Below are 117,041 nucleotides of genomic sequence, written 5' to 3'. Positions count from 1 at the left end.
AACCTCCAATAATTGTTGTGAGGGAAGAAGCATGACATCATGAAATGTGTATCTGTATATATACTACATATGTGGACACATTACACACGTGATTTTTGAACACATCATTCTTAAACTGTGAAGAATAATCTGCTACTACAACCTTCCCAGTTCTAAGAAGGTTTTCCACACGATGTTGGAACCTGGCTGCAGAGATTTAGCCACAAGACAAGAGCAATCGTGAGGTCAGACACTGATGTTGGGCAATCAGTCAAAGTCCGGTCAAGTTCTTCCACACCAAACTATGGAAACTATTTCTTTATCGACCTGGCTTTGTGCAACAGGAAAGAACCTTTCTCCACACCGTTGCCACAAAGTTGGAAGCACACTGTTGTCTAAAATACGTGCAGCATCATTGTGTGCTGTATCATTAGGATTGACCTTAATTGGAACTAAGGGGTCCAAACTAAACCATGAAAAATAACCCCACAAAGGTACACAAAATCGTGTGGACTGGGGCTAGTGTACATTGTTGGAATAAATCTATATTACAGCATCATTAAATGATCTACACCTGAGAAGATGTGTCAATTTTATGTGTAAGCGCTGGTTGTAACTGTTTCCTCTTAAATCTAGGTTAATGGAGGAAAATAATGACTGCTGCATCAACACTCAATCAATCTATGGAGAGCATTTCAGGACAAGCATTTAGGAAGGTGGCCCTTTATGTAAAATATTAGCTAACATGCTAAACTAAGATAGTGAACACGTAAACATTACACCTGCAAAACATCAGCATGATAGTATTATCATTGTGAGCATGTTAGCATGCTGACTTTAGCATTTAGCTCAAAGCAGCACTATACCTTCAGCCTCACAGAGCTGCTAGCATGACTGTAGACTAGTCTCGTTTCAACCATAAAGTGACCTTTTTTTGAGACAAAGGGGGAGAGGAGCACATAAAAAAACAGATGCATGCAGTGGCTTCTGTTTCACTTATTTACATGCATGGCTGCAGCTAACATAGTCTTGCCACATGTCTGCTGGGGCCAGATGAAGTCCTTGCAAATGTAAATTGACAATCCATTCAGCATAATCAAATGGAAATTAAAGTACAAATGCACCGATTTATAATCTATGCAGGAAGGGTCATTTTAATTAAGCAGACAAAGACTGATTTAGCAGGCGAAATGTAACATTGTTGGATTCAGGACATCAAACACATACATCCACCAAATGAGGTGTAGTATCAGAGTTCTCCCAAATAATCTGTGTTATATAATAAAAAGGTTTTCTTTGTGGTAGACCCATTGACTCTTCTCAATGCTGAGAAAAGGTGCAATATAGAAGTAATTGTTGACATACTGAGATATATAGATTATTATATAGCCTTATAGCCTTATATAGCCATTATTCTTCCACGCCACATGGATGTAGAATTCTGTCTTCTGACTGCTGGATATCCTCGGCCTTGTCTCGCGTACGCTCTTCAGCAAATCCTCAACACTTGTGAAATGTGTACATTTTACTTTTTCACATATATTTCTATTTTTTATCCTTTATATTCCTTTTTTTCTAATCCTTAAAGTCCTTTAGCACCACCTTAGGAGCATGTCACAGTGCATGCCACGAGGAAGTAAAGCCAATCTTAACAAAAAAACAAGAATTAAAGAGATTTATTGTCAACCAGAATTACATACCTGACAGATTAGAAAAAAACATTTAGACCGTAGGGAGAGAACATTTACAGCAGATATAATTGAAACATTTAAGTGAATAAATGAAATGTGAAATTCTTATATTTTCCAGAGATTGTTTGTTGCTATAGCCAATAGCATGTTTTTAGAAACCCTGGCCACATTCCTGCTTTCAAATTCATAATAATAATAACATTTACAAATACTTTCCTATCATAGGGACTCTGATATCCATGTGGAGTTTTATTGAGCTGAAAGATGTCTGCATTTTGGAGTCACAACAGCAGCAGGAGATTCAAAGAGATGAACGGTGCAAGGAGGAGGAGGAAGCCTGGAGTGATGGGCTGGGCAGCTCCATGCAGCTTTGCTAAACAGAGGGTCTGCTCAAATGTTTGGTGAGTCTCAGCACTAATGCCTGGAAAACATAAGTCTGTTGTTGTGACAAAGACATATAAACAGGATTTGTTTCATAATGTCAAACTTCACCTTACCGTGCTGGGACCATTCCTTCCAGACGTGCAGAAATTCAGTGTCATTTCCCCCTCGAGAAACTGTGTTAATTGTGAAACAAATGGCTATTCAGAACTTCCATTCTAAAAATGTACTACATCCAACAAAGAGATGACTCTCTGCTCTTACCTTTGGAATGTTCTGTCAGCAGATGTCTTAAATCTCTGAGAGCCTGGGTGAGGTTCTCCAGTCGATGCTGCAGGTGGACGTTTTCTTCTTTCAGTATGTGGATGGTATCCTGGAGCTCATAGGCTGAGCTGCAGCCTGAAAGCTGAGAAATCAACCACAAAACTGTGGTGACTTGCAAGATGGAGAGCATTGTAGTAGTAATTGGATGTCAATCACTCAGCTAGTTAAAGCTGCTAATGTTCACAGTCCTGTTAAATCCGCCTGCAGCTCCAGAATGTTTCAAAATCAGGTGGAAGTGGCAACGTTATTCAAAAGCTGGCCTATTTCTGTGTCCGAATTGATTCAATGATGTGTAGCTAAATGCTCTTGCCTAAGGACCACTCTAACGGATCAATTGTTCTGTTTGGGATCCCAGAGCCCAAATTAGAGAGACTCAGATAGAGTTGTTTACGGGTTAATACATCTTCATTTTTGCAACTTTCAGTGAGCACACTATTTCAGGCACATGAGCCAATCACAAATGACACAAAGGGGATGAAAAGCACAAAGGTTCCTTTTGATAAATAATATATTTTCCTATGTACATTGGACTGAATATGCAGATCTATTTATAATTATAAACCATGTTTATTTTGATATGCTTGTGTTATTTACTTTGACAATTATTATTATTATTATTATTATTATAATTATTATTATTATTATTATTTCAATTTGTTTTTAATACATTTTTCTACACATTTTCATGTTAAATTCCTCTGAGAAATAAGACTTTTTTACTATTATTGTTATAATAATAATAATAAGAACGGTTACAAGCGTTAAAACATTTACAAATGACAGAGGAGTTATTTATGTGCCATACAAGGAAACCTGACACTATATAGTGTCAGGTTTCCTTGTATGGCACCATTGCAAAACGAAGGTTAGTCCAAATAAAGAAAGCAGTTATTTCTTTGTTTGTTTGCTTGTTGGGTGTGTCTGCGGCGGAAGTGCTTCTGAAAACTTTCATCATCATCCGGGTTACTTCTGGTCACAGAGAGGATCCAAGATGGCGACTCACATGTCGAGGTATAGAAGCTGGAGTCGTGTTCAAAGGTAATGCACGTTTAAAATAAATGCTCTTCAATGGTCGCCAGACTCGAGTTAAATACATGGAAATAATATTGTGCAGCGTCATAACTTTTCTACGTCCTCATGGCCCAAAATAGGCTTACACGGTTAGCACGATGCTAACTGTTAGCTGTCAAACTGTCAGGCTGTAACGTTAGTCTTTGTATGTCACTGTCAGGATGGCTAATGTGTTACCCATTACTGGGGAAGATTTGTTTCAAATATCTGGTGGAAAAAAGTTTGGACCTTACCTTCAAGATATTTAGTCACAGACAAACCTCGAGATGTCTGTTTTAAACTTCTTCATCGGTGCTATCCAGCAAAACATTACTTGCAAAGACTAAAAAATGGCATTGACATTGACTGCTCTTTCTGTGGAGTTGATCGTGAAACAACCATACACTTATTTTGGAGCTGTCCTTTATACTGTCACTTTTTGGAAAGACTTAGCCCAATATATCTGCTGTAACATTTTCTGTCAACTTTTCTCTGCTGTACAAAGACGTGCTGTTTGGTTTTCATGATGTCTGCATTCTAGAACAAAAACAGTATTAAATCATCAATCTTTTTGTTATCTTGGCAACATTTCACATTTACAAAAGTAAATTCTCTAACAGAAAACCTCTATTTAAAATCTTTATGAATGAATTGCTACAATACGTACAAAATATTCAGCACTCTACAAACCCTGAAGCCTTAAAGACTCTTGATATTTGTAAATGTCTTAATTGCATGAACTGCTAAATTATTTATTGTATTTCTCGTTATATTTTTTGTTTTCTTACTCTTTCATATTTTATATACCTCCTAACCCCTGGTATATATGAATTTTGGAATTTGACATTGTACTTAAATTGCAATAAAGATAAAAAATAAAATAAAATAAATTAACTACCAATATTTTAGAGGTTGGCAGATAAGTAAGTTATATTTTTGGTGATTTTCTTGGTCTTTTCATTTTGTTAGACTTTGATTAACACGCTGAGCTGAATGTTTGTTTATAGTTTCAATACTAGGTTACTTATTTGGATCAAAGTTTGAGAAGTGCCAATTCAGCTTTAATTACTTGTTAAATTCAGATTAAGTGGCTTTAGTGTTAGCCGGAGTATTTGGAGTCTGATTCTATTCTATTGCTATGTTATGTATTATGTTATACTATGTTACTTACTACCTTTCACTTGCCACGTAAACTTTATCTCATATCCCATACTTTATGATAATTGGATCATTTAATGCTATATTATGTGTTACACTGATTTTGCAATATTAATTAAACTACTGTGTGTAACTGCTGCACTGTTTATTCCTTTGACACCAACATTTTTTGCGCCACTTAACAATGCATAACAATGTAGAAAGTAGAGATGGGCAACACGTTTAAGGAAAAAAATAATCAAATGAGTGGAGGAACATAATGTTGCTGAGAATAGGTTAAAGAAACCTTGTTGTTGCCTTGTTGTTCTCAAAGGTTTGGGATCGCAGCTTACAGAAAGTACAGCAATGGCGGCCGATACCCAAATATCTCCCTCTCTGCACCGCTGCCTGGGATCCCCAAGCCAGTGTTTGCATCTGTACATGGTCAGGAAAAATATGAGACCAAGATCACTATTCTAGAAAATGGCCTCAAAGTCGCCTCCCAAAACAAGTTTGGTCAATTCTGCACAGTTGGAAGTAAGTTGCAGCAGTGATATGCAAATCATAATATCCACTTGTCTTCAGGATCTGGCTGAAGTGGATAAAATGTGTTTGTTTTCTTTCTTATTTTTAGTTTTAGTAAATTCTGGATCCAGACATGAAGCAAAGTATCCGAGTGGAATAGCTCACTTCATAGAGAAACTCGCCTTTTCTGTAAGTAAAACAAAGTTAAAGACCACAAAATTAAAGGTCAAGGAAGTTGAGGTGTGTAAAGTAATGTCATTTTTTTTAATCTTTAGTCCACAGCTCAGTACGGGAGTAAAGATGAAATTCTCCTCACGTTGGAAAAACACGGAGGGATATGTGACTGCCAAACATCAAGGTATGTAGGCTCTTAGCACAATGCCTGTCTCAATGTTACACAATGTAATGTTTGTGTATTACTACCTTCCATGTGTGAACTAGGCCTTTCTTCTGTTGGAGAGTATGTGTAAAAAGCTGTTGTTTGTGTGATATATTGTTCATTTTGCTGCGCAGGGATACCACCATGTATGCAGTGTCTGCTGAAGTTAAGGGTCTGGACACAGTGGTCAGTCTTCTCTCTGATGCTGTTCTACAGCCTCGCCTGCTGGGTAAGGCCATTCTTATTTGAAATGACAAATCCATGGGCACTTTGCCAAATGTCTGTCTGTCTGAGATGATATGTTTGTTTACATGCAGATGATGAAATTGAGATGACCAGAATGGCGGTACGCTTTGAGTTAGAAGATCTAAACATGAGGCCAGACCCTGAACCTTTACTCACTGAGATGATCCATGCTGTGAGTCACATCATTTGTTTAGATCCTCCAACCCCAGCTCTCTGTGAAAGTAAACAAATTGATCCATGACCTTTTTAAAGGAACACGCCAACTTATTGGGACTTTAGCTTGTTCACCGTATCCCCCAGAGTTAGATAAGTCCATACATACCCTTCTCATCTCCGTGCGTGTCGTAACTTTGTCTGACGTACCCACCGCTAGCCTAGCTTAGCACAGATCCTGGAGGTAAACCGCTCCATCTAGCCTACTGCTCCCAATAAGTGACAAAATAATGCCAACATTTTCCTATTTACATGTTGTGATTTGTATAGTCACAGTGTGTACAAATAACAAGGTCACATGAGACACCGCCATATTCTAACCGTATACAAACTGGGAACTATATTCTCAGAAGGCGAAGCACTGCTACTTGGGCGGGGTGAAATCTCTGCTCCTCACCACAGGGCTTCTCGTGTGCTGCGAGCAAATCACTCCGCCCAAGTAGCAGAAGTAGCAGTGCTTCACCTTCTGAGAATATAGTTCCCAGTTTGTATACGGTTAGAATATGGCGGTGTCTCATGTGACCTTGTTATTTGTACACCCTATGACTATACAAATCACAACATGTAAATAAGAAAATGTTGGCGTTATTTTGTCACTTATTGGGAGCAGTAGGCTAGATGGAGCCGGTTACCTCCAGGATCTGTGCGAAGTGAGGCTAGCGGTGGGGGCGTCAGACAGAGTTACGACACGCACAGAGATGAGAAGGGTATGTATGAACTTATCTAACTCTGGGGGATACGGTGAATAAGCTAAAGTTCCAATAAGTCGGCGTGTTCCTTTTAAGCATCAGGGCTGTTATTATGTAGCGCCGCTGTAACTGATCAGTTAATTGATAAGTATGCTGTTTATTAGTTGCTTAATAGTTTAGTATGTGTAATGTCAAAAATAATAAAAAATATACCAGGCTTTATATCAACTGCTGTACATTTTCTGTCTGAAACTGAATTTATAATAATATGAAACAAAGAAATGCAACCTAATTTAGCTTTCACTGGAAAAAGCTTTGTATTTAGTAAAATTATTAATTAATGAATTACCAAAACTATAACCATCATTATAACTTATATATAATATATAATTTCAGACCTATTTTAAATATCGAATCACCAAAGATGCATCATAGTCATTTGTGCTTTCTGATAGGATAACAGATCAAACCTTGCCCCTGAAAGACAAGAAAAAATAAAACCCTGATTAAATATTTGAAGAGCTTGAATGTTCATTCTTGACCAGCCTGTCAAAGATACTGTAGTTGTAAAAAACAAATATAATTGTAAGTGTTGCACCAGATTACTGTAGCTTTATTTTTCCTTTAAAGTGTTCATATTATGCTTTTTGGCTTTTTTTTATATATATCTTTTTTGTGCACATTATAGGTTTATAAAGTGAAAAAGCCCAAAGTCCACCCCAAAAGGACTTACCATCTTCCAGAGAAAACACTGTTCACAAACTGCTCCAAACAGCTCTATTGTAGTCCAGCCTTTACTTGTGTGACGAACGTGCGTCACTTTGTAACACACGTTATAATGCTCGCCTAGCTGCTAGCATGGCACGCCCTCATACTCTGAAGTGAGATGCCTGTAGCTAAAACAGAGAGCTCAACACACAGTGTGAAAAGAGGAGCTGCAGCAATGTGCAGTACAACAAAAAGATGGTGTTTTTTGAAAATGAAACCATGTAAACCTATTCTGGTACAACCTCTAAATACAATTATGAACCTGAAAATGAGCATAATATGAGCACTTTAACAATATTGTAACGTATGGTAATTGTTTGCTTCCAGGCCGCATATCGAGGAAACACGGTTGGACTGCCTCGCTTTTGTCCTGTAGACAACGTGGACAAGATTGACAAGAAAGTGCTTCACAGCTACCTGCGTAACTACTACTGTCCCAAACGGATGGTGCTGGCTGGAGTGGGCATCGAGCACGAGCAGCTGGTTGAATGTGCCAGGAAATACCTGCTGGATGCGAAGCCGGTGTGGGGAACAAGTGCAGTGGCCAACGTGGACCTCTCTGTAGCACAGTACACTGGTGGCATCGTCAAGGTGATTTCTCTGTCGTTTTGTTTTATTTCCAGTTGTAAAATGGCGAAAAAGAATAGTAACATCTTCTTCTTTTCATCTGTTAGATGGAGAAGGATATGTCAGACGTGAGCCTTGGCCCCACCCCGATCCCAGAGCTCACCCACATTATGATCGGCCTGGAGAGCTGCTCCTTCCTGGTGGGTGTTTGCAGTGCCTGGCTATCCTGAAGAGTCTCCAGTCAGGTGTCTGATACATGTTAGCTTCAAGCTTCCAAATAATAATAAAAAAAAAGCTTTTCTCTTCACAGGAGGAAGACTTCATCCCATTCGCGGTGCTCAACATGATGATGGGTGGAGGAGGCTCCTTTTCTGCAGGAGGACCCGGAAAAGGCATGTTCACCCGCCTATATCTGAACGTGCTCAACAGGTAAGCGTCTCACAAACCTCAATTCAGCATCATCAGATAATCACAAGTCACTAAAAATAACACCAGTCAGTTTCACTAATTGTCTTATGGTTTTCCTTGTATTGTAGGCATCATTGGATGTACAATGCCACCTCCTACCATCATAGCTATGAGGACAGCGGTCTGCTGTGTATCCATGCCAGTGCAGACCCCAGACAGGTTGGTACAGGTTCAGGACTGCACGGTTCAAATGTCTCATTGTACCTTTGCATCCAAATAGCTTTTTTTTTTTTTTATTTATTTATTTATTTTTTAACCAATCACTGCTTTGCAAAGGGAAGTTTAAATTGTGTCAGATATCCCTCTAAAACTTTGTTACAAAGTTATGTTTTCAAATTTGCATATGGCTTTCATGTGTAAATGGCTCTTTTTGTTTCTTTGTTGATGTTTGTGTAGAGTTCTTATCATTACATACGTTCATCTCCAGGTGCGAGAAATGGTGGAGATAATAACAAGAGAGTTCATTCAGATGGCTAGCAACGCAGGAGAGGTAATAGCTGTGGCAACTTTAGCAATATTGATTATAGCTAAAGAAACAAAGGTCGTGTACAATTCTTGGAACTTTTTTCTCATCCCTGTATATTTAGATGGAGCTGGAGAGGGCCAAGACTCAGCTCAAGTCAATGTTGATGATGAACCTCGAGTCGCGGCCGGTTATTTTTGAAGATGTTGGTCGCCAGGTTCTCTCCACAGGAAAGAGAAAGCTGCCACATGAACTGTGTGATCTAATAAGTGAGTACTAAAGATAATATAGCAGCCATAAAATACCTGTGTAAGAGGAAAAATTACATCATAAATTAAGAATTAGGCAAAGGCTTATTTCGCCCTAGTTGTTTATTCAGATTTTGACCTTTCAACTAATAATTTCCAGGCAACGTGACAGCCAGTGATATTAAGAGAGTAACCACTAAGATGCTGCGCAGTAAGCCCGCAGTAGCAGCTCTGGGAGACCTGACGGAGCTGCCCTCATACGAACACATCCAGGCCGCTCTGTCCAGCAAAGACGGACGTCTGCCCCGCATGTATCGCCTCTTCCGATAGAACCCCGTGGCCATCGAGCCGGGTCGTCGCTGGCAAACATCGCTGTAAATAAACTGGACTGGATTACACTAGTGTTCCCTCCCACCACAGAACTCAACACAGCTCACTGTGGGAGGGGACTAATACCCGGGCTCTTGACTGAACCTCTGAGAGTGGGGATTTTAAAGAAAAGTTGCATTTTACTCTACAGTAACCGTAGTCTACATACAGTTGGAGCATCTGTGTTTGTTGTTTGTGGGCAGGAAAGCCATATTTCATTATGTACCAGGGTGGTTTGCAGGAGTTTGGTTTTAAAAGGACAATTCACCCCAAAGCCAAAATTAGAGTGTTAGTTTCTAATTTGAAAACCTAAATACCAACCTGTTACGTTTAAGTCTATGAATGAATGATATTACACTGTGAAAGTAAAGCAGCATAGAGGCAAGAGAAGGGGCGGCTAATGTCCCCAGCAGTGTCTAAACTATTATTTTTATTGAGCTATTATTTTTCTCTGCTTGCAAACCCTCAGCTCTCTAAAATTTACAGAGCTCCACATCGATCCTTCTCTTTTCATAGAGTGGATGGATCAGAAAACAGTTTCAAATCTTACAATTTATACAACACAGCACTTCATAGTCTCGCTACACATGCACAGAAGACTCTACACAACCCGAGGGGTTAACAGATTAATAAAGGCATCCTTGGAAGTTTTTGGATAAATGTGACAAACCTTACAACTGTAGCAAATTTGTCCTCAAGAAGATTGAAATCATGGTTTCTGGCATCACTATGTCAGATGTACTGTAAAGACATATGTTATTCTTTTTGTATTTTTGTGAGTGTTGATGCCCTTGAAAATGAAAAAAATATATGATTATATTAACAGGATAAATTAAAGGAATAGTTTGATTTTAGAAAATATACTTATTTGCTTTCTGGCAGAGTTAGATGAGAATATCATCTAACTCTAAAATATGAAGCTACAGCCAGTCGCCAGTTAGTTTAGCATAAAGAGTGGAAACGGCTCGCCTGGCACTGTAACAAAACCCGCCCAGGAGCATCTCCAATGCTCACCTCTGCCATTTCTTATTTGTTTGATCTGTACAAAAACTGAAGCTCCAAAGCAAAATTCAGCCAACAAAGTTTTTTTAAACATTTATTACGAGATGTTACATCATAGGTGACATAAAAATATGCAGATAAAGTTAAGAGGTCTTGAGGAAATCAAAACAAGACCCACAGGCACTTTTCTTTTGTAGTGTACTGCTCTTCATGCTGGGAATGCAAGTTCATTAATGTTGAATACAGTTTATAGTATATATGAGGTTACACAGCAGTGAGATGAGAGGTAAGGCATTGAGTTACAGTCTGTTATAGTATTACTTGGCCTAATAAGAGAAAAAGTAGTGACAGGTGTTAACAGTGTAAATAATCTATTTTATAGGAAGTGAAAAAAGTTAAATAAGCTGTCAAATATATTTGATCTCCCTGAAATTTAACAGTAGCATGTAACAAGTAGTAACAACCTCCTGACTGTAGCGTTCATCAATGTCTAAAATTATAAATTCGACCTCCCTTCCTCAGTCATATCGTATCTCTCCTACAATACATTAAACTTAGAACACAAGTCAAGTTAAAATGGACCGCAGATGCCTAAATTACATTAAAAAGTGCACCTCAATGTGCCACCAAAATTGTTTGTTAAAGTGCTCATATTATGCTCATTTTATTATATCATTATTATATCAGAATAGGTTTTCATGGTTTAATTTTCAAAAAACATCTTTTTGTTGTACTGCACACTGCTGCAGCTCCTCTTTTCACCCTGTGTGTTGAGCTCTCTGTTTTAGCTACAGAGTGAGACATCTCACTTCTGTTCCATCTTTGTTGGGAGTCGCACATACACACCTATAATGTGCACAAAAAAGATATACAACATAATAAAGGAAAGGGAAAACACCAAAAAGCATAATATGAGCACTTTAAGCTATTTGATGACAAATGTACAAGGCATTAAAAAACACTGATTTAGCATTCAGAAAAAAAATAACATTGCGGTTCATGATGCATTTAAAACACCTACAACATTTTTAAAAATGAATGTAGTTACACAGAGCCTTTAAGGTTAGTCAGTTCACACAGGAGCATGTGACTGAAGAGTAAACCATGATGGCAGCCCCCCTTTCCACTTCATGTTGAATAAATGGAGGGGGCTGAATAAATAAAGGCCAGACTGCTGCTGTGTCTGCAAACCTCTCTCTGTGTGTCTGACCTCAAGGTCCCTGCCCTCAAGTCCTGCCAGCTGCTTAGCCCACACAGACAGTTCCCAACAATGACCGACAGAGGGCGCACTCTGCTCAGTTACCGACCAGCACTGGGCTCTGTGTAATTAAGACAACTCTGGTTTCCTTTTTGTCCTTTTCTGGTTTTACATTCCACTTTCTGGCACAGTTCAGTCCAGTCGAGTCTGGTCTGGAGAGTTTGTTTTAAGGGTTTAGGCGATGGTGCAGATGGCGCTGCTACTATGGTTCTTCATGGCCTCCCTCCTCTTCAGCTCTCTGGTGATCCTCCTCCTAATTCCCTCCAAGTACAAGCTTCTGTCAAACTGTCCAGCACCGAGGGGAATACTAAACAACACAATCAAACACATTTAGTATGAGACTAGTAGTATGACGTATGAGGTCAAAATAAAGAAAAGACAAATTCAGTATTTAAATATGTAGACATATAAGAATCTAGAAAGATTAGAAGATGAAGATTCTTACTGCCCAGCATTAGAAAATGACCACAACGTATTTGCAAGAAGTTTGACTCTTCTAAACTAAAACAGTACTTTGCCAGCTGCTGAGATCATTCACTTTCTAACTGTATTGGAACCAAAATTCAATTCTCACTGTGATGAGTAGAAACTCCCTATTTTACCCAAACCAATTTAGTTTTCAACTGTGGACAATGCTACAAGAAAGCATTGAAACATAAACGTAAACGTAAAGGCAGCTTCATAAAGGAAAGTTATATTGTGCATTGTTATATATTATACTGAACTCATAAATTAAGCTGGTTTACAACAGTTGCGAAAATGCAACCAACTTTTAAATATAAACTAATCTTTTTACAAAAACAAACAAATGTCAATATACTGAATGCATCCTTAACGTGATGACAAAGTATTTAAAATGGCAATGGGACTCACTTGTCTCTGCCTGGCCTGAGTTTGACCTGGAAGATGCTGATGACGGGCCGATGGTCTGAGCTCTTGATGCAGGAGCAGCTGGTGTACTTGACCACTTTTATGTCCTCAGCCTGCCTGCTTCTGAACAAGATCCTGTCCTGTGAACACACACAGAGAGGTTTCACCCTGCTGAGAGTCACAATAAGATGACTTAACCTGCCCTGGCCAGTTTAGACTTTAATTAGAGCAGCTGAAAAGTGTATAATAGTGCCTTCCACCAAATGTCTGGCTTTTTGTGGCTTGATTTTCTTTTTCTTCTTACTGTGTATGAAGGCGTTCTCTGTTTAGAAGTAGTGTCGTAGATATCACAGCCAATGTCAAACTTGTATGTGGGGAGGAAGTGTATTGGTGCCTCTTGGAAGCCTTTAAAGATTGAACCTGGAGGGGAAAAAACACAAACACAACAACATACTTTCCAAAAACCTTCCAAAATGTTTAAGGTTTTTAAAGAGATTTAGCCACTAACATGCAAGCATACCATCTTTCATTTCCTTAGAGAGCTGGTCGTGCTCCAAGAGAGGGCCCATATCGCCACCTACTGTGCGGTTTATGATGGTCTCCACGTCCACCCGGTCTTTACTCAGCCGAAAGTTAAAATCTCCAAACCAGAAGACCTGATCGAATCTTGTTGTGACGTCGGCTACAATTACAAATGACATCCTGTGATTATCAACGATATAACTAGCCATTATTCCTACCAATTTCAAAGCTTTAATCCAAAATAAGTAGATGAATAACAATACATTCTATTCAGCACTCAATAGCAAGACCAAAGCTGGGACAAAACAGATGGTCATGGACACAGAAACATTTTTAAATTCTAATAACTAACAGCTAAAAACCTTTCTGAGAAAAAGAGGGAGCAATTTGTTCAAAGATGCCTGACTGTAACCTAACAGTTACAATCAATCCTAGTTTTATTAAAAGAAAATGTGTGAATAAGGTAAGGCTATAACATACATTGTGAATTTCCAAGAATCCAGTGAAGGAAATTTGTCTTTTCGTAATTACTTCACTGCGTAAAATATTATTTATCCCATTGCTAGAATATAACATGTTTCAGAAACACCACCATCATAATTGTTTTGATTTTTCACATCTTTAAGACAAGGAAACTTACATGGTGTGGAGCGGTAGGGGTTGGTGTCTGGAAGGCCTTTGGGAAGAGCTAGAGCCTCGACGATTTTGTTGTAATCTAGTACTCTCTCGTAAACTTTGGCATCTCCAGCTGGAATAACAGACACAGAAATTATAAACACGTAAAACTGCCTAGCCATCAACGCTGCAGTTTAAATGCAAATATGTAATACCAAGAGCAGACATAAAAGCAGTTATGGTGAGTGTAATAACTAAAACATGCCTCTCATAGAATGTGTAGACAATGTTTAATATTCAATGGACATGCCAGTATGCTGAAGAAGTGAAAATGGTAACATTACTGTTTCTTCTCTAGGCGAGGAAAAGACAAATTTTCCTTCTATGTTGCCACATCCCTCCTAAACTTTACTACAAATCTCCAACCAGTCCTATCTACAACCATCCTGACAATAGCCTCTTGCTATAATAAATCACTCCTTCCGTCTGCAGCCTCCCTAACTTTGCAGAAACCTGTTACTCACAGGTAAAATGGGATGTGATGAAGAGGAAGGAAGTGCCAAAAAAGGTAAAGGCGATTCCCACAGCCCCTTTGGTCTTGATCTGAGAGATGATCCTGGTTGTGACTGTGGCATGCTCCACCTCTGTGTGTCAACAGGACAAAATGTTGTGGTCAGTGTCAAGAGGCTTAACAGTGTAATCAGTTAAATTCAAACACAAAACCATGTGCATCTACAGTGTACATCAAAGAAATATGTCACCACATCAAAATCCTTTTATCTGCAGACTCTTTTGGCCAATATAATGAACTAGCATCTAATGCTAACATGCTTATTCAAGGGAATATGCCATCACATAACTGGCGGCTAGATGTGTAACCATGAAACAGATATAAACATCTTTCAACCACTTGCACTACGCACACGTTCAAGGAGTTTATTACCTGAGCAGAACCAGATGAGGTCTCTTCTGACAAATACAGTGAGATACAAAACGCCATGTGATGCTGCGTACAGCATGACGTAATAAGGTCCCAGAGTCTCCTGAAGACGGGTCTCCCACTCCCTCCTGCACACACATGTACACGCAGAGTCACATACACAGAAGTATAACTGACTTTACAGCACTGATAGTCATAATAACTCCCTTTTTCTTCCAGTAATGATGTAAACAAAACACAACATACCTGTCAGGACAGCCCTCCTGGACCCCAATAATATAAAAGTCTTGTGCAAATGCGGAGTCTGTTGGAAGGAGGAGATCATCTAAGTTGGCTGGAAGACCCTGAAAATGATAGAAACTTGGTAACAACTCAGTTGGTAGTGGGTAGTAATACGACTTTAAAAATGGTTCTTGGTCTGTGAGACGCTGCAGAGTCATGATTTACTTACTTACCTTCTCTCCCTGCATGTTCCAAGTGGCTATGTAGATGCCCACTCTTCTGTCAGGGAAGTGGCGGTCCAGCTCCTCAGCCCCAAGCAGGGCACCGCTTCCCAGCACGCTGCCCTCCAGAAAGCTCCTGGAAAATACACATTGGAAGGAAAATTAGCGCTTCTAAGGGTAGCCAACTCGCCATGTAGGATGCAGTGTAGGAAAAAGCAAGGCTGTTGTCTCAGATGTTACGTCAATAACTTAAAAGTAAAAACACTATTCCCTTCTGGGCACTGACTGTGTATTGAGACTATAGACTAGACTCATGTTTTGCTGGTCCTGCTGTCAAAAACTGTACTGAACAAGCAGCTCCTCTGATCTTGTGTTAATCCTCTTCCACTCTGCCACCTTCCCTTTTTCTCTTAAGAATATGAGCACTGCACACACAATGTAAAAATGTCTGGAGCTTTGGTTTCAGGACAAATGAACAGTCTCTCGCTGATGCTTTAACACATACTCCTGACAGTGAACCAAGCTCCAGATGCGCTATGCTAATCACCTTCAATCAGAGTGCACAATCAATACTAAAAGGCTTGTAGTGGCTATAAGATACTGTATCTAATTATTGTGCAGTGCCTGAGCATAGTACTTTCTTTTGAGCAATTTTCTTTTGTTATAAGGATAAGGTAGTTAAAGCCTGGCCAGACTGAAAAAGTAAACCATATGTGCTATTGCAGCACTGCATTATTGTTGCAATTGATTGAAAGTGATGCACATGAAGTTTTGAATTTGCCTCGTTTTATGTTGTCTCTGTCCTATATGTAAATAAGGGCCTAAGGTACCCTTGAAACAAACCGGCTTCTAATAGCCTTCTCTATTTCCTGCCGGTAAGAGTAAGCCTTACAAAAGAGCCTTCACATCCAGCCTGAGGATAACTCCAGGTACTTCATCTACATGGTCATCATATGCCTACTGTACCTGTTCCTCACATCCTGGGGCCTGATGGGGCTAAGCACACTGTAGGTGGATCTCATGGAGTTGACAGAGGCACTATCCGACCCCATGTTCTCCAGAAGCCGGCTGTCGCTCAGGTTCCTGTGGAGTCTCTCCCCGAGTTTCTCTCTGGCCATCATGGCATAATCCAAACAATCCCCGTCAATCCTATTAGCTGCCCTTAAAGTGGCTGATGCAAAGCTCTTCCCCAGAGCAGGCAGTGTCCCCGTGGGTTGCACTGGAGACAGACGCACCTTGCTGGACCTCGCCCGGTGGTCTGTGGGGTCGCTCTGCTGGCTGGTGGGCCTCCTTTCATACTCGGAGAGACTTCTCCCTCTGTCCCGGAAGACTGGGGATCCCCTTGTAACAGCGGAGAGCTGTCTCACATTGGAGTCCTGGTCATTCCTAATGGTGGCAGCACCGCTGAGAACAAACCCACCTGAAGCTGGGGCTGTTTGGTCCTCTTTAAGAGAGTCTGTGGAGGAGCCAGTCCCAACTTGGTCACTTAGACTCTCCTGGCTGTTTCTTAGCCTCCTGGTTCTCACGGCCTCCTCCACTGAGACACTTTTTCTGGACTTTGACAGTCTGGGCAGTGCGGGTGGCCGAGGCTGGTATAGACTGATCTCTCCCTCTGCATTTCTATCAGTGAGTTTAAGGGCATCATTGTGTTCCTTGCAGGATTTGGCATCCACTAAAGAGGTATTGAGTGCCCTGCTGTCACTGACAAGTGAATCTCCTTTAGCAGGAGCCTCACAGGACTGATGGAGGAGGCTGTCCTCTCCATTCTCAGTCATCCTCTCGTCATGCCTGAGACCAGTTGTGGTCAGGGGAATGGAGCTTTCTCATTGCTAACTAACATACACCTTAACATACAGGGCAGAAAATGATTCAGTCAAATGTTGACCATAAAATGACTTAGTTCAGCCATGCTAACCATACAAGATACGTTTGTTGTAGAATCTGTTTAGTTCCTGCTTATTAGCAATAAATACACTAATGGCAATCGTTACACGTGCAACATTAGTTGGACAATAAACATATAGCTAGCTAACGTTAGTTAGTTCAAGAAATACTAGCACCGTGAGTTAATTATGCTAATGTTAGCCTTAGCGGTCTAAGCTAGCTAGCTAGAATCCAAGGCTGAAATCCATCGCTTAACTGAAGCTCTGTAATTTCTGCTAACTAACGTTATCATCCAGCCAACAAGTCACGTTTGAATATAACCAACACTGCTAACTTTAGCTAACGTTAACCATCTAGCTAGCATAGTAGTTACAAGCTAGCTATAACATAGCTGTCATAGCATAACAGTAGCGATATCCAGGCTAGCTCAGCTAACGTTACAAGCAAGCGTTTATAAGATCGTATAAATAATAAGGTAATGTTGGTAGTTTCCGTCTTATGGAGCTGGTTATTTCACTGTTATCATGTTGAAGTAAAGTTACCTGTGGTTTACTGATGTTTTGAGTGGCTAATTAAAGAGTAGCTTAATCACTTCCTTAGCAACGCTTGACAACAGAATTTGTTACTAAGACAAGAGAGTCAGGACAGAGAGCAGAGCAGCATAGAGCAAGGGTCTCAGCGCCCCCTCTGTGCTAAGTAGTGAAAGTACATGCAACTCAAATTATTGTAATCTACCTGCATGTTGTGCTGTCATCATCTCATAATAGTACATATATGTATCCTAAAAATACATGGATTACCTATTGAGACTGTGTTGGTTCTTTACCTCGCTGATTAAAATACAGTATGATGTCATACATTGGTTTTTTTTGCATTAAAATCATGCAGTGCCATGCCAGAGCATAAATGTGATACAGAAATGCATTTACCAGCATGACATCATTTTAGATTTTTGATTATCTAAAAAAAACACTAAACATCATCCTCACACTTAAATCATTATATGAATTAATATATTTCATAATTCATACATTTTAGTCTTGCAAAATGCATATTGGGAAAGTAACATAAAGTGACAAAAGCCTTTTTAGCTCAAATTTAAGAATAGTCTTTTCTGAGTAATTTTAAGGGATGCAAGCAAGCATATAGACGTCTTTTATCTTTTCAAGGAAACCTTTTTTATCATTTTATTTCCATTTTCCTTTTATTTAAACTAATGTTTTCATTTAGGCTATTTAATTGTCACCTCATTATTGACCTCTGTTTTATTTACCCACACATCACTGGTTGTAATACATGAATCAACCTCTTAGTCACTTACACAACTTTTTTTGTGTGCACTAAAAAACTAATGTTTTCACTGTGTCACTGTTTGTTACATAATACTTTTTTTGCCATGATTAACTTTGAGAAAATAATTATTACTATGCTTTTACATGTATGTCTATCACCGGGTGTTATCATGAAACTTACAAAAGTAAACATACAAAAACATGCACTAAAATTAAATAAATGTGAAATGTCAAAAAAAAACAACAGAAAAATGCTGTTGCTGTGAAAACAGCGTATGTCACAATGAATAAACAACATCAAGGTGTGACCTCTGATTGTTAATCCTAAATTGTTCACCCTTTCTGTGCCCCCCGTACTGTACGAGAAACAGCCACTGAAAGGATTTCTGAGCCCGCTGGTCCATGGATATGTGGACAATCCCTCCATATACTGTGCATTTCTATTGCACTGTTGCTGGCTCAGGGGGTTTAGACAAAAGGACCAGTCTGTGGGTCAGGTATAAAAGCAAAGGGTTAAACCAGGTAGGGTACAGTTCAGTGCAAGAGCAGCAGCAGTACCAGCAGCAGCAGCCCACTGACCAGCAAAATGACTTCCACTGGAATGAACATGATGAGCAAGGTAAGCTCTCTGATAGTTTTCATTTTCATAATATCACTAAAACTAAATGGTATCACCTGCATATTGTCCATTGTGGCTTAAACACATTGAGATGTGTGCTGTTTTTGCCAGAGATACTTTAAAGCTCATATAATCAATGTGTTTTAATAATAATGAATAAAATGACTGTATGTGTAATGTGGTAAAAAAAACAACAAAAAAAAAACACGGAGAATTATCACCAAACTCTGCAGTTCCCCTCAGCTAGAAGAACATTCTTTGAGCTCATTGTTTTTGTTTTCGGGCCTGCAGATTTACTGTTTTGGTTCACTCTCACACCTCTTATGGTGTTATTTTTGGCCACAGCAGGCAGCTACTCTCGAGCTCGAACAACCCTACCCATGCAGCACTAAAAGATGATTTAGCAGGTTAAGAGCCAAATATTTCCCTCACAAGTTGGTGAAGACCTTAAACAGAGCTACAATTATAGTTAATATTGGACATCGTGTGGACAGAAACACAGCTCCAAATAAATGCTAATGTATATCTTCTGCATGTGTAAATAGGCATCTGTGTTGTGCTTGTTTCTGCTACCCCCAAATGGCAATAAAATCAGTTATTGTCGGCTTAAAGCTGCAGTTTGAAGTAAACTTAGTAGTAAAATCCAAGCTTTATCCTTAACAGCACTACATCCAAAGAAAGCTGGATTCACATTGAAAGTTTTACCCGTTTTTCTAAAACATAAACATGTGCAGCTTTAAACTTGATGGCACTTGTGCCTCTAATGTGCCTCACATGTGCTCAACAAAGCCTTTCCTTCTCTCTCTCTCTCAGATCATCTTCTACGAGGAGAGGAACTTCCAGGGTCGTTCCTATGAGTGCATGAGCGATTGCCCCGACATGTCCTCCTACATGAGCAGGTGCCACTCCTGCAGGGTGGAGAGAGGCTGCTTCATGGTGTACGACCGCCCCAACTACATGGGAAACCAGTACTTCATGAGGAGGGGCGAGTACAGCGACTACATGAGCATGCTGGGCATGAGCGACACCATCAGGTCTTGCCGCATGATCCCCATGGTAAGCTCTTACACCTGGCTAGATTTACTGTAGATGACATCTCTAGAAAATAAAATGTTCTGTGTTAAACCCACTTATCTTCTGCACCACAGCACAGGGGATCCTACAGGATGAGGATCTACGAGAGGGAGAACTTCGGCGGTCAGATGTATGAGCTGATGGATGACTGTGATAACATCATGGATCGTTACCGCATGTCCAACTGCATGTCCTGCAACGTGATGGATGGCCACTGGCTGATGTACGAGCAGCCCCAGTATAGAGGCAGGATGATGTACGTGAGGCCCGGCGAGTACAGGAACTTCATGCACATGGGCAGTAGCAGCATGAGGTTCATGAGCATGAGGCGCATCACCGACTCCTGCTATTAGACACTCTTAGCACTGAATAAAACTGTCATAACCTAAACTGCTGGTGTGTTAAGTCTTTTTTTATTCTGAGTATGCATACTTCAGACAGTGTACACCAATCAGAGCTGCCAGACCTCTATTGCTGCCAGTAATGCACAGGGAATCCCCAAAGAGAATGGTTGTTGACAAAGATGAGAAGGTTTCTCATTTTCATTAAATTATTCTCTTATTATTCTCATTTCCTACTCACATTCATAATCGACAACTTCCCAATCTCAAGTCTCCAATCTCTTGGCAGATACAAGTGCTGGATTGTGGAAAGCAATCTAATACATTACATTGCACCATTTTAGATTGAAGTTTGTAATTAGATTTTTTTTGTTGAAATGTATGTTACCTACACACATCATACCGTATATAACTATTTCTGTTCGTTATATAGCCTACCTTTTTTATTTTGCAATGCAAAAGTCCGGCACCTAACCCCTGGTAAAACGGCGAATTTTCATTTTTACACTTTTGTATGGATATAACATGCTAATTAGTGAGCGCTGAGTGCTTCTAGGTGAATTTTGTTACCTTTGGAGAAAGACAGGCTAGATGTTTCCCCGTTTCTATTCTTTGTCCTAAGCTAAGCTAACCGGCTTGTGACAGTGCCTCCCAGTGCAATACAGAATCAACTTAAAAATGATTTTTATAGTCTTTAAAACACTTAATGGTTTGACAGCCTTGTATATTACTGACTTAAGTTCAGTCAGAGTTGTAAGGTCATCAGATGTTGTCATGGTGAGGATGTTCTAGTTGGTTTGTTGTTTTGCCTGGCCTGGCTCTCTTTCCCTGTCCTCAGCTCCTCGCTCACTTCCCCCAGGCCATGTACTCTACTCTCACTCCCCAGACCTGCTGTCCTCGGACCATCCACTAGATGCCCTCACCCTGACATCCCCCACTGGTCCTTTTCCACACAATCCTAAATTGCTATGTTGCAAAGTTGCCATATGCTTATATGTTCTTCAATAAGTGCCCCAGTCACTTTACCTGCCTGACAGTTCTATCTGCCTATATGTCTGTTTGCCTTCCTTCATTTTGACAATATATCACTGAACTGTCCCTGTCCACCTCAACTGTTTGCGTTTGGGTCTATCCCGCCTTGCACTCACAAGCTGTGGCAGGTGGTGGTGTTCTGTACATAGAATAAGATCCATATCTTCTTCTTCTTTTTAGGTCAGATGTAGTAGAAAGAATGACTGTGAAGGTAGATTTCCATGTGTTCTGTGCAATGAGGCTGTTCACCATCTGTGAAGCCTTTTGATTTGCAGATGAGAAGTAGTGTTGCATACTGCTGCCTCCTGGTTATAAAATAAGGCTTGTGTCAGCTGAAATCGTTGCACTGAGCTGGGGGAAGTTTAGTCTAATTCTGAGTGGAATTCAAACCGTTGTGTCTAGAGTTTAAATAGCAAACTTGGACATTGTCACATAAACACTAGAATAGCTGCGTTTTCTCTGATTATATTAACACAACTCCAATTTGACTTCAGGCTTGTTTAGAGTTTTTATGAGATGTAAGTATTGTCTTTGGAGCGTCTGGGTTTGTTTCTGCTCGACTGCATGTTTCCTTCAGTCCTAATAGGAAGACAGTAAAAGAGCAGTCACACAGAAACCTACCGACTTTGGTATTCTCCTAACTTTTCCTCTAGCACCACCATGTTGACCTTTATGATTTTAATTAACATGTCTCAACAACTATATGACAGATTGCTATTGCATTTGGTACAGACATTCATGTTTCCTGCAGAAAGAATTGAAATAACTTTGATCCTCTGAATTTTCACGTTCCTTAATCAGTGAAATATCTCTGCCTTTACCGGATGGCTTGCTTGGCACAAAACTTTGTGAAATATCTCAACAACTATTAGATGGATTATCTATAAATGTGGTACACATATTCATGTTCCCCTCAGAATAAATTGTAATAAATGTGGTGATCTTGTGACTTTCCACCTGGCACTATTATCAGGTCAAAATTTTAATTTGTCCAATACTTTGGATTATGACACAATACCTGCAAAGCTATGACATTCCCATCAGCCCCAGCTATTTTTTGTGATTTCAACATCAAGATACACCTTAATTAAACTTTAATTAAAAATATATCTACAGATGAAATATATATGTATGAATTACTGCCTATCTCCTACAAGATAGGTACGTACATATAGCTTTTTGTCACATGCCTCAAAGGAGGATTATAGAAGCATGTCTCTCTGTCTCTTTTCTTTTCTTTCTGGCTCTTCCTTTCTTTCTCTTTCCTCTCTCTTCTTCCTCCAGAGAACAGCCAATCCAGGGAGTGAGTAGGGAATCGATGCCCTGATACGAGATTCAGCCTAATGAGGATCAGAAACATCTTAATAAAGACGCATAATCCACCACTTAATCCCTCATTACAGAATCATCTGCATTCACTGGTCCTGCTCCATACCGCCGCAGTGACGGCACATTAAGGTCCATTGTTCTTCCTCGCCTCATCTTTCACCCAGGGCTACGTCTCCTTTTGTCTCCCCTCGGTGTCAGTTATATTTGATCCGCTCTCATTAGACTTTCAGACGAGATGAGCAGAAGGGCCTGAAAATAGTGCTTTTGTATGCACTTCTATGTTATCTCCTGTCTGAAATGGAAAATGAGACATATGCTTAATGAGTAGGAGATGGACTGGGACCTGCCGTCCGACAGAGAGAGATAGGAGCGTATTGTGTGGAGAAAGTGCTGTGACCGATACTGTCAGAGGGCACACTTTCCAGGCAATGTCTGTGTCAGTGATTATAGACTTCAGAGAGAGTGAAAATTACTAAAAAATAAAGTGGGACAGACGGATTAAAGTGTAATGCTGACCCTGGAAACATTTAAGTGCTGCATTTACACAAAAGTTGTGGAAGTTTTACTAAAGTTTAAAAACAAAGTATATTCAAGTTAATATAACCATACATTCTGACAGTATTCTTAGAACACACGGTACATCCATCATAGTTGAGGGATTAATCTAGTCATGAACCCATTTCTCTGGTCTTTGCAAAATGAAGAGATTACGTATAATCTCTTCATTTCTTGAGCATCTACCTTTTAGTAAAGCAACATGCTAGTTCGGTCCTGTGGATGGATATAGTTAGGATCAAAATTCCAAGTGAAGTTAGCCCCATCCAGACACACTCCAATTTAGACTAACGAAGGAGGGTAATATAGAATTATGTGTCGAGCTAGGAGGAGAAATCTCTTTGCCTTTAGCTGTGAGATGATCCTTGTGAGGGTTGGATAATTAGCCCCATGAAGGTGTGAAGAAGGCTGATTCTTTAACCCACACTACCCCTCCCTCTGCTGTGTACTGAGGTGAGTAGGAGGTGGAGGTGGACAAAGCAAAACAAATAAAACTCATTAAAGGTACCCGCATGGCTACAAATCCCCCTCTGCATTATTCTAACGCACCGCAGACATCATTAGCTCTGGTCAAAGGAGCCATCATTATGAACGCAGATCAAAGCCCACAATAGTTCATTGTCTTTTAACCAGAGGCAGGATTCTCAAAATCAGAGCTCTCTTTTTGGCAGATTTCCATTTTTTCCTCCCTGATCTCGGCCAGTGGAGACCCAGAAAATCACTCTACATAGCAAGTGTAAATCTTGAGATAAAAAAGCCTAAATGATTTTTCCGAAGATGCTCCCGTGGCATTCTCTTGTTGTGAGCAATGGAGTTAATATTTGATGCTGGAAAATAGATGAGGGGTTCTTTTGAAGTTCTATGAAAAAAGTTTGGTAAATACTAAATGAAAGATGTTTTCATGTTTAATGACAACTTAAAGCATCAAGAGGCCTGATTTTTTCCCCTCATTTTTTAGCCAAACTAGTTGTGGCTATGTGTGGCCAGTTGACCACTTTGGTCGACATGGTTAACCAGCATGTTAGTATGCAGACGTTTGCATTTTGATCATAGCACTGTTGTGATTTTTCCATGTCTTGTCGATTTTGTATCGTAACTTGACACTGTGTATGTGTTGCTGCGTCCTTTATCGTTTTTGTACCACAAACGACGACCATAATTCAACTAAATCAAAATGTAAATATGAAACTTTAATCTTCAGCTTCGTTTTTGCATAATTGTTTTGAGAATATCTTGTTTATGAGAATGATGCCAGCTGCCAAACATCACTGAAATATTGTGAAAATGAATTGCTTCTGTTATCACAAACCTATCCATGATATCAAATGCTCAACTACTGTGGATCTCATTCTCATTTAAATGGCTGGACTGGACAAACATGTACCAACAGTTTATCCGTTTGAGATTGAAACATTACAGAGGCTGAATCCTCCCCAGAGGTGATGTTTTGCACCAACATGCTGGGTGTAATCCACACCAATCTCCTGCCTCATTTCACACACATTTGCATCAGTTATCCTCTGGGTCCCATCCCATCCCCTCGACCCTACTGAGCTTGCATGTCTAAAGGCCGTGTCATTTTTCTCCTCAGGTATGATGGCCTCAACGCGCCCTGACAACTTGATCTCATCTGTGCAAATTACTCCATTTACATCTCATGTTTCCCTCCTGCTTACACACAGAGGCTGACTTTAAAAAAAACCTGTTTACATTAGGCAGAAACAGAGGCAGGTGCAGGGGTTTTCTCCTCGGGGCAGCTTACAGCTGTGACGAGTGTAACTGCTATCAGACAGAGAGAGAGAGCATGTGCCAACAAATAATGTACTAATCACACATGATAGCATCTGCAGCCAACAGACAGCAAGCACACGTTACAGGCCTTAGGCTCTCGAGCAGCGGGCTGAATGAATGACTGTAGCCAGCCGTGACCACAGCAGGCACATAAAAATACACAGATCAGTACAACAGTGATCGTAAACAAAAATGGGAATAAACATGCAGTCATACCACATACCCCTGTCCACTGCTTAGATTAAGGTGGCTTTGTTTCTTATGAAGAAGAGATTACAGCTCATGCCTGCATTTACTGACTATACAATGTGTTCTGCCTTAAGTACACAAACAGATGAGAGTTTGGCAACAGTGGAAAAAGTACTGAGATTATTTAAGTGAGTACAATGGTGGAGAAAAGGTTGTGTGGCTCGGGTCTTATCTTTTTGGCAGCACCTGGAAGTTGTTTGATGTCCTCCTACATCCATATTCTTAATATATGTTTACAATCTATCCAGATTTTACATATTGTAATTTTTCTATTTTGGTCTATTCTGTACACACAACATCTGGAGGAGCGATCTCTCCTCAGTTGCTCCTCCTGAGGTTTTTTTCAATTTGTTTCCTGTTTAAGGGTTTTTTGGGGAGTTTTTCCTTATCTGACTCAAACGTCAAAGGACAGAGGGTGTCAAATGCTGTACCGATGTTAAAGCCCCTTAAGGCAAATTTGTGATTTGTTATAGCCTATTGGGTTATATAGCCTACATAAAAATATAATTGGATTGACTTGACTTGAAGGCATTGGTGGAAGTAACAAATTACATTTACTCATACTAATAGTAATACATACTAAATCTAGTAATACATACTAAATGTCATTCCAGAAACAAAAGTCGATTTTTGTGTTTTTAAGTATTTTCAAAAATCGTTAATAGACTATCTCCGCCTGTTACTAGCCATCACTGATAATAACTCAGCTCTGTAGGAAGAATGTGGGCTTTGGCACTGCATGTTTTTTCCCTCTGTGTGTTTGTCCTCGGCTGCTTCTTCCCTTTGTTTATTGCAGTTGGAAGACTTGTGAAAAAGAAAACAAACACTGGAATTCAGGCAGCTCGTAACACCAGATACCCAGGAAGTTGTGGATGGAGAGTGGATGTGGCACACACACGCACATCCATGCATCCTAGCGTTAGTGGGGTCAGACATTGGCCTCTGGCCTCTGGCCTTGTGATGGAGTGGCAGGTCGAGTGTGGTCATCAGCACTAACATGGATAACACTCCTGGCTATGACAACGTATGAGAAATGTTTCTAAAGACAGTCAAGCTGCAAATGATGATTACAGTTTTTTTGAAAGGTGGATTTCTCATGGATGAAATTAGTTATTTGCTTAGATATTTTTGGTCCAGACTGAAATATCTCAGCAACCAGCCACTATTGTGGTTTTTTTTGTAGGCTAATATGCACTTTTCCTACCCTATGTAGGTTACTTTCCATGCACCTTGTATTGGTATTTATTTGTCCTCATGCTGTCACGGTTGTGTTCCAGTTGGACTGTGTGTAGAACTTGTATGTATTTATGTGTGTTGTATGTGAACCAAAGCAGAAAGGTTGTGGATGCTAAAATGTGTCATAGAGCTGAGTGAAACTGCGGGTCATGATGCTCCCTCTCACATTAATGTAGTACTTTCATCCATTGCTAATGTAAAACTACTGATTATAGCAGCTTCAAGTCTTTATTCGCTGCCCTAGCTGAGTAGCACAACATTTGAAAAGGTGAGTAAATACTTTGCATGACACTCATGATGGACTATTTTCTGATGCTCACTTTTGCAAGATTTATTGTTCTGTCTATTATCTTTCTATTACCGAACTTTATCAAGTGAGGAACTGAAGTAATTGAGGGAACTCTTTACGACCTGTGAGTCCGCTTTCCTTAACCTCTGGCCATTGTCACATTACCCACTCAGCAAGTTGAGAAGGTAAACACGTAGAACACCAGTAGCTAAGTTCACTTGCTGATAAAGTGTCTCTGCTTTAAAGATGTTTATCCATGGAACCAGATATTTCCCATTAATACTGCATCTTTTTCACAATAGAGAGGCCAAATTAAGAGTGAAGTGTGTTTTAGTATCTTAATAGAATATCAATAATCACTGAAGTTGCACTTTAGTAACACATTTAAATATAAAAGGCCTTAGACTGTGGTCAGGCTTTTAATTTATATGCTAAAAGATCAGCCTTAACCAATAAATCTACAGCCGAGCTCTATGTCAGAGGCGGCTGACTGGACCTCAGGCAGTTGTGGTGTGAAGGCAATGATGAGGCTCTGATGACCGGCAGTGACCTCTGACCCCTGTCCTTAGCCCAGGCCTTTTAATATAACCCCAGCAGATCAGCTCCATATGGTGGGTCAGAGAGGAGAGCCTGGATGAAGCAACTTTAGAGTAATTTAATTATAAGTGACCCTACGTCTGAATCAGTAGAACATCAACAGCCAACAACTTTATTAAGATGAGGATGATCAAAGGAGTTATTAGCAATAGCTTGTACTGTAAATTATACAGTTCATAATAAAGCAATACAGTATTTTCTTTCTTTGAAGCTTGGCTCAGGTTTCAGAGTCCCTTTCTTAGTGTTTAAGCACAGTAATCATGTGGGAAGGAAGGTTTAAATTGTGGCTTTTTTTTGCCTTTAAAAACATATCTACTTTATCTGTGCCCTCAGTGATACACTGACAGATTATCAGTATCTGCGGAGGCTGTGGCGTGGGCCATGTTGTTGACACAGCTGCATTCTGGGTGCAAACGAACATGTCCAGGATGCACCTCTCTGCTGCTTGCCAGCCCAGCAGCTTCACGAAAACACAAAGACTGGAAAGATTTTCTCCCACCCCAATGTGTGAAACCTGGGAAATGTTATTTGACCTGAAAAGGAAAATGACTTTATGATGAGTAACAATTATATTTTGTTGGACCTGGAATAGTGTTGATAGGATTTAAAAAACATCTTTTACAATGTTGATTAATCAAAATCATCATATGTTCTCATACTTTCTATGTAGCACAAGACTATTTCCACTGTTTTTAATGTAGATATATACAATTATTATCATCAATAGTTTTCAACGGCACAGTAAGTGCTGCACTTAAGTACAAGATTATTGTACTTTACTTGATGATTTTGCTTTTATGCTACTTCATACTTCTGCTCCACTACATTTCAGAGTGGAAAATTGAACTTTTTTACACCATTATATTTATCTGACAACTTTATTTACACACTAGAAATCCCTCGTCAGAGTTAAACCAAATGTTTTTTGTTATTGTATTATTGTATTGTGTTATTTGTAAACTTACATGTCACTATTTGTTACTTATTGTTTTATTTAAATAATAAGTATATCCTTTGCAGTTACATTTTTGACAGTTTTAAGGTAAATCTTTAGTTTGTTGTGTCTAACACTGGGACAAAATAACCACATTTTAGTTTGGGTAATTAACTCAACGTTAATATGAAGAAAAAAAAACACTAACTCTAACACTGGGGCGCATTGTAGTGGGTAAAGTTAACTCAGTATTGTGTCAGTGCTATATTAACCCAAACTAGGTTAACCCAGTGATTTTTATTTTTATGATTAAAATTTAGCATAAAAAAAAAAAATCGTATAAACGTATTGCTAAAGATTAATCCCATAGCTACCCACCTTTTTGGCTCAAGAGCTCTTACCAGAAAACAAGTATTTGGTTATGTTTCAGACGTCTATGAGTGTTAGCAGATCCATCGAAGAGACCTTTTTCCATATACATACATATATACGGTAGACCTTAACCTTTTATTTTGATACTTTTAAGACCATTTAAGAACACACTTGCTGATAATATCTCTGTGTTTTAACTAAACTAGGATTTGGAATGTATGACTTTTACTTACATTGGAGTGTTTTTAGTATTGTAGTATTGGTACTAAGGTAAAGCATCTGCGTACACTATCCACTACTACAACAGCTGATGCAACTATACAACAATTCAAGACAGAAAGAAGCACGTTTGTCCCTGGTCAATTCAATACCTGCCATTGCCAGAAGGGGGCAGTGTTGCTGTTACTCAAAGTTGATCTAGAATGGGATTTTCTAATTCTACAGAGCACATCTCTTTCCCAAAGCAAAACATCTGAAACAAAACCTGACAAAGAAGACCAAACTCTGACCCTTTGTTGACGACAGATCTGAGATGCCGGTGGGATCTTTCTTTCTGCTTTGGTATCATAGTTTCAGTGACTGGGAAGCCCTGCCCTATAGGCAGAAAGGTAGAGTGGAAGGCACTGTGGTGCAGATACTACCCTTTACCATCTACCCCCCTTACTCTGTTCTCAAAGATTCAGCTTTGTGTGATTGTGGGTGTTAATGTACACAGGGACAATGGTATCAGATGGGCAATCCACAGGGACAAGTGTTCTGAGATCTATATTTAACACTGTATCCCTGTTTTGTTTTTTTCAGAAGAGTATAGGTTTTCTGTATTGTTGTGTGTAGGTCAGGGGCTGGTGGGTGAGAGGACATCCTCTTCTGTAAAGTGCAGGGACAGGTGCTGCAGGGACAGGGCATCCCCAAGGACCAATAGGGAAGAGCTCTCTCTTAAACACAGTTTACATGTCTGTAAATAGAATATCTGAGAGAGGATGCTTCATGACAATACAGTGTGTGCAGTAAGGTGGTGCAGCAGCAAAAAATAGGTTATTGTCTCCAAACGGCTCCCTGATGTGTTGTGAATAGATGCGCAGTAGGTAGGCCTATAATGAATTGTCAACATTTTTCCTAATTTAAAGGTCCCATGGCATGAAAATGTCACTTTATGAGTTTAGTTTTTTTTAACATTAATATGAGTTCCCCTAGCCTGCCTATGGTCCCCCAGTGGCTAGAAATGGCGATAGGTGTAAATCGAGCCCTGGGTATCCTGCTCTGCCTTTGAGAAAATGAAAGCTCAGATGGGCTGATCTGGAATCTTCCCCTTATGAGGTCATAAGGAGCAAGGTTACCTCCCCTTTCTCTGCTTTGCCCACCCAGAGAATTTGGCCCACCCATGAGAAAGAGAGACATCATGGCTTTCAAACAAGCAAAGTGGCTGTTGGTCAAGGCCACACCCCCACCCTCCACCTTGCCCCCCCCTCTCTCCTCCTCAATACCTACAGACACAGAAATGGCACATACTAAGGAAAGCTCATTGTGGGACTGGCTCTAGTGGCTGTAATTCTGCACCAAGGCTGAATTTCGGGAAAGAGACTTCAGATACAGTATTAGGGGACCACTAAGGCCTATATAAAAGCATCCAAAGAGCACCATGTCACGGGACCTTTAAAAATGTATCAAGCATTGAAATCCATTTATATGTTTCTAAGTCTGGTTGCCAGGAAAACTAACAGCCAAGAATTTGAGATTAAAGAACAGTGTTAAACATATTCTTATGTATTCCATTGTTAGCTTGGAATAAAGAAAAATACACCCATATCCTAGAAGGAGGATGTCTCTCAGGACCCGAAAGTATCCGTTTTACAGTAACTCCTTTGGCATTTTTCACAGAGGATCTGAGGTCACTTCCTGTTTGTTATTCCCGATTGCTATCATCATGAATGGCCCAGCTGTTTTCCAACAATCCAGGAAGTCCTTTCTTAATTTGTTATGCCTCCATCACCTCCTCTCCTTTTTTCTAATTCCCAAAGAAAACCCGGCACAAAGTAACAGACTTTAAACATGTTTATTTACAGATCATCAGGGAGCTTGGGGAAGAGGCCTCAAAGAAAGCTGCCTGCTGGTCTTCAAACCCAGAGATTTGGTCCCTCGGTGCGGCGTCAGGGGCCGTGCTCCTGTTGCCATGTTTGATGGCATCGACAGGGCTCGCTGGGCTTCAAAGAGTAATGTGGCGGCTGCAGATGTGTGACTGCTCACAGGGTCCTAATCTGTTCAGAGGAGGGGGGATCCAATCCGGATCTTTTTCATCCAGCCGCACAGAGACAGGGCTTTTTCCAAGAGGCCTGCTGTAATACAGTGCATTAGTAAGATAAAGGCCTCTCCTCACAGCTGTCTCATGCTGACAGACTCTTGGAAAAACTAGCTCGGGGTGGATCTGGGAGGATCCTTTCCTTCTCTACTGCTGTATCTCTTCAACAGGTTTCTTTCCTTTCAAACCCTTGAGCTGGGCCTTTTTACCCATAAATCTCTCTTATCATTGTTATGATAAGGTCTCCTCATGGTGCTGGTTCATAACACTGTGCACTTAAGTGCAAAGCCTCAGTCATTTTTTCCAATTTTTCTCAGGCACATAAATGACCAAACACTATAAATCCTCACTCTCTTAAAACATACAAAACACCTTAAGATAAATTATAGGGTTTGGTATATGGCAACCAAAAAAAAAGTACAATTTATATGATGCCAATATTAGGCTTCAGCAATCTGAGATAGTGGATATCTTTCAAAGTTACGGTAATTTTAGCACAAAATTTCCTCTTTACATTATTTACTTTTCTCTTTAGAATGGTTACAACCAGAAAATCCTGTTTCAATGTTCATATATGTTTTAAGACATAATTAAACATTTTAACCTATTAAGCTATAATTTGAAATCCCAGAAATATCAATTTAAGATGCCTTTTGGGGATACAACATCTCAAAAACTAAACCCCTTAAAAAATTTGTTTTAAATGCTTTAATTAACACATTACGTAGATTTTAAGAGGTTCGCGACGCCCCCTTCATTTACAGATTTATTTGACATATTGGCCTTATGACAAATCCCTTATTTATTAAATAAAGGTGTTATTAAAGGGTTATATGTAGACAATTCCGGTGCAAAACAAACCTAGGGGTTATTAACAGATGTGTACCCACATTCTCTGGGACATGTTTTCATGCTAATCGAATGAGTTCTCAAAGTTCAAAGTTCTCAATGCTTCGGTTAACATTTAGGGACCCTCATTATGCTACCGTTGAAGTTTGGTGATATTTTGAGCCTTTTTAGTGGTATAAATAGCGATTTGTTTTTACGTTCCCTGTGCCACAAATACTAGCGTTGTAAGCTAATCAGTGGTCCGCGCTAGCGTCTGTCAAGCTCCAAACTCATTCGATTAGCATGAAAACATGTCCCAGAGAGCGACAGAGTGGGTACACATCTGTTAATAACCCCTAGGTTCGTTTTGCACCGGAATTGTCCTTTAAGGTACAGTATAGGTTCTCAAAAGGCCAAAGCCATTAAAAGCACCTTGATTTTAAAAGCCCTTAATTAACAAATTAGATTAGTGAAATAGAAAAATGAATACAACTGTTGATGCAGGATCAATTCCTCAGAGACGAGGAGACAACATCTCTTCTAATTGGTCGTGAGGGTAGTAGTTGCTCCTGTCCAATGAGAATCAGTGTTGAGTCTGTTGTGTTTGTATTTATAGAGTAAGGAAGGCAGTGATGGATTGAAGTCAGTAGACAGGCAGCAGACGAGCCAGGACAGGGAGAGGAGGACACCAGACCAGGGAGGAAGGGAAGTAGTAGAGATGATGGGAGGGAGGGAGGCCGAGCCCCAGACGTCACATCTGCCACTACAACTCCCAAGGGGCCTCCAGGGCATGGGAACTTCTCTGGTCTCCACCCAACCCTCGCCCCCCCTCTCTATGCTCCGACCAGTCCCTCCACCGGCCTGGGACCTGCTCTGCCTGGCTGGGACTTAGTTCTCCCACTCATTTCCCTGTATCTGTCACACTACTGTTGTTGCTTTTATATATTATTTGTATCTTAATCTTTGATTTTTCCTTCCTTTCTTTCTCTCGTTTTCTATATTTCTTTGTCTATGACTACTTTTACAAGCCCTACCAACCACACACACTGATAATGATGATTCCCACTTACTTGTGGGGGCAGATGTCTGTTTCTAAGATGTGTTTTTATGTACACCTTCATATGTTACATTTATGCATTTCCTACACATCTTTGCATCAGTTTGACTCTGTACTGGATTTGAAATAAATCTAGACAGTTTTGGTAAACTGCTATCATGGAGATCAAAAGATTTTTGCTGGAGTTAGAAGAGAGAGACTTGTATGTGATCTTTATTGTAATTTACAGTATATTCTCTGGTGTACATACCAAGTAAAACACATGACTCTGAAAAGACAAAAGTCTGACACCATCCCACATCTAAAGGCAATCTGTCATAATGTCACTGAGTTTTTAGTCACAGACTATAAGATTTTACTACCGAGACTTAAAACTTAGATAGTATGAAACACGTTTGATTTTGTCGGACGAAAACAAGACTTAAGACAGCTCGGACTGAGTTTTATGACCACCTTACACCAAACGACTGAGACGACGGGAGCACATGCCAACTCCAGCAAGAAATTTGTCAACAACAGTGGAATTGCTTGAAAAGTCATTTTGTGTAAGGTCAGCATTAGACACATAAGAATATGTTTATCAAGATTGTTTTCTGTATTACTGTCATACTACAAACAAACCGGAAAGTACTTGTTTCGAAACTCACATTTTCATGTCTTGGTGCCGCCAAAGTTCAAATGGCTTCTGTCAAAATGAACCAACAAAATGAATAAATGCTCTCAACCTTTTCACACTGCTATGAATGTGCTCCAGCACTGATACACAGTTACAGTTACACAGGGATTACACTGTTACACAAGATTTATATATATATGCATATCAGCTGCGAACAAAGTGGCTATTTGTGTCACATTGTTGCGTTTACATCCAAGTTTTGACAGTCAAGGCTACCATGCCACATTATCTCCTCTGCCTTTGCGTGTCTGGGGTAATACAGCAGTTAAACCCCTGCCAGCTGTTAACAATGGCATGCTGTGTGTGTGAAAGACCTCTGTGAAGGCTGTGTGTGAGTGTGTGCGCACATGCATGTGCAGCAGCTGTCGGCAGCATGTACGTCTTGCAGCCAGTGGCCAAAACACAGCGGCCGGCTGCTCCCAAAGCTCATAGCAGCACGGCCGCCTTCATGCGTTCACAGATAACTGCTGCCATTCTTGTAGACTGTGTCAATATTAGTATAACAATACACGTTCCAGACTTTACGCTTTGGCCAAAAATATCTCTGAATACAATGCGGGCTGGATTTATTGAACGTTCTCTTTGACACATGCAACATTCTTAACCAGTCTTTTATTTTTCAGAGTGGGTTCAATGGAGGAAAAGAAAAGGAGGAGGGCATATTAAAGTTATGAGGAGGAATAAGTAGACACAATCAGCTTTCTGTACAGTGTTTGAATCTATTAATCAAAATACAATACAAGCAGTCCTGTGAGGAAATCAATGGAAACAAGACTAAGAGCCTACAGCCATGCTAGCAACTTTATGAGGCTTTAAGCTGAATGCTAATCACGATGACACTGCTAACAGGCTTGTATTTAGCTTAGTTTAGCATGTTAGCATGCTAACATTTGCTTATTAGCACTTTACACACAAATTACAGGAGAGTATGATGGGAATATCATTAGATTTGCAGGAAATTTTAAGTGCTCATATTATGCTCATTTTCAGGTTCATAATTGTATTTAGAGGTTGTACCAGAATAGGTTTATGTGGTTTAATTTTCAAAAAACACCATATTTTTGTTGTACTGCACACTGCTGCAGCTCCTCTTTTCACCCTGTGTGTTGAGCTCCCTGTTTGAGCTACAGAGTGAGGCATGTCACTTCTGTTCCATCTTTGTTGGGAGTTTCACATGTGCAGTACCTAGGTAAGGACTACGAGCTAGTCAGTTGCAGAGTATGCTAGGCAAGCATTATAACGTGTGTTACAAAGTGACACCAGTTCGTCACCAGTGTTGGGGAAGTTACTTTTAAAAAGTAGTGTTTACTTGTTACTCGTTACTTCTTAAAAAAGTAATCCGTTACTTTACTTAGTTACCCCCTATGGAAAGTAACTTTTTACTTTACTCGTTACTTTTACATTACTTTTAAAAGCAGGGGTTTCTGGCTGAAACTGAAGTTAATTATACAAAAACTATCTTTGACCATACAGCCAATCTATGGTTTATCAGTGAAGTGTCTGAACTCCACTGCAGGCTGGATTCTCTACTCACAGAGTGACGGCTGATTCATTATGAACGAGTCCAGCGCGGGTTGAATGCACATCAGCAGGTCATCGGCGGCGTTACACGGTGTTAGTGTATACTATAAATGTCTATATTGACTTGTACCGGTCGCGCAGCCACAATGGTCCGTGCATTGTCGTAGACACATGCAGCCTATGTAACTCGTGTATGTATGAGGCCATCTCCACCGCATCCATCTGTGAGGTTGTCAGCTTTGTGTCTGCCTGGCTCAGAGCGCCGTCCAGCAAAAAGCCACAAAGCTTAACACGCTCTCAAAAGTTAGCTTTGACTGCTTCTCGCTTGCCATGATTGCTCTGCTACCAGCCTCTGTCACGTCCCATGTGGAGCTTGTCAGCGCGCAGCTGAGAAGGCAGTGTCACTGTCAAATCTGTCCCTGGGAAAAGTAACGTTGCGCCGAATTGAAAAAGGAACTACGTTTCGTTACCAAATTTTCAGTAGTAGCGCGTTACACTACTTTTTACCCGAAAAAGTAGTTACTTTACTGTAACGCGTTACACCCAACACTGTTCGTCACGGAAGTAAAGGCTGGATTACAATAGAGCTGTTTGAAGCAGTTTGTCAAATAGTGTTTTCTCTGGAAGACAGTAAGTCCCTTTGGGGTGGACTTTGGGCTTTTTCACTTTGTAAACCTATAACATGCACAAAATTATATATAACACAATAAAGGAAAGGGAAAAACTGAAAAAGCATAATGTGAGCACTTTAATTCTGGTTTGGACAGATAGAAACTCCGACCTGTCGGTGGTGATAGATGAAAAGTCATTAGGATTCATCCTCGGAGAACCATTAATATCTGCACAAACTTTCATATCAATCTATCCAACAGTTAAAGGAACACGCCGACTTATTGGGACTTTAGCTTATTCACCGTAACCCCCAGAGTTAGATAAGTCGATACATACCCTTCTCATCTCCGTGCGTGGTGTAACGCTGTCTGACAGCTCCACCGGTAGCTTAGCCTAGCACAGATCATGCAGGTGAATGGTTCCAGTAACCCTATTGCTCCGAATTGTGACAAAAGTGACAAAATAACGCCACCATGTTCCTATTTACATGTTGTGATTTGTAGAGTCACAGTGTGTACAAAAAACAACGTAACATGAGACATAGCCATCTTCTAACCGTAAACAAACCGGGAACTATATTCTCAGACAGGCTTGCTGCAAAGCAAATCATTTCGCCCAAGTACTATATTCTTCCGCCTGAGAATATAGTACCCAGTTTGTTTACGGTTTGAAGATGGCTGTGTCTCATGTTACGTTGTTTTTTGTACATGCTGTGACTCTACAAATCACAACATGTAAATAGGAACATGTTGCCGTTATTTTGTCACTTATTCGGAGCAGTAAGATTACTGGAACCATTCACCTGCATGTTATGTGCTGGCCTGATGCCGCTGGAACCGTCAGACAGCCTTACAGCACGCATGGAGATGAGAAGGGAATGTATCGACTTGTCTAACTCTGGGGGTTACGGTGAATAAGCTAAATTCCCAATAAGTCGGCGTGTTCCTTTAAGATATTTCAGTCGGGGCCAATGTGGTGGACTGACCAACTTAGAAGAAATAGAAGAAATTTTATGAAATAAATAAAAAACTCACTGGAGTTGTCACTTGCCTTTTTTTCTTGAGGGTCGTGTGAACCAGTTAAGGGAGACATGTCTGAGGTGTCAGACCCCCTCCTCCTCTGCACAGCTTACTTGGCAACAACAGCTGATGTTTCATAAAAGTATAATGTTACTTCTTGGACCACAACAAATTAACATCAAACAGATGGCACATACTTGTCTCTGCTTAGGTTTCACAAAGCCGTCCTGTGTCGTAGTCAAGACGATAAACAAGCAGTGCCCCACATGCCAAAGCGTTTGTCACAGTCAGTCAACACATGTCTGAGTGTGGGACAGTTTCCTGTGACTTTTTGTCAAACTTAAATCAGTTGCAAATACATTTTAGTGTTTTGTTTTGACATGTATGTCATCTCAGATTCCTGGAGTTTAGCCTACAGCATCACAACAATTCATGGACGTGATCACAGCACAAGTGGGCTAAACTGATAAACGGACAAATAGTTTTCTGTTTTGAAAATATGGGCTCATGTCAACTTGCCTGAAATACATAAGGTGTCACATTTAAACTTTGATGTATAGCGCAACCAAACCAAAGAACAGGGGATCAGTGTCAGTCTGTCTGTGGATTGACATGTGGTCTCTGGTCCCTTTTTTGTCAGTCATGGCAGCCATTCATGGCATCCAGTCTGAGACAGACAGATGATGTGTTGAGAGGAATATTAAGCTGAGTCTTAGCGCTCATGATACATCTGACCTGACATCAGTTATTAAGGGTTGGTGTTTGATGAACCATAGTACCATAGTACATATTGTAGATCAAGGGCTGTAGTTACCATTGAATACACTAAGTTGAATTTGGAATTTTAGAAATCTCCAAAGTTTACATACAGTACAGTTCAGATTTACATTTTTTTGGGGCACCTCATTTACAATATCTTAAGAAAAGATAAATAAGGGTTGACTTTTGATTTTTCAATAGCTGCCCTGTGCTGAGTATGTGTGTGTGTGTGTGTGTGTGTGTGTGTGTGTGTGTGTGTGTGTAAATATAGCATGAATATTTCTTCGTCAGACTTTTAGTCCTAGCAGTGTGAAGGTTTTTAAAACACTATTCAGACATTCACCTTAGAAAATAAAACAGTTACACTTAATGTATAACAAAATAATCTAAACACAAGTTACACTAACTACCTTTTTGCAGTTAAACTGCATCTCAAGGTCTATTTTGTCTTTCATCAGCATCTCACACTTTGATAATTATGGGCTAAATTCTTTGAGTTTTGTTGTGTATTGTTCACAGTTCATCTGCAGCGCCCTCGCTACCACCTGGCCCAAAGCTCTCAGTCGCAGGGGTAAGAATTCACTCTGTCCAGCTTATCACCCAGTGTCCACGTCTTTTTCTCCCAGTCGGCCATCAAGACTGCTGCGGCTCGCTACTGCTTTTTAAAAGGGAGAGCATGATTAGACAACTCGCTACAGCTGTGACAATCAGTCCCTCCCTGCCTGCTCACCTGAGCCACCACCTCCTCCCCACACTCTCTCTCCCCACACCTCCACAAGTAGCATTTGATGATTTAAAGCACCCATATTATGCTCATTTTCAGGTTCATAATTGTATTTTAAGGTTGTACCAGAAGAGGTTTACATGGTTTAATTTTCAAAAAACACCATATTTTTGTTGTACTGCAGTGCTCTCTCTCACTGCTGCAGATCCTCTTTTCAGCTGGTCTCTGTTTTAGCTACAGAGTGAGACCTCTTTTCTTCTTCTTCTTCTGTACTATCTTTGATTGCATACTGCATATGCGCAGTAGCTCAGCTGTAGATCATGTCAGCTAGCTAGCTCCATAGACAGTAAAAGAAAGGCTGTTTCTACAACTTCGGTCAGTTACAAGGCAGGATTAGCTGGGAGACTTCTAAATGAGGGTGCACATGTAAGTAGTTCTTTTGTAGATTGTGGTGAACTTGTGTGTGTTGTAGCAGTGCTTTGCTATTGAGAACGAGGTAGCATGCTAGCGTTAGCATGCTAACGCTACGAGCTAATGGTTGCGGTTAGCCTGCTCGTTTCGGCTTGTGACGTCACAAGCCGTGCCGATTTTGAACAGCTCACCCAGAGACTGAAGGCAGGACACATTCAGAAACCGTATCTCACTCTAAACAGCATGGATGGATTTTTATCAAAGTTTGTATGAAGCACCAGAGACACAAAAGAACACCCCAATTCCCAGAAAAAGTGTTTTTTTCATAATATGGGCACTTTAAATATTCTTGAAAGAACTGCTCCATTTAAATACAACTGCAAAATGCAACTGTAAATCTGAATAGTTAAAACATTATAGAAATTGTCTTTAGGGGGTTAGGGGGATTTCGACCTTAGTATTTAAAAAAAAAAAAACATAAACAAAACCTGGGTTTGCCTCTGTGTAAATGTTTAAATATTATGTATTTATCTCATTCTCATACTTCTCCAGTAAATCACAAAGAAACTGGTCACTCCCCATCACTCTGTATACCTTCACATCAAAGCAACCTCATGCAGACAATTTTAACCGTAGCTGTTTGTCCTCAGTGTTATTTCTTTGTCGACCCCCGTTTTGCAGTGAAATCAACTTTGGCTTCCTCCTGACAGGCGGGAACTGAATGGAGGGAACAAACTATACACTTCCCGGAGATTCTTACTCTCATACACAATTGAGCCTGAATTACACCTTATCAACCACAGGAACAATGTCCTCATTCAGGTCCCCGACATGCAAGGAACTGGTCCAGAAACAACAAGCAGACACACACACACACACACACACACACGCACACGCACACGCACACGCACACACACACACACACACACACACACTTCTAATATAGGCCAATTTGTGAGAATATTGCATTGACTTATGAATTTCTTGGAGGCTTACTGTAATTTGACCTTAACCATCACTGCTACATGCGGTACTCTAACACCTGCCATGGCCTTAACCACACCACCTTGTGGGGACCTTACTTTTGGTTACCATTAGGTCCCCACATGTAAAACTGTCAACAATTTGAATAAAGTAAACATTTGTAGAGAAGAAAAGTAACATACTACAGGGAAAACAAATGAAATACGTTAACATTATGCAGATGTTCTTTATCAACATTTTGCAACGTGGTAGAAACATTCATTAAAAACATTTCTTCATTATGTAATATCTTTAAAAAACAAACATAATTTGTATGAATAAAAGTACAGTACAGTGTGGTTTACATTTGATTTTTATGTATTTGAGTAAGATAATGTAACTAGTCTAACAAAGAAACCATGAAATAAAATTGAAATAAGGAGTTACAAGTAACGTACATTTCACATTTAAGTCAATTTGTGGTCGGTCTCCTCCAGCATGTCTACAAACAAGCCATTTCTGTATGAAGTTCAATAATAAAAACAATACAAAAAAGTAATAGGAACATATTTTGCCTACATGAAAGAGTTAGATTGAGCAGATTGACCAGGATTCTTTAGCAAAACTGACATCATTCAGTGCAGAAAGGTGAATCTATTCATCCATTAGCTGTACTTTGAGGGTCGCTGATAATGGCCCGGGCTGTTCTGACTATAGAGGAAAGTCTCAAAACCTCCTTAAAAAACCTCCTGAACCACTGATTTTTCCTATCTGCCTGTCCTCTGGGAATCTGTGGCTTTTATTAACTCACAACATAAATGCTAATAAACCTTTCATTTGTCAGGAAATGTATCCTACACCTTGGGTAAAGTCTGGTGCTTCCCAGGAGCTTTCAGCTGAACGACATCTCCCATGCTGACCTATCAAACTGGGATTCAATAACAACCAATGGGAGATGAAAATTGAGTGAATGCTTCTTTAACAACTGGGCTGTCTGGGTAATTGGCATGATGCCGCAGATGGGCCTCGTGTTGATATCAGTAATGACTGTTACAGGAGATGGTGTTTATCTCAGTCACGTGCACCCTCCTGCTCTTTGCCCTCACACAGAAGGAAGGGTGATGCTAATTGATAAAATGGATAAAAACACAACAGGGGGCATTGAAGGCTGTAAGATCAAGAGAGACTATGAAAAAAGAGACAATTTAAGAAATAATCACAGAATGAGAGATTGTGAGGAAAAATTGAAACCAATAACAAAAAACAACAAGAATGAGAAGTAGATAGGAATGAAAAGGAAAGGCTGGTGAAGAGAGTGAACCACAGTAATGCATATTGTGCCTCGTCAGTAAGCCCTGTGTCTAGCAGAGGCAGCTGGGAGTTTGGCAGCTGTTCAATCCCTAATGAGCGACCATCTCCCTGACCCTGCCTCTTCCCTCTCTTCCTCCCTCCATCCCTCAGTTTAATAAACCCCTTCAGTCCGAACCTCCAGCCTCTCCTCTCCTTACTCAAGCCAGCGCTCTGCAATTAGGAGAAGGACCAAACATAATTGCGATGAAAGGACGAGAGCCTGTGTGGCCGGCGTCGCTGTCGGCTTGACTGTGTCAGAGCCAGACGCCTTGTTGTGCTCAACATTATCTGTCCGCGCACAGTAAAAGCCTTTGTTCCTACAGGAGACCAGATAGAGAGAGGCAATGACCAGTGCACCCAGAACAAGAGGAGGCCTGCCCTGCAGAAGTCTGCAGTTATTTAGGGTCTGTACTTGGGGTCATCAAGCAGTGTGTCTGACAGAGTTTCACCATACAATGATTCATTGGTCTAACATACGCTCTAAGATGACAATTGTTCACAAACTACAAAAACAAGAACATTTTAATGCAAATACATGTTCAAAAGTGATTATGAAAAACACAAGTTTATAATATGACCTGCCAAGTAGTTAATACTAAATTCAACATGGCATATCAACATTAACTGATACAGCTGCAAACAGGTTTTAAAAGAAAATAGGGTTAGGGTTAGGGTTAATCTAGGAAAGTATGACACCTGAGACTTAAAAGCTTGTTGAACAGAAGCCTTAAAAATACAACAAACTACCAAAAACAACCTGTTCTTTTCATTGTTCGCTTCGCAGAGTTGGGTCTCCAACAAGTATCAACTGCATTATCACTTGGCAATAGCATACCATTGATACCTTATTTTAAGCCATTTTTAAGTCTCTGGCTATTTATTATGTCATGCACTGCAATCAAAGACTGTGTGGAAGGTCAGCAATGTATCCAAACTCTTAGGCTGCATTTAGACCGACTCAACTTTTTCATCATTTACAATAACTTTACAATGTTTTGACCATCGCAGCCCTTTGAATGGTTTTAACACAGGGCTATTTTTGGTTTGAACGCCCGTCAGCACTAATGTAATTTGCAATTGCAATTTGGTCAACATCACCAGTAATATTGAGACCGTGCAAAACCCTCTTTGTGGACTTTCCACAACATTTACGAGTTGACAAAATCAGCTTTCTCCTGGATAGTATAGTTATCTATCTGGGTAAAGTGAGATTAGTGATTAAACACATTATACATTATACAAAATACTTATTGAAATCATTTTGTTAAAAGACTGTAAACTGTGTTTTACTGAATTGTGGAGTTGGACTGTTAAACTGTTGAGGAATGCATAAATTGTTTTCCATTTATTTCTATACAGTAGCTCGTGGAAATAATTTGGTAGAGTTATGAGAGTTATGAAATCAATAAATATCAGCCTTCAACAACCCATAGCGCCTGATTGGATGATGTTGGCGCTGTTGGACATTCCAGCTCCACCTCAGTGATTCTGAATGGACAGACAGAGGCCACAGAGAGGCTGCAGGGACAATCAGCAGTGGGCTCATTACAAGTAAAAATAGCCCGCTTTGTTTATACATGTGTTTGCCTGCAGTTCCAGAGATGACTTATTCTAAATCTGATGAGTAAACATATGAGTTTGTGGGACTGTATTTCTTTTTTGTTGCTACACACCCAACAACAGCTGATTTTTTTTAAATAAAAATCTGTTATGCAAAGTCTCAATGATCATTCTGTCAGCAGTTTAAAGAATAAACATGTTCATGCAAAATGATACCAGCTGCTTGATGAGATCGTTAGCTGTCAAAGTTTATTAATGCATGCAAATGTATTTCTGGAGGGGAACCGTTTGTCCCAAAACACAGTCTAATCTCAACCTGTATAAGGTAGCAGCGCAGCCACTGTGTGAATGTAAACATCAATATTAGTTCCTCATCAAAACTTTTTCCCAGGCTCCAAAGGATTTTGTTCCTGCTTAAAAAAAGGAAAAAAAGATACAGAGTTGGCTGGTAAACAATAGCCCATAACCCTCAGGCTTTTTCCTTTGTGCTACAGGAACGGAGAGGGGAAATAAAGGGTTAACTGAGATACAAGAGGACGACAGGAGTCAGATGAACGAAACAGGAGTCTGATGGTCTCAGAGATATGCGATAGTAGCAGGCTACCTGGGCCGAGAGAAAGTAAGGAGAGAAAAAACGCCATCACACAGCGTCAGCATTTAGGCCCACAAAACAATCAAATACAGAGGGAACGTCATGTGTATGTGGGACACAGTGTGGGAAACTGATGAAAACTTTGATAAGAGTTTGTGAAGCTGCTGTAGGTGTGAATCTCACAATTGCTTTTTTCCTGGACCTGGAAGTCATTGCCTTGGTTCATGGCAATAATAAACTGTGCATTAGGTACATTGTTTATTCACTGTAATAAACGAATGGCAAACAAACAACTTAAAATATTGTAAAACATGTGAAAAAAACCCCACCCCTCTTAGGAATAAAACTTTCAGCAGACTGAAAGAGACACAAAGAGACTACAAACGATAAACAAAATTTGTAGTCGTTTTTTGTCTATTTGTAGTCATTTTGTGTCTCTTTTTGGTTGTTTTACTTGACTTTGCATCATTTTGTGGTTGTTTTGTGTCTCCTTGTAGTCATTTTGCATCACTTTGTGGTCTTTTTTTTTATGTCATTTTGCATCTTTTGTGGTCGTTTGATTGACTTTCCAACAAGCCACTTCATACAGAGGTTCTGATACTAACAGGCAAATTACATATCACCTTCTTACTGAGATTGGGGGACATCAGGGGTGTCAATTATGTTCCCCTGGCCTCGCCTCTGCTTTTCACCTTATCAGCTGCCTACATCAGCTGAACTCTCTCTACACCGCTGTATTGTGCTGTACTGATCGCAGCTCATTGCTGGAAATAACAGGCCATTTCCTGTCGTGTAGCCCACTCAAGACATCTGATTTCCACCTCCAGCCTTCTGCAGATGTTGGACAGCGATGTGAACTGAATCAACCAGGGACTTGAAGCGAGATGTGTTGTTGCATACCATAAAGCCATTTAATTTAATGAAGACTAGGGATAAATTGTACTGGTGGGAGATTATCCTCACCAGAAAAAAAGTATCACTGGTGGTTTGTTTGTTTGATTGATTGATTGATTGATTGATTGATTGATTGATTGATTGATTGATTGATTGATTGATGACGGATTAACAATTATTTCAGTCACTGTTAATCTTGTATTTTCTATTTTGTCCCATCAGAATATTGTAAAGATCACAGTGGAAGCTATGAATTTGAGTATTTTAATGAATATGTCTTCCTTTGTTGATAGTAGGATAATTAAATTATGCATTCATGCACTTATGGTTCCATTGGGTGCTCTAATTTCAAATCTTGAGTCATTAAAAAAACTAATTTGGCCCCTTATTTAACCAGTAAATATTCTTGAGTCCTGGTAAAAAACAACAACATTGCAGCACAATGATGTTAAGTTGAGTAATGCAGGTATTCTGCGTCCATTCAAAGAATAAGTCTTTGTAACTGAAATGTGATGCCAGGTGGTTAGTTAATATGTTCTTAAACAATATATTGACACCAGAAAGCCTCATCACATGTTTATACAATCACTGAGTCATATTTTCCCAAAAAGCCTGCCATAACATTTTGTGTTATGGCATTAAACATTTTATATATTGCATCTGTGTGTACTCTCTGCCCTTTTTGAGGTCTGAACGCCTTCATCACAGTCTCTCACACACATTTCAAGGAATGATGACTGAATGATGAACCGTTCAAGCTGTACACCTGTCAGTCAACAAGAGTGCATTTGCCTTGATGTTGGGAAAATACTTATTCCTTTTCAATGAAGCATTGTTTAGTTTTTCAGCAGTCCTTGTTTGGCTGAAAGTGATTCACACCTATTAGTAGTCAAAAGGTGTAATAAACCTTTTATTTCTCCAGAACTTTCTCACAGCTGCTGTTTATGGATGAATGCCACTCAATTATGTAGTCCAGCTGCATTATAAATTCCCACAGTTGTAAGATTGTCTTGTCATGAGAGCCAGCCGGGGACATACAGGTCTATATATGCAGACTACTGTATTTGTCTCTGTTTGGACAGAAAGGATATTCAAGTACCCTGTGAACTGCATGGGAGCCGGAGCCTCAAATAGCTGTTTTCTTTAAAGAGCAGGATTAAGTACATAAACAAATAGTTACCAGGTCTATAATTTATCAGAATATTTGGAGTGAAAGGGGAATTATGAACACAACTCAGGGATATATTTTATCCCACAGACCTACAGTAGACTATAGGTGAGTCCTGAAAAAAAAAAAAAAAAAAGCTAAGGAGCTTAATTGCAGAAAACAAAACATTTACTTCCTCTGAACTGTGTACGTGCTGCTGGGGAAAGTAGGTGATTTTGTCGGCCGGGTACTGCTAAGAAGGAAGTAGCCACTCCGGTCCATTTTGTCACAAGAGCCATGTTGTGATTTGTATCATGCTACTTCCTCTAAAGATGCAACCTGGAACTTTTTTGGGCAAATTATTATTAGTAACACCTGTGCTTTTCCTACTATGTAAAGTCAAAATGTGTGCTGTGAAAAGGGCCCATTAAACTTCATTGACCCGCAGGTGGGTCAGTCAAACCCACACAACTTTTATTTTACAAATTTTATAGTGGAGATATAAAAGTTTCCAATAATAAGACATATCCCTGAATTATAAGGATTCTTAGGATTGAATTTTATAAACATCATAGCTTAAATGAGTGTGTATATTCGATATTGTCAGACAATGTGAAGCAAGATGATTTTCAACCTTAAAGCTACTTAAAGGGGGAATAATGGATGTAATGGGGTCCGCTGCCAGACTAAGACAATGCATGCACTGAGACAAAAATGCATTTGCCGACGATCTAGGGGAGACGGTGAATAATCCTATTTCAACAAACGGTGGCGTATTCCTTTAAGATCTGGTAATAAAGACAGAGCCAGCTCAAGGCCCTAATCATGTCAGATTCCCAAACAAAAGAAGAATCATGAAAATGTGAACTGTCAGTTTTGGGCAACAATGAACCATTTTTCTCATCAAAAAGAAGAAAAAAAACCTTCCTGTATCCCATGAGTAACTTACCTGCTATATGGTGAAAAATGTATGTTGAGTCACTTTTGAATGAATGAGACATGATAAACAGAAATGTAGTAATATAAGGGATAAGTCGCAGTGTTTACAGTAAACTGCTAAAACTTCACATGCAGTCAAATTAAATGAGATCAAATCTAATCATACTTCAGAACACTGCAATGTGCTTTACAAAAAAACACCAACAAAGGCCCCCCACTCAGCTAAAAAGTGATCTCTTATAATAAAACACCCAGAGGTGTGTGAATTTTTTCTATCCGTCACATCCTCGAGCTAAACCCCCTCAGGTGCTTCATTGTCCCACAGAACTCCTGGTTTCCTCGCTCTTTGTGTGGCACCGTGTCACGAGCTCCCACACACATTACACAGCAACACACAGAGGAACACTAATCCTCCTTCCTTCCCTCGCCCAAACTACAATTATGAGATTACTCTCACAAACAAGGAGCACACACACACACACACACACACATACAAAGTATTGGGGCTTGCACTTATATTGTCCAAACTTTAAGGACTTGAGGAGACATCAACGCTTAGAATAATAAACCGGAAAGCATCAAAGGCTCGGGTAAACAGTTATTTTCCAGCAAATATTTTTCATATAAAGATATACAGTGAAGTGGGAAAATGAGTGAAGCAAAGACAGTGAGAGTGTTTGTGTGTATTTTACAGACAGAAAAATAAAAACAGGAGATAAAGTCCCTTTTGAGAGAAAGACAGAAAGTCCCCCTCGGTCCGAGCGGTGACCTTGCACCAGTTAAGTCCATATCAGTAACCCCAGCTCACAGACTTGACATGGAGCTATTTCATTCCCATGACTGGGCTGCAGATATTTACCCATAATCCCACAGGGTCATGGAGCCAGTCTGTCCCAGCTGCGCAGCGATACTTTGGCCTTTCACATCATGTCTCCCTGTTCACTGGTACATCAGAAGAGAGAGAAAAAGAAAATGTAAAAAGAAAAGAGTATATTAAAGTAATTTGCGTAATATGTAAGGATATGCAACTATCGGGAACATTTTTTCATCTTTCAAATGAGGATGAAACAGCGCTGCCACGAGACACGCTGTCAGCTACAACGCTTCTCTACTGACTGTAAAACGTCACAGCCCTATAAATAATATGTAAGTTGTTAAAAGCACTGGGTCTTTTTCTTGCCAGCAAGTTCACATAGCATCTGGTTATGTAACATTAGCAATTTACGAAACGTGTCCATTTACAAAATTCAACATTTGGGAGGAAAATGGAAGCTAGTTCTTTATTTATTAATTTATTTTACTTATTTATGTACTTAACTTCGTATAACTACGTATTTAGCTCTGCCTGATTTAGCTCTGCCTGATGTCTATAAATGCTAGTGTGGTTTTATTTGTCTTGTTAATAAAGTTCCTAAAAAAAGTCCCAAAGCTTATGGACATTAGCACTAATTATAGACCTGACTTTTTGTACCCTGTCTCTGACAAAATATTAATAAATATCAAACATAATTGCTACCTGGTTTATATTCCATGGCAACGTTTTTTCAAGTACTGTGTTTTTTACTGCACGAAATTGGGGAGTCGTCAAGTCCCTGTTGACTTTTACAGTAATTTAGTCAAGATCACCATCATTCCCCAACCCAACAAAGTAATGATAATAATAAAAATGTCACGTGCCGTTATGCCGTAACGTTGAGAACAGATTTGTCCTGTTACAGTAATGAACCACACCCAGACAGGTTTCAATAGCAGCTCATTTTTTACTCATACCTCTCTTTGCTCAATTTCCTGTCTCTCTCCACAATGTCTCAGAAAACGTGTGCAAAGGATTGGTTGGGCTCTGTAACTACATAAAAAGAAAAGTAGGAATTGCAACATTGGAGCAAAATGGGCTGTGACTTGGAAAAGGTGACATATCTGACATATATATGGTAGCCCTTATTCAGCAGGAAGTGATTCAATGTTGGAGAATTTGGTGCTTTTCTGTGACATCATCGTGCAAAATTTGGCAAAGCTGAATGAGTTTTTGTGTGGCAGATGTAGCTGACATCTAGGCATTTCATTTGGCAAATGAACAAAACTACAACAACATTAATCAACATTAGACTTGTGCTTGAGTTAGTCTATATTTGAAAGCACATCAGGGTCTTGAGTGGGAACACAACAGTCCTTTCAAAGCATGTGAATTAAGTCTATTTTTATATTTCACTGGAAGTTTCTTGTTTCAATTTAAAACTATGGAGAAAAAAAGTGGATTAGAGTTGCTAAAATCGCCCCTGGGATTTATACAAGCCTGGACCTCTGACACATGGCACGGACACTGAGTGTGTGGGAGTGAAATACTGACTGGCAGCTGAAATATTAAAGAGAAAACAGTGAATGTAAGACGGAAAGAGAGGAGAGGTATACAGCATGGGAGAGTGAATGACATCAAGATGGTGGGCAGAAACAAAGGTAAAAGAGGTTGTAAGTGAGAAGAAGAAACTCAGAATGAAAGATGGATGAAGGAGAAGTAGAGCTACAGAGTCCCATGGGAAATCCTAATAAGGGAAAGGCCACATAGTTCCCAAACACAGCCTTTTTTCCTGGCTACACCTCAGGCAAGTAGCCTCAGTGTGATGTTGGGAAGCTAACATTCATCACATAATCCCCTTGAGATGCAATTGACCTGCTCACAACACAGCCTCTGATATAACTTTTCCCAATAAACTACATGTTCTTACAAATATAGCTTTTTTGCATAAAGGCTGAGACTTCATATGATGCAAGGAGTGGAATATTATTCATTGTAGACGTAGGACAAAGGGTGCTATGCAGAGGGAGTCTGCAGTAATTATCAAATGTTTTAAGGAACAAAGGAATGGTGTTCTCTGCCTGGGAACAGTGGCTTGGAGGTGTGTCACACACACTACGCCTTAAGCCACAACAAGCTAGATGCATTCCTTTGAAAAAGAAATGTGTGCTACTCACATGTTTCTGGAGTGAGCTAGCCATCATTTATCATATACAAAATAACAACTGTGCGATGAATGCAAACTTTATTGCACCAGTAAAAGCAGCTTGTCAGATTTTTTTTAACTGTTGTCTCCACTTAAAGTCTCTCAGTCACACCATCCTCTGTTTATAGATCAAGATAAATGATCACCTAATTTTACACTACTCGTGCAACATTGCAAAAAGTAACTGACTAAATTGAACTATCACCCCAAATATGTTGACCTTCAAGACGAGCGCCAAATGGCATTCCAGCATCAACAGGAAGCCAAAGTTTTGGCACTGATTTTACTGTAGAAGAAGAAGGAAAGGTAAATTGATTGTGTATCTCTGAATATAATAACAAAATAACAAAAATATATTGTATGACATTATAGCCTTCCAAAACAGCCCTATAAACATTTTTCTAATCCAAAGACCCTATTGTCAGAACAAAACAACACACACAACTGTAAACTAAAAAGCCCATTTGTCATTTTAAATGAGGTTTTGGAACGAGATGATTGGAGAAACACCATGAAAGAAGATTCACTGATACAAAGAAAGCAGATTTAGAAAGTGAGTAAACTTGCAGGGGCGAAATGGTTGGTACAACTTTGTCTTTGGGATTTTTATTCAAACCCCTGTAAACAAAAGGAGGAAGTGTCCCTGTGTGACTGGCTTGCAGGGACTTCCTGTTTGTGATTATATGTCCAAAAACAGAACCACGGTCTCTGGACCTCCCATGACTCTGTTACACTCAGGGCTGGAGAACCACTGACCCGCTGCGTCTGGCTGTCCACACATTGTGCTTACGCAGCCAGGGCGCCACAATACTGGGAAGCAGCTGTGGTGGACATTAAAGTGACAAATGTATGTTGTTAACGGCATGCAACACACCAGCTATCATTAGTGTAATTAGCTTAATGGGTAGTAGCACAGGAAACAGTCCTAATGGTATCTTAACTTGTTGGGCCAGTAGTTTTGACAGCTTGACCGTATTCCCATGGTGGAAAGACTTGAGTGTATTTATGAATGTAGGAAGAAGCATTCAGATTCCTTAAGTAAAAGAATGAGGCTAATGCCTCATTCACGTATGACGGATGGTAGAGATGGGAAAGATTAAATGTCTGAGGGAAAACGCTAACCTATTCTAGTGATGGGCTGACACCGTAAACGAATGGGAAAGCCGTACTCTAACTGTGATGCATTTATTTCAATTTTATTTATTTATTTATTTCTAAAATAAATGGATGCAGCAGAGTTATCATTGTGCGGCTTTCCCATTCTTTTTTTTAGAGATGGGAAATATGGCCATCACGATGACTAGTAAGCATTCCCATAACTGGTCCACTCAAGACGAGTAGAGTTTTTTTGTGTGCATTGACAATATAACAGTATATTTGATGCAGCAAATTTGGGTTTAATTACACCCACAAGTCCACAACTATGGACTTTGGCTGATGTGAGGCGTTGTGTTTGCTCTGTGTTGATGCACTTTCTAAACTGTATACGACATTATTGACAGGAATGTAATTTACAAATCAGAAACGTGTATAGGTATAGAGCTAACCATCTACATCCACTGATGAAAACTGTGAGATGTAATTAAACCATCTGGAAAAAACTAGAAAGTGAACATGGTTCAGATTTTTTGATATACAAGAATTAACTTAAAATAGCCTTCTGACTTTGATCTACTAAAAGTAACCACTAAAACTTTTCCAAAAATTAAGACTGAACTTCAGAGCAGAGTTTTCCAAACTATCCCAACATTACATTTGTTGCTACTCTCAGCAGCCACCTCCTTCCCTTAACCCTGCTACTGCAGGAAAGCAGGAGCCAACAACCCTCGCCTGCATTTCCTCACATTGGACAACATGATCTACAATTTAACAATAAAGTCAGTAAACCCTCCTCCCTGATAAGAACAATACAGCAACACCAGGATACATTAATCCGTGTTTGAAACACTAAGGAAACAATACCACTGCAATACAATGGCCTATTTTCCTTCCCTTAGGTATGCTTTGTATTGTCGTGGACACCACACTTGTAGGAATTGTCTAAGCGGTGGGTATGATGTAGATTTTCACATTATATCAAATGCCTGGTGGTAAAGGTCTGGCCCCGAACAAACCAGTCACTGGGAAAAGGAAATACAGACAAAAGAGCTGATAAAGATTTGTTTATGATTCTTCTGCAAAAATGTGATTGCTTTATTGGAAATAAGAATAAATAATGTTATACTTGCACATACAGGTATAGAAATGTATGTATGTATATGTGTGTATATGTATGCTTACATGTATATATGTATATATATACTGTATATATGGTGCTTTATGACACCTCTGTTTTTTGTATTTTACTTCATTGTTGTTGGCTGTGTTGTTCTTGGTTTTATTTGCTGTTTTTCTGGAAAACACGTTGGTGCCTTGTTAAGAAAAGTGCTATAGAAATAGTTTATTATTATTATTATTATTATTATTATTATTATTATAAATGTCTCTATTTTTGCATGTTCAGCTGACCTGCCGTGCAATGACTAAAACACTCTCTACAAGCAATTATGTGGAATTGCTTAATTGGAAAGGTACCAATCAAGATATGTCCCTCTTTTCCCTATACTTGATTCCAAATTGCATTGATCTTTCCAGAAAGCATCTAGGAATTTATATTTTTAAGAAATGATGGACCCAATAAAGCATTACTGTACCTTGGTTGGTGGCACAGTTAAAACTTTATAGTAACAACACACAATAAAAAACGTAGATATGTGCAGGGAAGGAAAGAAAATAAGACTCACTAAAGTTTCTTGCCAAAACAAATTATAAATGTAGCAAAAACACAAAAAGGAAGCACACAATCAACAAAACTAAATATATAAATAAAGGACATTATCATTTTGAGTACATACTCAAGACCACACTGTTCGTTGTCTTTTAAAGACCTTTAGCTGAACTTGGCCCAAGCAATCTTGTCCAACAAATGAGAGTCCCTCAGGGGGACGTGAGGGTACGACATGGGTCAATTCTTTCCCCATTCATGAAGCTTGTTACGGGCCTGTGAATTTGTAAGTAGTAAACAAATTAGAAATGGTTTGGTTGTAGTAATTATCTGAAAAGAAACAAGACCACAGGGCTCTGAAGATATTGCTTGGATCCTACGGGGCCCTTCAAGATGCTCAGTGAACATCTGTGGGAAAGTTTGAGTTTCAGACATTTGGAGATGTCGATGCAACAGTTGTGGTGAAGGAATCAGCACTCGGGGCCAAGAAGTGGAAGTTGGTCTGTTGATGGGTCGGGGGATTAGAGCAGCTCAGATTTCAGGGGTCATTTACTGTTAAGTGTCAGTGGGAAAATTGTCAAGTCCTTTCCAGATGAAGTATAATAAACACATCTTGAGGTGTGTGACACTTGTTAACACTTCTGCTAATGGGTATATGATCTGCTTGAGTCACTAATTGCAAGCTTATCTGATAATCCTTAGCAGAGTACTTGACACTTCTAGAGGCTGATTTTATTCATCTTGGCGAAAAAATAGAAAAGTTTAAAGTCTAAGACACTTTTTAGAAAAGCATATACACTGTAGAGATTCCTCACATTTCCGTTTGTATTTTAGGTGTTTTGTGGACACCCACCTAATGTCAAAATGTTTTCAGTGATCAAAAATAAAATAATAATTTTCAGTTATCCACGCATGTCAAAGTAGGTCAAAGGGTTTTATTTTCTATAGATTTTTAATTTGAACGATTTTTAGAGGCCAGAAGAGGGAAAGGTACCAAATATGTGACAAGGGGGAAAAAACGTTTCAATTTGTCTTTCTTATTCCCTTTTTCATCTTCTGACCCCTCAGATTAATCTCGGGACCCCTTGGGATGGTCCTGACCTCTAGGTTGGGAACAACTAACTACAAAGATTAGGCTGATGAGATTTTATACTTTACTTGAAAAGATCAGAACCAAAAACAATTGATGCTACAAGTCTAATATGTTTTGTTTGTGTAGCCAAAGCCTGATATAATAAATCCCTCCATGCCATAGAGCTCCATTGTTGTCAAAAAACGGTTAAAGACACATCAGTGAGTCTCATTATTGCTGAGTCAGTCCCACATTAGTTTCACATTGCCAGACCTTCCTCTACAGCGCTGCGGAGGAGGGTCTGGCGAGTCCACACAGCATTACGGGATGGGAGAAAAACGTGCTCTGGTTCATTGGCATTTCATTAAACCAATCACAATCGTTTTGGGCAGCACTAAGTGCCGTACGGAGCAACGGTGCTGTTGCAACATAGCCTCGGGAAGGAACTTCTATTGGTGGAACGTGTACGTTAAAAAGTTGTTTTAGTCGTGCGAGAGAAAACTCAGATTGGACAGATAGTCTAGCTAGGTGTCTCGTTTTACCCTGAGATCTAAGAAAAGGTTATCCATAGTCCTCATAAATCCACCGGGGTTTAAAATGTCAACACAAAGAAAGCCCAAGGTAACGGATATCCGGCCTAAATGAGTGAAATCCGACAGAATTTCCATCAGCAACTGAGCAATCCCGGAAGTGGAACGTCGTGGATATAGACTAGTCCCACATACACTGTCCTCTTGCCGTCGATGCTCATAGCACACCAAATGTGTATTAATCCACAGTTTAAAATAGTCCCCAATAAATTCATTATTTACTACTGTTTAAGTAATGCTTTATCTGTAGTGACCAGCTGTTTTACGAAATTACAATGCCTTTAAAAAATTTAAATAAAAATATAAAAAAAATATTTATTTGTGACCTGTTTTTAAAGATTTGCAGCCATTAGAAATTTAGGTTTTTTAGAGAGAAGTGTGCTGTTTTTTTGTTCTTCCTCTGGCAATGTAAAACCACTGGATGTGTCAAGTTCATGTCCGGTCTGGAAAATGTCGAAAATCACATGAAAGTTGACAGAAAGGGAATATACAAAGAGTAACCACCCTAATTTGGAATAATTAATTAAACCTCACAAGCTCAAATACCAGCAAAGCACTTTGCGTGACAGTGCCTTACATAAACATGTCCTGACTTGTCTCTTACACACCACATCTGCCTGCAGGCTGCTTGGTGCCCACCCACACTCTTTCTCAAAGGCGCAAACAGAAGATCTTTTATGCAAAGTGATATTAACATTGTATATTCTTGGCAGAAAGCTCATCCATGCAATACAGTGAGTGCAGCAGTTGAACAAGTTTATATTACGTCACCATCATAACAAGCAGCCAAAAGTTACACAGTCATGATAATGGATACATGCATGATTATATATTCCGGTGATCATTTAATTTATGATAAGATAGCAAAGTGCCTGGATAATATGGGAAAATATTATCTGTGTCAAAGTAAAGCATGTCTAAAAACACAAAAATGTACAGAATAGATACCAGTGAAACACAGTTTTGTGATATTTTATCTTCATTATGAGCATTGTCCTTGACAAATAAACTACAACTAAAGTAAACTAAAACCAAAGTAAACTAAGTTAGTTGACAAACAGCACTAAAATTGCATATTGGACAGCTTCAATGCATGTTTCATTGCACCAAAAATGCATTTCTGAAGGCACTTAAGCACCACATAGTCAACTAGTAAGTATACATGTACCATGGCATGTACAGTTCTTTAGCACTTTAGTGTGTTATTTAAGGCTGTGCATACAACATACAATACTTGTTATGAAGACAGATTCATTGTTGATTTGGTCTCTTTAAGGGACTTGTCGATAAAATAAAAAATAAAAAGAGAAAAGTGAAATGTTTTAAGACAAAAAAAAAATACTTGGCTTTGAGTGATAATTTCTCTAATATGGTTTTTCCTATAAAGAACTTCTGCACTGGAAGTTTGTTTCACATTTCCAAAGCACACCTATGAAATGTGTATATTAGAAATTGATTGGCTTACAAACTACAAACTAGTTGTAATATCACAAAATCATGCTTGTACGTTCATTTCTCAGATTTAAAATGAGCACAGAGAAACTTTCCTCTTTCGGCAGATGAATGTGAAAAAACCCTCCTGGTGTCAAACTCTGCACATTTATCATTCTGCACAGTGAAGGTCAAACATCTGTGTGAAATAACATATTTTTGTGTGGAGGTGGACTTTAAAGTTGCTGCCATGAGAATAAAGTGCAGGGTGTGTCTGTTGACTGATCACATGAGGACAATAAGGCGGTAACAAGTGCAGATTTGTTCGAGCAAGAATGGGTCTTAATCATCATGCAGCTTACTGTTGGTTTCCTGTCATACATACCAGATAACAACATTCACTTTGCATACTGTAATCACTCATTAGATGGCTAGAATGACAAAAATCAGTGCTTCAACAGATTGTACTGTACTTTTCTGATTTGATCCAACCCTGAGCAGCTGTCTGTGTTTTTCAAGGCTGATGAAGTAGAACAGGTCTCTCCATCTGTGCTGCACCAGTCGATGGGACAAACCCCAACCCCCAGGTCAACACAATGAGAAGGAAATCAACACAAATCCTGTTTACCCCCCCCCCCCCCCCCACAATGTGATACAATAAATACATCCACACAATGAACAACAGTACAATAGGGAGTTAAATGAAAGACAGCTTTGGTAGGCAGAAGGCATAAGTTTTTTGTTTTTGTTTGGTTTGTTGGTCATGGTTAGCACCTAGGTCCACTCACCTGGGAGATGATCAGCAGTGTGAAATAGTCAGTAAGTGTAAATTGATACCAGGGAATGACCAGATAAAGACCATGGTTGAGGCTGAGGTCAAACTCTGACAGTCTGCGTCAAAGTCCAGTGTTTAACATGTCAAGTGGGGCCACATGCCATCTGTTCGAATAAAAAGTTGTTGTTTACAGGCGAAGAACGATATAAGCATTTAACAAAATGTCAAATGAACCCAAAGGTCAAATGTTGGAAACATCCTCTCATAATCAGCCAGTTTATTAACACAAAAATGCAAAATGTAATCCTGTTGGCTTTTTTCTGCTTTAACAAGCAAATCCTTCCCCAGATAAATCTCTTATTATATTAATATAATAATACATGATACAAATTAGTGGTATATAAATGTAATTTCTAAGAGACATGGTTGGATGTGATCCTGCTTCGCTCTTATCAGCCCTGCTACACTCCACTGTCAATAAACAAAGCAACACATTCCCTGTAAAATAATCTGAAAATGAATGTGTAAACATATTTGTTTTCTTTTTTATGCTCTGGTAGAAATGACAGTTAAGGAAGTGCATGTATTCCTGAGTTCGAGGCTTAGTATGAAATTCCTCCACATTTTTGGTTATATGGTTTATTGTAAATTACCAGATTGTTGTGTGACACTGTAAAATGATCTTCTTGTAGCAATGGTTGACCTTCTGACGCCTAGATACCAGGGATGCATGGTGATGCTGTGAGTTAGGGGACCTTCTTATTATAATCAGAGCTTAAGATTTTTTAAAACATTTTCCCTATGTGTATGCCTCGATCATCACCAGGGATGTTATTCTTTAGCTTGAACCTGCATATAAAAAAGCATTTTATTGTGATGATTATGGTTTGTATGACCACCATAACCCAAAGAATGTAAATAAGAGAAAATATAGTAATAGTTCCCAGTGTTGGGAAGCAGTGAACTACATGTACTTAAACTAGTTTAAAGGGATGGTTCACCCCAAAATACATATTACATTAAATGCATATTTCCCCTCTTACCTGTGGTGCTAATTATCAATCTAGATCATTTTGGGGTTAGTTGCCTAGTGCTATCAGCCGTAGAAATGGATTCACTCAAACAGCAATTATTTTCTCCAGAAATCACGACCCGGTTACTCAAGATAATCCACAGAAGTGGTTGTAAGCAGTTTCATGTGGGAACTATTTCTTTCCGCAGAACCTCACCCGCCAACCGTATCACCACGCATAAGGAAGCGTACTCATGGTGCTGTCATGTAAAGCGTGTTGAGAGGTAATGGTCATTTCCAAATTTTTGTGAGATCGTGTTGAGTTTTCTCTGTTGTCATTAAAACTGCAAACAAATTAGGATTAAAAATGAATTCTTGACTTGATTTGGCAGCAGAGATGTCTAAACAATCTCACCTCAAAGTTTATTTAGCTGTTCAGAGGCTTTTTGATGTTTAATTTAAAGTTTGACTGAATCTAATTTTCCATACCAGACGCCATAAATTCTGTTTACATTTGCATAAATTCACAACACCAAATGAAATCAGGCTATCCTCCTAAGGTGCTTAAATTAATTGACTGATTGAGCTGAAATCTAGGTGGGTTAGTAGCCAAACAGCCAAAGCTGATTATGAGATACCAAGACTAATACATTTACATCACAATACCCATATAGTATTGCCTTAATCTATTATCATGTTATTAGTGTGCATGTGAACCGACTGATTTAAATGTAGGTTACACATATATTTTCACTGTGTCCTCCACCTCCTTAACATTTCTCTCTATCGTTGTCTCTTCCAGCACTCCTACGCTCTGTCTGCCCTGCTCTGTCAGGCTTTAAAAGTCTGCTTGATGTTTTTTATTCTTTGCTCTCTGTCAGCTGTTTTACCTGTAATGTGACGAAGTATCAATGTGTCACTCTGGTTTATAAAAAAAAAAAGAAAAGATGGCCTGAAAGTGTTGGAAGAGACAGTTACCTATGTACAGGTAACAATCCTGATTGACTGCATCAAAAGAGTTTCATTTTGATTGTCAGATATCCTACAGTTGATGTGGAGCTGCAGTGGTCTGACACCTCTTCACTATCTACTGTACTCCTATTAAAAGTATTCACCTTTGGAAGTGTTCATGTTTATTGTTTTACAACATTGAATCAAAGTAGATTTAATGTAAACATCAGAAAAACAACTTTAAATGTGAAGATCTTGTCAGTGATTTAAATTGATTACCATTATAAATACATGGTTGCATAAGTATTCACCACATTTAATAGGATGCACCTAAATCATAATTAGTTCAATTGAGATCATACACCTGTGCTGTGTCAAGAAGGTCTAACTTTTAGTCAGCAAAACCTACACCATGAAGACAAAGGAGCATGCCCCTAAAATGGATCAGACTCCTCATCTACTGACCCCAGTTAGAAACTGTTGTAAACTACATAAACAAGCGTGTTATCAGTCTGTCTGTTTACCTGTGCATGACAGCAGTTACCTGTGTGAAGCTGCTCAGACTCCGTTCACAAACCACCTGATAGAAATCTTCTGTTTCTGCTGACTCTGTTGAGTGGCTGAGTGAAAACTTACGTTAGTCGCTGTCAGCGTTTATCAGTGTACTAGATCTGTAACTCTGGTTCCCAGGCTGTGACAGGTTGTGATGCCCTGATGCAGGAGAGCAGGATGGAGTTTGACTGATGTGGGCTTTTAAAGACCAAAAGACAACTCTTACAGTATGGCACTAGGCTGGTTGCCAAAGTAAATGTTTTAAGTTTTTATTTTGAAGAGGTTGTCACACCTAGACTTCTTATTTATGGAGTATTACATGTATGTAATAACCCTGAGTAAAAATGCAATTATGTAAGTTATTATATGATGAAATTGGGTCTATTTTAGGAATAATGTTCCAGTTTAGCATGGAGGGGGGGAGGGGGTGTATATATGGTGTTCATGTAGCCTACCTTCTTTTTGGGTTACAAATGTTTATTTGTTGGTTTAAAAATGTAGAATGGCCCACTTCAAAATCATATTATATTATATTACAGGATTATAATTAGTGATGCATTAATGTTTAAATCACGCAGCTGGTTTTACTTTATATAGGCCTACTGCTTGGTAGCTTAACCTGGAAAAATAGGCCTACATCAGATTTTGTAGTAACTAAAGCTATATCAAATACATGTATTGGTGTAAACAGCTATGTGTAAAACATGCAATATTTGCCTCCAGAAGTGGAGTTTATGTTTATAAAGTATAGTAATTGGCTACTCGAGTAAAGTACAAGTAGGCCTACCTCAAAATTGTAGGCATACTTGAGTAAATGTAGCCTAGCTACTTAGTAAATTTCCACAAACCCTTAAAGCTAACTTGAACTGTAACTGTTTGTTTTAATAATTGCTTTAAATTTTAAAGTCTTAAATGTTCATAGCACATTTCAAAAGTTAGCATTAAGCCATATTTAGCATAATCAGATTAGCATAAATTTAGCAAACTTATGCTACTTATTTAGCCTACTGTGTAAACTACATAGCCTAATAACTTAACTAATAACTGAAAAGTATTTTTTACAATGGACAATTGTGCGACGAAAACCGCTGGCACAGACTAATTGCTGGACTAGGACTAATGATTCAAACTTGTTAATTAACTAATCACTAAAGTGGAAAAACTACCGGGAAACCCCACTCCCCTCCAAAAAAAAAAACTCTCCATCAAGTTGTACAGCTTGTGTCTGTCTGGGGACCAACTGTGTGTGTGTGTGTGTGTGTGTGTGTGTGTGTGTGTGTGTGTGTGTGTGTGTGTGTGTGTGTGTGTGTGTGTGTGTGTGAGGAAGAATACGCCCCTCGATGCAACGGATGGAGAAGTGCGTCCCCTCAAGTCATTTCCAACCTGGGATCTGAAGTGACGACATCTCATGCTCGGAATTCTCCCAGACGCCGCTTTACTTTCTCTGTGGATCTACTCAAGGATGAACTGAAAGTGATATTTTTTATCTAACGGAGAGGAAGACACACTATTGGATCTATGAAAAAACCCACGTGGATTTGTATAACCATTTTAAACCAGAAGGAATGCATATTTTCTTTGTGAAACTAACTTTGTTGTTGTCGCTGATAGCACTAACACGAGGTGAGTGGCGCGGAGTGATTCTTATTTCTGAGAAGTTTTCTTCGTTAGTAAGATAAGAAAATGTTATTTGATAAGGATGTACTCTTTACAGTTTAGAGTAGAGTTTGTTTTTAACTGGTTGCATTCACTGCTTTGTCAACTGATGGACTGAAACTAAAGTAACGTTATCGCAACTTTTTTGGACTCATCCTGCAGGTTTCCGAAGTTAACTAACAGTTAACTGCAGGATGAGTAGCCTATTATCTATATGATTTCATTCACCTGTTGGCATGATCCTAAACACATCTTTTCTGCTGTCTTGCAAATTGGATCAATTCATGCTTTTTACTTTAACCAAGGCAGCTGTTGAGCACTTGTCCAGCCAACACTTAACTTTTTCCACACTGGTATGTAAACGCATGCCTTTGCAGTTTGGATTCAGAGCAGTGTGTGTTTGTTTTTTATATTATTGCAAAGCTGTGTTACTCCCCAAATGGCACATTCTTTTTGGGACAGTTGCAGACAGGAGCATGCAATTGCCAAACCGGTGTCAAGTCCCCTTTTCACCACAAACACTGCTCTTTGAGGTGGCAAGAGTCACACCTAGACTTCACATTTATGGAGTATTACATGTGTGTAATAACCCTGAGGAAAACAAATATTTGCTGCATCACATAGACAGAAATAACTCCTGGTTCCTGGACTTGTTTAAAAGTTTCAGCAGGTGTGTTAAAACTTTCTATTTGCAGGTCTAAGATGCTCCATGCCCACGGAGTCGTGTTTGAACCAGGGGAGGTGTGTAGCAACTCCAGATGGCAATGGAGAGTGCAAGTAAGTTATAACATTTCTTATTCTCTTTAAGCGATAAATGGCGAGGAATACCTGCTGAGAAATGTGTCATTGTGGAATTTGGCATGACTCCGATTTTTGGTTGACATGTGAGGGCTGTAAAGGGGGCAAGTGCAAGACCAGCGTTGCTATTTCTGGGAGGCAAATGGTCAGAGAGCTGAGACAGAAATGAGTGGACATTGATGAGGACAGGGGTCACTGTGAGAGAGAGAGTGTGTGTTACTGCCACCACACTCTCCCCTCTGCAGCCAAACCCTCGCAGCCCTAAATCTTGCTTTTCTTTTCTTTCACGGATCGACAGCTGGGGTTGCCAGAAGCTCGGCGACCATTGTTCCTCTGCTGCGATTAATTCTGTGTGACTAATCTGGGTGAGGCTTCCCAGAGAGACCCTCAGACTCTGTCCTCCTACCCGCCCCCCCCCCTTCCACAACCCCTCCTCTCTCCTGGGATTGGGTCCCCTCCTAAATGGCCCTCAGTGCTCTCTCTCCCTCTCCCTCTCTCATTCCCCTGGACAGATGGCATTGGGTAGATGCTTTTTAACCTGCTAAGAAATGAAAAACAAGTTCTACATTTAGTCTTTTTTGTATTTGGAGATGTTTTCATTCCACATGTAAACCAATACACATGTAAACCAATAAGCACCAGCTTTGCCCAGAACTCTTTTACAACAAAAGCCTATTTTGCACTTGGCTCTATTTCCATCCTGGCATGAGCAGCACCAGCCGGTGTCACCTCGCTGTGGCAGAGCTCGGTGACCGGGCGAATGATTGGGCCGGCTGGGTCACGGCTCCGAGACTAAAAGACCAAGGCAGCCATCTTGGCCCCCCGCCACATCTTAATTTGGTTGTTTTATTCACCCCTCAATCACACACTCACCCCCCTCCTCCCCACCTCCCCCAGCTCCTCATTGGGCCACAAAGCCATCATTGTGCCCCTGCACTGTTCTCCTCCTCAGACTTCTCCAATTAAACATGGAGATGGACATCCTCGCAGTTTTGAAAAGATTTGAGCGGGCACACAGGGCTTTGTGTGTGTGTGTGTGTGTGTGTGTGTGTGTGTGTGTGTGTGTGTGTGTGTGTGTGTGTGTGTGAAATATTGCTGTGTTAGTCATCACTGTGCCACCAGAGGGCTGGGAAAAAAATTAGGTTCATCAAGTTCGGGCTGCAGAATATTCATATCAGAAACTTAGAGCTAAAATGCTATTTTGGCTATTTTTTCCAATATTTTTAGACCTTTATAGATAATGATTTGTGCACAAGCCCAAAACTGACACCCCAAATAAAACAGTTACTGTTCTTGATCCCCTTTGATTACAGTCATGAACCTGGTCTCTTCTAAAAGGTAACAAAAAGTCAGAATTAGTCAAAATAATGCTGAACCAAATTTACAGAGAATGAGGTTTTTGATGTATAGTTTGTCAGTGAGCATTCAACCAGCTGCTGCTTGAGTCGGTATGTGTGGAAGTGATTTTTGCATGCATGGGGAGTCTTACTTTATCAGAGGAAGCTACGTGCTTAACTGTTACATAACTAAAGGGGAAATCCAGCTGTTGAGTATTGCACCTCCACAAATTAAATGCAGACAGAGCTTGTGGTATTCAGAAGTGCTATTAGTCAAGCTAAAAATCCTGCTAGGATCCAGCCTAATACAAACAATAGCATCTTTATTTAGACCCTTCCTGGTAAAGAACCAAGTCTTTCAAGCTCCATGCCCTCAGTTTATCTTAAGTTTGCCATCTCAAGCCAAGATAACCCTGATGACATCCCCGGGAGTATTTTGTCAGAACCAAAGAAGACATTATACAATGGGGAGCAGGGTTGCAAAAGCAAACTTACACACATTTAGACTTATCAGAGACTGCTTCCCATTTCATGCTCTAAATACCTTCATGCACGCTATGATCTTTTCACATCTAAGTTATTGTGTAACCTCTTGGTCACAAGCAGCACCTACAATAACAAAGCCTCTTATGATGATATACAATCGAGCAATTGAAATTTTGGACAGGAAGCCGATAAGAGCTCCTCATTGCCATGTTCTCAAGAAATTAAATGTTAAATTTTGACAATTTTTTTTGTAAATCTTAAACTTGTATAAGTACCTACATAGCCAGGCTCCCTCGGTGCTCAGTGAAATAGTGGTTCCTCTTAGAGCTTTGGGTTCTGTATCTCGTGGTGCATCCAATGGGAACTGTAAGATGCCCTTAATCTTCATTAGGTCAAACAGCCTTCTCTGTTTGGGGGATCAATATGTGGAATGGGTTACCTAACCTGACTGGGATCAGTTTAAACTTCTTCTGAAACTGTTTTTGAAGAGGGAGCAGTCATGTAGTCATGAATAATCTGGTGCTTCTCTTGTATGGTCATTTATTATATTAGCCTGTGTTGTGTAGTGTTTTGTCTGTATTTCCTTGTGAGTTTTTGCATTTTAAGTTATGTATCTATTGTTGAGTTTGTGTTCTTTACTGTCTTTTATGCAAGTGTTGAGTTATTTTATTTAAAAAAGGGTCCATCTAGGGACTTGCATTGCAAATTAGCTTAGGCTATAAACGCTGTGCTGTGTGGCATTGGTCTATGCTACATACTTGTCCCAATACAAATAAACATACACAAAACTGTTTTCATAGGCTGAATACTTTACTAGGTAATTTTACTAGGGCTCTACCAGTAACCCAGGTTTACTAACGTCACTCCACCAGGGTTAATTGGGTTAAAGGTTAAGTGTTAATTGGTATATTTCTTTTTATCAGTTTAGTGTTTGTAATATCATGCTTGGCCTGGTGAAGGATAAAGCCTGACAATTTTTGTCTAATGAAAGCATGCAGAGAGGTTTTGTTTTTCTTCCCGAGCCTCGCTTCATTCTTGACAGAATTTCGATTGAGTTTCTCCTCAATCAAGAAGCTGTCGCTCTTGAACTCGAGTGTTATGTCGAGGTCAAGCAAGTGGGATTGGATGCTTCAGTTTTATATAGTCTGACAGAGATGCCTACTTGACATGCCATACCATAAATACCATCTCTTCATATCTGGCCTGCCTGGCCTTGTGAGATTCTGACTGAAGTTTATCTCCAAAGAGCTTTGAGGAGGCCTCTCATTTACGGCAGAGGCTTGGCAGCAGGAGAGAGCAGTGACAGAGCCGAGTCAATCCAGACCAGGAAAAATAACTACCAAATTCCAGTGGCACAATGGCCAGAATCAAAGCAGCAGAGCTTCTCTCTGCCTGGGGAGATGAGAGATGTCGAGCGAAGAAGGACGCTGCTGAGAGATCACAAACCTTCATCATCAGTTAGTCAGCGTGATGAAAAAATACAACTGATTTCTGACAGCCTGTTGATTGCAGGGAGTCACATGATTTAGGATTTAGGTTCTCGTAGTAGATGAAGAATGTGTTAGGATTAGGCCAGGCTGGAAAACAATTGGCCAAATGTTTGGTTCTTGTCTCAAAGGGAAACATATTGTCACTTGTACTCATGTTGCATTGTTGTTACGGCTGGGTAGTATTTGATTTTTTTTTTTTATATTAGTGCCAGTAGGACCCCTGAGCTCTATTACAGTTTTACAGTTCCTACATAAGTAAAATACACTTTTAAAAGTAGCAACGTTTACTGATGTTTCTTCTTTGGATCTGGGAATTCCCAATCAATAGATAAGTAAACAAGACTGTGCATCAGCCACGAATGCTTGACACCGCTTCCGATGCTTTATGCTAGAAATACATATTGGCCGATTATTAAAAAATGTATTGAGGTTTGATACTCATCGCTACAGTCATTATTGTTCTGACAAACATGGCTAAAATAACATGTGCTTACCAACTTTCCATCACCTCTGAGTTAGTTTTGTGTAGATTGTAAGTGACAGTCATTGTCATTGACATATGTTTCTTTTTTTGTTGAAATGAGTACAGCATATTGATGTGATGGATGTGTTGAAATGTAAAATTTGGGGGGGATTGCAGTGTGGATGGCAAACCTTTAAGATCTAAAAATGTGAGAAGTTTAATCCTGTAATCATGATTTTCAGATTTTTCTCTGTTTGCGTTAGATAACAGAGTATTTAATTCCCTGCTGGAATGTGCAGCAACTACTACAGTATACACCCACTTCAATGAAAGTAAGCCCTTGTCTCTCCGGTTCTGGGGATTCCTTAATGGCACCTCTGTTCACTCCGGTCAGATGAGTCTATCTCAGCACTCCCCCCTCCCCCCCCCCCATCCATTCAGAGTCAGGAAACAGCCTCGGAGTGGCCCGAGGGAAGAAAAGGTGCCGTATCTGATCTTATCATCACACAACGAGAAACACACAGCGCGATGCTTTAATATGGCTGCTGGTGTCGGGTTCCCTTTGGCAGGAGTTTGGCTGGTGAAAGGGCTGGTCGTCAGAGTGTTCTGGCCGAATGAAGTGACTTGGTGGTGGGGAACCTCAGTGCAGAGGATTAGTGATATTTGAGCCTCCATGGTTGGCATATGCCAAGACAAATCATATAAACTTTGATCGCAGGCTGGGAGGACTGACAGCATGTTTGTGTGTGAGACAAAGACACTGGGCATACTCCTAACCACACTTCCTCATTTCTTTTTTTGCCAGACCACCTGTCTGGGTTATAGTATAACAACTAGGAGGGACGTGCACTCACCCACACTGCAGCATGCTTCATAATACCCATGATTACTTGTGGTTTTGCCCATTGAGCTCCACACGGGGACAGATCGACTTTGTCTGCCAGGTGCGCTTTTAGCTTTCAGTCACTTCTGATACTCACTCACTTACTCACTCACTCACTCAAAGAATATTTAGGAGAATGGAGTGTAATGCCTTTGTGGTGAAACCTAACACAAAGACATGATATTTTTAGATTAGTGACTTACACTTCCCAAGGATCATTATCTCTGAAGTCCATGGCGAACAAACATCCTTAATTATGCTTAGACATAATAAAAAAAGACACGCTTTACAACTCCAGAACTTGCTTGAGAATCATCATGTTGATCTGCTACAGTATCTAGCCACAATGTGCACAGGCAGCTAACACTAGATGGCTTATTATGTAAAAGACTTTCCAATTCTTTTGGTGATTTTGAGCAGCTAAAACACACAATCCTACTAACTTTTTAGGTATTAAAATGATACAAATTGGCATTTCGCCGACTTCTAAAAACATCTTTGGCCGAGTGAACAGACACTGGCTTGCGAGGCAAGTTAACCAGTTATCGACAAACAGTTGATTTTGTAGTTTGGCTAACTCAAAAAATAAATGTACTGTATATATAGCTTCTAAAATCTAAATCTAAAAATATAAAGCCTGCTAACACCCTAGCCTATATTTGATTGATGTAGGACAATGCAGGATGCAGTGATGGGATATTTTGGCATGCTCTGGCTCAGACCTTGAAGTCGGCGTGTACAGTAACAACCTGAGTGTCCGGTTTCACTGTCAGCTACACCTTCAGACATCTTTAAAGCCTTTAAGTGGTTCCCAGCCTCGTAAAGTAAGCAGTGGCAGAAGTCATTAGAGCTGCTATGATTCTCAAGACATTCATACACAGACACACAGACACAGACACACACACACACACACACACACACACACACACACACACACACACACACAGTAAGTGGTTGGTCCCTTGAGGGGCGGGCTCTTTCCCATGGGCTGCGTCCATAACGCTCCCAAATAAACAGGGTCTCTAATGAAGGCTGCCAGATGTTGGCTGGCCAGGTCAGCTCTCCTGTACGATTAGAGAGGAAGGAAAAGAAGGATGGATATAAGGAGAGGGAAAGAGGGGCAGCGTTTCCCCTGTAATTTCTGTAGCCAGTGGGGATTTGGTGGTAACTTTGGTTTCAGTTCCACAACAAACAACCTTGTTTTTTGTGCCAGCTTTGGTTTTAGTGGAAGAGCTATTTTTATTTCGCTAGACTCAATTTCTGCAATTTAAGATGAATTTAAGTGTGCATTTCAGTGTTGATTTCTTTTCAACCAGTAGTGGCAGAGTTGTCACAGTGGTTAGCCACTATATGTTGCTGGGAAAACACAAGAGAGGGCAGAAAAAAGAGGGAAGTGTTGGTGGAAAGGAGAGTAAGAGAGAGGCCCCCCTTGGGTAATGCTTTTAAAACAGATCAGACAAGACTAAAGGGGACTTAGAACCAGGCACACAACCAAACAGCCAGGAAATGAGAATAGGTGTTGGGGAGGCGGGAGGGATGAGGGGAGGGGGGCCAACGGTACAAACATGCTCCACTAACACAGTTTGACTCCAGACTGGGAGCTCTGTGTCCCTGAACGAGACACCTGAGAGAAAGAGCTCAACTCTGGTTTACATGTATTACAACTTGTCTTTCAATATATACAGTACATCGTTTTGGCCATCCTCTATACAGTGAACAAAGTCTGAGAAGAGAAAGCAAAAGCAAAAAAAAGTATTACCAAAACCCACTATACTTTACTGACTGACTCCATTAATCGATTATTGGTTAGTCTATTATATATTATATTATATAATAGTGAAAAATTTCCGCCACAGTTTCCTAAAGATTAAGATGATGTCTTCAGATACTTTTTTTTTTTTTTTATCAGACCAACTAAAAACATTTAAAGATATTCAATTCACAGTGATATTAACACAACAAATCAACATATCCTCACACAGATAGCAGAGAAGGAAACTGGAACCAGTGACTGTTTGGCAATTTGTAACCTAACCTCAGACCTTAGCAGTTACTTTGGCGAGTACAGTGTTATCAGAAACAATATAAATGATTTCTAAAACCATGAAATGATATGATCCAAGTTGTAATAAACCAGGTTTAGTTATCTTCTGTTATCTTTTGCTGAAATATATAAGGATAATATGAATACACAAAGAATACTCTTATTTATGTCATTTACAGAAATGGAACCAGACACTGATTGTGTCTCCCACAGAGCTTTACATGGCACAATAATTGAATAAATGCACAACCTAATTCACTAAGCTTCTTAAAATGGATACAGATTGGGGTCCGTACAGCTGCCAAAATCTGTGTACTCAATCTAGGTTTTTATTTGTATACAGTGCACATCTGTAGCCTACATATTATGTTCAAAGCATCCGTGTGTGACCTCAGAAAGATGGCAGATGGCAGATTGGCCCGATACTGAGGAAAGCCCCTCCAGAGTGACGCCTGGCCAAGGGTCAGATGTCACCACAACATCTGCTGTAGGCTCGAGCCGCCGCCCGGCCCTGTTATGCATCCCATCAGTGTCGCGGACCTGTTGCCAAGGGCTACTGCGGCAGCAATAGAAGAAGAGACGGCCCAGAAGTCAGCGCAGAGGAGAACAATGAGGGCTACTGGGCAGGGATGACAGAAAAGATAATAACACTATCAGCCTTACCGCAGAGATAATTCCACTGCTGTCCTGCAGTTATACGATACCCCCCAAACACCTGATATTTGCTCAGCTTCTGATTTGTGCCCCCTTTTCATGTCTTCTTTATTTACTTTGCCAGCAGCCCAGTTTACCTGCTGCTGTTGAGATTATCCCGCCCGCCAGGCCAGCAGATTTCTCTTGTTGAAGCAGCTGCTTTTCTCTGTTTGTTTTGATTACAGCCAAGACTCCATAAAAGAGTCGTTAATATCTTTTGTCCCCCCCCCCTCCCTTTTTTTTTATAAGTTTGTGCTCTCATTGAGGCAGTTAAGCTTGCTGCCTGTAAAAGCTGTTTTGTGCTGAGCGCGTATTTGACGGGCTCTCGCCAAGTTAAAGAGCAAACTGTTAGCATTCTTTGCCTAGCGTGTGCTACAGTTGACTTACTGCTTGCACCTCAGCCAGAGTGTGTTTGCATAGTGCGTCCACGTGCACCGAGGTAAGGGTGCCGAGGCTCTATCTGTTTGTCTTTTTGGCCTTGGTGTGAGACGCTGGGCTGTTTTGCGAGGGCAGATGCCAGGTTTCAAAGCTGGTGCGAGTTTTTTCAAGGAACCATAAAGGCTGCCAGCGATCCTCGGGTTAAGAATCAGGACAGGAGACTCTTTAGAGTAAACACCAGCATTCCTTCTGAACTGGCAACACCTCTGTCTTTCTCCCCTTAAAAACCCAACCAAACCCGTTCCAGTTTCCTTTCTTTCAGACTCCATTGTTTGTCCCACTGCTTGTGTGTGTTCTGGATTTTAAGCTTTTCTTTTGCCTTACGCTTGGCCTTCAACATCGCAGATCACTAAACCGTTGCAGAGCAGCTTGGAGTAACTTGGATGAAAGTTTTAGGGGGAGTGAGCAGTAGTCAGTTGAGACTTGTAAATCCTAATGTGGTGTCTTACAAATGAAAAGGAATGAGTGGGGGGGGCAGTGAAGGAGAAGAGCGGGGTGAGGGGGTTTGGAGGGAAAGAAGCTGCACAGAGGGGAGCGAGCGGATGCCAGCGACCATACGACTTTGAACAGAGGGAGTGATACCGATAATGTGAAAAAAAGGGGGAAATTCAGGGATAAGCCATATATAATGAAAGACGATTAAGAGAAAGATTTTTTGGGAGACAGAGAGGAGGGAAGGAGAGGAAAGAGTGTAACAGCTGAATACGCCCGGCCTGTGGTCAACTCTGAATGAGGAGGAAAAACAATGGGCCCACTCATCCCCCACTCTCTCTCTCCCTCTCTCTTCTCTTCTTCACTCGCTCTTCACTTCTCTGCTAAGTAGTGAAGGGATGTGTGTGTGTGTGTGTGTGTGTGTGTGTGTGTGTGTGTGTGTGTCATCCATTTGGATGTTGTTTTTTTTTTACCATAACTGTAAAAAAAACAACGTCCAAATGGATGTCACATTCTTGCTGCAAAACAAATCTACCTACGGGTACAAATAAAGTAACCTGGATCTGAACTGAACATGTTTTTAACACCAGTCAGATTGATTCTTGAAATGTATTCACTTATAAACATTTTTATTTGTTTCTAAATTGATTTTGTATATTTATTAAATATCCTTCTTTCTGCCCTGTTTACTTTTCTCCACCACAGATTAATTCAATAGTATTTAAAATAAAACAACCCTCAAAATGACTTATTCAGACTAATTCATAAGTTAATAAGCTTATTTTTTTTTTGCAGTGCATGGCCCTTGTCTCCGTCTAGGCTTGAGGACAGTAGTAGGATGGGGTGCCATGCAGAGGAAGGAGGCAGAGTGCTAGGATATGGGAGGTGTGGGAGGAGGAGGAGGAGGGGGTGACTGGCCGTGGCAGCAGCTGCCGTCTCCTCATTAACATGCGCACCTGCTCCCTGCGGCCTTTTTCCAGTGAGCTCGTGTGGCGCCTCACGACCTCCGCACCCGCCACTGCTGGGACTTAACTGGACTGGCCTTCTAGCAGCCAGATCTGCTGCATGCAGAAAGTGGGACTGCAACAGGTTATCTAGAGTAACAGTATCCCTAGTTTCTGGAAGTTAAAGTCTGAATTTGGAAAAACAGCAGCCTGCAAAGTTGCCAAAAGTACAGCTTCATTATCATATCAACGACAATAATAAGACAAAAAGTACTGGATTACAAAGTAGAAAGGCATCTCATTAAATCAGGATGCTATGCAAAGGCAAAATGTCTGGTATGTCTGGTGGGTTGTTTTAAATTGCCTTTCAGCTCAATAATCATAATGTTGTTAGATTAGATTGAACTTTATTGTCATTAGATTATTGACAATACAAGGACTGAGACAATGAAATACAGTTAGCATCAAATCATAAGTGCAAAAAGCAGTAAAGTGTTGTAGTTTTTGGTCTGACTTTCTCCTTGTCTGAATTAAGGGTCTAATGATAGAGGGTGTTATATGTTTCAGATTGTAAAGACCTTTGAGGCAAATGAATGTAATTTGAGAATTCACTTGACTGTGTGATTTTGTAAGAAAACACATCTGGGATTTTTTATTTGTAAAAAATGTGACTTTCAACTTCTGGCATAACTGCTGGTTTGACCTTAATGCTAGAATGATCCCAGGCTAAATGACTCTCAGCTAAGGTACCACTCTCCGCTCTGTACCTAGTGACATGCCACCACTCACTACTACTGTTTGTGCAGCGGGCAGCCTAGCATGTGATGTTTTCTTTTCCTTACTATGGTCCTAAGGCTGCCTAATCCCCTGAGAGGGAGACCCTGTCTAAACACACGCCTGTCCCTACAACCCTGTCCCTAAACCCACGGCTCGGCCTCACACACACACACACACACACACACACACACACTCTGGACCCCCTGGGAATGTTTGGGGACGTGGTCCTGCCAGCCCCTGCGGGCTAATAGACTTGCTGTCTCTGGTCAGGTATTTGTGGGTGACGGCGGGTTTTAATGTTGTGGGAAGGCCGCTTTGATGTCTGCAGGATGTTTTATGCACAATATTGTTTCTGCGTGAGAGTAAAACACAACAGTATTCAAAGAGTACTGTTGATTTCTAGACATTCTAGACCAAGGCCGCCCAATTTGGGGCCCGCGGGCCAAGTTCGGCCCGTGCTCTCTTTGTTTTGGCCCGCCATGGATTTGACATACTCATGCTTATTCTCCTCTTATTTTAAAAGTAATGACTACGAAATGTACATTTTGTGCAGTTAAAAAGTACGTAATCTGAGTTTAACGGCAATGTAATGCGCAGTGCTGGTAAACTTCCCATTTAAATTACATATGTACGTTTTATCTATGGAGAATGGCAAGAATTACGGTATTCTTCAACATCGACATTTATTTTTGGCTCGTGGCCTTCCATCCAGATACATTTTGGCCCTTCATATGAAAGAATTTGGGCACCTCTGTTCTAGACACATTCTCTGTGGGATTTTTTTCGCAATGCAGGAATTCACTTTTCAGAAATCTTTCAGGTAGCGCCACAGTCTCTTCCGTTTCATCCTCTTCCCATAACTTGTCTATTGCTGGAGCGAATCCTCTCTGGGGAGGGAAGAATAACGGGCGGTGAGGTGGGGGGCGCGGTGCTTTGAAGTTTCCATAAGGTTGGCTTGCAGCTCAAACACTGGCATAGATGCTGCCTTGTCCTCAGGATGAATGAGTGCTGACAAAAGGGTCGAAGCGAGCACATTTCAGCCCGGAGAGCCACTGAAGGGTGCCATGATGGCTTCTCTTCTTGTGTCTCGACTTTTGGAAAGGACGGATTAGGAACAAGAATTCCAGAATACTGCAGAATTGTTGTTTTCTTGTCTCCGGTGCTATTGAGTAGATGCTTTGTTTTTGTAATGACCAACCCTCCCTGGCCACCCAGTGTTGTTGACAACAGTATTGAATCTCTGAAGGTGATGAATATGGGAATATGGCGGTAGGGAGGGTCCAATGTGGCAGGTCTGAGGTGGTTGGTTTTGGTGTCAAATTAAGCTGCAAAAGGACCTCAATATTGAAATTATGAAGTGCAGATAGTTGCTTGGCAGTATGGCTGGGCAATATATCGATATTATATTGACATCGATATATGAGGCTAGATATCGTCTTAAATTTTGGACATCGTAATGTCGTGATATGATACAAGTGTTGTTTTTTCCTGGTTTTAAAGGCTACATTACAATAAAGTGGTGTCTGAACTTACCAGACTTACTAGCTGTGTTATTATTGGCCTTTACCCACTCAAAACTCTCATTGTGTTAAAACTTTGTGAAAGCACCAATAGTCAACCCTACAATATTGCCGCAATATCGACATTGATGTATTTGGTCAAAAATATCATGATATTTGATTTTATGGTCCATATCACCCAGCTCTAGTTGGAAGTGAATGCCTGCTCAAACTCACAGTCTTGTTTGCTTATACTTTAATAAGTTATTTACTGGTTTAAAAAAATAATTGTAAAACAAAACATATCATAACATGAAATGTAAATCTAGGCAAAGTTCCTTTAGGACTGCTTGTGTACAGATACTTTTTTCAATAGGTAAGCTTGAGAGATGCTAGTGGTATGTGGATTTTGTTACCTTTTGACAGAGCCACACTAGCTGTTTCCCCCTGTTTCCACATTTTATGTTATGCTAAGCTAACCAGTATTGAACTATTCCTTTAATCAGATATTCGAAGATTCAAAACCTACAGTATTACTGGAGCATAACTTCAGTGATTAAAAAAAACAAAAACCTAGAGAAAATCATATGAAGTAGCTGGAACAAGGAATGTTTACATAATAAATGACTTAAACGGATGAATCAGATAAAGATACACATCCTGTGCTTAGTCTTTGTGCATAATCTTCCTGTGCAAGACTGCACACTGTGTAGGTATGAGTGTTTGCATGCTCTGTGTGTGTGACCCTCTTTGTTGAGCCGTGCGTATCCTCAGGGGACACCCTTCAACTTCTCTCATTGTAATTGTAAATGTGTGAATGTGTCCCTGTGATCTGCAGCATCTCTCTCTTTCTCTCTCTCTCTCTCTCTCTCTCTCTCTGGGAACTTGTTTGCTGGGGTCCAAGTGGCGTTTATGACTCAGAAACAACCTGTGAGAAACATCACAGGAGTTTGTCCCCCTCCTCCCTCTGTTCAGTTTTACTGCCTGAAACACATTGTTGGCGGGGGGGTGCCGGTAGAAAGACGAATGTCCAGTTTATAGCATAGTTTCTCATGGTTGTGTTGCCGTGTTGTAAAAACAGCAGGGACAGGACCATCGTTTTAAGGTAGTTAGTCCTATTGGTTACCCAAGCAGCTGATTTATAAGCACAGTAGCACACAAAGGGATGACCGTTGCTAGTCCGGTGTGTTGTCTTACCCTTGTGAACTCTTCAATCCGTGCTGAGCTGAAAAAGATTGGATGGACAAAAATAGCGTTTGGGAATTTCCTTTGACCAATTCCACTCTTTGTTATGCTGATTTTTAATGAGGAAATAAATAAAGAAGGGACATTTATTAGTAGACCAATATATCTTGCAGAAAGAAGGTTTTTATCAGATGATTAGTAAATTGTTTGTATTCATGATATACTGGTGGTTCTTTATAATATTTTGTTTGATAAATAATTACTTGAATGGGGCCAAAGTTCAACATTTTAAACCAGTCATTCTTTTATTAATCAAGCCAGCATGAGAAAGTAAATGTCATTTATAGATGCCTTTTTATTGTGGGTATGTTAAATGGTGAGCTGTGCTTATTTTAACCCAGTTACTGTTTTTTGTGGGATCAAGTAGTTGCACAACAGTTATTTTAGTCTTTTAGATATTCTTATATATAAGACAATCTTCAAATAAGATGCATATCACAGTATGCAGAAGTCATTTATCCCCCTTACAGATGCAGCCTTTTCATTCTTCACCTGTCAGGGACTGCTGATGTTGTTGCTGACCTCTACCTGTGTTTTCGCAGGTGCCTGGATGGAAACGTAGGAAGCAGGTGCCAGTTTCCTGACCCGTGCACCACCTCGCAATGCATGAACGGCGGCACTTGTCGCGCCGTGTTAAAGGGGAACATGATGGACTTCAGCTGCACCTGCAGACTGGGCTTCACCGGCCGCCGTTGCGTGACACCCATCAACAATGTCTGTATCAGCTCGCCATGTCGCAACGGAGGCACCTGCGAGCTGGAGAGTCTCCAGGCATACAAGTGCCGCTGCCCACCTGGATGGTCAGGTAACACGCAACAGGATTGTGATAGTAGAGCAGTGACTTTAAAACTATCTGAGGGGTTGCAAGATGATAAACATGATAGGAAAATATAAAAAATCATAGAACATAAAGACCTGCCTGGAATCTTTTTTAAATACGAATTTACTAGATAGTTTTACCTCTTCAGGGAAAAACATTAGTCATTTGTTGAACTGATCACAACCGATAGTTATAGCAAATAGACGTAGCTCTGTGTTAAGGGGTCATTTTAAGTTTTAAGAGACTGCCCCAAAAAATATAGTTTTCTGTCATTTTCTGAGAGTTTGGAATTTGAAGGATTGGAAGAGGTTTCCAGAATTAACAGAGAATAACTTTGATAAACACTTGATTCTTTTCATGATCATTGTCTCAGATGAGATTGTTAAACTAGGTAGTAGAGAATTGTTTGTCTCGTGATGTAAGAGTAAAATCAGTAGAAACCTCTGACCCTGAGAAAAGAGCCTAGCACAGCCTATACTAGAACAGCATTACTCTGTGCCCTCAGGTAAACTGTGCCAACAAGCCGACCCCTGTGCCTCCAATCCGTGTGCCAACGGTGGCCAGTGCTCCGCCTTTGAGTCCCACTACATCTGTACTTGCATGCCCTTCTTCTCTGGAAAGACCTGCAAACAGGACGTCAACGAATGTGATGTGAATTCTTCGCCCTGCAAGAACGGCGGCACGTGCATCAATGAGCTTGGCGGCTACCAATGCCAGTGCCTGCAGGAGTACACGGGCAAGCACTGCGAGAGCCGCTACTTTCCCTGCAACCCGTCGCCCTGCCAAAATGGAGGCACCTGCATCCAGAAGGGAGAGACCAGCTACGAATGCTCCTGTGTGCCAGGTATGGAGATTACACATGATTTATGGCTTGGGTGCTACATTAGAGGAGGTCTTTATTGTTATGATCAGCTGTAAGGCATTTCAATCTATGTCAATGAAATGCTTGTGTGACCAGCATCGTTTAGGGAATGAAGAGGCTTAAACATGTATGGCTGAATCTCTCCGATGTTTCTTGCCATCTTGATGCGCACTGCCCTTTCACCGGTCAACTTAGCACAAGCAGCGGTGGTGGGCAGGGTGTGAGGCCAGATCCAGAATTTCATAATGAGAGAGAAAGAGTAGATGCATTTCAGAGTTTGTTTTTAAAAAAAAAAAAACTTAAACTTAAATATTAATCATAGCAGAGTATTTGTACATAGTTTAAAACGTTTCTGGAGCGCGACTGTTTTTTTTTTTTTTTTAAGAAATTACTGAGGTGTGATATCAGTCAGCTTATTAAATGCACTGTGTTCCTGAAGTCTCTCAAGTTGAATTTAAATGGTACTGCCTGCTAGTTGCTGGCTAAGCAGTGATGTCATTCAAGGCAGGGCTGTTCCTGCTTGTGTTTGTGTGTGTGCGTACATAGTATACGTGTGTGTTTCTGCTTTGGTGTGTACAGTGTGTGAACAAGGCAGAGCAGGAAGACATCGGGGCTTATCATAAGGAAATGGTCAAAGGACAACATCCTTTTCACATAGCGGAGTGAAGCAAAGCTTGCTGGGACTATAGATCTCCGCACAGACTAACTTTGTTTTTGCCTGTTACCATTAAGTCCAAAACAAGCTGTTTCTTGAAACAGCATCCTTTTGTATTATTATTTTTGTTATCCTTGAAAAAATCTATTCCCCAACATATTTTACACTTACAGGTTTCCAATTGTTCGGGAAAAATTGTTTGGAATAGGGCTGGGCAATATATCGATATTATATTGATATCGTGATATGAGACTAGATATCGTCTCAGATTTTGGATATCGTAATATTGTGATATGACATAAGTGTTGTCTTTTACTGGTTTTAAAGGCAACATTACAGTAAAGTGATGTACTTTTCTGAACTTACCAGACTGTTCTAGCTGTTCTATTATTTGCCTTTTCCCCACTTAGACATTTTGATGACATTGATGATTATTTATCTAAAATCTAAGTGTGAAGATATTTTGTTAAAGCACCAATTGTCATCCCGAGAATATCGCCGCAATATCGATATTGAGGTATTTGGTCAAGAATATCGTGATATCTGATTTTCTCCCTATCGCCGAGCCCTAGTTTGGAAGTACATTTGAGGCCTAACATGTTTACATGTTTAGAAATCTCCACATGGTGCCTTGTTCATTTCTTACTTGTAATGTCGATGATCAAGAAAGCTTTCTTACCGTTTCATAATTGTAAAGCGTTTTCAGGAAAGATAAAGGATGACAGATTTTTTTTTACATATATATATATATATATATATATAAGGGGGGAAAAGCTGTATTTTGGGATATGCGCCATCCCCAATTCAAATCCAGCTAGGGGCCGTTGTTACGTGTCACCTCCCTATATTTCACCCTGCCTTAAAACACCAAAATATTTATGATTTATTAATTTAAACAAACACAAATGCTAATCTAGGTGTGAAGCCGTAATGAATGATGTAAAGGAGTTACTGCTTGATGAATTATAAAATCTTGTCACATTCTCTTGAATATACTGTATTTGCGTGAAGGTTGCAGAAATGTCAGTTTCTTATAACATGTTGCACAAGTTTCAAGTAACAGTAACAGTCGGCTTTACTAGCTGTATGCCTTGAATTCAGAAGTAAACAAACAATTGTTTAGGAAAAGCCATAAAGGTTTTCGGGAAGATGACCAAAAGGACTCCTGGCAGTGGCAGTGATGACTTGTACTGGTTTTGATTTATTACTCAACATGCCACATGTGCAGTCCAGTGGTTGCCTCTTGTGTAACTGTATAGCACAGTGGATGCTATTACATTGCGAGGTTACCACAGACCTCAAGAGGGTACAGCTGCCTTCTTTCTTGGGAGGGAAAAAGACAGTTGACCACATTTAACTGTAGAGAAGTTTCACTCCCTTTGTTGTAAATGGGAGATGGAGGAGAAATGACTAACTGAAGATTTGAAGCCTCCCACTAGGAGCATGTTACTTATATTTCTCTCTTTGTTTCAGGTTTTACGGGCAAAAACTGCAACCACAACATTGATGACTGTCCAGGTCACGAGTGCCAGAATGGCGGGACATGTGTAGATGGAGTCAACACTTATAACTGCCAGTGTAAACCAGAATTTACAGGTTTGTATAGCGATGTTCTAGTACAAAAAAAGTAAAGTTACTATCACTTGAATCGTAGTGAATATTATTTTTTTTTGCAATGATTTTTAAAATCGATTCTTTCCCCTAGAATATTTTATTTATTTTACCCAATGATTCACCTAAATAATATATTTATACAGTACCGCTGACGGCAACTACATCATATCCGTTGCCAGCAAAACAGACTGAAAGCAGAAAATTCAGAAAATATGTCATGTACTTCTTCACAAATGAAATAAATGTCAGACTTACTGACTGACATGTGATGTTCATTCTTTTTAGAAAACAATTAGTTTTTAGAAATGTGTCATGATGTATCGTCTCCTAGAAGTGTATTATTCAACATTTGTTTTGTTAAAGAAGGAAAAGAAAATCACAATACTCAATATTATCGAATCGCATTACTTCTGGAATCGCAACAAATGAAAATCTCAATAGAAATCGAGTTGGCACTCATGTGAAACCCGTGAAAAAATCAAATTGGGAGAAAAGCATATCATCCCAGCCCTGGTGACTTTATATACTGTAAAAAAGTTTGACAGTAAACCAGAAGGCGCAGAAGAAAAGAGTTTTAGGATATAAGTGGACTTTAACCTGCTGATCCCTGGTCCTCCCACAGGTCAGCTCTGCACAGAGGATGTTGACGAGTGCCAGCTGATGCCCAACGCCTGCCAAAATGGCGGCACGTGCCACAACACCTACGGCAGCTACCAGTGCGTGTGTGTGAACGGCTGGACTGGTGACGACTGCAGCGAGAACATTGATGACTGTGCCAGTGCTGCGTGCCACCAAGGATCCACCTGTCATGACCGTGTAGCTTCTTTCTACTGCGAGTGCCCCCATGGCCGCACAGGTACTTACATGTTTATTTTAATTTATGGGAATTTAGCTCTTAAAGGTCCACTGTGTGCTACCGTAGCTGTAATCCGTACTTTGAACTGCATGGTGTGAGAGAGTTGATTGCGATATATGATCTCAACGCTAGATGGGAGAAATTCCTACACATTGGACCTTTAATGCTTAAAAGAGAATTATTTTATATAGAAATGTAATGGTTGTATACGCTTACATTCTTTAGATTCGATGTCTTTTACGAAATGACACTTTTTCTGTTAGGTGTGAAGGGCATAGGAAGTAACAAATTAAAACGAAAGGCTGTAAAGTCAATACCAATGCTCCATACAGGGAAAGTGACAAATGTATTAATGCTGATCTTTGGTGTCTCTGTGGTTTTGGTGTCCTTGGTAACCATTAGTTTTTTTTTTTTTACTGTCTACAGATGACATATTAGATCATTTCTACATTTTGACATTCAGTTAACTTCTCACTGCCGTTTGAAGACGCTAATGTGATGACGTCCATCAGTTTGTTTTACTGGAGGGACGTCTTTTTAACCTACTTTTTCTTCCCCAAATAAAATTGAATCTTTGACATGAATTCTGTGCTGTTCCATACATGTTGCCAAGTGTACTTATACATGTGTTGAATACTTTATACTGTACGGGAGGGTATTTGGTCAAGTATTATAAAGTCCATGTTGTGTGTTGTGTACCAGGACTGCTGTGCCAGCTGGACGACGCCTGCATCAGCAACCCTTGTCAGAAGGGCTCCAACTGTGACACCAACCCCGTCAGCGGAAATCACTTCTGTACCTGCCCATCGGGATACTTCGGAGCTTCCTGTGATCAGGATGTTGACGAGTGCTCTCTGGGTAAAACTCACACTACCTGACATGCAAACTCTGTTTGTTGTCTAGTTTCAGCCCAAAAATCTGAATGATTGAAGACACATTTTAACTTTTGCAATCTGACGGAGCTGTTTGACTAAACTACTGTCAAGAAGAGCTTTTCAACCTTTTGTACAAGCCACAAAACGAGCTCATTCTTTCCTGTTATTATTGGTACTTTGGTACCCACAATTGTGCCCATAATCGCAGTAAATAACACCCTCAGGGGTGTTTTTGCCGTAATCACACACACTCAAGGCTTTGGTTTGGCTTCGTCAAACAACACTAAACCACCTAAATCATGTCTTTACAGTTTGATTGCTACAAGACGGCCTGTTACAGTGAAAGTTAAAGTACTAATTTGTTTAAACAGGTTCCAACCCGTGTGAGCACAGAGGGAAGTGTATAAACACCAAGGGATCGTTCCAGTGTAAGTGCCAGCGGGGTTATGTGGGGCCGCGCTGCGAGCTGGACATCAACGAGTGCATGTCGAACCCGTGTATGAATGAGGCCACGTGCCTTGACCAAATAGGAGACTTCCACTGTATCTGCATGCCAGGTAAGACCATTTGAGTTATTATGAAAAATACTGATACTCAGGTATCTGACTATATCTTTTAGTAACATTTAACACATTCCTGAAGCATGATCGGCAGAAATTAATCGGCAACTATTTTCATAATTGATGAAGGAATTAGCCGCTTTTCTTTGTCTTATGTTAAAGTAAACTGAATATCTCTTGTTGGACTGTTGGTTGGACAAAACAAGCAATTTGATTACCTTAAAGCTATAACTTATAGCTAAGCATTTCACTATGATTCCTACTATTTATATGGCCTCTGTGCATAACTTAAATATATTGCAGCAGTATATACTGTATAACAGCAGTGTGAAAGTGCCTCTCTCTCTGTCTCTGTCTACCCAATCCATCTCCCTCCCTCCCTCCCTTGCCAATTGGCCAGGTTACGAGGGGGAGTTCTGCGAGATCGATACGGACGAGTGCGCCAACAGCCCCTGCCTGAACAACGGCAAGTGTATCGACAAGATCAACGCCTTTCACTGCCAGTGCCCCATAGGTGAGGCTGCCGTACTGCTGCATGCAGAGGAGGGGAGGGGGGAGGGGGGGCATGGGGCCAGGGGGCACAGAGGTCGATCTCTCTCTCTCTCTACCTTACTCTCTTTCTCTCTCTCTCTCTTTCACTCAAACACACACACACACACACACACACACACACACAGGAAAACACCTTTCTGGACGGGCACTAATCCCAGCCCTGAGGCAGGCTTACGCAGGCCCGGGTAGCCCAGAACGAACGCACCAGTCGAGGAGGAGAGGGGGGGAAAAATCTATAGGGAAAGGATTGAGGAAGTCTGAACATTTGAAACAAGTTTCTTATCCCTTTTACAAAGTCTGATGAGTGAGCAGAAACTTTTGGATCTAAACAAGACTTTTGATTGTGACTGGGAACAAGGGAGAGCTAATAATAGCAGCCAGAGCTGGTACTATAAAATGACACTTTCTGTGTTGTGGGGACGAATGAGGTAGTCGTTTTATCTAATTTGAGGGCAGCTACTGTGTTGCTTCAGCCCTTTTATACCAGAAATGCCATTGGGGTTACACTATTTGGACATGAGGTATTGATGTTCTGTTCAGAGGTGAAGGAATGCAACTATTGAATCTTGGATAGAGAGAAGAGAAGAAAGCAGAGGAACGATCTTCACACACTCCAAATGTGTTTTTTTGTTTTGAATTCTTTCATTGGGATCATTGAGGTGGAAGTGATTTTTAGAGTGAAAATAGAGAAGCTCTGAGTTGGGTGGATCAAAGGCGGCCTGGGAGGAGAGAAGCAGGATTCCTCCTGTTGAGAGAAAAAAGAAAGGAAGAAGGAAAAATGGAAAGAAGGAAAAAAGAGACACCCCAACAAGGAAGCTTTAGAATTGATAGAGAGGGAACAAGAGTGAACACAAGAGCTTAACGCCTAAGAAAACTCTGTGTGACAGTGAGAGAGGGTTATGTGAGGAAGCAGCACAAAGTGGTGGTGGTGAAAGTGTTGTTTTGGGAGGGGTGTGTGGGGGGTGTTGAGGCGCACAGACCGTTATGCTGAAGCAGGAAGGGAGGGGTATAGAAAGAGAAGGGGTCTTAACCGCCCTGCTTGAGATGTAAATTTGTCCCCGTTGTGAGCCAGGCCTGAGGCGAGGGTCCCCTCTTATTATTTCTGTACATGGAATAGCCATGGAAACCCCACTGAGAGCCATTGAAATGTCTGATTCCAGCAGTCTGGGGATAAATCCCTCTTTGGCTGCTGAGCGGTCTGTATGTGTCTGCATGCCTGTGCATGCTTACATTTCTGCTTCAGCTTTGTGTGTGGATGCATATGTGCGCATCTGGAGAAATTCTTTCATACGGCACTGTACCCGAACTGTAAGAAAAAAACGTAACTTTTGCATTACATCTTGGCAAAAAAATAAATGAATTAAGTAGTTTATGTGTGGTTAGCATTTAATTTCTAGGGCTGTGAAGTGCCAAAATCATATGTTGTCTGGCTGCATACTGTAGAGAGATATACTGTATGTCACATATTAAAAACACACTGTAATGAAAAAAATAATACTGGCAAAAAATAAATGTTTGGTACCACTTCCTAATAGGACAGTCACCCTTAATACAATGTGTATAGGTTGTAACTAATAGCTTATTAATGTAAATAAAAAGAAAAAAAAAGAAAATACATGGGGCTCAAAGGAAGAAGGTCTTAATAAAAAATCCAAAAGAATTTTCCACAACCTGACATTAGCATTAGTAAATGATGTATTATCCATTAATAAAGCCAGTAGTTCTGACTTATAAACCCATTAGTGTCTCATTAGAAAGTGGTACCAAATTTGTTATTTTTTAGCAATTTTTTCTCGAGCCCCAGATATTTTCTAACCACAGTTTGTATGTATTTGTATGTACATATGTGTGTAACTGACAACACGCATGTATGCACGTCTCCACTGTGTCTACGTTGCAGTCGTCAGTGAATGGTTTCAGCAAAGTCCACTGGGAGAAATCAGCTCGCCGCCAGTTACACAAATATTTCCTCACCGGATTAGCTGCAACTCTGAGTCTTTTTAGCTTAAACCACCTGTGTGTTCCTGCTGTGGTGGAGGGGGGTAGAACTTGTATCTCTTCATCAGACAACATCCTACTAGTCCTTGGACTCTACCATCATGTGACAGAGTGGAGACGAGAATAGAAATATCTGAGATGAGAATAACTCCAGGAAAAAGAAAGCCTGCTGGTTGATTTTGAATGACGAATTTAAATAGTAGAGGGTCAAAGGTCACGCTGGTTCTCTTTAGAGGCGGGCAGAGAGTGGAAGGGGGGAGGAGGGGGTTGGAGAAGGGGTGAAAGCAAGACAGGAGAATGCACATTGTGATGGAAAAGTTTTGGGGGACAAAGGAGGCAACAGGCTCAGTTTGGCGTTGCGTTGAGCAGACAGGCCCTCCTTTGTCTTTCACCCCCTGGTCAGGAGGCCTCGCAACTTTCATTCTTCATTTCTTTCCCTCCCTCCTTCCCTCTTCCCTCCCCCTGCTTTGAACGAATCTGCCGTCTCCTTTTGGAGTCATGCTGAAAAGAAGTGAAAGGGAAAATAAAGAGTTTGTAGTGTTGCGCAGTTGTTAATTAACATGCAGGTTTCTGATTCGTTGAGAGCTCTTATAGTAAGGGCTCAGGATTATAAGTGGGACTTTGATTTGAAATGGTGAGAACACTGTAGCCGTGTCCACACACACACACACACACACACACACACACACACACACACACACACACACACATCTCCTTCATGCTCACATGCACACAGTAACTCCCTCTTGTTGTTTTTTCAGGCTTCAGTGGGAACCTTTGCCAGATAGACATTGACGAGTGTGCCAGCACACCGTGCAAAAATGGCGCCAAATGCACAGACGGACCCAACAAGTACACCTGCGAGTGCACTGAAGGTATGAAAGTTTTAACACAAGCTGAAATTAGAGAAGTAGAAATGTTTAAGGCCATCCGAAAAAGGGAATGGAAAGTTTTGAATTGAAAGTGAAATACACCCTATTAAAAAAAAAAACATGACAAAGGTAATAAAAATAAGTACATCAGTTCAAAAGAAAACAACCCTTTCGTCAGGTTACTCTGGGAGGCACTGTGAGACGGACATCAACGAGTGTTACTCTGACCCGTGCCACTATGGCACTTGCATCGACGGTCTGGCCTCCTTCAGCTGCCACTGCAACCCTGGATACACCGGCCGGCTGTGTGAGACCAATATCAACGAGTGTCTGAGTCAGCCGTGCAAGAACGGAGGCACCTGCCAGGACAAAGAGAACGCCTATATCTGCAGCTGCCTCAAAGGCACCACAGGTAATTGCCACACACATACAAATAGATGATGCAAACAGTACTCTCTTCTCGAATCTGAGGATACTGAAAGCAATTTTCTGACAGGAATCAACTGTGAAATCAACATTGACGACTGCAAGAGCAATCCCTGTGACTATGGGACCTGTATCGACAAGATTGATGGCTACGAGTGCGCCTGTAAACCCGGCTACACAGGTAAGCAACCTGTACACGGAGAGTTGGTCTTATTATTACTGTTATATGGTACAGGATTCAGCTCAACCTCTTAAGAGTAGAAACTTCTACTACCTCCTGAAGAGGAAGTGGGAAGCTGGACATTGTGAGAGAAGAATTATGCAAGCATATTTTGTAGCCAAGTTAGCTATTTTGCTGCTTCCTCCTACGATATAAAAAGTACATCCTTGTTACTGTGGTGGAGATGACTCTTTCTCTACCTATTGAATCGTTGAAGACCTTTTAATTTGCAGAAAGGCTGTCTGTGATCTTAAAGTTAACTTAGGACAGGTTAAACATGGCTGCTGTCTCAGATGACCAGAAGACAAAATGAGTGTTTAAGGTGCAGGATTAGAGCATCGAACATATGGACGAAGGGTCTTGATGGGGAGGGCAAGGGTGACAGATGGCGAGTGAGCACGCTCCTCTGAGGCTTGACCGGTGTCACTTTCCAGCTCCACCCTGTCCCCAACCTGCTGCTGTTAGGACACCGCAAGGTGCCCTCACCTACAAAGAGAGGACACAAACACACACACTGGCACACACAGTCACCTGGGATTTGAGCAGGAGAAAAGATTCCCTGAAAGATTCCTGAAAGTTGAGCTTTTAAAAGCTTGGAAGCCGGTCCCTGCTTTAAAGCTAAATGGGCTACCTTTATGTTATGCGTGGCACCAGGCTGAATAGCGTCAACGCTTCAAGTGGCCGACAAAAGGGGGCCTAAAACCCCTCATGTTTCTGGAAATTGATACATTCGCTGCACTGAGATATAGACTTCATTGTGTAGCGGGCAGCTTTGTGTGTTGCTGTGTGAGTTGGCATTGAGTATTTAAAATAATACTTCACGTAAAGTGCAAAATCGTTCTGTTGACATGTTGCAGAAGTTAATGTAGTTAGATGAAAAAATCCAATTCCTCTTTAATATCTTGTCCATTAAATATGAGGCTACAGCTAGTAGATGATTAGCTTAGCTTAGCATAAAGACTGGAAACTGGGTAAAACAGCTAGGCTGGCTAGGTAAAAAAATAAAAAAACATGCCGTTTATGGGGGAATATGTGAAGGACTATTTCTTGGCTGGGAGCAATGACTTCCTCACTGCACCCAGATAAGAAATAGTCCCACACATATTCCCCTGTAAAACCGTGCCTTGTTGTTTTTGTATGGGTTATACAAACACGATTCAATGTGTTAATTAGTGCACTTAAGTTTTGGTAGGGGATTTTTTTTACCTTTTTGAAAGGAGCCAAGCTGGCTGTTTGCCCCTGTTTTCAGTCTTTATGCTAAGCTAAGCTATTCGGTTGCTGGCTCCAGCTACATATATAACGTACAGACATAAGAGTCGTATCCTCTCGTATAAGCTAATAAGCGTATTTCACCAAAATGGAGAACTGTTGCTTTAAGACTACTCCAGATAATATAGCAGAGTATCCTCTCCTTACTCTTAGGTACCATGTGTAACATCAACATCGACGAGTGTGCCATCAACCCCTGCCACAACGGCGGCACCTGTATCGATGGCATCAACAGCTTCACCTGCAGGTGTCCAGAAGGTTTCCATGATGCCACCTGCTTCTCCCAGGTCAACGAGTGCCTCAGCAACCCCTGCATTCACGGTCACTGTGAGGACAAGATCAATGGGTGAGGCATTCTACAAACGGGTCCAAGACACTGCAAAAAATACATTGCAAAATTACAGAACAATCAGCACATGCATTTGCACTGAATGTATCTACAGGGTTTTATTCCTGAGATTTTTCCACATTTTCTCCCCGTCAGCTATAAATGCCTTTGTGATTCTGGCTGGAGCGGTAAAAATTGCGACATCAACAACAATGAGTGTGAATCCAACCCATGTATGAATGGAGGCACCTGCAAGGACATGACCAGCGGATACGTTTGCACCTGCCGCATGGGCTTCACCGGTCAGTATTTGTGTGGATGAGTGCGTGTGTGTGTGTCACTGTTTTTGGCTTATATAGTGTGTGTTTGATATCCAAACAAACACCAATTAACTGCTGACCTTCAGCTGAAGTGTGTGTAATATATTGTCCACTCTAACCGCAGGACCAAACTGCCAGACCAACATCAATGAATGTGCCTCCAACCCCTGCCTCAACCAGGGGACCTGCATTGACGACGTCGCAGGCTACAAGTGCAACTGTATTCTGCCTTACACGGGTATTAAAATATTATTGAAAATATTTGATACGCCCATGAGTTGGCCTGGTGTTCTGGCATTTCCTTCCTTGGGGGGGGCAGTTTCCACAGCCTGTGTGCTTTAAGTTATTGGGCAAAAGAGGAAAAATGTGTGGCAGATGAAATAACTGTCGAGTAAAGTTCAACAGCAAGACTTCCTGAGGGCTCAAAGACACCGAACCTCTGACTCTCTCTGCTCCTCTGTGATACACAAGTATCCCTGATAAGAGAGCTGGAAAATATTTTCATGCCATCTCACTTATTATTTGACAAAACAGACAATGATGGAAAGGCTAAGGGCACATTTTCTTGTATTTGTCGAGTCGTCTTTTCGGAAAAATCCACAGGACTTTGAATAATAAAAGGCCTTTGCTTGTGCCGGGGTGGGAACAGGGTGCTTGACACATTTCCTGTTTGCCTGCTTCCTGTCTCACAGAACAGCAAATGGCTTTACAATGGCCGGAAACTGGAGCCGGCTTCCTGTGCGAGCCGTGTGTTGTGGAAACAGATAGGGAAATGTCTCCGTAGGCCTCTAATACTGACAGAACCTGGCTAAAATCTTCTGATAGCTCTGATTGAAAGATGATTCTGTGTCCATTTGGGTTGGGTTATCTCCAAGTTCATGACTCCTACATGATGTTTTTTTAATTAAAGGTGTGTGTGTGTGTGCGTTTTTGTTTGTGCGTTACAGGAGAGAACTGTGAAACCTTGATGGCACCCTGCAGCTCCAAACCCTGCAAGCATGGAGGAGTGTGTCAGGAGTCTGAGGACTATCAGAGCTTTTCCTGCGTCTGTCCTGAAGGATGGCAAGGTAAACATTAGTGTCTGTATACCTGTGTGTCCAACAGGAACTATTTATTGCTAATTGTCAGCGGAAAGGTCGCACAGTTCTGCTATGTGCAGATATTATTGTTGCAGAGTACAGAACTCCAGTTTCTGGCTGTTATATTCCAAATCCAAATTTCTGTTTCAGATATGTGTTTATTTATTTCAGTATTTTTCTAGTACTGACCTGAAAAAATGCTGGAATAAATGAAAAACAATTTGAATGGGTCTTATCTAGAGCTGAGTTTTGGTGTGCGACAAATCCTTTTCTCTTTTTGGATACTTTCACATTTTGTCTGGGTTTGACCAACACCTGACTGAATTGTATGCTGTGCAGAGGATTTGTACTTTTCTTGCGTGTATTTATATCAAATCCGAAATAAAATCACATTTATTTGTCACATACACTACACAGTGAAATTATGTTGTGCCTTTCTCTAAACAAATAGGAAAAAAATATAATAGAATACTATAGATTAAAACAATAAAACTACATATAGTATATGGATGGTTTATATACACACTGTACATACTTTTTCTCCCTCCTGGGAATCATTTAACTGTTGTCTTATCTTATCCTGTTACCCATATGTATTTGTTTTGTACCACCGTTTCAAAGAAGAGGTGAAATTTACATTATCTTCCTGTTTCCACTCCACCAAGGCCAAACATGCGAGGTGGACATCAAAGAGTGTGTGAAGAATCCCTGTCGCAATGGTGCAACCTGCCAGAACACTTTGGGCAGTTACCGCTGTGTCTGCAAACCAGGCTTCACTGGACGCAACTGTGATAGCAACATCGATGACTGCAAGCCCAGTACGTTCTCCAGTTTCTCTTCCATTACTTCTTTTGCTTAATATATATATATACATACATACATTATGCTTTCCATGCGGCTGACTGGTCTGGGCGAAGTCACATGACTACACACGCGGTAGAATGTTTTTAAGGAGAAAGTAGGCCTATCAACAGGAATAAATGATTGAAATTATCGCCATGGGAAAAATACATCCATAACAGCTTCAGAATTTCGATGTCAATACATTTTCGATTAATCGTCCAGCCCTACCTTAGACTCATTGCAAACCAAAAGCCGCATTTATCAAAGACCTCAGAACACATGCACTGAGCTAAGTGTAATGCTTTCCGTCACCCCTCCTCCCACAGACCCCTGCAGCAACGGAGGCCTCTGTAAGGACGAGGAGAACGGCTTCCTATGCACCTGCCTGCCCGGCTTTCGGGGCACAAAGTGCGAGGAGGACATCAACGAGTGCGAGAGCAACCCGTGCAAGAACGGAGCCAACTGCACCGACTGTGTCAACAGCTACACATGTACCTGCCCGCCCGGCTTCAGTGGGATCCACTGTGAAAATAATACTCCTGACTGCACTGAGAGGTACAGAGCTCACAGACCACATAGCACCTTACTAGTATCAAGAGCTCAGAGTATCATATTCAAACCCTACGGCTTTATTTTAAGAGATAAGACAGCCAGGTTAGCACAGGTCCTTGTCTGTATTTTGTACACAGATTGGTGAGTAAGGGCATCTGTTCTGATCAACAGGTTCACTTTCATCCACTTGTTAACGTAGACCCCATTTTCTTGTCCACCACTGCCCCCTCTGGTGGAATATTGATGTACACAAGCTGAATTCAACATCTCTTATATTGCAGCTGACCCGTAAACACAAGGCTTAGTAGTCTGTATTCTAAATGAGTTTGTAACTGTTATTTGTTAAAATGCCCAGTGGGAGTTTGAATATGAAATAGGGCATTAGGAGGGCAGTTGTAATAGTGGTGGCCTAAAGGTTAAAGAAGCGAGCTTGGACCAGGAGGTCGCTGGATCAATCCCCAGGTCGGCAGGATAAAATCTGGGTGGGGAAAAGTGAAAGAGCAGCGCTTGTCCCTCCCTCATTACCACCACTGAGGTGCCTTTGAGCAAGGCCCTTAACCCCAACTGCTCCAGTGGAGCTGCTCAGTGGCCAGCAGATCAGTCTGTGGTTGTACCGGGCAGCTTCCAGGTATGAATGTGTAACTGTGTGAATGTGACAGGTCGTCGTTGCAAATGAGAATTTGTTCTCATTTGACTTACCTGGATAAATAAAGGTTGGATTACTGGAAAAAAAGTATTTGTTATTAGTTGATCAGATGTGAATTAGCCTGCAGGTTCAGGTAATGAGAGGTTTTATGATTTGCTCTCCTCCTTTCTTCTTCCTGAAAAGATGCAGAATACTTTACTTTAACTGTTTTTGGTGAATTTCATTCAACATCTTTTTTTCTGCAGCTCCTGCTTCAATGGTGGCACCTGTGTGGACGACATCAACACCTTCACATGTTTGTGTCCTCCGGGCTTCACTGGGAGCTACTGCCAGCACGACATCAACGAGTGTGACTCCAAACCCTGTCTGAACGGCGGCACCTGCCAGGACAGCTACGGCACCTACAAATGCACCTGCCCACACGGATACATCGGACTCAACTGTCAGGTAGGAGGGCGGAGAGGGGCTTTAAGTTGAGATAGTCTGTCTGTCTTTGAAATTTTATTCCAGTCACTGAAAAAAACTGAATGCGTTTTGGATGCCTTGGATACTTAATGTATAGCTGTTGTTTCTATAGCCTTTGATTCCTACATCCATTTTGTAGTTAGGACCTGTTTAACACTAAAATATCGTATAATCATGTTGACTTGTATACTTCTTTTGACCTACAAATCACCAAATCAAAGCGTTCCTGGGATATTTAAATTGGTAGAAGTCAATTCAGGTTGCGACTATGTGTTTGCACCTTTTAGAACTTGGTTAGTTGGTGCGACTCGTCACCCTGTAAGAACGGGGGATCTTGCTGGCAGAGGGGAACCACCTACAGCTGCGAGTGTGAGACTGGCTGGACGGGACTTTATTGTGATGTCCCAAGTGTCTCCTGTGAGGTGGCAGCCAAACAGAGAGGTTAGTTGGAAGATACCTGGGTTTGGCCGAAGGTGTTCTTTTGTATATTCAAATCACAATTATCATATATTGAGTGTGAGTTAGTGTGTTGGTGAACATTTTTAAAAAAGCCCACCGTCTCATCCTCTCTGCCTAGGAGTTGACGTTGCCCATCTGTGTCGTAACTCGGGTCAGTGTCTGGACGCAGGAAACGTTCACTACTGCCACTGCCAGATTGGATATACTGGAAGTTACTGTGAGGAGCAGGTGGACGAATGCACCCCAAACCCCTGCCAAAACGGAGCCACCTGTACTGACTTTTTAGGTGGATACACCTGCAAGGTAACAGCACCCAAAGAAAACGATGCATCTAGTTGTTTGAATTTTATTGTAATTTCATTTTACATTGCATTTTAAATGCTACTGAAGTATCAATTTAGAAATAATTTGCAATCCTTTTTAACGGTATACCTATTAAGTGCATCAGGTCTAAATATAATGATAACATTTTACCTTTTATAGTAACTTGCAGCAATTTAATTAAACCTCATTTTATGTTGAAATTTTTCCAGTGACAATCAGCACAATCATGCAATGTATTTTAATTGTAATTGCAAATTGAGTCTTAAAGGCCACTCTACTTGGCATTTCAAAGGTCTTTTTACATTATCTAAAATTATTTTTAAATCTCAAACCTCAATTTTGTGTCATGACTTTGTTAAAATGCCTGAATGTACAGCAGGCATCCTTTAAGCTGAAACAACTCTAGGCAGTCCTTATAAAGAGACCTGGTTATAAATAGAAGACAAAACGCTTGGTTATGTTAATCTCCTCTGGAATAAAGGATCTGCTGGCCTTGGCAGGATGGAGGCCAGAAAACAGCCAGGTAAACAAAAACATCTTTGTTTCTTGTCAGACATTGATTAAACTTGCCCCTCTCTTCTCCCTCTGCCTTCCTTGTTTTCCTCCTTCTCGACTTCTTCTTCTCTTTTCTTCTCTCTCTTGTTCCTTCTCTCTCTCAGTGCATGCCAGGATATGTGGGGACCAACTGCTCTGACGAGATCAATGAATGTTTCTCCCAGCCGTGCCAGAATGGGGGCACCTGCATTGACCTGATCAATACCTACAAATGCTCCTGTCCCCGGGGAACCCAAGGTCAGCGGACCCCACGCACACTCCTCCACACCACTCTGCCTCTCCATCCTCTCCTCCTTGTCTCCACACTTAATTAATTAGGGCTTAAAAGCAGTCAGGGCATGTCTGCAAAACCCTTCCCGTCTTGCCTCCATCCTTTTCTCTACTTGTCAAATACACCATTGATTTTTCTCACACACATGAAGGGAGTGTGTGTTGTAGTTCAACCCAAAGTGCCAGCGGACTTGGGTGTGTCCCAAAAAAGCCGACATGTTGAAAGATATTTTGATCAACAAAAAAAAAAATACATCTTAAAATAGTTATTTTTTAGATTCACGATTTTTAAGGGAAAAAAATACTTCAGGAATCCCCTCCCTGTGTCTTGTCCTGCTTGGTTTTAAACTAAAGCATGTTACATGAAATTCTATTTATTTGTCTCCATTTGAATTTATGTGTTTCATTTCTGGACACCTTCAACCTTTTCTCTGTTAAACTTCAGGCCATATAATATTGTTGACACAACAAGGCCTGTAAGATGTCAAGACACAATTACCACACCTCTAACCTATTTGGTTTTTTACCAATCTTTACTGAAAAATATCCAGATTTTTAAAAAGGAGCAGATCAGTTTAATTTCACACGAGGAAATGCAAATGAGCTACTGATAGTGTCAAAATCCTTTAGGTAAAAAAACAAACAATTTAACTGCAGAGTGTTTGCGCTGCAAATGTCATTTTACAAATCTGATTTTCACCTGAATGATTATATCATAGATTTATTATAATCAAGATTTACTATTTTTTAATAAGCTAAACACTGATACATTCTTAAAAAAAAACAGCATCAGTCTGCAATCATACAAGGACAAGAGATATGATTTTTTTTTTCATTGGCTTTACCCTCAATGGACCATAATGCAATACAGCCATGAGACATTTTGCATTAGAGGGAATTATGAGGCAGTTTTTCCTACATTAATGTTTTTTTATTTATGTGTAGAGCGCTCTGTTTAATCTCACAAATAATCTTTCGATGGTTGTTGAATGTCATCCGGTTGAGAGAAAATGGTTATACCAGTAAAGTAGATAATAAAGATAACATTATCACAAGAGTGTTCCTGGAATGCATTGAACATCACAGATTACATGTTGCAAAAATATCAAGGAGCAAAAGTTTCGATGGAAAGCTGACATTACTTGTCCCTCTTCCCCCACCATTCCCCTCCCTCAGGTGTGCACTGTGAGATAAACATCGATGACTGCAACCCGTTCACCGACCCAGTCACCAAAGAGCCCAAGTGTTTCAACAAAGGGAAGTGCGTGGATCGAGTCGGAGGCTACCACTGCATCTGCTCTGCAGGATACGTAGGGGAGCGCTGCGAGGGAGACATCAACGAGTGCCTCTCCAACCCCTGTGACCCGCGGGGCACGCACAGCTGCATCCAGCTCACCAACAACTACCGCTGCGAGTGTCGCACCGGATACACAGGTGATCAGCTGGTCCGCCATTTTGTGTCAGTTTAGAGAATGAGAAAGGCATTTGATAATGTGTGCTGCTGCCAATGTGTTTGTTTAGATTCCCAGTCCATGTCTGAGTAGAATTCGTTGGGTGTTGGTTGGACAAAACAATTTTTGGAATCTTAAACTGACACATTTTACTGTTTTCTCACATTTTATTGGCCTAAACGAATAACCAAGAAAACAGTCAATAAATACATTAATAATAAAAAATAATAATAATATTAAGAAAATGTTGCTGTCTTTAACTGAAATCATAATTCATTATCAACATGTTTTGTGTCTGACTTCTGACAGGCCAACGCTGTGACACAGTGTTTGATGGATGTAAGGGAAAACCGTGTCGCAATGGAGGAACCTGCGCTGTAGCCAGTAACACCCCACATGGCTTCATCTGCAAATGTCCTCCTGTAAGTACCCACCCACACACACACACACACACACACACACACACACACACACACACACACATAAAATGTATTGTTTTTAATAGAGCTGCAAAGATTAATCGATTAGTTGTCAACTATTAAATCAATCACAAACTATTTTGGTAATCGATTAATTGGTTTTAATCATTGTTTATGAAAGAAATTATGAAATTCTCTGATTCCAGCTTTTTACAGTAAATGTTAATATTTTCTAGTTTCTTCACTCCTCTGTGACATAAACTGAATGTCTTTGAGTTGTGGACATTTAAGGACGTCATCTTGGGCTTTGGGAAACACTGACATTTTTCACCATTTTCTGACATTTCATAGATCAAATAACTAATCTATTAATCGAGAACATAATCGACAGATAACATAATCGACAATGAAAGTAATCGTTAGCTGCAGCCCTAGCTTTTATAGTTGAAACAAACGCAGATAAATTCCAAGATTTGTATTGCAATATAAAATTAAAATAATAAGCTCTGAAGTATTTGCTAAAAAAAAGTTTGTAATCCTAATTCATATGTTTTTTTCCTATTTTTTTGTCCAGGGCTTTACTGGCTCCACATGTGAATATGACGCCCAGGCCTGTGGCAGTCTCCACTGCCGCAATGGCGGCACCTGCATCTCTGGCCACAAGAGTCCCAAGTGTCTGTGCACCCCGTCATTCACTGGGCCTGAATGCCAGTATCCCACCGACAGCCCCTGTAATTCCAACCCCTGCTACAACGGTGGCACGTGTGAATACACCTCTGAGGCGCCATACTACCACTGCGTCTGCCCCACAAACTTCAATGGTCTCCGATGCCACATCCTTGATTACAGCTTCCACGGAGGGTTCGGCCACGACATCCCGCCGCCGTCTGAGGTGGAGGTCACCTGCGACATCCCGCTCTGTGAGGAAGCTAAGCACAACAAGTTCTGCGATGTGCTCTGTAACAACCACGCGTGTGGCTGGGACAACGGAGACTGCTCGCTCAACTTTGATGATCCATGGAAGAACTGCTCGGCCTCGCTGCAGTGCTGGCGATACTTCAACGACGGAAAGTGCGATTCACAGTGTGACAACGCTGGATGTCTCTACGACGGGTTTGACTGCCAAAATCTGGAGGGACAGTGCAAGTAAGTGGTGTTTGTAACTAAAAAAGAATGGGAGATGACACTGTCATTCGTTTATTGCATGTTACGCCCAAAACACACCTATGAATTAATGAAGACAGTAAGTACAACCCTTTTGAACCATGCGCCCGGCGTACGGAACCTTTTTTCTGCCGTCAAACTAGCAAAAGTGGATTTGGACACGCCCTAAACGCACCTGCGACCATGTGCTTCACACCATGCGCTTAGATCGTTAAAATGGGGCCCTCAAATTCAAATGTCAGTAATTTAATCCAAATTAGCATACCCCTGACTTTACTTTTTTTTCTTCAGTCCTCTGTATGACCAGTATTGCAAGGACCACTACGCTGATGGCCACTGCGACCAGGGCTGTAACAACGCTGAGTGCGAGTGGGATGGGTTGGACTGTGCCAACAACATGCCCGAGAAGCTGGCCGTGGGCCAATTGGTCCTGGTGGTCCACATCACCCCAGAGCATCTCCTCAACAACTCCTTTGGCTTCCTGCGAGAGCTGAGCCGCGTCCTCCGTACCAATGTGATATTCAGGAAGGACACCAAGGGCGAGATGATGGTATACCCGTACTACGGGAACGAACACGAGCTGAAGAAGTACAACGTTAAGCGCTCAGTGGATTCGTGGTCCGAGGTTCCCGTCAACATGCTGAACGTGGTGAAGAGGAGCCTGTATGATGGGGCAGGCGAGAGCAGAAGAATGAGGAGGGAGCTGGATCACCTGCAGATTAAAGGGTGAGCAAGAATATTCAGAAATGTTTCAGTCTACTATTTGATTTAATTAAATTTTATTTATAGTGTCAAATCGTAACAGAAGTTATCTCAGGAGATTTTACAAATAGAGTAGGTCTAGACCACACTCTAGAATTTACAACAATTCCCCCCCCCCCAAGAGCAAGCATTTGGTCGAACAGTGACGAGGAAAGAGTTCCTTTAACCAGGCAGAAACAAACCTCAGACAGAACCAAGCAGCTGTAGTGCAGTTTTTATTGATTCTGTGTACACTCTGTCTTTTAATTTACACAATCTCTGTATGTGCTTTCTTTTTTGTCTATAGTTCAGTCGTCCACTTGGAGGTGGACAACCGGCAGTGCTTCCAGCAATCCACTGAGTGTTTCCAGAGCACTGATGATGCCGCAGCTTTCCTCGGGGCTTTGGCCTCCAGTGGCAAACTGGATGTTCCCTATACCATTGAAGCTGTCTTTAGTGAGTACATCCCATACTAGTCTGCCTGAATCAAAGAAAATGTGTATATACTGTACATATTATAACGGAGTTAAATGGCCATACCAGCGTCTGTGAGTCCATAACTACGGATCCTAAATACATTTTTGCATTTTTAGGTTTTTTGGATGTATCTTCTAAATGATTCCCACCATCCATAGTTTTTTTTCTCATCGTCAAGTCATTGTGTGGTATTCTGCACTTGTATAAACACTATTGAAACACACATCAATGAGCAACATGTTGCACTGGGTGACATGTTCCTTCATCATGATGAGCCTAGGCACTGCATTCTGCTGTTCATTTTGAGTAAATTCCGCATACACCATCCTGCTGCTGGAGATACTCCCTCCAGGCCACCAAAGTGTATTAATCCGCCCCTGAAACTAGTGCACAACAAATGAATTTGTATTGCTATTTGAGTAAAATTTGCTGAAAACTGCAGTGCCCAGCTGTGAAAGGGAACTATGATGAAAACTATATATGTGTATTTAAAGATTACTATTGAGAGACAAACTAACATATTAGTGGTTTTGGTCTTCATGGGATTCATTCATTAACAACAAGCATATTGAATATCGCCAGCCTCATCTTTTAAACTGCATACCACGCAAACTTTGATGCAGATTTGATGTTCTCTGTGATAGTTACACTCCTCAAATACGATCCAAGACTCTGGTAATTGACTTTCATATGTGTGGAAACCAAAAGCTGCCGCAAATGGTCGGAGAAAGACAGCCACAAATCTAAAACACTACTGAAAGGTTTGCATAATGATTAGTTGTAATGTAAGATAAACATGATCCACTGGTATGATCCTTTAAGGCCTTCCTCTAGTGTCCACACATACATACTCATGCACAAGTGGATAAGACACATGCTCTTCCACTCTCAAACTGGAAGTATCCGCTGCGCCCTCTGGTCAGGTCCTAACCCTACCACTCTTTGATTGTGTATTTGTTATGCAGCGGTGAACAAATGCAATTGTGAATCTCATGGCCTAAACAATCAATCCTTCTCTCTGTGTGTAAATCCACTGGCTTCAGGCTCCAAAATGGTTAATTGCTGCAAATCAACTCGTCCAACCCCCCTACTCACACAATGTAACACTCTATCTCTGTCTCTGTGTCTGTCTGTCTGTCTTCCTTTCACAGACATGTACACATATACATCTACACATAACACACTCTCACATGCACGCACACACACTTCATCCCACAGTGTGAGGGGCTGCTGCAACCTTCACCTCACTGAATGTAATACCAGGACTTAATGCATCTCTAAGGGTTTAGGTTGGGGGAGTTTATCATTTCAAAATCGTTAGTGGAAAAAAAAGAGAAGGGGAAAAATTGATCGGGAGTGTGCTAGAAGTTGGGAGTCTTTGTTATCTCGAAAATCCTAATAAATCCTTCGTCTTTACAGCTTAAAGCGCGTGCAGTAATTTGAAGTTCATTAATCCCCTTCCTTTTTTTCTCTTAAGAAGAAATGGTAAAGTTGTCTCTTGGTACCCTGGGTTGAAAAGGGAGAGAGGAGGTGCTGGTGTTCTCCCCCCCCCCCCACCCCCTTTTTTTTTTCTTCTTTTTTTTTATCCCGCCCCATCCCTTTTTTTTCTTTTTTTGATAAAAAGTGGTTAGCAATTCTGATTATTACTGAATAGATAGAAGCTAGCTTTACAAACGGTGAGCATCCTCAGTCAGTTTCTGGCGCTTGGTGCTGGCTGCGGTGTGTTTTGGAGTGGGAACCGTGAGGTGAAGAAGAGCCGGACTAGCTCTGCTCAAGCATTCCGGCTGATCCTGGGTGTCCTGGTCTATCTTCTGTCGGTCCCCGTCCGTTCCTTGGCCCGTCTTGACCATGCTGTCCCTTTCCCTACCAGGCGGTGTGGACCCCCAGGACCCACAGGACCCCTATCCAATCTACTTGGTCCTGGGCGGCATAGGGATACTGGCCTTCCTCGGAGTGGGGATGGTGGCTGCCCGAAAGCGCCGCCATGAGCATGGGCGCCTCTGGCTCCCCGAGGGCTTCAAGACCACAGAGACAAGCAAGAAGAAGAGACGTGAGCCTGTCGGAGAGGATTCGGTGGGATTAAAGTAAGTTTACATTTATTCACCAGTGGCGCTCTGTATCATTGGGTACCTGTTTCTTTGCGGGTCAGGTGAAGGGCTAGTTCTGATGGTCAAAATGGGTGTAACTGGTTATCAGTCAAATTGGGGAAAGGGGGGTTTCGCCTGGATCATTAATGATAATGATAGAGTGGGTTTAGGTGCGCATTAATTGACTTGTTGGGGCAAAGGGGTGGGGTATGGATTTAATCAATGCTTTTGTTTTTCGGCGTTGCTGCACCATTAATGGTGAGTGGCTCGGATGAGATGGAAGCAGTAGATAACATGGATTTTTACTGGGATTTCTGCTTCATCACAGGCCACTGAAAAACACCTCAGACATTTCACTCATGGATGACACCCAGAATGAATGGGGAGAAGACGAGCCTTCGGATGCAAAACGCTTCAGGGTAAGGAAATGGAATTATTATACACCAACAAAACTTTTAGGTATATATTTATTTCTTTTTTTTTTTTTAAACTTGAGCAACAATTTCTTACAAAAACTAATTCTGGAATTTAAAAATTCCTTACATGGGATATGAAAATTACATCATTGTGCATTGTTCTGAAGATTGTTTTTGAATAATTTTATTATCTATGTTAAAATTAAATTAAATGAAAATTTGATTTTTGTTATATTATAATTTGTGATTTTTTTTTTTTTTTTTGTTGTCTAACCTCTTTCTGTCCCTGTTTTAGCAGTTTGACGAGCAGGCTATACTGGAGGTGGACGACCAGACGGACCACCGCCAGTGGACGCAGCAGCACCTGGACGCCGCTGACCTGCGCATCCCCTCCATCGCTCCCACACCCCCTCAGGGCGAGATTGAGAATGACTGCATGGATGTCAATGTCCGGGGACCAGGTGGGTGACTTGACACTTACTTACTCGCTTACTATTAAGAACATGGTTAGGAGTTCTGTGCCAACGCATGTGGAAAGAGTTAATTTTAATTTTCGACTCGGCTGTCTTTATAAAACAAATACATATTCCAAGATTTTATTAAAATTAAAATGTAATTGTTTAATATGTCAGCATAGCTCTAATTGTGTAAGAAATAATGTATGGAATCACTTTTCGGAAGAAATTGTGACCTATTTAAGACGATTAAAGGTATAATGAACAAAAATAATTGATGACTTTACTCATACTTCTTTTTTCTGTACTGGTACTGGATTGTTTCCTCTCTTCAGACCTCTAAAAATACTTCAAATGAAACAATTTGAGAAAGAAAAACTATGCTTTGGTAGAACTGCTCACATTTATGTGCACAGTACGGCAGTAGGGGTCGCAAGAAGACAGTGATTTGTTTTAAACAGGTCACAAGCTTAAAACATTTTTTTCAAAATGTGTTTATTATTAGGATAAACCCCTTGAGATGTATCATCTCGTTTTCGAGGGGCTTCTAACATATAACACAATCATTACGTATCAACAGAGAAGCAAAAGAAAAAAACATAAATAAATCAAATAAAAATACAATTAACAATACGGCAACGTACATATACAAAAAAAAAAGAACAACAACAACACATGCATATGTTCATCAATACATTACAACCACCAAATGGCCAAGATGGCCAATAATAAGTGAATAAGTAAACAGTAGAGTGTGAGTGGATTTCCAACTACAGTCAATTATAAACATTAGGTATAGACCGTAGGCATAAGGATTGCCTGCATCTTTAATAACAATAGCAGTTCATCTTAAAGTGAGCAGACAGGGCATTTTTAAACAAACCAAGTAATGAAATTGATCTTATTTCCACAGATAGATTATTCCAATCTGCTGGAACCTTAAAAGCTCTTTTGCCAATTGTTTTTTTAAGTTGAAGCCAGTGAGTGTGTCTTCTACTACTTAGAGATGGCCAATTAAGTGCATTATACATTATACAGTGATGAGTGAGATAAGGACATCCAAGGACCAATCTGCAAAGTCTATTATATACTGTGTTAAGTGGAACAAGGTCTGAGTTAAATGCATTTTGATATACAACATCACAATAGATAATAAAAAGGATTTAGCAGATTAACTCATAACTTTTTGAACAAACATTTCTAGAGGTGCGTGTGTGCGTGTGTGTGTGTGTGCGTGTGTGTGTGTGTGCGTGTCTGACTTAATTCACACATTTTCTGAGAACACATTTCACCTTTCTAGTGTGTGTATGTGCATGAATGCATGTGTGTCTGGATTGATTTAATGCTTTTTCTAAGCGAACGTTTCACATTTCGTGTGTGTGTGTGTGTGTGTGTGTGTGTGTGTGTGTGTGTGTGTGTGTGTGTGTGTGTGTGTGTGTGTGTGTGTGTGTGTAATCGCGCATGTAGGAGTTGCTAAAGCCCCATGTCCTCAGGGTAAAGGATCTTCTTCAAAGCAGCCGGCTGGAAGCCAGGCGCCTGGGGGAAAACACTGATTCCTGATCAGATTAATCATTTGACCAGTAATGGGCCTCTGTTTTTTTTTCTATTTCACATTACAAAAACCAATGAAGGCATCAAATGCAAAAACCCAATTTTGTAGTAAGTGCCAAACTCCCTGAAGAAAAGCTATGAAAATCAAAGTAACGGGGTTAACAAGTTGAGAGCACACTTTTTCCCCCGTCGTGGATCGATGCACTTGAATCGACCAAATCTGCGAGATCTGGGGCTTGCTATCCTTTTGAAGAGGAGAAAACCTATTCAAGTCGACTGACTGAGCTGCCTCTCACAGTTAGATATTAATGCTTCGTTTTTGCAGCGGTGTAGCTTTAGCAAGCCCCGGCCTCTATCCCCCTAGCTTCGCTTTCCTTCTGAAGCGTCTCCTGTGCCGGGGCCTTGATCAGAATCCATTATTGAAAAGGAGAGAGCTGTGATGATTCAACCCAGGCAAAAGTGTCAAATCCCCATTCGATTTGTTTGTTTCTTTGGTTTTGATCTGCCTGCTGCTTTGAAGTGCAGGCTCCTGTCTTCCTGTAGCAGTTACTGGGCCTGTGTTGTGCTGACCGTGCAGTCTGTTACCTACAAGTGGCTTATTTTCATATACCTCTCTCTCATTTCTCCCCCTCCCCCTCCTCTCTGTCCAGATGGATTCACACCGCTGATGATTGCATCCTGCAGCGGGGGAGGTTTAGAAACGGGCAACAGCGAGGAAGAGGAGGATGCGTCTGCCAACGTGATCAGCGACTTCATCTACCAGGGCGCTAACCTTCACAACCAGACCGACCGCACAGGTGAAACCGCTCTTCACCTGGCTGCCCGCTACGCTCGCTCTGACGCTGCCAAACGCCTGCTGGAGGCCAGCGCCGATGCCAACGTCCAGGACAACATGGGCAGGACGCCTCTGCATGCTGCTGTGGCAGCTGATGCCCAGGGCGTGTTCCAGGTGGGTTCTCATATGCCAAATTTAATTCCCAATTATTTCCTAGGTGGTATAATTATAATAGTTGTCCTGAAATTAAAATAAGGATTAGTCAATATATCATTCACCAAACATTAGGCTGTTTCTAGCTCTCAAATGTGCTGCTTTCCTTTGTTTTATATGCTATTTAATTGAATATATTTGGGTTTAAGATTGTTAGTCTGGCAAAACAAGCAATTTGAAGATATCACCTTTGGCTCTGGGAAATTGTGATTGTCATTTTTTGTACTATTTTTCTGACACGTTATGGTCGATAAATTGGTCACTTTGCAGTCAATCGAGTTGCAGCCCTGAAACGTATAGCTGTCAATTTATCTGCATACTATTGCAGACCAGAATTACCAGAGGTTAGAATTACTTAAAATTACTCATATGGTAAATTGTACATTTATTTAAAAAGAATTGAGTCAACCTTGGAAGTACGAAACTTAGATTATGTCAGTGGAATCATGTTTAGCTTAAAAGGAGTAACCTAATATATGTCTCCATAGATTCTGATAAGAAACCGCGCCACAGACTTGGATGCCCGCATGCATGATGGCACTACACCCCTGATCTTGGCTGCCAGGCTGGCAGCAGTGGAGGGCATGGTGGAGGAGCTCATAAACTGCCACGCTGATGTCAATGCAATCGATGATTTTGGTAAAGATTCTCTTTTTTTATGCCACATATATGGGCCTAAAAGTAATTGCAATGTAGTGCTGAATGTAGTCAAATGTTAAATAGCCTTAAATGCATCAAAAGAACAATTCTAACAAGATCTAATAACTCTGTTTTTGTCTCTGCAGGTAAATCAGCCCTACATTGGGCCGCAGCAGTAAATAACGTGGAGGCTGCAATTGTGCTTCTCAAGAACGGTGCCAACAAGGACATGCAAAACAACAAGGTAAAAAAGCTGCTCTTAGTTCTGTAAAACAATAGTGAAACATCTTTCCGAAATAACATTTCTCGCCCATCTGTGAATCTCTTAACATGTTGTCTTCTTTCTGTCTGCCTCAGGAGGAAACCCCTCTATTCTTGGCTGCCAGGGAAGGAAGCTACGCGTCTGCCAAGGTCTTACTGGACCACTTTGCAAACAGAGAAATAACTGACCACATGGACCGGCTACCCAGGGACATTGCACAGGAAAGAATGCATCATGACATTGTGCGGCTGCTGGACGATTACAACCTGGTACGGAGTCCTCACATGCATGGGTCACTCAGCACCACATTATCACCCCCTCTCTGCTCGCCCAACGGCTACCTGGGCAGCATGAAGCAGCCCCAGCCTCAAGGCCAGGGCAAAAAGGCACGTAAGCCTAGCGCCAAGGGCATCGGCTGCAAGGAGGGCAAAGACATGAAGGTAAAGAAGAAGAATTCGCAGGATGGGAAATCCGGGAACCTCCTGGACGGCTCAGGTGTTCTGTCACCAGTTGACTCGTTGGGGTCTCCACACGGCTATGTTTCTGATGTGGCCTCGCCGCCCATGATGACCTCACCTTTCCAGCAGTCGCCATCTGTATCCTTGAACCACCTGCAGGGTATGTCTGATCCACACCTGTCTGTAAACCACATGGTGATGCCAAACAAGCAGGAGCTTGCTCGGATGCAGTTTGACTCCCTGCCTCCCCGTCTTACCCATCTGCCTGTGTCTGGTTCCGGTGTCCAGGGCGCCATAAATGGCCAGTGTGATTGGCTGTCCAGGATGCACGGCAACATGAGCCAGCCAGGCCAGTTCAACCCAATGAGAGGAGCACCGGGTGGTCAGGGAGGTCTGCACCCGGGAGGGCAGCATGGGATGATGACCTCCCTCCACAACGGCCACCCCAACACCAGCCTGTCTCAGATGATGACCTACCAAGGGATCCAGAGCACCAGACTGGCTCCACAGCCCCACATGATGCAGCAGCAGCAGGCTCAGCAGATGCAGAAGATGCAGAACCTGCAGCAGCTCCAACAGCAGCAGCAGCAGCAGCAACAACAACAGAGCATCCAGCTGCAGCACCAGAACTCTAACACGACCAACAGCCAGAACTTCATCAGCGGGGAGCTCAGTTCCCCAGAGCTCCAGCAAGGCACCGGCAACTCCAGCATACCCATCCACACCATCCTGCCACAGGACACCCAGATTATGCCCTCCTCCATCAACCAGTCAATGCCCAGCAACCAGTTCCTTACCCCACCCTCCCAGCACAGCTATTCAGGGCCCATGGACAACACCCCAAACCATCAGGTCCAGGTGCCTGACCACCCCTTTCTGACCCCCTCCCCCAGCTCCCCCGATCAGTGGTCAAGTTCATCTCCTCATTCCAACATGTCCGACTGGTCGGAGAGCATTTCAAGTCCACCGACCAGCATGCAGTCTCAGATTGGACATATACCTGAAAAGTTCAAATAAAAAGCTTGTATGATTGCGCCCAGATGAGCTGCTGTATATTTTTTTATAAAAAAAGGCACTCCTTGTTGAAAAAAGAAGAAGAAAAGGGCAAAGCTGTAAACACAATTTAATAGGACATTTTTATATGCTTTTATACTAACAGCAACACCTGTGTTTCATCCATTCTTTTTATTTATTAATGCCTTATTTATACACATTGCCTGCTTACAGAAATTTCGGGGATCCATGGTGCTGGGTCATACACAGGACATAGAAAGTCCTTTTAGAGACTCTTTTCTTTTAGCATTACTTTTCTGCAGTGAAGCCGCAGCATACACACTGGGTATTTATTTTTAGTCTTTGCTTTTTCCATATCATTTTTCAATCTTTGTTTATATATTGTGTTATTTTTGTATAATCTTGTTTATAAATAAACTTGTGACTATGGGGCATTTTATATAGCACATTTTTGGAGTTTCAGTGTTATTATTATGTGGGAAATATTCTGGTGGTCAATGATAAATAAGTTGTGACTGTTAACAGAACACGTGTCCTGTATTATATGCACAGGTCCTGTATGTTTTCACAATTCCCCCTTTTTAAATATCATGTGATTCTTAGTTACACTCTCAACAGTTGTGTACATTTCTTGACTCAATGGAACAACATTATGTTGGGCCTTCAGATTTGATTGCATTCATATGTAGAGATGTGGTGGAGATTTGATATGTTGTACAGTATAACGCCATCTTGGAGATTGGCAGTTAAAACAGGCTTGAGTATCTGTTGGTGTTTGAGAACTGGCCCGTCGGCCACAGTGTATGTTGTTGTCCAGAGGGAAAAGGAAACTTCATTTTCCCTATCCCTCCTATTAGTTTGAGCCTATGGCTGTGTTCTTCTGTAAATATGTTATGCATTTCCCTTGTAAGCAAGATTTTGTTTAAGAAATCTGATGTCTTAAGCATGCAATTTAGATAGGTCTTGCACCAGTCACAGCCTCTAAAATGTCAAACAGAACAGAATATATATTTTGTATTTTACTGTCCCTTATGCATAAATAAATTTGAACTATATACAAATAGATATGATATATTGTTAAGAGACATTTTTCTCATAAAAGGAAAAATTCATAAATATTGAGGTTTTATAAATTCATATTTATTTACTGTTCTGTAACACATAAAAATCCACTTGAGGCAACCATGTGTGCATATTAAGAGATGTTTTTGTTACACTTTGGTTAAAACTGTTGGCTAAGTTCTCAGTTGTCTCCGCTTCAGTACTTTTGAGACACTCCCTGGTATAGTTTGCTAAATGTTATAATTTAAAAATGTATTAGGTTGTAGTGAAATTGTAATATCTGCAATATGTTTCCTTCCTCTTATAAAGTTATACTTTGCAAGAAATGTATTTCCCCTTTTCATTTTCAATCTGTAAAAAACGTTTCTTGTTATAATAAAGGGCACCTGTGTGTCTTGAACCTATGACCGTCCTTTTTTTTTCTTCTAAATTACTTTACAAAATCTCTAAAATTCTCCAGACACACTGTGAAACAAGGGATTAGCTAAATAATTATAGATCTAGTACAATATCCATAGTATAAGTACATGCATCTGATAGTTCCAGGCAACAATTGATAGATTTAAAAAACAAAAATGTGACCTTTCTCTTCATACACACTAAAAGTACAAATATACTCAGCAAAAAAAAGAAGCGTCCTCTCACTTTCAGCTACTTTTATTTTCAGCCACCTTAACATGCGTAAAACTTTGTATGAACATAAAATTCAACTACTAAGAACTAAACTGAACGTTTCACAGACATGTGACTAACAGAAATGGAAAAATGTGTCCCTGAACAAAGGATGGTCAAAATCAAAAGTTGCAGAACGTTACAGGGAAGACATCCTCCTCCCTCATGTGGTACCCTTCCTGCAGGCTCATCCTGACATGACCCTCCAGCATGATAATGCCACCAGCCATAGCGCTCGTTCTGTGCGCGATTTTCCTGCAAGACAGGAATGTTAGCGTTCTGCCATGGCCAGCGAAGAGCCCGGATCTCAATCCCATTGAGCACGTCTGGGACCTGTTGGGTCGAAGGGTAAAGGCGAGAACCATGTCCCCCAGAAATGTCCAGGAACTTGCAGGTGCCTTGGTGGAAGAGTGGGGTAACATCTCACGGCAAGAACTGGCAAACCTGATGCAGTCCATGAGGAGGAGATGCACTGCAGTACTTAATGCAGCTGGTGGCCACACCAGATACTGACTGTAACTTTTGATTTTGACCATCCTTTGTTCAGGGACACATTTTTCCATTTCTGTTAGTCACATGTCTGTGGAACGTTGTTCAGTTTAGTTCTTAGTAGTTGAATTTTTTTATGTTCATACAAAGTTTTACGCATGCTAAGTAAGTGACAGGACGTTTCTTTTTTTGCTGAGCTTATTTTACTTAGTGTGTCTCCCTCTAGTGGTGGTATTATAATTGACTCACCTAAATGAAAGGTCCATCTGCACTGTTTCTGCAGCTTATGCATATTGTAGAAAAGGTTAATTCTAATCGATGAATGTATATTTTATTGTACAATTAGTTATTAATTAATAAAATGCTTTATTACTATTTGTGTGACCCTTGTGGTGGTCCATAGAATACTACCTGACCCCCACAACCCAGATATGTCTCAATTGTGAGGATTTTCTGTTTACCGCTCTTTCATATCCTTGTAAGCTGAGTATATTTGGGGTTTGGTCTGTTGCATAGACTAAACTAGACATTTGAAGAGGTCAGTCTTTTCACATTTTGTAAACAAATTATTAATCGATTAATTTAGAAAATAAATTATCCTTATTGTGTCAGTTTATACTGTGCTTTAGTGGTGCATATTTCTAAACAAATTTTCAATAAAATAAGACAAAACAGTTGGCACACAGTAGCCTACATTGGGATTCCTCGAGGTCTGGGGCCCTGGACTGTCCGTAGATGCTGACATTGCGCTATTTTGTTGTTATCCCTATTATCAGTGTGTTTTTGAAGTTGGGGTGAGTTTTCTGAACCAGGCTGATTTTTATCCACTGAATAGCCTGTGACTCAAAAGAACTACGGCTCCCACAATGCACCGGTCGTAGCACCGTTGAAGTTCAAAGTTCAAGCATACAGTAAAAATAGGGTACTTGCTGGCTGGTTGCTTGTGTGTTCGCTGGGAATAATAAACAACTTGGTGGCCACTGAACGCTTTAATCGGTTGCCACCGTACCGAAAACCGGCAGAGGAAACCGAAGATGGCCCTCAGCTAATCGGCTCCTTCTCTTGCTCTGTTGTCGGCGGATTTACGGAACGACGGCTAGCTGGGTGCTAACGTTAGCACGCTAGCTTGCCAGGAGTACATATAGCAACTGCTGCTAGCTAACGTCACTGGACTGGTACTCTTTACTCTCAAGACTGCAGCTATGTTTGTCCAAGAGGAGAAGATATTCGCCGGTAAAGTGTTGAAAATACACATCTGCACCATGGACGGCACGGAGTGGTTGGAGGAAGTCACGGAAGACACCACTGTAGAGAAACTGAAGGAGAAGTGCTTGAAACATGTAGGTTTTTGGGTTGTTTGTGTCTCCCTTGTGGCTTTTTTGTCCTGTCACTCCCCTGCCTGGGGTGTTTGCAGTCTACCATGCCCTCTGTGTAAAGTGTCAGTGTCGGTGTCAGTGGCTTTGTATTTATAGTAACTGGGTAGACCTTGCTATTTATAATTTAGCAGGTTGGCTGCTCCTCTCTAGCTAGCTAGTCCGACTCTGCCCCTTTGCTGTTCCCAGTGGCTAGCCTGAGAGGCATGCTGCTTTACTGGCTGTGTCTATTATTACACAGCTCATCTCACTTCTCCTTCTATGGCCTATACCATAACCTCAAGTGGTAGTCTAATGTTCATTTCTCATGACATCCTAGGAAATACAGATTCAGATGTACAGATTCAATGACATATTTGTGTAACATCAACACATACAGACATCATGATGGAAGTTAAAATGTATTATCAGATTCCAGGTTTTAATTAACCATTTTATTGGATCTACCTGTGGGTATACGTGCAGTTCAGTATCCCAAATTATTTTCCAAAAACTGAGTGTCCCAAATGATGAGGGTCTTATTTGAGACAGGTTAGGGTTAGGTGTAGGGTAAGGGTTAGGATAGCACAGGTGGTTTAGCAGGTTCATAATTAATTAAAGACATTGTATGGGGAATTTGGGACACTAAACTGCACATATACCCTACCGGTGTAGATTTAGTGCTGAAAGAACTAGTTGATTAATTGCATTTTAAATGAATAGTTTAGTCTATAATCAAATATCAGAAAAGGATAAAAACAGTTTGTCACAATTTCATACTCCCAGGTTAGGTTTTCAAATGTTTTGTTTAGTCTGACCAAAAGATATATAATTTACAATGATATGTCAAAGAGAAACGCAGCAAATACTCACAGTGGAGAATATTTTTTACTTGATATTTGACTTCAACAATGAATCAATCAAAATTGTTGCAGATACATTTTCTGTCAATTGTTTAGGCTAATCAACTTATTGTTTCAGCTCTAGTTGATTAACAGAAAATGAAATGACAACAATCTGGATAATTGATTTATCATTTACTAGTTATTAAGTAAAAAATGTCAGACATACGTCTAGCTTCTTTAATGTGCTACTTGTCTGTTTTATATAATTGTAAAAAATAATGATATACAAAAATTGCTATTTATTTCTGAGATGCTTTGTATTGTGCTTGATTTATAGTATGTTCATGGAAGTCTAGAAGACCCCAAAACACTCACCCACCATAAACTAATACACGCTGCTTCAGAGAGAGTCCTCACAGACACTAAAACTGTCGCTGATGAAAATCTCAAAGATAAAGGTATGTAACAATCTTTTTGACAAGTTTTGGATTTTGACAATCCTACATTGTTTTCCATGAACTGACCATGTTTCGTAAATGTTGTAGAGGTTTTGCTGCTCATAAAGAAAAGGCCGCCACCAACCGCTCCCAAGATGGCAGACGTTAGTTCTGATGAAAAGGTAAGCTTAATCAACTTTTGGTTTCATGAAAACCGAACTGAAAGCATTAAGCGTGCCTTCATCCTTATTTAAAAACTCTGCGCAATCAGAAATGTGTTGTCGTCTTTATTTTGCCTGCTTTTAATTATCTGTCTTTTTTGTTTATCCTGGTTGTCACAGAAGAAACAAGATAACAAGGCTCCAGACAAAGATGCAATTCTGAAAGCCACCGGCAACCTGTCCACACGCCACACGGACCGCACTGTTACCCAGCATAACATCAGAGATGTAAGGTTATTGTTGGAATTAATTTAGCTTACTGAGTGTATAAAAAAAGTTAAATCCAACATGCAGATTCTATGAATAAGAATTATTCTACAAGTTTAGACCATTGAAATAGCAAAGATGTTATTGATTTTAGTTGCATTTGTGTTTTTAGTTTCAGACGGAGCTACGAAAAATCCTGGTTTCTCTCATTGAAGTCGCCCAGAAGCTTCTTGCCTTGAACCCTGACGCTGTTGAACTTTTCAAAAAGGCCAATGGTAAAGCCTACAATCCCTTTAAACTATTTCCAAGTCAGGAAAGTTAGGATCGGGAGAAGACATTTTTTGTTAAAACATGGCAGAAATTCAATAATAAATCCGTCCCTTAATGCTCTAGACCTCTTATGCTATGAAGGATTGTGTAGGGGGCTCACATTAGGCAAGAGGCGGGGTACACCCTGGACAAGTTGGCAGTGTATTACACACAAACACATTTACATCTAAGGGCAGCACAGGGTTTCTAGTTGACATGTGGACAGAAACCAGAGCTTACCGACACAGATATGGGGATAACATGCAAACTCCACTGTTATGACAGAAAGGCCCAAATTGGCTGCTGTGAAGCAACAGTTCAATTCACTCAGCCACTTCTCCAAAAGTGTATTTTATTTTAGAACTTACAAAAGGAGGTATGAGATCTTTTTATGTTATGTTATGTATTGTTTTAGTTTTTACAATTGAGCTGTATTGACATATTGATATGTATTGTATTGAGGGTATTGTTGCTGGAAAAATAGACCCTGATGTTTATTGTTGTAGACATTTCACACATATTGCCCAACCCTTAGTGCCAGTTCTCTGATCTCTTTGTGTTTCTGCATCTTGTAGCAATGTTGGATGAAGATGAAGAGGACCGGGTGGATGAAACAGCCCTTCAGCAGCTCACTGAGATGGGTTTCCCTGAGAGCAGAGCAATCAAAGCTCTTAGATTGAACCAGTAAGTCAGAGTTGGTTAAATAACAACTCCCTCACAACTGATACTGAATATGTCTACATCATTTATCTAGAAAAGAAACCTTTTTTTTCTTCTCTCAACTGATCATTTCTTTCTGCAGCATGTCAGTCACCCAGGCGATGGAGTGGCTGATCGAGCATGTAGACGACCCCTCTGTAGACACACCTATACCTGGCCAGGACTCTTCTGGGGCAGCAGGAGCCACGGCTGCTGCCACACCAGTCTCCTCAGCCTCAGCCGCAGCCTCAGCTGCAGCTGCAGCCGCAGCCTCCGGTCCTAACCTTCTCTGCAGCCTCTCCAGCCAGTTGAGCACAGAAGAGAGCAGCAGGCAGGACGAGCTCACAGAGATCTTCAAGAGGATCCGTAGGAAACGGGAGTTCAGACCGGACTCAAGAGTAAGTAGCTTTATCCTGTTGAAGCTTTCATTCAGTACTTTGACTATTACATACTTGTGGCGTTTTTCCATTACATGGTACCTGCTTGACTTGACTCGGCCGCGGTGCCCCGTCCTCCTTTTTCCATTGCAGATTTAGTACCGCCTCATGCCTGAAGCGAGCGTGGCTGGTCGTCATAGCGACGCCGCAGGAAACTGCCGTGACCTAACGCGACACACACACACACACAAAACGAACACAACATCGAACGTTTTGGTATCGCCTCAGCTCGCTTGGAACCTCGACGGAGGTGATACTAAAAAAAGTACCTGTTAGCAGGTACCAGGGACTTTTTTTCATAATGGAAAACCAAAAAAGGCGAGTAGAGTCGAGGCGAGTCCAGCAGGTACCATGTAATGGAAAAACGCCATTATATAACTCATCTCGGAGCTTTCCATTACTCAGTATTTTGTAGGAAGATGCTATTTATCTGCCCAAATCCTACAGACAGGGCAGATTCAACGCAGATTAATTTCCGCTCCAAAATCTTGAATTCTTTTTACCTGATAAAACTGTGAAATGACTTTTTTTTTTTTTTTTGCTACTGCTCTGTCTTTAACTGTATCATCTAACATACAGTATGTAGGACTCAAATTGATGAATAGAGGCAGCCTATTAGATACAGATAATATTGAAATGTGCACTCATGTATATAAAGTGTTAGCGGCTTTAGTCATAGGATTTTATATCCCATTGATTGGGTTCAGTCTTCCCTAATTGTAGCGCTTAATGTACCTATGTTTTCCAAAGGAACACTGCTCACTAGTATCTTCAAAAATAGAAAAGTGATCAAACCACCATCTTCCAACATAACACTCCCACGTACTACCATTTGAGTGGTTGCAACACTTGTTCCCAACTACTTATTTCACTGTGTACAAGTTGTGTTTGTGTTGTGACACCTGCCAGGCTCCACAGAACTGTGTCTGTGTATGTTGTTGTAATTAGACTGAGAAGACGTTCAAAAACTAAACGCATCATCTTTTTCTTTGTTTCTGCAGGCTGTTATTGCATTGATGGAGATGGGGTTTGATGAGAAGGAGGTGGTTGATGCTCTGAGGGTGAATAACAACCAACAGGATGCTGCGGTAGGTTTACACATCCACAACAGTAGTGTTCGCAAGCTGGTCCTGAAAAAATACAGCAGCAACAGAGTTGAGAAATGGCTCTCTATTTTGACCAAATGTTTGTGATGCTATTCCTGGCTCATCAGACTTGCAAGCAGATAGATGATTGCAAAAAAGTATATATGTGGTACACATTGTAAAGCTCTTTGAGGCAAATTTGTGATTTTGGGCTATATAAATCAAATTGGCTTGACTTAATGATTTCACTTTCTTTGTTTTGATGGAAAGCTATACTAACTATTCTACATATATTGGCAGCCATTTACACAGGCCATGTTTAGCCCATTGATGCTAAAACTCGCCAATGCTGGACTTACTATATTGATTCTAAAGAATACTATTAGTTTAAGAGTAATAGTCTGAATTCAAATCCAGCACTGTGATTTTTTTTTTTTTTTTTGATGAAGATATCAATGTTTTTTTTTTCCAAAAACAGAAAGTACATTTAGGTTTTTAACTGTTTTTTCCATCCTGCAGTGTGAGTGGCTGCTGGGAGACAGGAAACCTTCTCCAGAAGATCTAGACAAAGGCATCGACACCAACAGCCCGCTGTTCCAAGCCATTCTGGAGAATCCAGTGGTCCAGTTGGGTCTAACCAATCCCAAGACCCTGCTAGGTATAGTCTAGTCAAATTTTGTGGAAAAGCCAGAAGAGTAGGAGATTTTGTAAACCGACAAAACAAAATACACTACCCAAACAAAATGACTGTATCGTACAGAATATGAGAGACAATGTTTTTAAATGTAATTCTAAAGACTTTTTAAAGGCTGCTGGTTTTGTTGAATATGTTTTTTACCAGTGTTTCTTGTGTCTGTACGCAGCGTTTGAAGACATGCTTGAGAATCCTCTGAACAGCACCCAGTGGATGAACGACCCTGAGACTGGCCCCGTCATGCTCCAAATATCCAGAATCTTCCAGACCCTCAATCGCACATAGAGCCTCCCGGTGACCCCCTGTGTGACTGTGGCAGCTTGTGTGTATGTTTGACCATATTGGGGTGTGTGTGAGTATGGAAGTATGTGTATCTGAGTGTGGCAGAGACACAAGTATTGTTTTTTGCCTCGTAAAGACAAAGCTGGAGGAGTCAAAGTATAAATTAAGGTGTTACACATATACCTATTTATAACAGTACAGTAAAAACACTTATACAAAACCAATGTTAACATAAACATTATTACAGTAATAAAAACAAGAGATTTAGTATGTTGTTTTTACATTTTAATGAGAACAATTTATAGTCATGGCAGACATGATTTATTTTATATAATTTCTCCATGTGCAAAAATGACATCAGACATTAATTCAATGTTTACACTTCAAAGAAAACTGTTTTGGTATGTTTTTGCAATATTTAAATATCAATTACAGTTTTGTCCATCTCTTTAAATTGTTACATTTTATCTGTGGTGAATGTGTGGAAGACTTCTGTCACTATCATGTTTTGTTTTTCTTCTCCCTTTGTCTTTGTTTTTATCAAAGTAACTGCTTGTAACTGAGAGGCTGGTGGTCAAAGTTGGGTGTATGTTTAGCTCGTTAAAAATGGGCTTTCAGACACATTACCTCCTATCTCAATCCATGCCTGTGAGGTCATTTTAAGTCGACCGTCTCTCAGTTTAAAGCGGAGAACATATGTCCTTGAACTTCTTCAAGAATATTTATTTGACTTTCTTGCCTTTTTAGACAGAAGCTGTACACTAAACTGTGTTGTGTCTTAGTCATGTTTTTACAAGAAAATGATGTATTAGGCCTGTGTTTATTGTCAATGTGCTCTTGAATGTCATATTATCATGTTGCGCTCATTTAGCACTTGTTCACCTCTATGGATATCACTCACTGCAGCACTGAGGAAGTTAAAAGAAGGGTTCATGTTTTGTCTCAAAAAGCTGTAGTGGGATGTTAAATTAAGCTGAGCCTAATCAAAAGGGGTTTGCCTTTTTAACCTTTAATTTGAATGATGAAGATGCGTGTTCACTTTTTGCTGCGAAGGTGCAAGCATCTTCATACACAAAGAAATAATAGAATTTGAGACACAACCAGCGTTGGTCTTTTGGTTTACTTTTTTTCTTTTAAGAGCAGTGAACATTTATGCTGTCAAACCAAACCAAAATGTCACTATATAACCTGCCTTGTCATTAGTTGTACCCATTTGAAAAATACCCTGTATTTCTGTGCAATAGCAAAGAGTTCTATTGACCTGTAAAGAAATATATTTGATTTGAGTGTTCGAGATGTGTGAACTGCAATGGGTAGTGTGTTCTACAATATTAGTCTTTGCATTGAATACTTAAAAGATCCATTACCGAGAGTTAAAAAACGATATGGAGGGTGGTGGGTTTTGCCAAGCTTTTTAGTGTTTTTATTCAATATTTTAAATGTGGTATTGATGTGACTTTCTGCTCAGGGAGGCTGAGATTGTTTTTCTAAACCTGTTGTTATGGCAAACCTCTGCTCACCCCCTTCTAGTTTGGCATTTAAAAATGGCTTTAACTAATCTGTCTAGAACTTTATGAATAAGAGCACTACAAGACATGGTTTCGTAAATGCAATATTTGAAAATATTTAAATGTTTTTAGACAGAAGTGTCTGTTTGAACTATGTATTATTACATTATTTATATCGAAGCCAAACTAGTTACTTGTTCTTATTTATAACATTTTTAGCAAACCTTGAAGCTAATCTACAAATGTGAAAAAATTAAATGATTCAAATGTTGTTTTTACAAACCATTGTAAAATGTGCTTTGGACTGGTAGGTCTCAGTGTGATTTAAAAGTAGTGCAACATGTTTGCCTGAAGAAGGATTTCTACACACGTCTCTGGAAGCCTCTGCATACTTTCTGCACTGCAATGGACCATCATAGCCACAGTGACTGTCTCACCTCCTTCATGCATTGCATTAGTATGCATACAAAACTCTCCCCTAATATCTTGAAACAAACATTGGGAGATTCTACTCTAAAAATGTCCACAGGAAATGCAGCAGACACCTTTTAAAATGGTCAACAGAAAAGAACAAAATGAACTTTATTGCTTAGGGACACTGAAGGATTGTTGGAGTCACAGGTTTTGGTTTTCACTCAGCTTTCATGCAGGACTGTCCCCTATTAACAACCTATGCAATATACTCTCACAGTCTGTTCGCTCAGACAGCCTCATGGCTACTGGCATTCAAATCACCGTTGCATTAAAGTTATTTTTGTGGCTGTATTCTTTGGCTTATGCATTTTCTTTAAGTGAATGACAGGTCTGCAAAAAAGCATTAAAAGCCCACTGTTTCCATGTTTAGAAGTGAATGAATGCATGACCGTTTGGTACCTTTTTTGTGAAAAGTTCATTCGTTCCACAGAATGTCAGGTGGATGGGGAATTTATTGTTTGAGGCAAGTGTGCTATTGAGCAACGAGATCATTGTGGAGCCCACTAATGCTACGTTTACATGTGGCTGGCTATTTTCATAAACGGACATTTCAACCTCTCCGTTTTCAAAAATAACATCGTGCACAGCTGTCAGTTTTCAGAAAAGTATTAGTTTACATGTACCCGTGTATGTATGCCGTCAATGCCGTCAAGAGCATGCCAAACCTGTAGGTGGCAGTATAACGAGAAGCTCAAGCCCACGTTAGCCATTCAGAATCCTGAAAATAGCAACATCAGCAACAAATCACTTCCTCTCTCTTCTCTTCCTCACTTCCTCGGCTGCCTAAACTTCCATTTGTCTCAGTTTACACGCAAACGTGCAAACAAAGTTTTCCAAAATCTCCACTCTGGCCAGAGTTTTTTAGAAAGAATCGTTTTCAGAGGTGAATTCTCCGTTTGCGTGTAAACGAAGGGCACAAACGAAGGGAAATGTCTCCGTTTTTCAAAATAACCATGTACGTATAAACGGGGTATAAGGCTCACAGAAGACTTTGACATTCCACCGTAAGAAAAGCACAGGTGTAAAAGGTACACTTTGAGTTCCTGCATGGTCACTTCTGTTGACGTTCCAAGTAAATTTCAAACAAAACAGAGCAAGCTCGCCACTCCCTCCATGTTTCCTTTACTGTCATGACTTTAAACTGTCACTAACCCCCAAACCCTCCCCCAACCATCTTGTCGGTGATTGGCTGGAGTGTTTTGTTGTATTTTGGTGGCTATCCTGTGCCTCTAGTGTTTGTTTGACGTTTACTCCCGTTGTCTCCCGAGACCGGGCTTTTTCACAGTGTATTCAGGGGGCAGGCAGCTAGCGGAACAAGGAGAGATGCCTATGATTTGATACAAAAATGAAATCGCGCTGAAACCATGCAGGAACTCATAGTGCACCTTTAACAATGTGAAATGTGAGAATTGTCACTAGGCTGCAGGTTTGCATTTTATATTATTTTATCTGCTGGCCTTCAGAGTCAAGCAGTTAAGAAGCCAACATTGAAGTGCTGAGTAAACAACACAGAAAACTCCATCTGCTAATAAAGACCATGTGATTTGAGTAAAAGCTACTAAAAGGACCTTGTGGTGAGATTTTTCTCTCAACTTCACCTTTCTTGTTTTTCATAATTTTCTGGCTGTGCGTTCAAAAGCATAGGATGTTTATTTTTTACACATTTTAATACACTTTTTTGACATTGCTTACAAAGTTTACTAAGTACTGCACACACAAATATAACATTCAAAGGAGGGTGTACTCCCATCAGATTTAGGTTAAATTCCGGTCTGTCTGTAAATCTGATTAAGTCTTTGAGTGAGTATTGAAAGTATTCTAAAACAGACTAGGTCTCCTGTCCCTTGGATGAATGAGAGTATTCATGGTCCACTCAATTTTATTTACAGCCCAGTACAAATCACAAATTTACAATCAGTACATGACACGACACTCTCTGTACTTTGATCCTGGGTATTATACTACTAACAGTTTATACTTATACTCCACTAGACCACTACATCTAAGAGGAAAATATTGTAGTTTTTACTCCACTTTATTTCATTACTTTAGTTACTAGTTATATTACACATTTAGATCATTAATACAAAATACAAATCAACTTCTAAATTATGATATATTATATAGATAACACTACCCAGCAGTAAAGTAATTCAAATTAGCTACATTTTTACCAGCTGAAAAATTAAAGTGATGAACACATTAATGCATCAATAATTATAATCCAATTATATAATATATTTTATTCTGAAATGGGTCATTCTGCATAATGACTACTTTTATTTTTTAGTACTTTACATACATTTTGATGCTAATACTTTTGTACTTTTAGTTCAAGAATATATGTGGATTGATCATACAGACCACTTTCTCATTGAGTCGTACTCTGAACTAGCTGCTGAGTGGCACAAAATAAGTAATGACTCATTCATTATTAATTACTTAAACATAATTACTGGGGTTGTTTACCCCCCCAAGTAAAGTGAAACATACTAAATAGTTACTAAGTAGTCCCTCATTACTTCATCATTATCTTATACTTACCTTTTGTGTGTCCCTTGTGCTGTTCTCTAACTCATTGTAATCTACTATACAGTATAGTCCTCCATTAGAAATTATAAGGAAAGTACTGATTCATTAATTATCATGTCATTCCTGATTTGTTCCTCCCTGTTTTCTCAATTAACTAATCATTAACTAATGAATAGCTTCTCTATAAAATTTGAATAGGAGATATTATTAACTAATGGTTCACTAACAGATAGTGTCTCAGTCATTCCTCATTTGTTCCCTGGTAACTATTAAAAAAATGATACCAGCTCTATTACATTTGTTTTAAATAATTTCTACTTTTTGAGTGCGTGCAGTTGCTTTATAGATCAAATTAAATTTGACTCTCAAAAAATAGACTCTTATTCCTGTAGCCATTGAATGACTGCATTCCTCAATGTAGGCAAATAGAGACATGCACATATGTAGGCTACTTTATGTTAAGTAGAACTGCACTGTATTTAGCTTTTTTTCTTTTATACACATGTTTCCATGTTTGGCTTGATCTGGTATTTTTTATTTTAAATATTTATTTTTTAACATAATTAATTTTTTATAAATATATTATTGCTTTTTATGTCCTGGACTAGATTGCAGCTCAATGTGCATTATTGTAACCTATGTTTATTTAATTTTAACTTCATTTAACCAAGAGTAAAGACTTATTGAGATTAGAAATCTCTTTTTCAGTAGTGTCAGAAATGTGTTTGTGTCTGTCTGCCTGCCTGCTGGTCTTTGCAAACCAAAATTCCCTTT

The 117,041-nt window shown here is 40.5% G+C and overlaps 5 protein-coding genes and 1 long non-coding RNA gene across 9 annotated transcripts; 4 read left to right on the top strand and 2 right to left on the bottom strand.

The window, feature by feature from the left end:
• The first annotated feature begins 3,307 nt into the window (after positions 1–3,307).
• Positions 3,308–10,213, top strand: pmpca (peptidase, mitochondrial processing subunit alpha). Its single transcript, XM_031305841.2, has 13 exons — positions 3,308–3,413; positions 4,897–5,099; positions 5,197–5,276; positions 5,363–5,445; positions 5,601–5,695; positions 5,784–5,884; positions 7,710–7,973; positions 8,057–8,149; positions 8,260–8,378; positions 8,486–8,576; positions 8,845–8,907; positions 9,005–9,149; positions 9,289–10,213. The coding sequence occupies exons 1-13, from the start codon at positions 3,367–3,369 to the stop codon at positions 9,456–9,458; spliced, it is 1,554 nt and encodes a 517-aa protein (XP_031161701.1). The 5' UTR covers positions 3,308–3,366; the 3' UTR covers positions 9,459–10,213.
• A 1,318-nt stretch (positions 10,214–11,531) lies between these two features.
• inpp5e (inositol polyphosphate-5-phosphatase E) lies at positions 11,532–17,698 on the bottom strand. Of its 2 annotated transcripts, none has more exons than XM_031305835.2 (11): positions 17,574–17,698; positions 16,114–16,991; positions 15,160–15,283; positions 14,951–15,048; positions 14,708–14,832; positions 14,289–14,408; positions 13,790–13,897; positions 13,148–13,309; positions 12,932–13,047; positions 12,631–12,767; positions 11,532–12,064 (listed from the first exon to the last, which is right to left on the bottom strand). In XM_031305835.2, exons 2-11 carry the CDS (start codon positions 16,920–16,922, stop codon positions 11,932–11,934), a joined length of 1,932 nt encoding a protein of 643 aa, XP_031161695.1. In that variant the 5' UTR covers positions 16,923–16,991; positions 17,574–17,698; the 3' UTR covers positions 11,532–11,931. The 2 variants fall into 2 exon arrangements, with proteins under 2 accessions (XP_031161695.1, XP_035864875.1); XM_036008982.1 differs by lacking the exon at positions 17,574–17,698 and having other exon boundaries at positions 11,532–11,892; positions 11,927–12,064; positions 16,114–16,922.
• Positions 17,699–18,684: 986 nt separating this feature from the next.
• Positions 18,685–20,406, top strand: LOC116054335 (gamma-crystallin M3-like). Of its 2 annotated transcripts, XM_031305855.2 has the most exons (3): positions 18,685–18,942; positions 19,756–19,998; positions 20,091–20,406. In XM_031305855.2, the coding sequence occupies exons 1-3, from the start codon at positions 18,910–18,912 to the stop codon at positions 20,367–20,369; spliced, it is 555 nt and encodes a 184-aa protein (XP_031161715.1). In that variant the 5' UTR covers positions 18,685–18,909; the 3' UTR covers positions 20,370–20,406. The 2 variants fall into 2 exon arrangements, with proteins under 2 accessions (XP_031161715.1, XP_031161714.1); XM_031305854.1 differs by lacking the exon at positions 18,685–18,942 and having other exon boundaries at positions 19,654–19,998.
• A 39,188-nt stretch (positions 20,407–59,594) lies between these two features.
• On the top strand, positions 59,595–104,428 carry LOC116054312 (neurogenic locus notch homolog protein 1-like). Of its 2 annotated transcripts, none has more exons than XM_031305795.2 (34): positions 59,595–59,858; positions 60,587–60,668; positions 73,963–74,225; positions 74,746–75,084; positions 77,231–77,353; positions 77,994–78,227; positions 78,930–79,085; positions 79,474–79,659; positions 80,063–80,176; positions 82,974–83,087; positions 83,263–83,496; positions 83,581–83,691; positions 85,153–85,345; positions 85,484–85,629; positions 85,772–85,885; positions 86,595–86,714; positions 87,392–87,544; positions 87,896–88,124; positions 89,013–89,214; positions 89,520–89,673; positions 89,810–89,994; positions 90,675–90,807; positions 92,017–92,274; positions 92,601–92,713; positions 93,285–93,856; positions 94,166–94,600; positions 94,923–95,071; positions 96,963–97,176; positions 97,508–97,598; positions 97,891–98,056; positions 100,252–100,550; positions 101,078–101,228; positions 101,375–101,472; positions 101,586–104,428. In XM_031305795.2, exons 1-34 carry the CDS (start codon positions 59,801–59,803, stop codon positions 102,963–102,965), a joined length of 7,569 nt encoding a protein of 2,522 aa, XP_031161655.1. In that variant the 5' UTR covers positions 59,595–59,800; the 3' UTR covers positions 102,966–104,428. The 2 variants fall into 2 exon arrangements, with proteins under 2 accessions (XP_031161655.1, XP_031161656.1); XM_031305796.2 differs by having other exon boundaries at positions 97,894–98,056; positions 101,586–102,965.
• Positions 72,060–76,136, bottom strand: LOC116054340. Its single transcript, XR_004106042.1, has 3 exons — positions 76,090–76,136; positions 74,336–74,339; positions 72,060–72,177 (listed from the first exon to the last, which is right to left on the bottom strand). It is a non-coding gene; the product is annotated as an uncharacterized LOC116054340 (long non-coding RNA).
• Positions 104,429–106,063: 1,635 nt separating the features above from the next.
• ubac1 (UBA domain containing 1) lies at positions 106,064–114,026 on the top strand. The gene is made up of 10 exons (XM_031305843.1): positions 106,064–106,525; positions 107,720–107,840; positions 107,928–108,001; positions 108,161–108,268; positions 108,420–108,522; positions 109,132–109,240; positions 109,359–109,653; positions 110,694–110,780; positions 111,297–111,435; positions 111,641–114,026. Exons 1-10 carry the CDS (start codon positions 106,388–106,390, stop codon positions 111,754–111,756), a joined length of 1,290 nt encoding a protein of 429 aa, XP_031161703.1. The 5' UTR covers positions 106,064–106,387; the 3' UTR covers positions 111,757–114,026.
• The last annotated feature ends 3,015 nt before the right edge of the window (positions 114,027–117,041 follow it).

The sequence above is a fragment of the Sander lucioperca genome, chromosome 2, assembly GCF_008315115.2.
Source record: "Sander lucioperca isolate FBNREF2018 chromosome 2, SLUC_FBN_1.2, whole genome shotgun sequence".
NCBI classification, from domain to species: domain Eukaryota; kingdom Metazoa; phylum Chordata; class Actinopteri; order Perciformes; family Percidae; genus Sander; species Sander lucioperca.
Note: the sequence above shows the minus strand (reverse complement) of the source record. Positions and strands in the feature narration are given on the sequence as shown.

What these genes read in the sequence shown, in the direction of transcription:
- pmpca (XM_031305841.2), top strand. Translation starts at nt 3,367, where the DNA reads ATGGCGACTCACATGTCGAGGTATAGAAGCTGGAGTCGTGTTCAAAG. An exon ending in TCAATTCTGCACAGTTGGAA is followed by an intron (nt 5,100 to 5,196) that starts GTAAGTTGCAGC and finishes TCTTATTTTTAG; the next exon opens with TTTTAGTAAATTCTGGATCC. An exon ending in ACACTGGTGGCATCGTCAAG is followed by an intron (nt 7,974 to 8,056) that starts GTGATTTCTCTG and finishes TTCATCTGTTAG; the next exon opens with ATGGAGAAGGATATGTCAGA.
- inpp5e (XM_031305835.2), bottom strand. Translation starts at nt 16,922, where the DNA reads ATGACTGAGAATGGAGAGGACAGCCTCCTCCATCAGTCCTGTGAGGCT. An exon ending in GGAACATGCAGGGAGAGAAG is followed by an intron (nt 15,049 to 15,159) that starts GTAAGTAAGTAA and finishes TATCATTTTCAG; the next exon opens with GGTCTTCCAGCCAACTTAGA. An exon ending in CCCCTACCGCTCCACACCAT is followed by an intron (nt 13,310 to 13,789) that starts GTAAGTTTCCTT and finishes TTGTAATTGTAG; the next exon opens with CCGACGTCACAACAAGATTC.
- LOC116054335 (XM_031305854.1), top strand. Translation starts at nt 19,669, where the DNA reads ATGTGCAGCTTTAAACTTGATGGCACTTGTGCCTCTAATGTGCCTCAC. An exon ending in CTTGCCGCATGATCCCCATG is followed by an intron (nt 19,999 to 20,090) that starts GTAAGCTCTTAC and finishes TCTGCACCACAG; the next exon opens with CACAGGGGATCCTACAGGAT.
- LOC116054312 (XM_031305795.2), top strand. Translation starts at nt 59,801, where the DNA reads ATGCATATTTTCTTTGTGAAACTAACTTTGTTGTTGTCGCTGATAGCA. An exon ending in CCACTGTATCTGCATGCCAG is followed by an intron (nt 79,660 to 80,062) that starts GTAAGACCATTT and finishes CCAATTGGCCAG; the next exon opens with GTTACGAGGGGGAGTTCTGC. An exon ending in TGTCAATGTCCGGGGACCAG is followed by an intron (nt 98,057 to 100,251) that starts GTGGGTGACTTG and finishes CTCTCTGTCCAG; the next exon opens with ATGGATTCACACCGCTGATG.
- ubac1 (XM_031305843.1), top strand. Translation starts at nt 106,388, where the DNA reads ATGTTTGTCCAAGAGGAGAAGATATTCGCCGGTAAAGTGTTGAAAATA. An exon ending in CCCAGCATAACATCAGAGAT is followed by an intron (nt 108,269 to 108,419) that starts GTAAGGTTATTG and finishes TTGTGTTTTTAG; the next exon opens with TTTCAGACGGAGCTACGAAA. An exon ending in ACTTTTCAAAAAGGCCAATG is followed by an intron (nt 108,523 to 109,131) that starts GTAAAGCCTACA and finishes TGCATCTTGTAG; the next exon opens with CAATGTTGGATGAAGATGAA.